The 137,662-nt window shown below is 42.3% G+C and overlaps 2 protein-coding genes across 2 annotated transcripts; one reads left to right on the top strand and one right to left on the bottom strand.

The window, feature by feature from the left end:
* The first annotated feature begins 22,062 nt into the window (after positions 1–22,062).
* On the top strand, positions 22,063–127,887 carry SHC4 (SHC adaptor protein 4). The gene is given in 14 exon segments (XM_028507612.2): positions 22,063–23,330; positions 52,167–52,237; positions 71,455–71,518; positions 75,150–75,269; positions 86,035–86,088; positions 90,361–90,412; positions 99,708–99,831; positions 101,297–101,382; positions 101,385–101,467; positions 103,504–103,513; positions 103,516–103,563; positions 110,511–110,690; positions 120,445–120,698; positions 127,220–127,887. Coding segments are annotated over 14 exon segments (1,923 nt in total). The 5' UTR covers positions 22,063–22,709; the 3' UTR covers positions 127,376–127,887.
* EID1 (EP300 interacting inhibitor of differentiation 1) lies at positions 81,045–82,783 on the bottom strand. Its single transcript, XM_028507613.2, has one exon. The coding sequence runs from the start codon at positions 82,683–82,685 to the stop codon at positions 82,113–82,115; it is 573 nt and encodes a 190-aa protein (XP_028363414.1). The 5' UTR covers positions 82,686–82,783; the 3' UTR covers positions 81,045–82,112.
* Positions 127,888–137,662: the final 9,775 nt, after the last annotated feature.

Here is a 137,662-nt window from a genome sequence, read left to right as displayed (position 1 = left end):
GACTGAGTTAGGTGCCCGGTGGACTGAGAGAAGTACAGGCAGTCCTGACTCACACGCAGTTGAGTGCATGGAGCTCAGACCATTTTCCCAGACAAACCATTTTAAATTGCCGATGATACTCCCAAGCTAAGCCCTGGAAGCCCCAAATGTAGATCATACTGGAATTGAAATGATAGAATCCCCTCCTCCCCAACACACACACGCACACAACTACAGAAAGCAATGCTTTTGCAAATGTAGTGTTTCTGCTACGTGGATTGAAACTGGGGTTGTGCTTTCCCCTTTTCCTTGGAGAAACTGCATAGGTCAGGCTAATAGGTACACAGGCACAATTTCCTGGCCCCTCCTACCAACAACACAGGCAAGTGGACACATATATGTGTGCACACACGTGTGTGCACAAGCACACATACATGTTCTGTTTGTTATCCAAACTCCCACCCCAGTGGGATAGAGAGAATCAAAGTGCCCTGGCGTGATGTCAAGCCAGTGGTCTTTGCCCTCCTGGGCTGTGTATCTCTCAGGATGGACACTCTCCTCTCTGTGGCCACCAGATGCTGACGGCAGGGACGAGGGAACACAGCAGACTTTCAGAGTCTGTGGAATGGAGGCCCGGGGCTGGCAGCATGTGGGTAAGGGTGACGAGAGCTGATCCCCAGGCAGTTTCCAGGACATAGGGTGTTTGGTAAGGTGAGAACCAAGAGATGATTCAGTTCAATTCCCTCATTTGCAGGTGAGGAAACTGAGGCTTAGGGAAGTGAAGGGACCTACCCAAGGTCACTTAGACTTTCGGAGGCTTGTTAGGGGAACCCAGATTTTCCAATCCCCAGGCTTTTGCTACTGCATCCTCTGCCTCAGAAACTAGAAAATCCTCTGGGGTTCTCTGCCACCCCCCAATTCTACTTTTGAAAATAGATTTTCTAAGGAAAGCTTTATCTTCTGGCCAAAATAGCTTTGCTTGCTAAATTGGGATCATAGAACTCCTGAGGCAGAGCATGCAGGACTGTGCTGCCCAGTGACACCCCAGATGCCGCACCTCCCCTGCATCCAGAATCTTCCTCCTACCAAACAGAAAACAGCAGCAGGGCAGCACTGCCAACCAGCAGCCGCTTCTACCATCGTCACCACACTTCCCTGCACCAGTTGGAGAGGGCTGCCTTGCTCCTGGCCATCTTCTTACCCCTGCAAATGTTCTTAAACCCCAAGAGCCATGGGACTGCTCCCTGTGGTGTGTGACAAGAGCCGTAAGAGGAAATACAAATGCTTTGCAGAAAGATTTTATTCTGGCGCTTCACACTGCTCCAGCCAGAGATGTCTGCTGAGTGTCCCAGGCTCTTTTCTAACCTCAAAGTGCCAGGTGTCTCCCTTAAGGCCACACTGCTTCATCCAAGGTCCTCGGGCTTCCAGGGCGGGTGGGCGTGCCCTGGATGTGCACCTACGATACAGCAATGCATTGATTGTGCAGGGCTGTAGCACCTTGCGAGATGCTTTTGCATTGGGCCCTGTGACAGGTAGGCCAGATATTCCTATTTTATGGACAAGAAACTGAACATAATTTTGATTCTTCAAATTTATCCACTGGCAGAGATGAGATTAGAATGTGGGTCTCTGGATCCAGTATCTTTCCACCAAAAATGTAGAAGTCTTTTTAAAAAGTCTAATTTCTTCTAAATAGACAATACCTACTCATCATTCAAAATCCAAAGAGATTTAAAAAGAGTGAACAGTGAAAGGTAAGTCTCCTCTCTGCTTATCAGCTCCCCACAAAAGCAATTCCCTAGAGACACAGCCTCCCATAATTAATCTATGCACATGTGTGAGCATGTAAATAGAATTGAGATAGCTTTTATTCACATAAATTTGTATTTTCCACTTTGGCATGCGCAGCTGCCTTGCATAGAGGTCAATGCTGCTCATGTGGTTGGGGGAGGGCATTCTATCCTTCAGTAAAGTGCATCCCCCCCACCCCGAGTCAGGCCGCTCCAGGGCAGAACTGGCACTGATCCCATGCAGGTGACATAACCTTTCTGAGGCAGAAGACTTCTCACCTGACAAATGGACACAATAACTCATAACACATAGGTCAGAAAGTGCGCATAACATGTTTAGTACATAATACATATGTTTAATAAATGGGGACAATTTCCTGCATGCCTACTATGTGTCAGACACTGTGCTACGTACAAGAGAAAGAAGATGAATAAAAGGGACTGTTGGCCCTTAAAGTTCTTAGAATTTAAAATAGGTGACCCTGCCCTAGCTGGCATAGCTCAGTGGATTGAGTGTGGGCCTGCGAACCAAAGGGTTGATGGTTCAATTCCCAGTCTAGCACACATGCCTGGGCTGCAGGCCAGGTCCCTGGTAGGGGGCGCTTGAGAGGCAACTACACATTGATGTTTCTCTTTCTCTCTTTCTACCTCCCTTCCTCTCTCTAAAAATAATAAATAAAATCTTTAAAAAAATAAAGCAGTGGAAGGAGATGTAAGCAAACAAACTATAGTACAGCAGAATGGGTGGTAAGCAGTTAATGCAGAGGGTAAGAACATAGGCCTTAGATTCAAACTTGAGAATTCCTTTGGGAGGACAGGCCAGCAAGCCTTAGTGTGATTAATTCACAGACGTGATAGTGAAAAGAAGGGGGATGTGCTGGATCTGGGGTTCAAATCCCATCTTGGACAAGTTACTTTACTTGCCTGAACTTCCTTGTCTATAAGACAAGATTAATGATACAGAGTTGTGAGGATTAAGTGAAATAACACGCAGCACTTAAAACACTACCTGGCTTATGACAGACATTTAATAAAGAGTGATTTTAGTAATTACAACATCTAATTTTATATATGAATAAATGCCATAGCAGGAATGTATACCGGGTGCCACAGGCACCTGGAAGGCAGCACAGGGAGAGGGTAAGCATTGCACTCTCACCAGAACCACAATTGTAGCCCCTTCCCTTGGGATCACCACGTGCCAGCCCTGTCGCTGGCATTTCACCTGTGTCTCAGTGCTCACAGCCTCCCTGTGAGGACGGCATTACTCCCTTCTTTTTATATATTTTTTATTTTATTATACTTTATCGATTATGCTATTACAGTTGTCCTTATTTTCCCTTCTTAGTCCCCCTCCACCCAGCACCCCCCCCACTCCCTCAGGCAATCCCCCCAACATTGTCCACATCCATGGGTCATGGGTGTAAGTTCTTTGACTACTCCATCTTCTATGCTGTACTTCACATCCCCAGGGCCGTTCTGTAACTACCTGTTGTATTTCTTAATCCCTCACCTCTTCACCCACTCTCCCCCACCTGCCTCCCATCTGGCAACCATCAAAACACTCTCCGTATCCATAATTCTGCCTCTGTTCTTGTTTTCTTAGTTTGTTTTTAGATTCAATTGCTTATAGATGTGTGTTTTATTGCCATTTTATTGTTTATAGTCTTGATTTTCTTCTTTTTCTTAAATAAGTCCCTTTAACATTCCATATAATAATGGTTTGCTGATGATTAATCCTTTAGTTTTTTCTTCTCTGGTAAGGTCATTTTTAAAATTTATTTTATTTATTTTTTAACATATTTTATTGATTATGTTATTACAGTTGTCCCATTTCCCCCCTTCATTCCCCTCCACCCTGCACACCCTCTCCCACCCACATTCCCCCACTTTAGTTCATATCCATGTGTCATAAGTTCTTTAGCTTCTACATTTCCCATACTATTCTTGCCCTCCCCCTGTCTATTTTCTACCTACCATCTATGCTATTTATTCTCTGTACCCTTTCCCCCTCTCTCCTCCTCCCACTCCCCTGTTCACACGGAGGGTTAGCAACAGGGGAGTGGTAAGCCCTTTATCTGCCCTTCGATTCTAAATGATAGTTTTGCCAAGTAGAGCAATCTTGGCTGTAGGCCCCTGCTTTTCATGACTTTGAATATTTCTTGCCAATTCCTTGAAGCCTACAAAAGTTCTTTTGAGAAATCAGCTGACAGTCTTATGGGTACTCCCCCAGGTAACTAACATTTTCTTTTGTGGCTTTTAAGAGTCTCTCTTCATCTTTAACCTTTGGCTTTTTAATTATGATGTCTCTTGGAGTGGGCCTCTTTGTGTCCATCTTGTTTGGGACTCTCTGTACCTCTTGAACTTGCATGTCTATTTCCTTTACCAAATTGGGAAAGTTTTCTTTCATTATTCTTTCAAACAGATTTCCAATTTCTGCTCTTTTTCTTCTCCTTCTGGCATCCCTATGATGTGAATGTTGGACCTCTTGAAGTTGTCCCATAGGATGCATATACTATCCTCAGTTTTTGGATTATTTTTCTACTTGTTGTTCTGATTGGTTGTTTTTTGCTTCCTTGTGTTCCAAATCATTGATCTGATTCTCAGCTTCATCCACTCTACTGTTGTTTACTTGTAAATTGTTCTTTATTTCAATTAGTGTATCCTTGATTTCTGACTGGGTCTTTTTTATACTGTTGTGGTCCTTGCTAAGTTCCTTGAGTATCTTTATAAACAGTGTTTTGAACTCTGCCTCTGATAGATTGCTTATCTCCATTTTATTTAGCTCTTTTTCTGGAGTTTGATCTGTTCTTTCATTTGGGCCATGTTTCTTTGTCTCTTCATTTGGCAGCCTCTCTGTGTTTATTTCTATGGATTAGGTAAAGCTGCTATGACTCTGTGTCTTGGTAGTGTGGCCTAATATAGTAGGTGTACCGTAGCGTCCAGTGGCACAGCCTCCCCTATCACCCAAGCTGGGTACTCGAGGCGTGCCCTTCTTGTGGGCTGAGTACATCCTCCTCTTGTAGTTGAGCATTGGTTGCTTTTGGTAAATCAATGGGAGGGATTTACCCAGGCCAGTCATCTGCAAGGACTGGCTGTGGGCACTGACCACCACCCTCTACCCTCCTGGGAGGATCAGCTGTGCAGGGGCAGGGTGGTGGTGCTCTGATGTGGTCTATAGTTGTCCACAAGGTGCAGTGTCCCTGGGGTTTCCCTGGTGGTGCAGGCCAAAGGCCAGCCCCCACCTGTGTTTTGCCTGGGTTACCCTGCCTGAGCTATAAAACAATCTGAAATGGCTGCTAATACCATAGTTGTCAGACTTCCATTCAGTTTGATTTCTGATGGTTCTGAGTGATGGTTGTTCTAGATTTTAGTTGTATTTTTTGATGTGGTTAGGTGAAGAGATGAGCCATGTCTGCCTATGCCACCATCTTGATTGGAAGTCTTACACACTGTCACAGAAGGAAATCTAGGCTTGGATAATTTCTCCCAAGGAAGAGGCAGAAATAGAAACTCCCTTCTCGTCCTCCTCTTATCATCGGCTCTCCAGATAGGAGAGTCACTAAGATCAGAACATCAGGGGACTGGGGCATTTCTGGGGCAACATTTACTGCTTGCTCTTCAGCCTATACAGACTCCTGCTATATCCAGGCCACTGGGCTGGGCCTGGGTGAGAGCAAGAGCAAACGGGCAGCTCTAGCTCCCTAGAGCTCCTTCTTCTGTGAGGAGACAGACCACCAAGCCTCAATGCACACTCACTGATTCACCCGCAGTTGTGATAATGAAAAGAAGGAGGCATGCTAGACCGAGTACAAACCCAATTCAAGAGGAGATGGGGCTCCATCTCTGTCTGCTCTTGCCTCTGCAACATCTGTCTAGGTTTTGGGGAAAGGCTGGAGGGAAGAGGAACAGAGGAGGAAGTAATGGGGAAGCTTATTGAACGAAGTGGGTGGCCAGTCCCTTCTTAGCCCTGCATGCACAGGGCAGCCCCTCGATGGGCCTCCCATGGCTGCCACTGTGATGAGCCCTGGATGTGAGCAGCGGCCTCTCACACTGAGGCTATGAGGTGGGTGAGTGGGGCTCCTGCTTCTGCCATCATCACTGTTGTTGTTATCCTTTGCGTCACTTATACAGCACCTTCTAGTTTACCTTGCTCTTTTATCCACCATTTCACACAATGTTGATGTGCAGCTGAGGTGTGGGTGTGGCAGGGGGAGGGTGGGAATGGCCCCTCCCTGTTGCTACTCCTCTCACTCTATTTTCTGCCTTCTGAGGTAGACTGGGTCAGTGTTAGTAGCCCCATTTTAGATAAGGAAACTGCATCTGTGAATGTGTAAGTGACTCGCTCAAGTTCACAGCTCATATACCACTGAGCCAGAAGGGGTGTGTAAGATTCTTGTGCTAAAATACTTCGATGTCTTGTGTTAATCCCTTGTCAGTCCCTGCACAGGTTCTGCCCTTACCGAAGAGCCTCTTAGCTTTACATTCTTTACCTCGGTGGAACCCCCATCAGGCCTGAAGGAATAAGGTTCTCATTGGCAGAATTCTCCTTTTCTATGTTCCAGGGACACTCCCCCCCACCCCATCTTTGGCTCCTGTTATGGACTGAATTGTGCTCCCCATATTTCATATATTGAAGCCCTAACCACCAATGTGATTGTATTGGAGATGGAGCATTAGGAGCTGATAAAGGTTTAATGAGGACATAAGGGTGGAGTGCTAACTGGACAGGGCTGGTGTCCCTATAAGAAGAGGAAGAAGCATCAGCAAGCTCTCTCTCTCCATGTATGTACAAAAGAAAGGCCATGTGAGGATGCAGTGAGAAGGCACCCATCTGCAAGCCAGGAAGAGAGGCCTCACCGGCATCTTGATCTTGGACTTGTATGAAAATAAAGTCCATTGTTTAAGCCACCCAGTCTGTGGTGTTTTGTTATGGCAACCCAAGCACACTCTTACAGCTGCTATGACCTAAATGTCTGCCCTCCACCTCCACCTTAAGGCATTGAGTCTGGGTGATTTACCCAAGTGATTATCATCCTGCCTTCTCCCCATCATGCTTATGCTGCTTCTGTCCCTTGTTTCTCACCTTCTCAGTTCAAATCTCTCACCTTCCAGTTAGCTTGACTAATTTGGCTGTCCTCTGTTACTCCACGTCTCATCAGCTCTTCTCTGGCCCATTAGATATTACTTTAAGACAATAGGTCTCTTTTATTCTTTGATTCTATTACCGTTGCCCATGAGTTAATTACTCAGTATCAGTGGAGCCAGTGTACAGGTGTAGGAATGTCTGACTTGGAGTCTCAGCTTTGCCATCTTCTAGTAGGAGCCTTGATCAGCCCACAGGATTGTTGGAGAGTAAATGAACTAGTGTGTGTGAAAGGGATGTGCCAGTTGTAAAGTGCTAATCAAACGAATGGTGCCATTGCAATGGTTCGTGGAGAAGGGGTTTAAGTGAGCTGCCTGGAGAGGTGCCCCACTGAGTTTCACACCGACATTAGGCCATCACCAAGGAGCTTTGTGAAGAGCAGCCTACAAAATTCACTGTGCTGGTAAAGAAAAGCATGGCTGAATGTCCACAAAAGTGCAGTGTTTACTTCACAAAACTTCCTCAAGAAACTTTTCTAAATTTTATTTATTGGTTTTATAGAGAGGAAGAGCGAGAGAGAAACATCGATAAGTTGTTCAACTTAATTATGCATTCATTGGTTGATTCTGTATGTGCCCTGTCTAGAGATTGAACCTGCAACCTTGGTGTATCAGGACGACACTCTAACCAACTGAGCTGCCTGGCCAAGGCTAAAGAAATTTCTAAAGAAACTAGCTTGTGATCCTGAGAAGCAGGTTTGTTTTCATTAGTGAACACCGCAAATTATTACAATGATCATGTTGCCCTTTGTCTTGGCTGCTTGGGAGCTCAGTCTTACATTGACAGCCTTCTCGCCCTTCTGTCAAACCTGTAGTCAGTTATTGTTTTCACCTGGATTTCCCTCCTGTTTGTCATCTTTCACTTGGTTCTTCAGTGTACAGGGCAAAAGAGTAACTTACAGTTGTTTGTGTGGAAATAATTAAATAATAAGTAAATAAATAAATAAATAAAACAAGAATATACCGTTTATGTACTCACAACTGTAACCCTACTTTGCCCACCCCTGTAGTTATTTCACAAGTTACTGGAGGAATACATTCTTGTTGTAAAGATGAAAAGAACTCAGAATTACACAGAACAAAACTTGAAAGTATTCATGGTGTAGTACTCTATTTGTGCAGACAGCCTCAAATCCCTTTGAAATGATATTAGGAATAACGAAGTTTTTTAAATCAAACAGCAAACTTTATTTGAAAGCTTACTACGATGCCGGATACATTCACAGATCTTTTAATTCCAACAGCAACTCTATGAGGCAGATATTGTATGCCCATTTGACAGATGAGGCAACTGAATGAGGTTGTTAGTTGTCCGAAGTCACAGACAGTAAGTGGCAAAACTAGGAATGAAACTCAGGTCTGGGATTCAAAGTTTGTGTGTTGGCCGCTTTATTTGTTTTCTGGTTTTTAACTGTTTCACCTCTCATAGCAAAAAAGGAGGATTACAGAAGTTGCACAGCTGGGATGCGTGGATGTGGCGGGGGAGCCTTGTGAATTGCTCTGCATTACAGCTACTGCTCCCTCTGCCTCAAGCCAGGAGAATTAGGTGATTCAGCCAAGAACATTTTTTCCCTTCAAGTGTCAACAGATGGCAGATCTTGTGCCAACTCCAGGAGAAGACTCAGCAAAGGTCAGGTATAAGAAGGCAGCCTTTAACCGTCTTCCACCGCCGACCTTCCCTGCTGATCAATGGGCGGCAGTTATGAGGTCAGAACACCAACACCGCGGGCATCTCTTCGACAGAGGCCGTGCAGCACCTGCGCTGCGGAAAACTGGGCAGGGTCTGGGGAAAGAAAGCTTGATCACCTCTCATTCCTGTCCCACCTGCGCCCCCTCCCCCAAGCCCTAACAATGGCAAATTCTTTAATGCTGTCTAACTTGTTTGTCTGGGTCTCCTTCCCGGCCACCCCTTCCAGTAACTGGCACTGGCTTCCCCCTCCTCCTTGGCCCTGGTCAGAGGACGAAGCTATTGATACAAACACTGACCGCTGTCCCGCTAGCAGGCAAGCACAGTTCTATTTTCATCTGAATTCCCAGCATCTTGGAAAAAGAACTTGACCATTCCTGCCGACCAGACCCCTGACGAGGGTGGAGAGCCTGCAGGTCCTTCTGTAACCTTCCTTTGACTTGGACTCAGAAGACAAAGGTGAACTTGAGTGCTGCAGGGACACAGCTTTCCTTTATGCTCCACCAGGGCCCCGGGCGGTCTCCTCTCCGGCACTGAGGCCCTTTGTCCTGGCGGGGCACCCACAGCCTGACTACCCACACTGTTAAAGCGCAGCTTCAGCGCCCTCACCCCCTCCCGCGTGAGTCGCTGTGCCTGGAGAAGGGCTTTTGAGTTTCGCGAACGCACACTGGCCCTTTCTTCTCAGGGCGCCTGCAAGCTTTGATGCTGCGCGCCTGGCAGCCTGGCACTCCGCTGGTCTTTTTCAGGGAGGCCGTGCGAAAGCGGGGACAGGGCGCTCTTGAGACCTCCGGGCTCCCCGGGAGACGCGCACAGCCGCGGGCAGCGCGGAGCCCAGCGAGCAGCAGCTGCTGCGGCGCTCCAGGGAACCGCTGGGTAGGCCGGGGAGGAGCCCGCGCATGCCCGAGTCCATCCGGGAAACTGATCGTCCCGTTGAAAACAGGCATGCACTTTGACCCAGCAGTGCTACTTCTAGGAACTCATTGTGTATACCAGGGTATCAGGTTTTTTCACTGTTAAAAAAATGCAAACATGCAGAGAAGTTTGAAAGAATGGCACAATGGATACTCATATCCTCATTATCTAGAGTGTGCAATTCACATTTTGTATTGAAGGATTCAGTTACAAGAGCTAGCACAACATGGTAGTGTGTGTGTAGAAACCACCTACATGCTTCCACCCTCTCCCCTGGTTAAATTATGGCACATCTGCACAATGGTACTACCTAGCAATTAAAATAATATAGTATATTAGTGACATGGAAAAAATGTGGTGTTTTAATGTTAAATAGAAAAAAAATAAGTAGAAAACTGTACGCACAATATTGTTATTTTTGTTTGAAAAAAATGTTATGCATAGGGAAAAAAAAAGCACCCCTAAGGTTATATTTTAAAATGTCAGTAGGATTGCCACTAAATTAGGATATGGTGATTTAATTTTCAGCTGGCTTATTTTATTTCTTTCCATGAAATGCTTCTGTGTAAAGGGGAAAGGGGGATTTAAAATGTGTGGTCAGTTCAAGAGATGGGTGGGTGTATTTAGCACCCTTTATCTTTTCTTTTTTAAGATTTATTTAAGAAAGGAGAAAAGAGAGACGAGAAACATCGATGTGCGAGGCTGCCTCCCACATGCCCCCCCACACCCGACCAGGGACCCAGTATCATACAGTGGACCCCTTCAGTTTGCAGACTGGTACCCACTCCACTGAGCCATGCCAGCCAGGGCAGCTCCACTTATCCTGACCGAAGTCCTGGGCTGTCCCAGCTTTCTGGACACATGCTGTATAACGCTGTCCTGGCAATTCAAAGCTCTTTCAACCCCACAAAGGTTTCCCAAATAGGAGCACCAAGCCCTCTGTTTCTCTGCTTGTCCCAACTTTTCCTGCAGCAAACTAGATTCTTCTCCTCTCATCACTGACACTTAGGCCAGGGTGGTTCCTTAGCCACTAAAGTGGGGGAGTCCTATCATGCTATATCCTCTTTTCCCCACTGGAAGTAGAGGTCTTCAGGGGTGAAATTACCCTCCTTGAAGAGAGGGCCAGGGGTTACCCAGAGGCGCTATGCTGCCCCTTGGCCCAGAGGTCTTGCTCTGTGAGAGGCCTGGGCCCAGTTACCCCAGGGGACGGCTGCTTCAGGGTGGACTCCTGGGAACCTTTAGGACCAGCTGGACGACGTTTCATCACCACTCAAGCGGTGGCACTTTCAGAGATCACACTAAATAACAGCTCATTTTGTGCCATACTTTTAGTCACGAAGTAGATTCACAGGACTCTCTTGCAGTGGTTCCCAGAGCAGTATCAAAGGGTCGGAGATAAACATGGAGTTGCCAACATTTTTTTGAAAGATTTTATTTATTTATTTTTAGAGAGAGAGGAAGGGAGGGAAGAAAGGGAGGGAGGAAAGAGAGGAGAGAAACATCAATGTGTGGTCGCTTCTCTTGAGCCCCCCACTGGGGGCCTGGCTCACACCCCAGGCGTACGCCCTAGACTGGGAATTGAACTTGCTTGTCGGGATGGGCAGGGCAGGACAAAATGGCGGCTGAAGTACAACCCAGGAAAGACCGCTGAGGTAAACCCAGGGAGCCGAAAGGGTGGGCTTTGCCAAAGCAGATATCCGCATGGCAACCTGAGCCCAAGAGAACCACCAATAATATATTGCCACTTTGTTCAAAAGGGACCAATCCCCAGCTCCTACCGAGAGAGCCAACCCAAATAAAACCCCGCCCTATTCCCTGTTTGGGCTCAGTGTCGGCCCCACCTGGCAGACCCGGGAACCTCGCCCGGTGCCCAAACTCCAATAAAGCTCTATACTGCCTGATTCTGTGACTGATTAGCATTTATTCCTTGGCAGAGCTTAAGAAAACCTTTCACTTTCGACCTTTTGGTTCGCAGCCCATGCTCAATCAACTGAGCTATACCAGCCAGGGCAGAGTTGTCAATTTTGACTGTAAAACCATCTAAAAGAAGCTACTGTTTATGATTACCATTATTTTATAATAAAATAGGCATTTTGCTACACACAGAGAATAGAAAAGACAATTTCAAAATACAAAACAGGTGTTTTAAACTGAGGTAAAATGGGTGAATAACATTGTATAAATTCCAGGTATACAACTTTATAATTCCGTATCTGTGTACACTCTATTATTATTGTATGCTCACCACCAAAAGTCTAGTTTCCATCCGTCAGCACATAGTCTACCCCCTTTACCCATTTCATTCCCCCCCACTCCCTGCCCCTCTGATAACCACCAATCTGTTTGTTACCTGTATCTATGAGTTTGTTTTTGAAAATACAGTATTTACATTTAATTTTATAAAAACTCTTACAATAAGGTCCACCTCTCCCTCTAGGGTAATTTAAAATTACTACTATTTTTATATAAACTGACAAAACCTTTTCATAGACAAGCATTGGTTTGGGAACAACATTTGGGAACCTTTTCCTACTGTTTGTGACCCCCATGATCGCCCACTTGCCTGTGTGGGAAGAGTTTCGGGCTGTCAGCTGAGAAGTGGTTGAACTAGGACTCACATTCAAGCCTGTCTTCTCCAGAAACCAGGGGTTCCCCTCATCCAGACTGCGTCTGTGTCCCCAGGTGACCTTTGTGGTTCTTCTAGGAAATAGTTGCTTTTCAAAGTCTTGGCTAAACTGGAGTCGCCAGAGTAAACTCAGAGGCTCAAATTTTATCTTTGATCTAAAAATCATTGAACTCATAAGAGGGGATTAACCTTTCAGTGAGATTCCTCCCTAGTTTCAGTTTGCTTTACCAGCAAAGCTATTGTTACTAGTGATTTTAAAGGGAAGAGCATATATTTGAATCCCTATCTACTCTCATCTATCTACAAATTGATTCCTGAAATTCCTCCAGTTTTGTCTTATCCGTTGATGTGTTTGAAAAAATCATTAAGAATTTGGAAATAAGGTAAGACAGACCGACCGTAGGTCTTTTCAATTTTATACTGAAGCATTATTAACAGGGTCAGTCAAGAATTATTTAATGACCCAGGGGAAGGTAGTGTCTTTATTTTACTTTTGGCTGTTAACTAAGGACTCAGGCTATAAAGTTACATGTTACCTGGTGGAGCTCGTCTGGAATAGAGGCAAATACTTTTTATCTGGTAGAAACAATAACCACAAAGGTTATGGTTTCATATCTAACTTGGCAAAAGTACTTTATATTGCCTTTCCTGGTAGACTGTAAAATCTGATCTGAACCACCTGTATTTACCCTGTGGCTGGTTCATTCCCTCTTTGATGAGCTGAATAAAATCTATTTAAAGGTGGTCACCGCCAATACCACTGTAAGATGTTATCAGTCGTCTCCTTCAGTGTGCTCAAACAATCTGAACAGGTTTTGAGAAGTTGGAAAACTCAATATTTGAAATCTGAGGGAGATGAGGGAGAGAGTGCAAGGTGTAGAGGATTAACCAAAATTCTCAAGACAGTTGTCCCAGAATACCTTCATTTTGTCATGTAATTTCTTTGTCCCTTAATATTAGCCAGTAGCATGGTTACTAGAAATAGGATTTATAAGGATAATGATTGGAGAAGAGGTTGAAAAGTTGGTTGGGATTAGCCATGGTGAAGGATTGGAATTTGATCCTGTGAATCATAGTAGTCATAAAAGATCGTAACCTAGGAACTGATGTGATCATATTTTTAATTAGAAAGAAAGATAATTCAGGTAAGTGTGTATTGGATGGATGGAGGGAGAGTCTTGGGGAAAGATGACAGGGCTCGACCTGTATATGAAGCTGTGTGAATGGAAAATGAAGTCAAAAGCCAGTTCACTAGACAGACTTGGTGATGAGATGTGGGGTCTGGATGACAGGGGGACGGACTGGAAGATGCTGCTGGTGATCGAGATAGAAAGGCTGTAGTTTTGACCTGTTGAGTTTGAAGACTGTCTTGAAGAAGGTTGAATCTGGAACTCTGAGTCTGAGCTAGCAAGAAAAACTGAGGTTTGGCAGTGTGTTGGTTATTAATAGAATTTATGGACATGTGTATGATTGTTGAAGAAAAACATGCATTGGGAAACCTCTCCTCTACGTTGCTGTCTAGAGCACAATGGTGTGGTTCACCCGCAGGCCCCCTCTTCAATTACAATATGCCACTGCCACAAGCAGCCCACAGAGCAGTGAGTGGGCCATGGCTTTTAGAGCCGCGAACGGCCAACTGCCCAAGACTGTGGCAAAGAATATACATTCCTCACACTTATTTTACTTTGTAGAAATGGAGGATCAGGAAGATAAAGCAAATTTCTTGTTTTTTTAATTTTTCTTTTTTAAAGATTTTAAGATTTTATTTTTAGAGAGATGGGAAGGGAGGGAGAAAGAGAGGCAGAAGAACATCAATGTGTAAGAGGTGTATCGACTGGTTGCCTCTCACACCCTCCCAACCAGGAACCTTGCCCACAATCCAGGCATGTGCCCTGATTGGGAATTGAACCACTGACCCTTTGGTTCACAGGCTGGTGCTCCATCCACTGAGCCACACTAGCCAGGGCAGCACATTTCTTAAATACCTGTTTCAGGAGTGGAACATCAGACTGGAAACCCCTCCTAGCATTAACCCTACAGTCCTGAGAAGCACAGATGACCTGGCCCACACTTCACAATGCTCATGTCCTGCTCTCTCCTGAGAAGCCCCACATGAGCAGAGAGTATGGGATAGTTTGTCTACCCTCTTTTGTGCCCTTCCCCAGCCCCGCTTTTTGCAGGGGCATCTGTGCTTCAGCTGTAGGAGCAACGTTGTTCCAGGCTCTGCAAATGTAGAGTGCCATTAATTCCCATGTATCCATCACCCAGCTTCAACCATTACCAACATGCAGCCAATTTCGCTTCATTTGCGCCCCACGCCCGCCACTTTTTCTTCTCTGCCAGGTTATTTTAAAGTAGATTTCAATACTCATATTACTGCTTCATTCAGTATTTCCATATGTATCTCTAAAAGATAAGAAGTCTTTTGAAAACACAATTTAGAAAAAAATTTTAAAAGATTTTACTTATTTATTTTTAGAACGAGGGGAAGAGAGGGAGAAAGAGAGGGAGAGAAACATTAATGTGTGGTTGCCTCTCACACGTCCCCAATTGGGACCCTGGCCTGCAACCCAGACATGTGCCCTAAGAATAGAACCAGTGACCCTTTGGTTTGCAAGCTAGTGCTAAATCCGCTGAGCCACACCAGCCAGGACTAATTTAGAGAAATTTTTAAGAGCTCTAGATTAGAATGTATGGGCTCATTATCCATTCAACCTCGCTATTATTTGGTTCTGCTCCTCCTTTGGGCCTCTGCTCTAATACAGTAATAGTGATTATCTCATATGATGGCCTGCTGTGTGCCACACACCCATTTAGTCCTTATGGTAATGCCACGTATCAGGTAGCATTATTATCATTTTTGAGCAGTTGAAGAGAGACCGGGGCTTTGAGAGGGGAAGTCATCGGCCCAAATGGCGCAGACTGTGTGAAAAGAACATTCAGAGACACATTTTGAATGGAAAAATTGTTTACTGTATAAGGAGGTTCTGCAGGGAACCCAAGCTTTAGAAAGACTGGCGTGCAAAATATAAAATACAGCGCTATTGAAACGGAGAAAACGCAAGATCGCCGAGTCTGCAGTTAGTCTGTTTGCGGGGGGAGGAACAGCAACGCTCCGCCCTGAGCATCGCATGCGCAGAGGCCGGCCCACAACTTCACTCCACAGCCGGCACAACCGTCTGGTTAGGGAGTCCGTGAGGTGCAAGACAGGCTTCAGATATCATTTATTTGGGGGGCTAGAGTTAGAGGGGGGCAAGCTTTCTTCTTGTTTATATATTTACTGATTTATTTTGGTTGCCACTGAGGCTTATTTATCTCAGGGTGCAAAAATTCTTCCCCTCCCACTCCCACTCAGTACAAATACACTCAGTACAAATACACTGTCCCACTCAGTACAGTGTATTTGTTTCTGTGGCTGCCAAAAACAAACAAAAATAAAACCACAAACTTGGTAGATTAAACAGCACAGATTTAATATTTTAACTTCCTTTAGGTAAGTCCATCCTCAGGCCACTTAGGTTCACATCTGTCCCACATGCAAAAATATATTCACCTCATGCCAAGGTCCCCAAGGTCTCAACCTATTATAGCATCAACTCAGAGTCCAAAATCTCATCAGCTGAAAAGACCCAAATCCATCGACTATATCAGGTGTGGGTGAAGTTCTGGGAAGGAGCCACCCTGGGGACCTGTGAACTGAGGGAACAAACTGCTCGCAAATATAATGGTGGGGCAGGCATAGGATAACAGTTAGAGGTATTACAGTTCAAACGGGAAGAAAATTGAAAGCAAAAAGAGAGACATTCTTCTCAAGTAATTTCTGAATACAGCTGAACAAATTCCACTAGGTTTCAAGGTCTTGGAATAATCCTTTGGACCTGTGGCTCCGGCCCCTGGGCAGTGTTTCTGCTGGCAGAACATTCTCAAGAACCTGGTGTGTCCCTCATTTATGTCATGGGGATTTACTTCATTAGACAAGAGTCTCATTCCCAGACCTTTGAGAGATAATCCCACCTCTATTTTTGGCTTTTGCTGCCATGGCTGAGAGAACAGGCCTTAAGCTCTCGAGTGTGACGGAGGGTATTTGTGAGGCACACACTTCGTCTAAGAGCCCTTCAGAATGATTTTACACTCCGACCTTCTGATCTGTCAGAGGTGTCGTGCCCTTGGCTTTTCCTGCAGAACACGTATCCCTGACAGCGAATCTTAATTTAGCATCTTTTGAAATCCAGATAGTCTGAGAGTTTTCAAAATTATCAAACCCTGGTTCTTTTTTTGTGCAATGGTTGTTTCCTCAGTTTCTCTCTTCCCTCTCACATTTTACTTCCCCCTGCAGTTGCAAGGAAGCCTGAGAAATTAAGTGTTTAGTTTTTCCTGGTAGAGGTGGGCAAAGGAAAAAGGAGGGTTGGAAATGAAGTTTGGGTTAGCCAACTCATAAGAGTTTAAATCTGTCTAGGGCCTGGCCTCTGCCTTTTTCTCTTGCCAGTCCGTAATTAGAATTGGATCCCGCTCCTGAGTCAGACGCCTCCTGATGACTGTACTTTGACCCCATGTTCAGCACCCACTCACTTTTTCCTGTGAGGTACCCCGAGCCCATGAACCACTCAGACTGCCATCAGTGGCGGCCCGGATGCACTTCCTGTCGCTGCCTGATGCTGGCCCAAGAAGCACCTGGTCACTTCTCAGAGACCTATAGACCCTACCAGTCTCATGCAGAGGAAAGCTTTTGTTCTGACAGCTGATGTTTTCCCATGGTTAATTTTTTTTTTAAAATGTTTGTTTGTTTGTTTGTTTGTTTGTTTTTAGAGAGACAGGAAGGGAGGGAGAAAGAGAGGGATAGAAACATCGATGCTCAAGAGGTACATCAATTGGCTGCCTATCCCACATCCTAACGGGGACCTGGCTGGCAACCCAAGCATATACCCGGATAAGAAATTGAACCTCGACCTTTCTGTTTGCAGGCCAGCACTCAGTTCACTGGGCAACACCAGCCAGGGCTCCATGGCTCATTTTTAAGCTTCATGTGTGTGTGTATAATAAAAGAGAAGAATGGGCCACACTGACCAAGAATATTTTTCTCCTGTGCTACCTTTACCACACTTGAGCTTAGCCAAAAGGCTGAGAAGCAATATCCTATCCTAGTGTTACAGTCCATTTAGGTGGATGGTCTTCTGAAAATAATATGACAACAGAGATGCTGTTGTCTCCCATAGTGCCCATTCCTCACTCCTTCCCTAGTAACAGACTCTAGTTTGCTGTGCGGCAGCCATGTACTCAGACGAAAAGCTCGACCCTCAGATGAACACTTTGTTTTCTCCTACAGCTTGGTGCAGCCATATGAGTAAGTTCTGGCTATTGTGTTGTCACTGGAAACATTCTGTTGGGTTTCCAGGATGTTTCTTTAAAGAGAGTAGGCATGTCCTTCTGTGTCCTTTCATCCTTTGTGCTGCCTGGAATGCAGCTTAAATGGCTGGAGCTCCATCAGCCCTTTTGGACTATGAGGAGAAGAGAGATACTTTAAGGATGGCCAAGAGCTGATACTATGCCTGGACTTCCCACTTCCAGGAAGTAAATTTTTGTTTAAACCACTGTTCTTTTGAATTTTTATGTTATTTGCAACTGAACCTAACCCAACGTAACTCATCTACTCTTTATCCACATGATGTCTAACTCTTTACATAGCACTTCCTAGGACATTATCTCATTTTCCCAGATGGGAAAACATCTGTTTCTAGCTGTCCTGGTTCCAGGAGAGCCAGTTCAGACCAACAGCAGCCATCAGAGAGCTGTTTACCTGCAAAGGTGGAAGACTGAACAACCGTAAATGTTTCGATCAGAAGGTAAAGGGAAGTGGTGCTTTAATGGCAGCGCTGGGGGACATGGACCTGCCTCCTTTGCTATGATGTGCGGCTCTGACTCTCAGAGACTCACCCCTTCCATACCTGTCACTCTCCCATCCTCAAAATGCTATTTTCGTCTCTGATAAGAGCTTCATATAAATATTGTCTTATAGATTTTTTTCCCTGAAATATAGCTTCTACAGTGTTTTCTGCCCTCGCTGATAGGCTGTTGGACTCATCCTCAGGAAACTTCTTCAGGAGTAGCTCTGCTTTGTGATAGAAATGGTATTCGGTATCTGGTGCTGTGGCACTCTGATGCCACCTGCTCCATTTTTGTTCCAAAGTAGCAATCGGCCTACATTCCCCCAGAGTTATTTCTGTCTTGTTCTGTTTCCACCTCCCTACGCTCCCTAGCACACCCTTCCTCCACCCCAAATCCCTCATTGGGTTATCTTCCAAAGTTGGGCAGGCGTTTTTGCCTAGGTCTCTTTCTCCCCAACTCCTCTAAGAAATCCTGGCGGGACCCCAGCTAATACTATTGTGTTATGTCCCAGGCTGGACCCAGCTCTTCCCTGAACCTGCCCGTTCCTTCCAGGAAGCCCAGTCACAGCTGGCTGAAAAAATTGGCATTTGGTTCATAGCAGGTGCCCTTGGAGTAGGGATGTCTCGAAGCAAAGGAGGCATATACCACAATGGTCTAAGCAGAGCCTTGCTTCCAAGGAAGTGATGTGAGGGGGTTAATGGGGCTCTGATGGTTTAATGACATAATGCTTTTCTTATCAATTATTCATGCTCTTACTCCTGGCAATCCTGTGAGGGTATTTAGGGTGAATGGTATAGATATGATCTCCAAGGAGTCTGAGAGAGAGCAAGCACTAACAGTTAGTGAGCGCCAAGTGTGAGTTAGGTTCTTGCATGTGCTGGCTGGTATCCCGGTGGGCAGGACATGCGGTTAGAGTGAGTCGGCACTTGGTTCTACCCTAGACCCACCCCTGACCTGGCTGTGGGGCTGAGACAAGCCAGTAAACCTGGTGGCTTACTGTGAACTCAGCCTCAACTGTGGGCTCTCCTGCAGCGTGGAGAGGACAGTCCTGGGATCTGGACTTGAGCTCTTTGGTGCCCTGGGAGGCAGCAGAGCACAGTGGTTGCAGCTCAGGCTTGGCAGCCAGGCAGAGCTGCTGGAGGGACCCCAGCATCATCGCTCAGCCACCAGGGGACCTGGGCCAAGTCACTGAACTTGCTCTGGTCCTCTTTCCACACGTGTAAGGCCATAATGAAAACAGTCCCAGCCTCCAAAAGTTATTATAATGGTTATTAAACAAGAATGCAGGTGTTAAAGAAAAAAAACCCCCACAGGCCCCAAATAGCATCACTTGTGTAAAAGCCCATGATACCAAACCTAGATTCATACCTGATCTAGTTGCAGTTTCAACCTTTCCCAGAAACAGAATCTTAATCAACCGGCACAGAATTTTCTGGCCAAGCCCTAGTAAGGGAATCTGTCTCACTGGCCTTCTCCATCCCCCACAGAAAGAAGGGGCAACCTACATAATAAAAACCCATCCCCTTCCAGTTCCTCCAAGAAAATATGTCCCCGCCCCCAAACAATCCTTTCTTTTCTTTCTGGCTGATAAATCCCTTGTCCCACCCTGCTTCCCGGAAAGACCTCCATTTTGTACAACCCATGGGAGATCTTGCTAGCTGCAGGTTGGGATGCTGCCCCAAATCGTTTAATAAAAATCAATCAGATCTTCAGATTATTTGGTTGAATTTTTTTGAACACAGGTAAACTGACTTGCACTCCATAAATAGAGCTTTTATTAATGTTATTTTCATCATTACTATTTGAAAAAGATATTCTAATGTCCTGGAAAAAAGAGAACCTTTTGCTTTGCCCACCCACCTACCTGGAATAAAAATCCACACAATGAAGGGAGCCTTTTCCTGGACTGTGGGCAGCGTTTTAGCCCTGGCCTTTGTGCTGATAGCTGCTCTGCTGGGCTGGCATGGCCTTGAGGCTGTTCCCCAGCTCCCCAGTTGCAGCTCTGGGTTCTCTCACCCCCATAAAAGGCCCTGGCAGAGCTGCCTAGGACAGCCAAGGTCTCTAGTTTTCCCAGGGACAGCAGCAGCCTGTGGTGGTGGCTGTGGCTGCTTTCTTACCTTATCTGGCCCCACCTGGTTCCCCTCCGCTCCCACCCTCCTAGGACTTTCTCCACCTGTGGAATGTGGGCTGGTCTGAGCCCCTGGAATGTGGCTGGTGAGGTGCGTACCTGGGCACCTGGCTCCCTTGGGCACCCTCACCCATCGGAACGCCCTCCCCTCCAGCTATAAAGACCTCAGCAAGGATTTACACCAGCCAGGTGGGCTTCTGTTGTTCCAGGCCCACAAAATTGTTACAAAAAAATTTCTGTTTTGGACAGTGTTGACATTCTTGGCTTCTAATTTGTGCAGATTTCTCTCTTAATAGCCTAGACAGGTGTACATAGGCTGTAGGGAGTAAGAGTACCAGCTTCCAGGGCAGGTGGCCCTCATTTCAAATAGGCCTTCCTTTACACTGCCTGACAGGTACTTATGAGCCAGGCACTATGTGGAGCATGGTGCCAAGTGCTTTACCAGAATTGGAATGAGCTCGTGAACCCTCATAATATGTTCCAATAGAGAGCTACTCCTAACACATGAGGCATTCAGGAGCAGAGTGGTAAAGTAACTTTCTCAAGCAGCATAGTGTGGGGCTTGTGATAGCAAGGAAAGAGTCCCTGGGAGGGGAGGAGAGAGAAGAGGAAAAACGAAAAAGAGGAAGATCACTTCCCAACCTTGCCCAGAGCCTGTCTGTTTAGCCCCTAGGATGTGACTTACAGCTGATTTAACTACACCCTCAGCTTTGCCAGGAGGAGGTGTTGGGGCTGGGGAGAGGAGGTCAGCAAGGATTAAAGGCAAGGTTTCTGAAGATGCAAAAGGGCCTGCCCAGGGAAAACACATCCTGACAGGTTTTGCAGACAAGATGTGAAGAGGCACGTCATTTCTGTGGGGGAGCAGGAAGCCAGCGTGGACACCTTTTTGGCCAGTCATAAGCAACCACTTAATCTAGAACCTGTGTTTGGATCCCAAAGGAGCTCAGGCCACGAATGTCATGAATACACAGGAGGCTGACTAGAGCCTTATGGGCAATAAGACAATGAAGGTGGCATCCCTGATTCCTGTGGTGGCCAATTTTTCATTGAACAATTTCAGACACAAGGGCCTTGGCCCACCAAGAAATGTAACCTTCAGCAGAGATTTTTCTTGTTTCTTCCGATAAGTGATTTGCACATCCTCCCAGAATTCAGCAGTTTCCTCTTCTTCATTCCTGAAAGAACCTGCATTTCCCCCTCCTGGCTTCCTTCCTGGCTTCCTGTGTGCTAAGCCTCTTGCAGTTGTCATCACGTCTTCAGAATGCATTTGATAGGTACAGGAAGTTTGCGCCAGATGGGAGATGAAACCAGCAATCAATAAAAAAAGAACTATGTTTCTAAGAAAATGCATCACTGGCTTCCCACAGGAGTTATGTACCATATGTCCTAATATCTGTAGAACAATGGATCTAATTTTCAGCTCTTCTGCTTGGCTTTCCTGGCCATCTCCGCAAAGAAGGAAATAGACCTTTTAACCTGCTGCTGCCCAGCTGACTGATGATTTATAGTAAATGTTCGCCTTTCCTTTTAACCCCTTCATCGGATATCACAAAACAGAATCTCTCCCTCCTCTCCCTCCAGCTTTATTTCTCCTGGCTACTAGCTTAGAGTATTTATGGTGCATGAGTCACCACGCTGCTGCCTGATTGGATAAAAACCAAGCACCCCTGAGCCCATCAGTCAATTACAGCTATTCTCAGCTTCATTCACAGATTTATTAGCTTGCACACACAGACAGAAATTCATTCAGCAAAGTTCATTCATAAAAATTTCAACACTCTGCGTATCATCCCGCACATCTCAGCCTTCTGCTGCCAATGCGCTCCCGCTGCCGACAGAGGCTCTGAGACTGTGCAGGAGGAGGGCAATCTGAGCGAGGGCGGGGCGGGCTGGGAGGGGGTCTGAGGAACACCGTGCTGTCCGCAAGTCCTTGAAATAATGCCGAGCAGCTCCGGTCACTAGTATTGCTGGCTTGTGGCCCTGGACGGGATGCAAGACGCAATCTTTCAAGAGAGGGCAAGCCATCAGAATCAACGAACTCAGGCAGAAGGCCCTTGGGCTCCTGTACATCTTTCTTTCATTTTTTTTCAAATGAACAATCGTTTGGAACAAATAAAGGGTTAATAGGCCAGTCATTGCCCCGCCCTGTGGGAACCGGAGGGAGAGCAGGTTTGAAAGTTCCTGTGCGCAGAGGGGTGGCTGGAGGTGGGGGGCGCTAAATAATTGTGCTCGCTCCCGCACCGATGGCGATGCGGCGGGACCGGGTGGCCAGTGCTCGGCCAGTTCTGTGCCTAAGAGTTGGGCCTTGAGGGATCCCCGCCTCCACGAGCTGGACCACAGGCTTTCCCAGCAAGGAAGCCGAGGCGAGAACACCGGGTGCTGCCGCCGCTGGGCCAGGGGGACTGAAGGCTGGGAGGCGGCGGTTTTGCCTTTTTCCTCTCGGCTGTCATCCCCGAAGGGCTCGGGGACAGCGCTGGAGAGGTTGGCCTCCGAGAGTTGCACGGGGCGTTTGAGGCATTTGTTTTTGGACCGTTTATCTAGCAGACTACGAGGACGATTATGCACAGTATCCTGTTTCAAACCACTGCCAAGGCTATGCGAGAACGCGGTCAGGACAGCTTGGCAGGACTCGTGCTGTATGTAGGACTCTTCGGGCACCCAGGGATGCTGCACAGGGCCAAGTACAGCCGCTTTCGGAACGAGTCCATCACGTCCTTGGACGAAGGCAGTCCCGGAGGGCTCCGTCGGGAGCAAGGGATCGCCGCAGCCTCCTACCCCGCTCTGGCACCTCACTTGCCGACTGAAGATGCCACCTTGGCGTCCCAAGAGAGCCCCACCCCACTGTGCACCTTGATCCCGCGTATGGCCAGCGTGAAGCTAGCCAACCCAGCTACCTTGCTGAGTCTGAAAAACTTTTGCTTGGGTACCAAAGAGGTACCCCGCCTGAAGCTCCAGGAAAGCCAAGATCCGGCTCCCAGCAGCCCGGCTTCCCCCGAAACCAGTCTAAATAGGTCCGGGTCTGCACCCCCACCGCAGCAGGACGTGGTGAGGCACAGGGCAACCGCTGTGACTCCCGATGCTCGCCCCCTTCCGGGCCCTGGGGCGCCAACTCCGGGGAGCAAGCAGGACAAGCATTTCCTGCAGCACCTGTTGGGCATGGGCATGAACTACTATGTGAAGGTAAGTCCATTTCTATTCCTTTCTCCGCACTCCTAAGAACTCCTGGGGAAAGGGGCGGCTTCTTTGCTTTCTGCATGGGCTGCACATCATTAGGCTATGGACTAGCTTTGGACAAGACGCTGTGCAGCTGGATGGAAGGAAGGCGGGGAGCTGGGCCTTCAGGTTCTGCAAATGCCTGGCTTGTACTGGGTCGGACAACTTTGGTTCGAGGGCATGAACTGGTGTTAACTTGTGGGTAGTTGCCAGGTATAGGGGCAACTTCTTCTAAGGACAGCAGAGTTGGGGCCTTCTTGTTCACCCTGGACCTAGCATTCTGGCCAGGAAGGGTCAAGAATTTCAAATCTGATTAGTGACTGAGACCTGGTAGGTAACACCGGACATTGTATTTTTGTGCTAGAGGAATACATGGTGTGTAAGGAACCTGAATTATTTAAAAATATTAATTCAGCATTTAACAAATGCTTCTCAAGGCCAAGTCTGTAGCCTTGTATGAGGAGCTAGTCCGAGGTCTTTGGTGCCTATTTGTGACAAGTAGGCCTTGTCCGTGAGCTGTGTGCAAAATCAAGGTCCTTGCTGGCTTTGCATTTGGTCTTGCCCATCCCAGTTCCTGGTAAAAGAAGAGAAGAAGATCTGGCCCCTGCCCTTCTGGAGCTCACGTATCAATTGTTATGTTGAAACCAATGAATGCGTGTGAAATAATGAGAGAAATATACTTAGCAATAGATATCTAGAAATTCAGAAACAGGGAAATGTTGTGGTCTGGCATTCATTCACACTAGAAACCCTTAGGAGAAGGTGCATCTTGGAAGAGAGAACAGAAATGGGCTGGCAGAAAGGCAGAGATTCCAGGCAGGGCAAGGGTTTGAGCACAGCCCAAAGGGCAGATATCACTGTGGTGGCTGTAGGGGAGCATCACTTAAGCTGGGCTTAACTGAAGAGAAGGGGGAATTCTGGGGGTGGCGGAGAGAGAGTGGCTGGTTCATAGTTGGTGCTCAAACAAATACGAGTTGAATAAAGCCATGGATAGGCCTTGGGGAGGAGGGAGTGCTTGATGGAAGCTCTTAAATGCTTATGAGGAGTTTTTAAACACTGATTGGCAAACGGTGACTTGATGAAAGTGGTTTCCAAAAGATCAACCTGCTGTGGCTGGTGTGGCTCCTGGACTGAGTACCGGCCTGTGGACCAAAGAATGGCAGGTTTGAGTCCCTCCTGGTCAGGGCATAGGCCTGGGTTGCTGAATAAGCCCCCAGCTGGGGTTGAGGGAGAAGCAACCAGTCGATGTACCTCTGGCACATCAATGTTTCTCTCCCTCCCTTCCCCTCTCTAAAAATAAATAAATAAAATCTCAAAAAAGGAGATCAACCTGTGGATTTGTTTGAGATGGACTGAAGCAAGGAAACATTAGAGATTGGAAGGCCAGTAAGAAAGATGCTCTGGAAGTTTGGGCAAGAAGAATGAAGACATGGATGAAGGTGGAGGTGCAAGAAAGGAGATGAACAAGAGAGACTCTGAGAAGGCTCACAGTTTGCAGGGATGGTTCATTCATTTCAGGTCATAATACAAATGACAGAAGAGACAACAGTGATGCAGCAGTGGGCAGACTCGTGAGTTTGTTAGTGCTATTTATGGAAGTTGAGGATGACTACTGATGAAGGAGGATGTGAAGAATTAAAAAGTACCTTCAACCTTAAGCCTCAGAACAAGTTTAGTGATGCCAGTGATAGAAACTGAGTGAATTGGGGGAGACTCGTGCTGTTTGCCCTTGACATGTTACATTTAAAGCAATGATGTCTAAGTGGTACTCATCTGTGGGTTGGCAGTCATATAAGACTAGCACTCAGGTGAGAAGTCTCATGTGAAGGTGTAAATTTGAGAGCTGGCCCAATAACTGTATTACAGACAGGCAATCGAGATCTCTAGGAAGACCAGTAATGAACATTGGAAGGGTTACAAAGAAAGCAGGCTTGGAGCAGCCTTGGCAAATGGAGAACTAAAACCTCTAAGGAAGATACATTTATGGCACACTCAGCTCTTGCCCTCCACCACAGTGACATGGCTCATAGTGGAAACAGTTTCATGTATCTACTAAAAAGAAAGTTCATGGGCACGTTATTGTTGGTCAAGCTTCAGTGTCTGCTAAGTCCTAACAGGAAAATGAGTGACTCTCCAAACCCGTGGTCTCTGTGCCTGCCTTCCCATCACCCAGACCATTCTCTGCCTCCTGCTCTGCATCTCCTTCTCTCCTGTACCGCTTTCCACCGCCCCACACCCATGCACCTGCACAATTTCAAATGTGAGGAGAGTTGCTCTGTGATCCCCACTGTCCCTGGGGAATGCCTCCACTGGCATTTTACGTGTGTAATGAGAATCCCATCTGTCTTTTCCCAGCGGTGCTAACTGACCCCTGACCCATGACCCAAGTGAACCACACCATTTTGCTGTTAGTGACACAAGATAGCAGATAACACCTCTCTCAGGACATCGGAATACACGGAGGAGCCTACTTTGGCAATTCTCATAGAATGCTAACTTTGAAGGATGGAAGGGTCTCAGAAGTGATCAAGTTCAATGCTTCTGTGGGGAAACTGAAGCCCAGACAAGTGATTTTTTAAGGCCACACAGAAGCCCAGAGGACAGTTAGATCTAGAGCCCAAGCCCCTTCGTGCCATTCTTTGCTCTTTCACCGCAAGCTTTCATCCTGGCTGAGATTCTCTTCCTCAGACTTGAGAGGTGAACCAATTTTTAAAAAACTGAAATGCCAACCCAGTAATTTACAGTGGGAAAAAAAAAAAACACCGAACCAAAATTGTGATCCTGTATAGGAACGCACACACAGCAAGACTGAAACTAAAGGTTACTTGGTGATGATGGAATCAGGGCAGAGAAGGGAGAGAGATGTCCTTAATGGTGGGGCCGGGGATGGGCAGAGCATAAGGGCAAAACTTTGTGGGCAAAAGGCAGCCGCATATTCTACTTTCTTACCCACATCATATGACTGCTCCCCTCCCTGCCCGAACTTGTTCATTCATTCACTCATTTGTTCAACAACCATGTATTATGAACCAATCACATGACAGGAGCTGTTCCAGGCCCTGGGGATGCATAAGTGAATAACAGAGACCAGGCCTGAGCCCTGATAGAACATGCACCCCAGAGAGCAGAGACGGGCCCTGTCGGAATAAACGAGCCAGTTTAACATGCCACGTGTGGGAAGTGCTAGGAGAGCTGTACAGCAGGGGGAGTCAGGAAGGCAGTGGTGGGTGTTATATTTTGGGGACTTAAAAATGGCATGGTTCACTTTGTTTCCTTGCTTGTTTTACCTTCACAATAGCAACTGTGTTTGTCATCTACTCTAACTTAGCATTGGCTTTGAGTTAAACATGCTGTTCTACAATGACTCTTCTTTGGGTCCAGCTGAAGACACTTCATGAATCCTGAGCACCTGTTTTTGAGTCACTTTCATTTAAGCTCAGGCTTTGAACCCCCTGAAGGTCTCAGGGAAGGTGGGCTAGCTACTCATTCTTTGATACATACTGGGCCAGAAATGGACAGCCAGGCCTGAGCAAAGTCGTGAGGTGGATGAAGTCTGTTCAGTAATGCCAAATGGTTTATTATCGCCATAAGATTAAGGCTTGTTTCTTTATGAGGTCTTCCCAAATCACTTCATCCATCAACAAACACCCACTTGGACGTCTCCCAGGTGCCCCACACAGTCTGCAGTGAGTATGGAAAATGTATGGTGTGACTAGTGTGCTCGTCTCTAAAATGAGAAGCTTGTCTGTATGGCCCTGAAGGCGCCCCCAGCACCAGCATTTAATGACTCCTTTCTCCACATGGGAAGTATTTAAACTTTCCCATCCCCAAATTGTCTGTGATGTAGTTCAAAGACTAAATAAAGCAGAGACAAAGAAATTTACCCTGACCGAGCTGCTGCGACAGGTAGACATAGTAGTTCTCACACTAACCCTCTGAGGGAGGCTGTGTTCTCCACATGAAGACATTGAGACCCTCAAAAATCGGTTATCTACCCTGCACTTTACCATGTAAGTAGCAGACGGAATTCAAGTCCAGGTTTGTCTCCCTCCACTGCTCATCTTCTTCCAGGCAGTCCTGAAGTTTGTGAATGGAGTAGTGCACACACAGGACCATGCTGTACAGGATAGCTTTATGACAGGACAGCCCATAGAACTTGCTGTGTTGCATTCACTTGCATGATTTTGGTCTCCTCACTTCATCCCATCCCAGCCCAACCACTTGCTCAGGCTGTATGAGTTTCCTAGGGCTGCTGTAACAAACACCACAAACTGGGTGGCTTACGACAGCAGATATTTCTTCTCTTGCAATTCTGGAGACTAGAACTCTGATATCAAGCTATTTGCACGGCCATGCTCTCTCTGAAGGCCCTAGGAGAGGATCTTTTTTTGCCTCTTCTAGCTTCCAGTGGGTGCCAGCAGTCCTTGGCTGGTAGACACTTGACTAATCTCTGTCTCCATCTTCATGGCTTACTTTCCTGTGTGTCCATGTTCAAATTTCCCTCTTCTTATGAGGACGCTAGTCACTGGATTAGGGCCCATATTAATTCAGTGTGACTACATCTTAACTTGATTATATCCGCAAAGACTCTACCTCCTAATAAGGTCACATTCATAGGTTCTGGGGGTTAAGACTTTAACCTGCCTTTCTGGGCAATGTAATTCAATCCATAATAACCCCCAGAACATTTATTGCCATGAGTTTGCCCACATAGACATTCTTGGGTATTGGGCTCCTCAGCTTTTTATGCGTGTATGAATTTGTGTTGAAGTGTTTTCTTTGCTTCCTTTGTAAATCTCACAGTGTACTCTTACTGTCTATCTTCCTGTGTCTAATGCCATGTCTTAATATCAAGCCAATAGATTAGCATTCTCTATTATCTAGATTAGACTTGGTCCACAGAGTTGCAATGTTCTGTGTGCCCCAAGTATCTTTTCTGCAGGACAGCAAAGGTCTAGGAGTGGTGAGATCTGGGCTAGAGTCACTGCTCTCACATTAAATAGCTCTGTGAAACTGAGCAAGTCACTTTACTTCTCTGGTCCTCATTTTCTCAGATTTAAAACTAGAAATTTGAACAAAATGCTGTCTGAGATTTTGAGACTCCAGGTCTCCTTTTCCACTGGTTTTTAATATGGGAGAGGGGGGTTAGGGTGTGGAACAGCAGGCGAAGGTAGGGTTGTAGGAGGGCAGAAGGCAGGCTGGTCCACAGGGCAGGCCAGGGTGAATAATGGCGGTTGGGATCCTAAGAACTTGGCCTCTATCATGTGGTCTAGTCTAGCCAGGCCAGGCTGCAGCTTGTTGTCCAAGCCAAGGACTGTAAGGCCAGCAGAATTAGTTAATTCTTTTCTATTTCCTACAAAGTGCTAAGAGGAAAGGCCTTGTCACTCACATAAAGAGTCTGGTAACTCTCCAGGAAACTCCTGAAAAGATAGTCCCAATGTTTACGCAAAATAAAGGTGGACCTGAGAGGTGGGGGCCAGGTACTCACAGCTAACAGAGGTGGCTTTCTGCCTCTGACACTTCACCTCTTTTCTGAGTTATTGGTGGCTAAAAAGGAGGTAGAATGGGTGAGAGGAAATAATTCCTGCTCAAACTGACAATTTGGCATTGAAGGTATTATATTTTCCTTCCTGTTTGTTTCTTGGAGTAGATGTAGAAGAAGACTCTGCTAGAGCTTAAGAAAATCCTGGCAGATTTGACCGGTTGTTCCTGTATTCTCTTTAAACCTCCACATGGCTCGTCTGTCTAGTCCTTGACCACCGTGTTCACTAGAGCATTAACTAGAAGAAGAGCCTTAGAGATGACTAAGTTCAATACCTTATTTACAGTTGAGAAAACAGAGGCTCAGAGATGTGAAGTGACTTGCCCCATGCCACACAGCAATTTAGTGGTGGAGCCCAGACGAGAACTCCAAGTTCTGTGACAATGCTCTATTTTCTACCTGTATCTTGCTTTACTGTCCCTCACGGCCCAAACTGAATGTGCTATGCCAAATGTGTCTACTTGATTAAAATGCTGTGCATGTACTTTTTAAAATACCAGAATAAAAACATTTTTTAAATAAGAAAACTGTCTTTAAAAAGCAGTGAGAAGGGAGCCCTGGTGGGGTAGCTCAGTTGGTTAGAATGTTGTCCCCAAAACACCAAGGTTGCAGGTTCGATCCCCAGTCAGGGCACATACAAAAATCAACCAATGAATGCATAAATAAGTGGGAACAACAAACCAATGTTTCTCTCTCTTTCTCTCTCTTCCTTTCTCTCTAAAATCAATTTATTAAATAAAAGCAGTAAGAAGGGAAAAGAAAGCCAGAAAGGAGTGGCAAGGAGCCAAAAGTGCATGGCTTTTTTCCAGTTCCATCTTTTGTTTGTGGAGGTCCCTGGGGATGGTAACAGGTCCATATTGGATCAGTACTTGTGCAACATGTGTGGTTTGGCCCCATTTCATTCATCTTCCACAAGCCTTGGGATCATTCCCCAATGTGACTTTTCTTTTCACTTCCATTTTTACATTACTATAATGCTGGTACGTGTCACCACATGGGTTGTACTGACCAACCCTGTTCCCCAATACGAGACAGTTCCCCAGTGTCACCAGTTCCATCATGAGGACAGTGATCTAAATGATGCCCACAGCTTATGAGGCAAGATAATTCCATGCCTCCTCCCCACCAGCAGTAGGATAGGAGGTAGCTGGGGTTTCTTCCTCTCTCCTAAAATATACAAGCTTTGGAGCTTGGGAGGTGTGGTCATATTTTGCGCTGATGTATCAACATCATGGTGACCCAAAGATGCAGGTCCTCAGTGCTGCCCACAAAGAGCCTTTACCTGAAACAGGAGAGTTTTGCAAGGGGGTATTTGGAAAAGTTGAGGGGTCTCAAAAATCTGGGTTTTAGTTTGAGAACATTGTTTGAGGTCATACGAATTTTATTGATTTCATAGCAATGATGATACATACATATAAATTGGCAACCATAAGCTTAGGTGCACAAGAAATGTCATTAAATTATATATATTTTTAAATCACATGAAATCTAACACCAGGCCCTTTCCCACTTGGCTGGCAGGAACATTCAATCAGAAAAGCAAGAAGAAAAAAGAAATCCAAAAAACCAAGGATAGGCTAAGGAGTCTCTGGGACAACTTCAAATGTACCAATATTTGAATCAGAGGGGTGCCAAAAGGAGAAAAGAAAGAGCAAGACATTGAAAGCTTATCTGAAAAAAATAATGAAAGAAAATTTCCTTAATTTGGTAAGGAAATAGACATCCAAGTCCAGGAAGCACAGAGAGTCCCAAAAAGATGGATGCAAAGAGGCCCACTCCAAGACACATCATTATTAAATTCCAAAGGTTAAAGATAAAGAGAGAATGGCAGGAAGGGAGGCATGGATGCAAAAGTGAAGGATGAATTTGGGAAATAGCAAGTTGATTTGTTTGGAGAGGGTTTAAAGTATATCTAGGAGATCTGAGGGAAATAAGATGGACTGATACTACAACAAAGTTGTTATAATATCTGAAAAGTTGGGTTTTCCAACAGAAAACCATGAATATTTTTTAAATAGGGGAGTGACAAACTCAGAGGCATGTTTTAGAAAGATTATATAGGCTGCAATGCTCACAGAGGATCCAAAAGAAGGGGGCTAGAAAAAGGGAGCTCAGGTGAGCAGCAGTTTGGGAGCAAAGCAGTGGTAATAGAAATAAGGAAAGATGTAGGACCCATTAGAAGAGGAAGTAGGGAAGCAGGAAGCATTTGGGGTATATTCCATTTTGCATGTGCTGCATTCAAGGTGACCTCAAAGCATCTAGGTAGGAGTCTCCAGCAGAAATAGAAATGTTAGAACTGAGGAGAAATTATTTTTGCTGCTGTTATCATCAAGGACACAGGGAATGGACAAGGCTACCAAAAGGAGAGTGGTGGAGCAAGAAGAGGAGAGGGTTTTGAGAGAGCCATTTAGGTATTTTTTTGGAGACAGAGGAAGGAAAGGCATCAGTGACAGAACTTGCAGCGTGAGGAGCAGGATGGAGAGAGGATGGTCATCTAGGGAGGGAGGAGGGTTTTCAAGGAGAAAGGTGGGCCAAACTATGTCAGGACCCATGGGGAATCAAGGGAGATGAGAACTGAGAGCCATGGATTTGGCTTTCTTACTGCCTGTCTCCACTAAGACATTAATTCAATGGTTGCAAACCAAACATTATTGGATACTGGCACCCCCACTCCCTCCTCTTGCATTCTCAGTGAGTGGCATCCCCAGATGTTCAAGTCAGAATTCCCAGCCATTCTAGACCACTGTCTCTGTCTTACTCCATGTGGTCTCCTGTCAATTCCTCCTTTATGACATGGGTCACAGACATTCATTTTTCTCCATCCACACTGGGATTCCTAAGGTGGGGATTACAATAAGCATTTCAAACTTTTTGTTCAGCTTCTTTCTGGAACTACTCTAGTCAAACACACTTTGTGAAACTCTCAGTTGAAACCAGGAGGTGACTAGTCATAACACATGGTAGAAACGCTATATACCCACAGAAAATATTCAAATATATCAGTGTAACAAACTCTGAGAGGCAGAGACAACTTCTAGGTGGGTGATCATAAAGGCTTCTAGGGAGATTGTGGCATTTGAGATGGTCCCTAAGAATGGATAGAAGTTTAACCACAGGAATGTAGATTTTAAAGAGGGGATTACAAATGGATGGGGCATAGGTGAGGAAATATGGGTTAGATACAAGGGAGAGCACTGGTGGTCAGTTTGGTTAGAATAGAAGCTGCTTGGAAAAGACTGGTGGATAAACTGAGATTTGAGGCAGGTTAGAGCATGCCTTAGATATCAGGCTACAAAGAGATGTTTGTGCAGAGGCACCAGGATTCATCTGTGTAGAGAAGGGAGTGACTGGAGGTGGAGGACCCTGTTCTAGGCTGTTCCAGCAATGGTCACGGAGAGAAGTGTCCATATCAGAGTCTTAATAGAGGACGTGAAGTTAAGAAGGGCAGATTCCAGCACAGCACACCTGAGGTTTTGGGGTAGCAAGGCCTGGGGTGGGTTGAAGAGACTTGCCAGTTAAAAGAGACGAAGGAAACACAGGAAGGGGACAGTATTGAGAAGCAAGAGGTTTTGATTTCCATGACATTGGAACTTGAAGTCACTGAGAGGTCATCTAGAAGAGAGGATGGGTGTCCCAGCAGGTGGGCAGAGGTAGGGAAAGCCTCGGGGCCTGTGTGCACTTTGTGGATCAAGCCAGGTGACTGGCCGTCCTCCCTTACTGGACAATTGTCTTCTTACAGCAGACAGATTTTAGTGATTTTCGAGGGTGGGAGAACAGAGTGTTTCTTAATATTACATTGTAGAAGTCCTCTTTTCTGATGAAAATATTTCATATGTTTCTTTTGACACTTAAGTTAAACTTACATAAATGTGCTTTTGTTTTGTAGAGTCAAGGTCTTACTGTCAGTTTTATAAATACAATGATTAATATCCCCCTTCACTGTTTTTTGCATGAATTCTCCCCATAGTTGCTTCTCCCACCTTCCTCCTTTTAGTTTCTTTAAAGTGAGATCTTAGAGACATCTTCAATGCAACCTGAGTGCAGAATCAGTTTTATTAAAAATCATTTAGAGTTGTCTTATGCACATCTAACATTATTTTTAAAAGCAACTTACCTTCATAAAGTCTTTCCAAAGCTTTTGACTTAATTTTCATAGAAATGACTACCTTTAAACAAATTCACACACAGACTCTCTCAACAACGCCAGCTGGTACAGTGTACAGATGGGTTCCTAGAACACTCACCTAGCCAGGGAAGCCTGTACTACAGGAGACCCAGCCTGCAAAAGGTAATTCCTTGGCATTTTTTTTCTGGTCCTTCCTCTTATTTTTATCAGTTTGCTTATATCTACTTAAATGATGTGATTTCACTGGCTGTTACAATTGCCAGTTATAGGTGTGGCACCAATACAATGGAACTCTTGGTAAGTCCACAATTCAAATGGTGGCGGCAGAAGGTGTGGGCATTCTAGCATCCTGGTGGCCACAGCAAATTGGTTAAGTGGCCACCCCTTAGCAGTTTTATTGTAGTACTGTGTGTTAACAGCTCACCAACTTGATTGTTGATACGGCTCACAATACATGCCGAGTTTTGTCATGGCATATAAATGCTTTGTTGCATAACTGCAATCAGTGGGTATTTTACATTCTGCAAGTTCCCTAATACTTAACTCGACAACAACAGTCTGTCCTTGAAGAGCAGACAGTGTTGAAGGAATGCTGTTGTGCTTCGTCTCCACACAGTGTCTGTTCCAGGAGAGTGATACACAGGGTGTCCCAAGGCAAACCAGAAAATGAAAACACAACTAGGGATACAGCAGATATCCTGGCTGCCTGCAGAATCCTGTCCAAGACCCTGTTTTCAGAAGATGAAACTGAATCTGCAAATAGAACGGTATCTCTGGGGATGGAGGTTTAAATTTAGAAACTCATCTATGCCCCTAAGCCTTTTCCTTTACAAAGAGAACCCCAAAGTGGGTGGTGTTTGAGTTCCCCCACTGTTGCCAACAGAACAAGGGGCTCCTGGTCCTCAGTCTGGGAGCATGCTCTCCCACTTATTGGGTAGCCTCAGTGGCTGAGGTCCAGCAAGACAGACCATTTCCTCAAGGAAGGTAAGGGAATCTCAACTAAGATTAGCCACCTTATGAATGGGTGCCAGCCTGTAAATGTGAAACATGTTTGTGATTTCAGAAAACACAACCTATACTTTTGTCTGATGTGTTTCTATTGGAGAACAGCACTGGAATTAAATGCATTCTGGTGTGCATTTTTGGCTGCTGACTGGTTCAGTCTAGTGTACAGACTAGCTTATTTAGGGCCAGGGAGGATGCATCTTTTTAGGCTCTGGGTTTCTCTTTCACTATTACACTTCAGCTCAGGTTCTAGAAGTCAAAACTAGTCATATATGAACAGAACTCCCCCTTGAATAAATGAGAGAAGGTGCAGACCAAGGAAGAATATTCCCAGGCTGGTGGGGTGCTCTGTCTCCTGCCCACTGACCTGAGTGGCTTTGCTGGAGAGGATGCAGGCTTCATGCTTCGGCCAAGAATGGAATCCATAAGTGGGTTGGAGGAGAAATCTGACCAGAGGCTCATCTATTTTTATTCTAGTTTTCTTTTGGTTTCTGAAATGACGCTAAAGATACTCATTCTGGCTATATGAAGAGATGCTTGGAAAGAGTTTTTGATTTGAATATATCTTAGAAGTGCTGAAAGTTTGAAACAAATACTAGAACTTCTTAGAGCAGCTTTAACTTCTCTGCACCCCCAACTCCCCACCATACACATTATGGATACACAGCCCCCGGGAGCCAACACTGCCGTCTGCATCATGCTGCACTCTGGGAACTTCAGTTATTTCAAGGGTGTCTTCTCAATCCCTTCAAAATACAGAGATGAGTTTTTAAAAATATGTTAACCTATCAGGAGCAGCTACAAGCTATTCACTCAAAAACAAAGATATCCTTATTCAGTACCCAGATCTTCAATTCTTTATCTCTTATGTCAAACAGTAATTAGTTGCAAAGTTCTGTGAACATAAAGACAGACTGCAATCACCCTATCAGTGTTCAGTGATGGGAGTTTGAGGAGGGAATGTTCAGAACGTTTCGCGCAGAGAGCAACGATGATCACTAAGGAGGGGGAGAGAGCCAGGCAGCGAACCCCAAGGTGGAACAAAGGAAAGCAATTCTGAGGAGGAAAGGGGGAGGAGAGGGAATGGCAGGAGAAGGAGGAGGGCAGATGGCTGAGGTGGGATGTCAGCTCTGCCACAGAGGCCCTTGGGCCTTGGCAGGGAGTGAGTATTGATCCTGGAGGCCTCCAGGAAGCTCAATGTGCACACTCACGGATAATATATTTATTTATGATTTATAGCCTGCTGACTTCCAGAAAGCCTTTGATGTGGCTCACCTACTAGTGAGTTAATGCTTCCTACACACACTGAGCAACTCTGGGAAAGTGAAAGGGCAGAAACTCTCTGAGTCATTGCCTGCCTGTTTAAGTGAGCTAGTGGGGGGGGGAGGGGAGGCTGTTTTCTCTGAATGAGATGCCACAGTTGCTGTCAGCATCCTCTGGTAGGAATCCTGAGACAGTAAGCCTGTTTAGTTGACATCGCCAGGAAATTATTGAATTTTTCAGGTAATGGAAACTTCTCCCTTTAGAAGTCTTCAGCTTAAAATATTTTACATGGAACCAATGTATAATGAGGATGATATACTTCTTTCTCTTCCAAGATGCTTGATAACTGGTTGAAAAAATTCCTTTGAGAGAGAAATGCATATTTTTCTCTAGATATATGTCTTATTTTTGTAACTTAAAAAAGGTTTTATTTATTTACTTTAGAGAGGGAAGGGAGGGAGAAGAAAGGGAGAGAAACATCAATGTGTGGTTGCCTCTTGCCACCCCACACAGGAGACCTGACACGGAAACCCAGTCATGTGCCCTGACTGGGAATTGAACCAGCAACCTTTTGGTTCATAGGCTGGCACTCAGTCCACTGAGCCACACCAGCCAGGGCTGTTTTGTAACTTTATTGAGATATAATTCACATACCATAAAATTCACACTTTAAGTGTACAGTTTAGTGGTTTTTAAGTATTTGTTACAATAGTGCGACCATACCGCTAATTACAGAACATTTTCATCACTCCAAAAAGAAACCATGTGCCTATTGGCAGTCACTCCCCATGACCCCCTCCAGCCCCTGGCAGCCACTGATCAACCTTCTGTCTCTATGGATTCTCCCATTTGGGACATTATGTAAATGGAATTATAGAATATGTCATCCTTTGTGTCTGGCTTCTTTCACTTAGCACAATCTTGTCAAGATTTATGTGTTGTAGCACATGTCAGGGCTTCATTTCTTTTGGTAGCCAAATAATATTCCATCGTGTGGATACACCATGTTTTGTTGATCCATTCATTAGTTGATAGACATTTCAGTTGTTTCCACTTTTTGGTTTTTATAAATGGTGCTGCTATGAATGTTCAGGTATACGTTTTCGTGGGGACGTGTGTTTTCCATTTTCTTGGGTCCGAGAACCACCTGTGAGGGGACACAGCTGGGAGGAGCTTCCGTTCCGTATCGTGCTGTGCCAGGACCTGGGAACACTCTCGGAAGTGAAAGAGGGCTGTGAGTTAGCTGCCCCTGAACTCCGAGTCCTCAGATAGAGGAGACTTTAAAACTTATATGTCTATATTTTTACAATTTTTCAGATTTTCCTCTGCTTAGTCAGCTGTCACTCTTTGCTTTTGACACTGAGCCTGTCTCCAGGAGAACCCAAAAGTTTAATTTGGGCTTCTGAGCTCCAGAGCAGACAACCTATTAAAAATGTAGCTAAGCTGAGAGTAAATGGACTCTGAATGAAGTATTGAGGTGCTCTTTCTGAGGAAAGAACACATGCACAAGCTTTAATATTGACTTAATTAAAAAATTCTATTTGGGAAGCTATTTCTGTATTCTCAGTCATGTTTAGGACACTTGAAGTTGTCAAATATGGAACCTAGGGTTAAGGTGTTATTGTATCAAGTCTCTACTTTCAGCTAATAGGGATTATTACTTTTGATTGTTACTTTTTAAAAAAGATTTTATTTATTTATTTTTAGAGAGGGAAGGGAGGGAGAAAGAGAGAGAGAGAGAAACATCAATGTGCAGTTGCTGGGGGCCATGGCCTGCAACCCAGGCACATACCCTGACTGGTAATCGAACCTGTGACCCTTTGGTTCGCAGCCTACGCTCAATCCACTGAACTATGCTAGCTAGGGCTTGATTGTTACTTTTAAAATGTAATTTTTGCCAGAATGTAGGAAAACCATTTTCAGGACTAGCTGAACTGATTCTAGGCCCAAACCTTTTCACAAAACCCTTGTGTGGTAGGAAGGGAGCTGCAGGGGAGCTCTGACTCCTGGGCTGCCGTCTGCAGAGCAGGTTAAAGGACCTCTGTGTGACTGCGGGTTAGGTTATTGTAAAGACTCAAATAACTGGAGTTTACACAAGACAGAGGCTTACTTTTTGGCGCACATTCAAGAAGGCTGTAGGTAGGTAGGCCAGGGCTACGTCGTGGTCCCGCGGTCTTCAGTAACCCAGGCCCCTTCCACCCTTTTGTCTGGCCACCCAGAACACATGGATCCCACCCTCGGGCTCACTCGGACTGCATGCCCATCACACTTGTTTCTCAGACAGCAGGAAGTAAGGGCAAGAACAAAAATGGTGCCCCTCAGGATTGAGATGGCCCTTTTAAGCAGCTTTCCTTGAACCCCATGACATTCTCTTACATCTCATTGGGCTCTTGGCTTTAAGGGAAGCTGGGAAATGGTGGTTTTTAGGCTAGGTATATTGGGGGTTCTGTTAGTAAGGAAGAAAAGGGCAAGGAAAAACAGAGAAAGGATATAGACAGGCAGTCCAGAGTCTCTGCTCTGAGCTCCTAGGAGCTCATGGTTTAAGACGGATGAGACAAACGCAGGCCATCGCACAGTGTGGTGCCCAGAGCTGTGCAGAGCTTTACAACTGCCTGTCCCTGGACCACTTCGAGGTCTGTGGGCCTAGGTTGTTGAAAAGGATGATTTTTGGTGATGGTTGAATTGTCCATCTCATTTCTTCAGTGGGAGTAGCAGAGGACTTTCTGGAGGATGTGGAATTTCAGAAGGATGTTAAAGCGAATGATGCTGTGAACACAGACCTGATGGGAATGGCTGGTCTAGAGCCATCTGCATGGTGCCACCTATTCTTGGTTTCCATTTGCGTACTCACTGAATGCCATCGGTCAGGGGTATTCAGGGCAGCGGTTGGAGGTTCGGAGTGTAGGCAGTGGCTAGGACAGGAAAGAAGCTTATTGATTTCCACAGAATCTCAAATCTAACTAGACTCCCATTATTAGCTATTACCACCAATTGACCTCTTCCTACCTCTAGAAGCTTCTTCACATTCCTATCTTTGTGAGTGCTTACACTGAACTACATGCCCTTGTGGAAAGTTATTACTTAATGTAATAACCAAGAGTACTAATAATCTACCTCAAGCAATAGACTTTAAAGAACATAGAGGTCTTTGTATTCTTTTCTTTGTGGTCAGCTAAAACTGCTGAGATTTTGAAAAAAGTTCAAGCTACAAAATAAGGAAAATAAACTTGAGATTCTATTTGAGTTGTTTTCTGAAGGTGTCACTTTAAGTAATCTACAGGCATCATTTGAATTTGATTCACAAATCTACATTAGAATTTGTTGAGAACTTATATCTGTGATAGAGGGAACAGGTTTCTATACTTGTTTAGAGCTTTGTAATGTTGCACAAACTTGTTGAAGTGATGCAAATGCTTCAAAAATAAGGGGGTTGGGCAGCAGACTGCCTTTCTCAACGCAAAGATTTTATAAATCTAGGGTTTTCTTTTGAAATATTGACTAACAGGCCACTTCTTTCTAGCTTCTGCGATTTAGTTCTGAAGCAACCAACCCTGTGGTTGCTGAAAGCATTAGAGTTTGTTGCTATTCCACCATAACATTTCCATTTACACAAACTGATTATTTTACAAATATTAGGAATTTCCAAATATTATCCAGACATATGAAGAGGGCAAAAATTTCTCCCAGCGTTGAAGGTTTTTTGATTTGGGTGCTTGGGAGTATCTGACTCGTGATTAAAAGAATTTATTTGAAATCAGGCCTTCACACTTCATGGGATAGTGTCCACCTCTGCTTCCTCTGCGATCTTTCCGTTCTCTCCCCTCTGCCATTGGCAACCTTTCTGTCCTATAGAAAGTGCAAGTCTGTTCCATCCTTTAAATAACCTCCTTCCCTTAGCTTATCTTTCATCTTTTGTTAAAATATAAATCTCTCAGAAGAAAATAAAAACAAAATCACTATGCTCACTGGTTTACCTCCTCACCTCCATAGCACACGCTAGATGCCCTCTTCTCTGGCTTCCGCTGCCCTGATCTACTCTTACTGCTCCACTGATGCCAACAGGTAAAGCCAGCAGTTGCCACATTCCAGCGGACATCTTCTAGCCCCTCAGCATATTGGTCCTCTCTGTTGCCCTCAACTCAGTTAACAGCCTGTTCCTCCAGGAAGCTGTGTGTGCCCTTGACTTTCATCGCATCATAGTCTTCTGGTTCTCCTTGTACATTCTGACTCCTGTTTAATGTCTTTAGTGGGGCCTACTCCATGTGTCCTTTAAATGCTAAGTGACATCCGAATAAGCCACTTGATTTTTTTTTTTATCTATGAAAAGCAGAGAGGTTGGCATGGATAATCTCTTAAGGTCCCTTCAAGCTCTGATATCCTTTTAAGTCATATTATCAGGAGTCGGAATTCACTGACTTTAGCTACAGAAAACTCTTGTGTTTCATGTAAAAAGAAGTGTAATGAGAGATGATTAACATTTGGGCTGCGATTCTGCAGAAGCATATTGTTGGTGGATTCTTTCAGAGAAGTCATAAAAGCTGAAAACCAGTACGACATCACTCAGCAGTTTATCACCATGTGGGAGACTGACTAATGCGAGTTGTGGTTTCAGCATAACAGAACAACTGACCATTCATGTCAAACTTCAGCACTGTGACTTGGAGGGGGCTGGTGTGAATGAGGTTCTTTGGCCACCATGACCTCCAGACACGACCACACACTGGGCATAGTTATAGTCCCAGAGAGCTGGGGAGGCTGAAACCACCATCACACAGTGCTTCTACTGGGACGTAACGTTTGACTAAGCATGACAACTGATGACAAAGATGTTGACCTTTTCCATTGAGCTATTTCAGTGACAGTTAAATAGCACCCAGTCTTTAATAATTTAGTTATATGTAGTACTATTCAAGATTCCACGTTATTCCCTGAGGACGGGGTTTAATTTGATGGGCAGGGATAGGAGCGAATGTTTAAGAGTATTTCCATTTCTAAAGTGGGATGGGTGCAGACACTGCTGGGTGGGGAAAAGGGAATAGAAGACACAGGTTGATGGAGCTGCTAAAGGTTGTTTCCCTTGTGTTAGTGCTTGCACGTGCCCTCATTTGTGGTGTGTATTGTTCCTCCAATAGTGTTTGATTCAACCAAATACTCGAGGTCCTGGTACAACCAAATACTCTAGGCACCGAAGGCTGAGTCAGATTTATGTTATTTTGGGATGGAGGGTATAATTTATTTAATATTTTTGAGGAGCTCAGAACTGAGAAATAAAATCATGAAAACCCAAAGATGTAAGATTTTAATTGCGTTATGGGTTGGCAGGAGAGAGACCACATACACACCCCATAGCTATTAGGTTGGATCACTTTTCCAACTTAATTGGACAAGGATACAAAATATAATTGGTAGGTCATCTGCTAAGCCATTCTGCAAAGGTGTTGCCTTGGCTACAGCAGCAACCTAATTAAGGCCATAGTTAGCAAGATGGTGGATACGTTGGACCACTGAGACAGTAGGGAGGGTCCTATGCCATAATCTTGAGCACACACCCAACACACGCTTGTTAGTTTCTGTGGGGATGCACAGGGCTGCTGCCTCTTGGCCCCTCTGAATGGGAGCCTTGGAATACCAGGTGGGCACCCAATGGCAGGCCTGGGAATGGCATTAACTTTATCTGCACAGCGATGGTGCTGGCGTTTTGCCTCACCTTCCAGAGCAAAGGACATCCAGCAACACTCTCTTGGGAAGCAGATTAACTTCTGTGAGTCACTGCTTTTCCATCTCATTTATGATTCATGACCTGGGCTATATTTTTAGCTTGTATTTATTTGGGTCTGAGAAGTGGGCTGGATGGAAGTGTTGTTTGGAAACTTATGGAAAGATGAGGATAAGTTGGCATCATACTTAAGCTGAGGTACCCTGAAATGTGGTTATAGTCATATGACATATAGTCATATGAACATTTATTGAGAGCCTACTGTGTGCCACATACTGTGCCAACTCTAAGGATGCAAAGTAAATGGCACCCAGCTTCCAGCCCCCCAAGAGCCCTTTGAATTGTGCGGGCAGACAATTAACTAGGTAACTGATGAACTGTAACTGCTGCCTATAACCCCAGCCATGTCTTTGGATTCCAGTCATGTTGAAGAACTGGATGTTTTTGGAGCACCCTTTATTCTTGCCCTTACCTCTCGCACATGCTGTGCTCATTGCCTGGAAGTACCCTGTCCCCTCCCCGCCGCCCCAGTCTCTCCTTAGTTGCCCTTTATGACTCACAGCAGCATCCCTTCTGAAATATCTTAACTGATTCCCAGAGGCTGGGTCAGAGACCCTCTTATACACCTCGCATCCCAGGGTTTATCATGCTCCTATACAGTGCTCTGGATTCTGGCCCCTTCACAGTAGAGGCTTATCTATCAGCTCTCCAAACTGGGAGCCAGGTGAAACTGAAGAGGATTGGGAGAGAAACATTGTCATCTCAGTGTCGTCACTGACATTGGCTGAGCCCTTCCCATGTGCCAGTGCTGTGCTCAGCACCACACACACATTGACTTTTTTGAGCCTCATAATAACCCTAATGAAGCAGATAAGTTATCGTTCCTATTTTATAGATGAGGGCACTGAGGCCTTGAGATGTCAAGTAATTTGCCCAGGGTTTCTCAGCTGGGGCAGGCAAAGCAGAGATTCAGAGCCAGGCCTGCCTCTCAAAGCCTGTGCTGCTAGTTTGTGGCATCGTCTTTCTTCCCTTTCGTGGTGACTGTATCAGTCAGGGTGGACTAGGTCCCCCAGCAGCTCAGTGGCTTAGACAAATAAGGCTTATTTCTTGTTTATGCTATGTGCCCACAGCAAATTGTCTGGGGGTGTCTAATCTGTGTCATTCTCCCTTCGGAGTGAGCTGAGGGAGGTTCCGTCTCTATGCTTCCCAGTTGCAAGAGAAAAGAAATGTGAAAAACCACTCCCCCACTGCGAGAGTCCACTTGAATATCCCTGATAAATCAGGAGCCACCCCCAACCTCAAATGGACAGTAGAAGTGCAGTCTTACCATGTGGTGGGAAGGTGAAACATTGGAAATATTTGTGGAACAGCACTAAAAATGCCCACATTGTATTATATAAATATAGGACTAGGAGAAGTATGCAAATGAAAACAAAAGAGAAAAATAAAGTGTATAGAGGAAGGAAGGCCTTCTGGGGAATAAGAGAAAACTTGCCTTTTGACCCCTAGGTGTCTAGTTAAACAGTTGTTGGGATCAATTATTCAGTTGTTCTTCCTGTAAGCAGCAGCGTTAAGGCTTCCCCTCCCCGGAATGCATTAATGCTCTGACACAACCTGAGATTTTGCTGGCTCCATCAGGACAGAGTAGTCCATTGCTATTACAAAAGCAGCTTAATCTGAGTAGGCCTGTCTTCTAGTTCTCACTTCCATTTTGGGGAGCCAGTCCCACCCGGTCAGAGGCTTTCTCCAAGAGCAGCACAAAGCAGCATTGCTGGTCTTCTGGGGTTATGCCTACAGAGGGACGAAAATCTCTTACACATTTCTCAGTAGGCTGGGACGCACTGCCTACACTTGCTGCTTCTCACCAAGGGCTTAGCACGAAGCTGTTGGCTATGGCTTTTGAAATTCAACATTAAAATTGAATATAAGATACAAGGCCCTCAAGGAGTTTTCTGCAAAAAGTACACTTGGACAAGGAGAACTGGCCCTTGTACCACACAATTCCTGTTTTTCGAGAACACGAAGGGTGATCGACATGGTGGGGCATGAGTGCAGTACTTACTGTCTGAGGTGTGGGAGCAGCAGTCATTCTTCAGGTCACTCCCAGTTCGTACAGAATAGAAGACATCCGCCGCCTGGGGAGGGTGCTTGGCTTTACCACGCTGCTGTTCCTTCCCTTCATGGACAAATAGTTTTACATATGGGGGGAGAGAGAGATTGGGTGGATGGAGGAGAGATACAGTGTAGTATATTCTGTGCAGAAGTTTTTATTTTCTTGAATTCTTTATTTAAAAAAAGATTTTTTTAAATTTTTAGAGTGAGGGGAAGGAAGGAAGGGAGAAAGAGAAGGAGAGAAACATTGATGTGAGAGAGAGACGTTGATTCCTTGCCTCTTGTATGCACCCTGACTGGGGATCAAATCCACAACCCAGGCCTGCGCCCTGACTGGGAATTGAACTGGAGACCTTTCACTATGTGGGATGACACCTAACCCACTGAACCACACTGGTCAGGGCTTATTTTCATTTTAAATATCTCTACCACCCCTACTCATTGTGGAGTATAAGGCACTGCAGGGTGTCCGCATCATGGGGAGACTTCTACTGACCAGGTACCGTGAGGGAATTGCTGTCAGCAAATGTCCCATCCATAGGATGAAACACACTTGAATCTGCTAAGCCAGGGTTCAGCATCTCTGTGTCCTATCTTGTATTCTTCATAGAGGCAGGACTTGGCGTCTCCCAAGAAGTTCACCTAGATGGTGAACTTCTCCAGGCCAGGCAGACGATACTGACGAGCACAAGTGTCAGCCTCAAAGCCATCTGTGTTCTTCTCCATCAGCCAGCCCTGTGGCCTCTGAGCAGGCCACCAAGCAGACCACTGCATCTCGAGAATCAGTTTTCCTGTCTGTGAAAGGGGTACCATACTGTGCCAACACTGATGAGAATAGGCACAGTGTAAATCTCTGTGCAGAAGCACAGGGTCACAGAGGATTGCCTCTCTGGCTGTGCCCAGTGACAGCAAGAGCCACTCATGTCTCCCAACACAAGGGTGTAAAGTTATTCCTAGGAGAGGTCACAACCTTCCAAATGCTTTTGGGGTGGTTTTTGCCAAGGAAATGACCTCCGTCTGAGTGCCTGTGGATCTGCTCAGGGCTGCAGGTGGAGAAGAAGCCTCTCTCAGTGGGAGTAGGACTGTTGGTATGAGCTGCCACAGGACTGCCTCATGTGACGCAGATGGTTGTCATAGTTTCTGTGCCCACAGACACCCAATACTTTTTTTCGGATGAATTAGAAGGTTGTTTCAGACACCTGTAGTATATTGGAGTGCCACTAAGGTGTCAACCAGACCAAGATTTTTATTGTTTATCTGGGCTTCTGGCCTTCAAGACATTCTATGTGCAAGATCCTGAGGCGCTCATTGTCAAAAAGAAACCTTTCTTCCGAGTCAACTTAAAATTTACCTTCTTTAATATCAAAATCCCTCAGGATATTACACTCAGATGTTATTAGTTCTGCTTGCCTTGCAGGGACTAGGAATGGACTTCAAAAAAAGGGGGCACTCTCTCCATTTGCTGTGGGCGATGGAGTCTGCTTAGCAGGGAAAGCACAGCAAGGTGGGGGTTTGGGCGTGAGCCATAGGCTTTGCTCCCTGCACAGCCCTGCTTTGGTTTGGTCAGGAAATCGGAAGGGGGAGATCTTGCTTTTGGAAGAACAAGCAGAATGCCCAACTTACTTCTAGAAGATTCCATCTTTGTGAACGTTAAGGACTCAGAAGGTTGCCAAGATCTCAACTATGAATGAATGAACGAATCCAGATTTTCAGGCTTTTGAATCTGGAGCAGAAGAAGGAGCTTTCAGCAGAGTAGATGTTTGGATTTTTTAAAGAAATGTTGAATTCAATCAACCAAAGTTTATTGTGAGGGGCTACTGTGTGTCACACAGTATTCTAGGTGATGGGGATAGAGCAGTCCAGCTCACTGCCACTAAACTTCTCACAGGGGAGACCACACACACACACACACACACACACACACACACACACGGTACTGCCAGCATTGAGAGCTCTGAAGAAAAACACAAGAGGGCAGAGAATAGTGGAGAGAGGGAAGGTGTCAGCAGCCCTGGGCGCTTGGATGGAACTTTCAAAGGTGCTGTAAAATTACTCTAAGGATAGTCAGCGTTTGGCAAGACCACCTGTGCCTCTTCCACTGACACCTGTCTCCCTGAACTCCCTCTAAACCCACTCTCCCATAGAGCTTCCATTCCAGAGGCAGGGTCCCTCATCTCCAGTGTCTGCCTGCCCAGGTCTTCATTAGACTGGTGCTGCACTAAAAGGGGAAAGGACTTTCCATTCCCTTCTCCATGATGCACCTTTTGACTCAAACCTAGCATAAGGAGAGCTTTGACCAGCTTAACGTCAGGGCCATTTCAACTGGCAATATATCCCTTTAAGAAGGAACACATTACAGATGGTCCAGTTAGGATGCAGGTTATTTTGAGACTTCCTGAACATCATTTCTTGGCTACTTCATTCAAATAAATCATTTATTGCCCTGTAAGAGGTTCTGGGGATAATGATGACTAAGTCTCACTCCCTGCCCTTGAGAAGCCCACAGTCCAGCAGTGGGCGTAGACATTTAAACAGATAAATAGCAGCACCAACTGGTTGAGTGCCACCTTGGGGTATGACAGAGGCGCTCTGGGAGCCCAAAGGAAGGGCAATGAGCTCTGCCCTAAGGGTGCTGAAGGAGATTTCACACAACTGTGATGATTTCTGATGTCTTACTCATGTATTCATCACTCATCCACTCACACGTATTTCCTGAATCATTTCCATCAGGGCCACACACCACCAGCAGATATTGTTTGTGTGACCTGTTATTGTTGCTTTCATGGGTGCTTGGTAATAACTCTATTGAGAGATAATTCATGTACCATACAATTTGCCCATTGAAAGTGTACAATTCAATGCTTTTCAGTGTACTCACAGAGTTGCGCAACTGCCCCCAATATTAGAACACCTTTATCAATGCCCAAAGCAGTCCTGTACCCTTTAGCAGTCTTACCTCATCCCCTCAACCTTCCTGCCTTCCTTTCTAGTTCTATAGATTTGTTGATTCTGGGAACTTATATAAATGAAATCGTACAATATGTGGCATTTTGTGACTGCCTTCTTTCCCTTAGAATAATATTTTCAGGAGTCATCCATGTGATAGCATGTATCAGTACTTCATTTCTTTTTATTGGCAAATACTATTCCATTGTGTGATGTACCACTTTTTATTGATCCATCTATCAGTTGGTGGATATTTGGGTTGTTTCTACTATTTGGCTATTATTAATAATGCTGCTATGAACATGTGCATGCAAGTTTTGGGGTGGGCCTATGTTTTCAGTTGTCATGGGTATAAATATAGGAGCAGAATTCCGAGTGTCACCTTTTGAGGAACTGCCAACCTCTTTTTCCCAGTGACCGCACCATTTTATATTCCCATCAGCAATCTATGAGGGTTCTAGTTCCTCCACATTTTTGCCAACACTTGCTATTTTCAGTTCATTTGTTTGTTTTTTAAATTATAGCCACCCACAGGGTATGAATTAATATCTCCCTGTGGTTTTGATGTGCAAGGCCCTAGTGATGAACAGTATTGAACAGGTTTTTTATGTGCTTATTGGCTATTTGTATATCTTCTTTGGAGAATGTCTATTCAGATCATTTGCCCATTAAAAAATTCGGTTATTTGTCTTTATTATTGAGTTGTAAAAGTTTTTTATATATATTCTAGGTGAAAGTCCTTTTTCAGATATGTCATTTGCAAATTTTTTCTCTTAGCGAAGGAGACTGACACAGAATAGCCAGAGGGTAAGCATGAGGAATGAGAAAACGCTCTCAGGAAAGCCAAGGAAAGAGAGGTTCAGAGTGAAGAGAAGGTGGCTGGAGGCTGGCAGTGGCGGACGCCTTGGTTGGGGGAGCGGCTGGTTCGCTGGAGTGGACTGTGAGGAGGTGGTTGGTTTGCTCGGGCAGTTTCAGTGGAGCCCAGAGGCCAGACACCACTGTCGTAAGTTCAAGCATGAGTGGGACGTAGTGACCATGTCTCAAAATTATGAAGAATGTTCTCTTCCCTCTCCCTGGCTTTTTTTTTTTAACATGGGAAAGACTGAAAGTCATTTAAAGGTGGCAGAAAAATCTTGCAGTGTCTTCAGGCCACCTTGGTGGCCTCTATCATTGTTGAGCGTTATTGCTTGAAGGTCTGGCCCTCGTCACTCCGTCCTTGCTCACAGACCGTTCTCAGCGTTCCGATTGTTTCAAAGCGCGGTTCCTCCTTGTCTGAGCATGCGCAGGGCTTGTGCCTCACACCGCCTCCTGAACAACTCCTTCGTTCTCTTGGTGCAGAGCCAGGCACATTCTCAGGCAGGCCATATGCCATGAAGAAAAAGGGAACTAACCCTACTTAGTGAATAATGAACTGTGGTTCTTAGAGGTTAAGTGGTAGGCTTTACTTAATTTTTAACTCTAAATAATACCACCTACTTATTTTTAAAAATATAAACAATACAAAATGTGAAGTATAAAGTGAAAGGCTGCTTCTCTCCCATCCCCAGAGGTAGCCACCATTAACATGTATCCTTCTGTATCCTTCAGACATTCTTTCTGAGGATGTCAGAATATATCATTCTCTATAAGAGTCAGAATGAGAAGTTTCCACATCACTCCTTTTCTCTGAAAACCTCCAGTAATTTCTTTTCTGGAATGCAAAGCTCACAATACACTTGGCTGTGAATATAGGCGTTCACCCCTCCCTGGGAGCAAGTGCTTGGAGCTCAGACAGCACAAAAATATTATTACTGCCTTGGGGTGTGAGGGAGAGTGAGGTGCACCGCCGGGTGCTGAATGGGGAGGTTGTGTGAGCACTTCGGAGCTCCGCCACTTCTCACCACCCCGTGTGTCTCTAATAAGAATCTCCAGTGTCCTCTCCTTGTCACATGGTAAGGAATTAGGGAGTGTCGGCTGTCTCATGTGCCACCTCCCACTGTCCCCAGAAGAGCCTGTGTTCATGTCTGTTCTTACCAGGTAGCCCTCAGGCTTGCTGCCCTCTTAGCCCCCCAGGTGGCACAAAGGAGAGTCACTGGGAGCCAGCTGGATGGCCCCTTCTGTTTTTGATGTTTCTGTTATTCAAGGCTTCCACACCGAGCCCCCCAGATGCACTGTGGACTCTAGAATAAACCCTGAGTTAGTCTCACTGAACAAACGAAACTGAGCCAGGCACCCTTCCTTTAATAGGCCTTAATTTCCTCATCTGTTAAATGGAATTAACAACAATGACTAACCCCACAGAGAGAAAAGTCATCTCTTTCACAGTTGCCTTGTCCTTATGGGGATGGGCTGTTTAAGAACACAGACCATGTCTTACGTAGATCTGTGTTTAGTAAATGAATGAGAGGTATTGTCACACCCAGTTTATACCTAAATCAACAAACCCGACTTCTCCCTCAGGCCTTGACATTCAGCCACTGCCTGCTCTTGCAGGTGGGAAGAAGTGGATGGATTGTTGTTATATGTTGCCGGGTCCCTGCCTCCTCACAGCAGTGGTTTCTGAGCGAAGTGGACTGTGTGAGTCGACGGGGAGGCCATGTCCATTCTGGTATTGGGGGTAATTGTTGCAATGGGCAGGCCTTGATTCCGCCCCCCCCCCGCCCCCCCCCCCCCCCCCCCCCCCCGCCTTCAGTCTGCTCAGAGTGGCTTCATGAGGCATGCGCAGGGTGGAAGGGGATGTATACATTGTCACCATGACCTCAGGCCTTGCTACGGGTGGCAGGGTGAGAAAGCAGAGGCACAGTGCTCAGACAACCTTCCCGTTCACCACCTCACAACTCACGTTTCTTCAGAAACTTCAGTTTCTCTTGTGAGGCTGTCACCTGTGCCTGACAGACAAGCATGTGAAGCAAAACAGAGGTTTTAGGGAAGGGAAGGGGGGATCAGAGGTGATGCTGCATTCTGCCTTAGAAGGAAAGGCATGAGGGGGTTAGCACCATGAAATGTGATTGAGAACAAAACCTTTGGAAGATCCCCTCTCTCTCTGTCCTCCGCTCACACTCTCCACTGAAAATCTCACCATTGGGAGTCACTGAGTGGGCTGAGAATTGCCCCTCTTAGACACTGCCCCTCATGTGGGAGGGTTCGTTGTCATTCAGGGCTTCTGCCCACAGCACCGAAGGAGTAGTGCGCTGTTTTCCCCTCCGCCCATTTGACTGCAAAGCCCTCTCTGTTTAGGTCGTTTGTTGCCAGTCTCTCAGATGGGAAAACAATAAACATGGAGGAAATAACAAAGAAATCTAGAAACCTTCCGAAAGTTACCTTCCTGGTCTGCAATTCCTGAGTCTCCCTCTGAGTCCCCAGTTCTGTACTTCTCACTTACTCCCAGTCCAACCTGCCCTTCCCTTTGTCTCTTCTCCCTTCCTCTGCTCTTTAAAAGATACTGTCAGAGTTGAACCATAGAAGCTGTATTCATTCTTTCATTAGATTTCCATGTCCCAGACACTGTCCCAAGTAATGGGAAAACAGGGGTGATCATGGTCTTTACCCTAATAGTGCTTACAGCTAAGGAAAGAATATAGGTAACAGCAAATTAACAAGCAAACCTGATAATCTGTCAGTGGCGATGAAGCTGACAGCGGGGAGATTCTGAGGCAGTGACATTTGAATTAAAACCTGAAGGATGAAGAGGAGTCAGTTCTGCAGAGCAGTAGGGGAAGAGCTAGGCAGAGCTGGCAGTAGGGGGAGAGGAGCAGCAAGTACAAAGGCCCTGTGTTTGGAAAGAGCTGGGAGTATTCGAGGAGTAGAAAGAAGGCCCATGTGGCAGCAAAGTGCATGGGGGAGAGTGACACTGAGGGAGTGGAAGGGGGTGAGCAGGGACCGGGAAACATAGGGTCTAGGTTTATAGTATTGTATTTGTTTTGATACATGCCAGGAATTTTAAGCAATGGAGAGCACATTCTGGTATTCATTTTGGAAAAAGCACTCTGGCAGAGTATGAAAAATGCAGGTGCTTGGTCACATTTTCAAAAAATGTGCCCTGGTAGGCTGAGTCACCTCATCTTAAATCGATGATTTACACTGAAGGGAAAAAATGACAGCCTCCTGTGCACTGACAAGGACTTGGAGGTGTCGCTGAGACCTGTATCCCCACCCGTGCAGGAAGCCCATTCTTTCCAGCAGGAGGGGCACAGAAATAGGGAAGCAGGAGGTAAATGCTGGAATGGAAGAAGACACTGAAAGATAGGAAAAGCCAGAGCAGCCAGGGAGGTTAGGAAAACCATCCTTTCAATCTACCTTGACATGGAGCTTGGGCCATTGGAATCTCATCTCATGACAATTTTGAGACGGGAGTTCTACCATACCCCCTAAATCTAGCTTTTCTGCCCTACTAAGTCTTATGCTTCCCGGAACAGAAATCTCCATGCGTCACTTGCTTCCCTGAGTTACTCAAGCCTTGGGAAGACAGAACAGGACATTCAAACAACTTTTTTGTGTCAATGCCAGAGACCCAAGAGGAGTGTGATGAACAGGAACCTGGCTGAGAGTCACCAGGTGGTTGTCTGGGCCAGTGAACTCTCCCCGGCCCTAGGCACCAGGCAGTCCTTGGGGGACCAATGGGCTCTTAGGATGCTAAATCTACAGAATTTGTTCAGAAATACTACACGAAGTGTCTGGGGAGGCGCCCCCTGGCTCCTGCCATCTCTTCATAGTGCTTCTGCCATTCCAAGCAGAGGGAGGCTGGACGGCTTCCAAACAGTAAACATGTAATTTTCAAGGAGCCGACAGATCACTTTCAATCAGACAGCTCGGCTCTCATAACGCTTCTGAGCTCATTCTCTGAGAAACGCTCTTCCTCATCAACCGAGGATCTGCTAAGAGGATTTCCGCCCACAGCCTCACCTGGCAAAGCTGCACAGGCGACTAAGTCTGCATCCCCAGGCTTAAGTCCTCTCCACGAGCCCAGAATCCAATTTTAAACCGCCAGCTTGTTACTTCCTGGATACTCCACCAGTGTCTTTCAGTCAATGGGTCCCAAACCAGCTCATCTTCCCCTGCCCTGACTTTCCTGTCTCTGTTAGTGGAATCACTGTTCCCTCTGCTACCCTGGCTGGAAATGTCTGAGTCATCCTTGACTCATCCTTCTCTTACTCTCTACATCAAATCAACTACCGAATCACGTAGTATCTATTTCCGAGATGCCGCTTGAATCTGTCCCCTCCTTCCTACTGCCACCAGCCCCTTTCGGTGTCGGCTGCCAGTACTTCTTCCCTCTGGGCAGGCACATCCTCACTTACTCCCTCGGTACTCACCCACCTTCACACTGCTGCGCATCAGGCTCCTCCAACCCCAACTGATCACACCCCTCCCTTACCAGCAGCCTGATGTGCCTCCCACTGCTGCTGCATTAAGTATCAACCGTCTTTGAGCTTTATAAGTGACAATTCCTTTTCTAATACTTCATGTTCAAGTTCAATTCATTCATTCCTGGTGCAGGATATAATGTTTATCTTTTCTTGAACTCCCATACATGATTTTGCAAAAAAAAAAAAAAGATCTTATGTTACTAAATCCTATATTATCTGCATTTATATGCTTGTTTTATCTCCTTAGAAGATACAATGTTTCTGTGTTATTAGTCTCACATTTATTTTTACTTCCTCTAATAGTTTTACATACCAGGTGCCGCTCTTAGGACCCCCGTAAGAAATAATTTACTCTCACAAATATTCTAATTGTATCTGCATTTTACTGGTGACAGAACTGAGATACAGAGATGTAGAATACCTTACTGAGGTTCCATAACAAGTGGCAGAGCCTGGATTCTAATTCACAGGGTTGGACCCTGGAGCTCAAGATCTTAACCATTGCATTCATATTTGTCGTTGTTACCTGCATTCTTAATATCATAGTTTGGCTTTTGCTGATGTTGTATAACTGAGCTGAAGTTTAAGACATGCCCATGAATGGTCAGAAATATCCATGGTAGGCAGGGTTTGTAAATGTAACTTGATAGCAGGAACTGATTAAAGGTATTTCTCAGGAAATAGCTCTAAAGCTGAGACATCTTTGTGCTACTTTCCCCTCACCTGTTCTCTTTTTTTCTTATTCCAGTACATGGGCTGTATTGAAGTGCTGCAGTCAATGAGGTCACTGGATTTTGGGAAGAGAACTCAAGTTACAAGGTAAAAGAACAAAAATGGGAGAGGCTTTAAGGACTGTCTTTTATTTTTATTTTTAATTATAGGAGGAAGTTTATTTAGAAAGTCACAGAGGTAGAAAAAGTGAGCTAACTGGGCTGTGTGGGCTCAGGAAAGCAAATTACAAAGTCAGAAGAACACTATTTTTTTATGAAAGTCACAAGAGTGACTGGAAGGTAGAACATAGTCCAGTGACTTTGGATAAGTGGCTGTATCTCATAATGTGAAAGATTTTTCAGTTCTGTGGCAGAGCACCTGAATTTTATGTGAGAGCTGGTAAGATGGTATAGTCATAGAAACAGCTGCTTTCCCAGGTACCAAAAGTATTTAAAATTAGGCCTAGAGATTGGACTTTACAGAAGGTCCTGTTGACCTGTTGAAGAAATAGCTGACAAGAAGCACAGAACTGTTTCTCATCTTCCCATTTTGAAAATTACATTCATTTAACAATAACTCCCCATTCCCTGCCCCATCTCCAGCGCCTGGCAACCACCATTCCACTTTATGTCTATGAGTTTGACTACTCTAGGTACCTCATGGAGGTGGAATCATACAACATTTGTCTGTTTTGATTGGTTTATTTCACATAGCATAATGGCCTCAGTGCTCACCACTGAGCCAAACAATATGAATATTTTGAAGCCTGTTGATATATACCGCTAGGTTGTTCTGCAGAAGAACTGTACTAGAGGATTCTCCCCTCTCCTAGCCATGCACTTAATTTTGTTAGGATCCATTTTTTTTTATTGTTGTAAACTTTTAAGTCTGCATTTTCCTTTGGTTTAGTAAATGGTGAAAGGTGCTTTCTATGCCATGAATTTTCAGTGTGTGATTAAGGTTCACACCCGAGGGAAGGTGTCTGGCGTTGTTTCTGGATATTGTTCTTTGTAGATGTGTCTATACATGATTTGTGCTCTGGGCAGGTTTGTAGAAGCCTGGGCAGGTTTGTAGAAGCCTGAGGTTGGTGGTCTCTTTTTTTAATTTGGTGGTGGGGAAGGCCTCTCTGAGGAGAAGCCATTTGACCTAATCCCTGAATACAGTGAGGGATCCAGCCACAGCAGTGTTTGGAGAACAGAGGGCAGGCAGAGGAGAGACGGCCACATGCCCCATTGGTCCATAGCATCAGCACTGACATGGCCTCAAACCTGGGCAGGTGGTTTGGTAAGAGTGTGAAGAATGCACATTTTCTCCCAGGAGCGGATACGAAAAAATGTCCAGTTTGGCTCCAAGTCAAAGGAGGGAGAGGCTGTCTGGATGGGAGATTCATAGGTCAAGATGCCCTGTGGTTCAAGTGGCTTGACCTAAAGTCAGCAGACTCCAGCCCCATTAGCCCAGGGGCCTTGTCTCTGGCAGGGCTAGAAAGCAGTGAAGCTGATTTCCACACATCAGGGCTAAACGTTAGTCTCCCTGCTTCAGAATAGTATGTTCTAGGTGATCCACTCTCAGCTCCTGACCCCCTTCTCTGGAGCAGGCTGAGTCTGAGGTACTGTATCTGGTAGCTACTTGGACTCAGTAGCAGACCTAAGATTCCCTGACCCAGATGGGGGAAGGAGAAAAACCACCAAGGAAAGAGAGAAGACAAAGAAGATATAAAATAAGTATGACCCACTTTAAGGAATTAACAAAAATGGAAACTTACTGAGCAGAACAGTGATCATGCAGAATTCACCTCTGAGTTTCTTTAAGTAATAAATTCCATGCTGGTATTTGACAGAAAATTCAATGTACAAAAGAAAGTTTTATACTTTCTTCCCCGCAAGAGCTCACACACATATTGTTGACATTCGGAGTGATCTTTGAAAGTCTTGGAGACTCTAGGTCTTGTAGGACCTTCTACAAGTGGGTATAAGCTTAGGTGTTAGTGCACAACAATAGGCCTTCCTATATGTTACCCGGGTGGGAACATTTTGGGGGGATCAGGATCTTTTCTTTAGGCCCCCCTCGCCTCTCAATACTAGACTGGTGCGGTCAGTGACGGATGTACCTCAAAGCCATGTGTGTGTTGCCATATGCGTGAGAACAATGTGATCAGTGTAAGAAAATGGTTCAGTTTCCCCCAAACTTCTAATTTCTACCCTGCCTCCCAAATATTTATTTTTCTTCTGTCTCTTAATGTTTTCTTCTTTATCTCATTTTCCTTTCCTCTCTCAACTTCTATGTATTTTGACATTTACCCACTACTCAAGTTGCTTGATTACCAGTTATCTTAAATGTTATCATTAAAACATTACTGTTGAATCAAATTTCAAGTGATTTCAAGTTTAATTTTCACATATTGACTAGGTTTCATTTTTCTCATAATTTTACTTAGTGCAAGAAAAGACATTTCAGGGGACTAGAGTTCTGAGAGAAGGAACTTTGTTCCGTGTGACCACAGGTATCTCCTGACATTTACTGTTCAACCTAAGGTCTGTCAGGTGTCAATGCTGATAAAACTGTGTAATGAATTGCCACTCCAACATTCAAACAACTTATTCAGGCCAGTGTCCCACACTGGTAAATGGTCTTACCATCCCTATCCTAGTTCACACATTTTTCCAGATAACAGGGAGACACAGTGTGAAGTTCTCGATAAGAGGGGAGGAGCTATGACTAAGACCCGCCAAGGTGACTCAGCGTCGGAAGCAGAGCAGAAGGGTAGAGTACAGTTATTGTCTTCACAAGGGACCTGTCTGCCACTGGTTTGAGGGCCGGATCCGCAGCATCTAGGACACAGAAAGCACTCAAACAGAGCAGCACAGGAAATAAAAAGGACAAGAGGCCACTCACTGTCAAAGCTCCCACTGCACTTTTGTACCTCAGTCCAGATTCAGTCCTGGGACAACCCTGGAGTGGCCGTTACTGTCATTCTGCCCTCGATTCTCACCCAGGCGTTTATCTTCTTGACTGACTTAAGACCAGATCTCAATTTTTAGTAACTGAGTATTCATGCAAAAGGGCAAAGCAGGAGGTTTTTCTTGATAGTAAACAGAAGCAAGAAGCATTAGGAAAACAAAGGTTCACAGCCGCAGTTGTCTTCAAAATGACTGGAAAACAATACTGAAAGGAAATGAGGAAAGGGGGAAGATGAAAATCATGCTAAGGATGATACAGTCATTTGTACTCTCCTATAAAAATCTCATCGTGAGTTTAAAAACAAAGCTAAAGAAAACAACAACAAAAAACCCCTCATTTGACCTGAAACACGCACATGTGCAAGACAGCAGGTGTCTAAAACCTAGAGCCTGACTACCCTCCCTTGAGTAAGCATCCACGTCATGCAAGGAAGAAGTCTCTCTCCCCCTAAGGATGCCTCCTTCTTTGTGTTTATGTGGGGACCTGCCTCAGGTACTGAAGGAGGAATAAACCCATCAAAGGCAAACACTGTAGGTGGAGCTGGTGGGATGGGCTTGGCTTCCAACCGTGAAGAACATAACTTCATAGCAAACTGTCAATGGGGACGTTTAGTTCATCACCACAGGGCATTACACAGGGTGGGGCAAAAATTGGTTTCTGGTTGCCTGTAGGGAAAATAATACAATGGCTAATAAATAATACTAAACAATAAAATAATACAAAAATAAACTCTGTGTTCTGCGTACTCACAACTGAACCTCCTTTCGCCCCACCCTGTATGCCACAAGGGGTAAAGCACACTGCTGGTGGGAGGGGCCTCCAGGTCACCGGCTTACTACTCTGTCAGCCTCCTGCATTTTTTGCCTTATATCTGTAACTTTTATTAGGTAAAAAAAAACCAGGCAGACAAAGTGTGAGGCACCCAGCACAGGGTGCCTCACCATGTCCACACCATGCTCCAGGATAGCTGGGAAGATGCAGCTGGCATGGGACTTGCCTCCTGAGATTGTCCCTGGACATCTCTGAAGAAAAATGGAGAGTGGTTAGAGAATGGGTGGTGAATGCTCATTTTCGGAGTCCTGGCGTAAGATTCATTTTCACTAGCTGATCCTCAGGGACTGCATGGCATGGACCATTTATTGCATCCATTCCATGGGGGACAAAAATCCTGGCTAGCGTTTTTTTTGTACTGCTGCTGTAGATGCCGCAAGCTGTTTAGGCAATTTTGTACTAGGTAAAACAGCAAGGACTCAGAGACCATAATTCAGAGGATATTGTAATTGGACTAATTTCCTGTTTGAAATGTTATTGCTCCTGAGCAGTGATTCTGCAAATTTAGTTCATGAGCTTAAAGTTGTGATTCTTTGGCTTCAACAGGACATTAAAGGCAGTTCTTCAGAGACAAATGCGTATTACTTCTGTGTGTGTGTGAATAACCATTAGATAGATGCAAAGCAAGTCCAGGATGCAGCTAAACATTTACCCAAAGACCTGTGCTTGTGGTTTCTAAGATATGTGAACATTAGAAAGTATTCTGTAGAGGTCAAATATGTTCGTATAAGATAGCTACATTAATAAACCCATTTGAGTACGGGCTGGCATTTATCTAAACCTGAGAATTGTAGTAATGGGATTGGTTGCAGCTACACATAGGTAAGTGTACCTTAAACTTGGAGGAACTGTATGGCGTCTGGTGTGTGTGTTGACTTGTGAGGAGGCCATGGAGTTGGGAGTAGGATTGCTGCCCACATGGCCTGCAAAATGAAGACCATCAGAGAGGGGATAAAAGGCTGAGTCTGTTAACTTGCCAGGCAGGGGAAAGCTCCCCAGTGAAAACTTTACTGACAAGAGTGGTAAGGATAAAAAATACTGAGGAGTTTTAAAGTTCTAATTCATAGTATTCATGCTAAGGATGGAAAAACATGTACTCTGGCTGAGACGGGATGTACCTGGTTGGATGAAAAAAAGTTTCACTGTTGATTGGTCAGGAAAGAATGTTAAGACACCAGTAAAGGTCTTGTGTTCTGGGGTCAAGGTTTATGACCTTTATCAGCTAGTGAGAACAAATGAAAAAGGGGGACCCCCCAAAAAACCCAGAATTACCTCCTGGAAGGCAGGTCCTTGTAACACAGGCTTCTCCAACTACATGAGTGTTCTAGGAAACCATCTGTATCAGTTTACCAGTTGGCACTGTTGTGAGAGGCTACGTTCAGCTTCAGTGAATGTTTTTTGAAGAATCTTTCAGTGCATTTGCCCATTTCATGATGGGTGATATTCCAGCACACCTGCCCACGTTGTGCTGGGTGTTCAGCAGTTTTTGACCAAAAACAGCATGACCCTCACGCCCCATCCTCCCTGTTCATCTGGTCTCACCCTGAGTGACATTGTTTTTCGTTTCCCTGGATTAAAAAAGTCCTCAAAGGGGAAAGTTTTGCCAGTGTGGAAGAAGTGAAACAAGAAATGGCAGAAGCATGAAGAGGCATCAAAATTGACAAGTTGGAAAACTGTTTTGAGCAGTGGAAACAACATCTTGATAGGTATATTGCCTCAAATGGAGACTACTTTGAAGGTGACTGAAGTTTAAACATGTAAGAATAAAAACACAATTTTTTATAATAAATTCCAGTTTTGGGGGGCTCCCCCCTCGTACAATAAAACATAATAGTCAAATACTCCTAAGCAAACACCGGTGTTAGTGGAAGAACTTCCTTTCACATGAGAGTAGATGTCAGGAAGCCCTTGCTGGAGGTTTTGGGGTGTGTGTGTGTGTGTGTGTGTATACAATAACCACCTCTCCTAGCTTCATGCTCTACTGCTCCTCAGTTCCTCACCATCTGTTTAGGACTGGGTTCTCACTTCTCACATATCTGAGGTGAAATTGCCAATTAAAGTCCTTTTAGAAGACTTCAAAGATCTAGTAGTAACAAATATTTCCAAGCAATTGGGAAGAGTTTTGAGAGCATGCCAGAGTCAGGTGAAGAAAGAGAGGGCATGAACGTCAACAGTACCCTTCTCTTCATTCACTTCGCACACGTTTCACATACAGGTAGGTGCACAGTTACTGTGTGAATGGACAGGTCTAAGGCCAAGAGTATAGTTCCTAAAGCAACCCATAGAATGTGAAAAATATTTGCAAACCATATATCTGGTCAAGAATTAGTATGCAGAATATATAAGGAATTATTACAACTCAGGAACAAAAACCAAAACCCTATTAAAAATTGAGCAAAGGACTTGTATGGACATTTCTCTAAAGACGACATACAGATGGGCAATAAGTACATGATAAGATGCTCAACATCACTAATCATCAGGGAAATGCAAATCAAAACCGCAATGAGATAGGATTTCACACTCATTAGAATGGCTATTTAAAAAAAGAAACAGAAAATAACAAATGTTTAAGAGGATGTGGAGGAGCTGGGAACTCTTGAGCATTACTGGTAGCAATGTAAAATGGTATAGCCACTGTGAAAAACAGTATGGGATTTTCAAAAAATTAAAATTAGAATTGCTGTATTATCCAGAAATTCTGCTTCTGGGTATATACCTAAAAGAATTGAAAACAAGAACTTGATTAGATATTTGTATACCTATGTTCATACAATAAAAGCATTATTCACAACAATCATAGATGGAAACAGCCTAAGTACTGACTGGCAAATGAATGGATAAATAAAATGCAGTGGCCCTGGCTGGTGTAGCTCAGTGGATTGAGTGTAGGCCTGTGAACCAAGGGGTTGTCAGTTCGATTCCTAGTCAGGGTACATGCCTGGGTTGCAGGCCAGATTCCCAGTGTGGGACACAGGGGAGGCAACCACACATTGATGTTTCTCTCCCTCTCTTTCTGCCTCCCCTCCCTTCTAAAAATAAATAAAAAAATTTTTTTAAAAGAAAATGTGGTGGACACACATACACATGTACTGGAATATTAGTTAGCCTTAAAAAAGGAAATTATGCCAATTGTGACATGAGTGAAACTGTAGGGTATTACACTAAGTGAAGTAAGCCAGACAATGCATGGTACTACTTACATGTGGAATCTAAAAAAAACGTTGGACAAGAAAACAATAAAGTTTAACTTGTAGCAACAGAATTGCATGGCAGTTGCCAGGGCTGAGGGTGGGGGGAAACGGGGAGACGTTGGTAGAAGGGCACGACTTTCGGTGACATGGTGGTGGAGGTCTGGGGAGCCCATGTGGAGCGTGGTGACTGTGGTTGGTAATTTGTGTTGTATAACTGAAAGTTGCTAAGATGCTAAATCTTAAGTGTTTTCACACACAAAAACGGTAAAAAGGTGATGGTGTTTGTTAACTAACCTGACTTGTGGGAATTTTTTCATAATGTGTATGTACATCAAGTCATCACCTTGTACATTTTAAATATTTTTCAGTTTTGTCAACTATTCCTCAATAAAGCTGGGGAAAGGGGGAAGGGAATCCTGACACCTGCTACAGCACGGATGAGCTTTGTTGTCTTACTCTGTTTGTGCCGCTACAACAAAATGCCACAGACTGGGTGGCTTACAAACAGCAGAATTTATTTCTCACAGTTCTGGAAGCCAGCATGTCTGTGATCGAGCTGCCCTTGCCCCAGCTGCACACGTCTGGTTGTGTTCTCATGCAGCAGAGGGGGCTGAGGAGTTCTGTTTTAGGAGAGCACTAGTCTCATTCATGAGCTCCTAAGACCCACCAACTAATTCCTTTTGGGGTTCAGATTTCAACATACAAGTTTTGGGGAGACTCAAACATTCAGACCATAGCAAACCTTGAAGACTAGCTTACACCAAAAGGGGGATTTCTTGGAAGGATATTGAGGCGGCTCATGGGATCCTGTGGAAGGACAGGGGTCTGGGCTCCCTGAGGCCTCAGCAGCCAGAGCACAGAGACTCCCCATCTCTGATTCTCTCAGCTCCAAATATCAAATGATCAGGTAACTGGTGATCAGGTTTAATCCTGGATCAATCATCTTTGGCCAGGACAGAATTGCACTGCGGCAATATGGTAATTCCCTAAGTCATGTCCTAGGAAGGGAACTGGCTGAGGGAGAAGGAGGTAGGGGAGAGGGAAGAAGCAGGAGGAGAAAGAAGCTTGTCAAGTGGAGGTAGTAGATGCAGTTCAAAATGGATTTCTACCTCAAAGGGAAATGAAGGCATTAGATCAATTTCTTTGGACAAGAGAGAGATAGAGAGTGGGAGGGGGGAGATATTGGGACTGGGACTATTTAAGTCATCCCCAGTCATTGGGACTGGGACTAAAATTTAAAGTTGGCAAAGTCGTTAATCGAATGTCTCATTTTATTATAGCTAGTGCACTAATGTTAGAACATGATTCGAAGGAGCCGTGTTCTCTGTGGTGAAGAACACTTGGAGACCACGTGGGTAGGCATTGTGTTTGTTCTCGCCCTTTTTCTAGGACGTAGGGCATTGTTTTAATATTTGAGTTATTTATAGAGGTTTGTAAAATGGTTATTATTTTTTGTTCCACGACAGACTGTTTACAGTTTCTATATTTTATTTGCCAAAAAGCCATTGGTCAAGAATGAAATTCCCAATTATAGCATCCTTTTCCATGGAAAATATGATGTACTTTATGGAATGGTTTCTAAAAATATGTTGCAGCTAAAATCAGGGCCTGCTATTTTATCCACATGAATATATAAAAACTCACAGATGTGTAGATATTACCACACATATGCATATGCTACAAACACACATTCTCAAATAGATGATATACACACATACATTCGCTGACCCAAGTGAGAATAGTTAGCTGCCTGTCCCTGTCCAAGTATGGATGGCAGTGAATGGCCTCAAGTGTTTGAGGAGAAGCAAATTAACTCAGTGCTTAAAATGCATGAATGTTAAAGCCTATGCATTTTGGGGAAACCTCATTATTTTTAGATCTGACTGCAGAATGAAATAGCTTTATCCAGTGATTCCCTCCACTCTCCCCTCTCCCTGCCCTAGGCCGTCTTTACAACATGTAGAGCCGGACGAGAATGCATTCAAGTATCTCTCTCCCTTTCATGGTCTATTTTGGCTTTGTTTGGGAGTTAGTACTGAATATTTGTAGCACACCAAGCAGTCTCAATTGTACCCTGCAAACATTCTCCAGGAGCAAGAAAGTGAGTTTCTAATTTTGATTTTGACAGTGCTCACCTTCTGGTCAGAGTCATTTTACAGTGCAAGAAGAATAGGCCTTTGGAAGCATTGTTCTGGAGATGCTCATGCTGCAGTTGCTCAGAGAGTGTTTCCCAGACTGTGTTTGGCCGAGAAGGGTTTGGGTCCCCTGTGGTTCTGTTTCAATGGAGCAATCATGAGGGCTCCATCATGCATCGTCTTTGGGCTTGAAGGTTCCCTGATCTGTGGGCCTAGTCCATGGTCTGGTAGTTGTCAGAGCCACAGTCCCTGGGGCATGTCGGATTAATAAATATTTATTAACAGAGAGGCTTCAGGGCTTCTCCCAGATATTGACATGACCCTGGGGGTCTTGAAGGCTCCATGGTCACTGCTGGTAGTCAGAGAAAAGAACTAGACAATCAATAAATATGGAATCTGGTATCCTTAATTAGGACAAATTCCAGAAAAAGGAGCTCTTAGGCAATTGGGTCAGGTCCCTGGTTCCATGATAGACTGTCTGGCACATGGGTACCATTTGTATATATTACTGAACAAAGGACTAAAATTAAATTCACTGAAGATGCTCATTTTGGTTCAGAGAGCCTTGGGGGTCCAAGGAGTTGATTCAGATGAAGAGTAGGATTTCTCAATTCACATAGAACTGGCTAAACTTCTACTACTTTCTAGTTCAGGGACTCAAACATGATTTGCAGTTATTAGCAAAAACTGTGTAGAGAAGTTTATTATTAATTAATAGCTACCATCATCAGCATTGTCATCATCACAGAAGTTAACATTTATAAAATAGATGTTCCTATTAAATGTATTGTGCCCATGAGGATACTGAGACATTGCAGAACGCACCAAGGTCACCTAGCAAGTTAATCCGTGGTGGAACCAGAAATCATATCCATCTGACCCTCGTGTATTATGCCTCAGTCAGAATGAGAATATTAAGGGACAAAACTCAGGGAAATGCTGAAAGCCAGAAGAGACAGAATAAGGAAACACTCATTCCTCAGGCAGGAAGTTGGCCTGATTCAAGAAGCCAGGTTCCTGGTTTGTGAGTTCCCTCTGGGAGACTTCTCATACAGAGGCTCATAAATCTGTAGGCGTGGGTACTTTCAGTGTCCTTTTCTGATCTCTGCTGAGGAAAAAAAGAGATCGTGTCAGACGGTGGTTCTCAAATTTTGGCCTGCAAGAAAATCAGTCACTTGGAGGGCTCGTTAAAGCGGAATGTTGGGCCCCACTCCCAGTTTTTGTTTCAAGAATTTGTATGTCTGACAAGTTCCCAGATGTTGCCACACTTTGAGGCCCCAGGTGTAAGGGAAGCCCACCTTGTGGTTTCAAAATGAGGTTTCCAGTTGGACCACAAATCATATGGAAACCCCTAGTTTTGGAAAGGTGGTTCCCCAGAAAATCCCAAACAGCACAAGGTTTTTATTTTGTTTTTGAGAGGACAAGGGTGAAGCCTAGGGAATCCCAGAGCAGTGAGTTTTAATTTTGCTGTATGTGTATGTATATGTAGCCAGAAAAATCAGGATACAGTTTTTTGGGGGAAGAGCGAGCTAGATGGAAGGCATTCATTAAAGGCTAATCTCAGCCTGAGAGAGCCTTCGATAAAAAGAGAGCTTTGTGGCCAAAGAAGAATGCAGGACAGTTGGTGCGTGTCTTCACCTGCCACGCAGATGTTTCGTTTCCTGTCGGTATTCTCCTTAGCAAAGCTGAGGAAGGCCTGATGGAGTAATGCTCAGCTCTGACTCCTTTAATTACACATGAGTTGTGCCTTGTGAGAGCTGCACCTACTCTAGGAAAATGTGTATGTTCACGTATGTTTGCACAGTAAGAAGGTGGATCTTTTTGATCCAGATCATTTGAACTGCTTATGAAATTTCTCTGCAAATGATTTTTACACTGTCATCTGTGACAACACAGATTCTTAAAAAGAAAGTTTTGATCATTAAACTTACCTGCTGAAGTTGAACTACAAAAAAAAAAAGATGTCCTTTAATTAAGCGTATGTGCCAATGTAAAGTAGCATAATTCAGGCCGCAGCTCATTAGCAAGAGTTAGGCTGGACCCAGAAACAGACTTTAGATGGAGAGTTAAATGCAAGAAGTTTACTGGGAGGGCTCTCACAATCCCGAGGGAGTGAGGGGTGCAAGACTGGGCAGGGGGCAGGTCGAATGGTGATGCTGACTCAACAAAGGCTTCAGCAGATCTGGTGGGCAAACAGACCAGGCCTTAGAAACCCGTATTTACTAGCCACTGGTTGCCTCCTGCCTCTGGGAAGGGGACGTATCTGTAGACAAGGTAACTGCCTCAGAGAGAGGACACTTTCTAGGAACTCAGCTGTGAGCTGCTAGCAGTGAACACTCCAACAATTGGGAATGAGGACCTCTCTTCTGAGTGAAGTGTGGGTTATATAGGAGGACAAGGATCGTATGGATTTTCATGCCATAGAGCTGTAAACATTTATGTATTGAACACACGGTATGTCCAAGAAAGTCTGCTACATGCTACAGGTTACCTAAAGAAAATCAGATAGGCCTTCTACCTTTCTCGAAACTTGTACTAACCACTACCATTTGTACAACAGACAGAGTCAGGCCTCTTGTACAACATTGTATCTGAAGTATTCCGGTTATAACATATAAGAATACTCTGCTGGGTATGAGGGGTTGTAAAAAGCAGGTTAGACAAAGTTATTATTTTTTCTACTTTTTTATCGAATGTATTGGGGTGACATTGGTTGATAAAATTATAGAGGTTTCTGGTGTGCAATTCTATAATACATCATCTGTATGTTGTATTGTGTGTTCACCACCCAAGGTGAAGTCTCCTTCCATCATCACTAATCCCCACCTTACCTTCTTCTACCTCCCCCCACCCCTAGACCCAGTTCTTAAGCAGGCAGAAATTACAAGGATAAAGCAATGATAATGGCTAGCATTTATGGAGGCCTTGTTTAAAGCACTATTATTATTGCTACTTTATATATTAAATAAATGGAGACATAAAGAGCTTCAAAAACTTGCTCAAGCTCACAGAGTTTATAAGAAACAGCTAGATTTTTAACAATGGCTGTTTGATGGCAGAGCCACTTAACCAGCTTTCCTGCTCTCTATTATTCTGGAGGAGTTAGAGATAAATTAAAGCCCCTGACTTCTTTCCTTTTATCATTTACTGTAATTTTGCACTTTTGTTTATTTTGTATTTCCCCAAGCACTTTGTACTGGATTATACACATCGTGTCACATAATGAAGCTTATTTGATGTTTTAAAAAAGAAGTTTAGCTCCCTCCACTCTCCTTCCACTGCATGCTGGTAGGAGGGAAAAAGAAAGGAAGATAACAATTTACAGTTTGTAAAAGGAGTTCCATAACCCTTCTATTTACACAGTACAAGACTCATCTCTTATACAATCTAGCTTCCTGTACCAAGAAACTGAACAAGACCACTTCCAAAAGACGTGTGAATAACCTTCATCTGTAAAGACTGGAAGGTTACATTCTAACAGGTTTCCTGCCATGCACAAGCGAACAGCAGACCTCACTCCAAAGCCTCTTACATTCATTTCTCGTCTTTCCAGAAGAAGGGCCAGCAAGCCACAACCTGCCGGCCAAATCCGGCCTGCTGCCTGATTTTTTGTTTTGCCACCTTTTGAGCCAAGAATGGCTCTTGACGTTTTTTAATTGTTGGGGAAAAAAACCAAAAGGAGAATATTTTGTGAATGTGGAAATTATATGAAATTCAAATGTCAGTATCTATAGGTGTTATTGGCACACAAGTACACCCATTTATATATTGTTTGTGGCTGCTTTTGGAACTACAACTGCAGAGTTGAATAGCTGCAATGGAGACTGTATGGCCCACAAAGCCTAACATTTTTGCTACCTAGCCCTTTACAACAAAGGCTTGTCGAGTGCTGCTGCTGAGTGGTTCGCAGCCTTAGCTCTGTTGGAAACACTTGCAGGAGCTTTCAGAACTCCCAGTCCCCAAGCCCCACCCTGTAACAGTTAAGTCAGTGTGTGCAGAGGTGAGACCTAGTCTTCAGGGTTTGTTAAATCTCCTCCATGTTTCCCCAGTGTCCAGCCAAGGTCCAGAGCCACTGCCTAGAGCATAAATGTATTTTGAGGGGCAGATGGACTAGGCCTCTTGCCATCCAGGCTGCCAGATGGGAGAGAAAATGCAGGTCACTCATCACGACCTGAGTGTGCTGGGGGGTGATGTGAGCAAAGAAGTTCAAGACCTCCAGATGGTTCACCTCCCCAATGAGGAGATGGCAGGGATGAAGGGAACCAAGGGAAGAGGAAAGGGTGGATTATATCAAATATTTATCCCAGCATATTGAGTGACTAAGTTGAAGACAGATTTGTGCCCAAATGGAATATCATCCAATGTACGGGTGGTGTGGCCTTCCTCCCTTACCCTAGCCGCTAGAAACAGGTGACCTAATTCTTTAGCACCCACTAAAGCAACCATCTGGCTGGAGCTGTAGAGCACAGCACCAGGCCTCCTGGGCAATGAGTCCAGGTAGACGTTTTCATCAGCTGTGTGGTCCATGAACTGATCAGCTTCAGCGTCACCTGGGAGGCTTGTTAAACTGCAGATTCCTAGGCCCCAACCCAGATGTAGAGAGTTAGAATCTGTAGAATCAATTCCAGGAATCTGCATTTTAACCAGCATCCTAGTTGATTCTTCAGAACTTTAAAGCTTGATCACCACTTACCTAAGTGCTTACGCCAGTGAATGCCTAGCAGGTGTGCGGGCCGCAGCTGTCGGACCATTATTTCCCACAGTGGACGCAGCTGGGTAGGCCTGTTACTGATTCCTTCCCGAGGTGCACACGAACATTAAAAAATGATGGAATTCTCAAATAAAGTCATGTGTGTGTGTGTATGCCAAAGGGCCCTTACGAAGTTTTTTTTTAAAACACTGGTGGCAGTTGTACACTCATTCCACTGACTTCTGCCTTCCTCAGTATTATACCTCCATGGAAAACTGTTTTAAATATCCAAATAGCTCCAGTCTTTCTTTTTTGACAATAGGCATAATTTTTGTAAGTTGATCAACATTATTTGTAGTGAAATGTGGTGTATACAGTGAGTGACTAACTTGGACCAATTTTGTTTTTTAAAAAATGAGCTTTGACTCTTAAGTGACCACACTGAATGATTAGTACACTCTCCAGCTCCAAAAGATGTCCTTTCATAGCATTTTGAATGCTTTATCTAAGACAGAGTAGTTTTAGAAAAATCCAGTTTATCTTAAGGTAAAGGAGAAGAGTCTTTTGGATTTACAAATTCCAGCGTGTTTCATATGAAATCAACCCCATTTCTCTGGTGTCATTTTCATAGGGCTTAAATAGTTTGAAGGTGTGTAAGTCATCAGTTTGCGGTTACATGTGTTTGCATTTTGAAATATGTGACAACAGGAAATCGTTGTCAGGATAGGAGAAAATGACTTCTGTTCACTAAGGGGAGACTTGCAGGGGAGGTGCCATAGCGGGGGGACAGGATGGTCTTTTTGCTTCGTTAAAGTGCAATAGATGCGTCAACATTTGTATCAGAGCCAAAGGGCAGAATGACGGAGTGGACAGAGCAACCTGTGTTTTGTGGTTGCTGGAGCAGGGTAGAATTGCAAATGTACTTTAGAATCAGATTTTAAATATGATTCAGGCTGAATGGAGCAGTGTGATAAGTTAGTGTGAGAATAGATGCTGTGGGTTGTACTGGAGGGTTTTATTTGACCACTCTGGGACCAAAGCACCCCTTTCTAAAGTGAAAGAATGTACTTTATGGGCCGAGTCTACCCTCCTAGAGTGCCTGGGCGATGCCTTTGATAGCACCACAAAGGGAGTTTGAAGCTTTCGGTTTTCAGCTGTTCTCTGAGCATTGACTGCATTCATTGTGCGCTTATCGCCATGGAGGCCGGCTCCTGTTCTAAAGTGTCCTGTCTGAGAGCTCGCACAAGTTCTGGGGCAACTTCAGTTTCACCAAGCTGAATGAAATTGAACACGTGGATCACTGAGCCTGGATGTTCTAAAGGCAGAGATTTTTTAAAAAGGTACTAGATTCCCTAGAACAATCAGAACAACATAATACCACACTGATGTGCAGTCTGAATTATACGTCCCCTCATTTATCAATATGAAGGCTGTTTGAGACCTTCAAGTGACAGTTGTCCCTTCCATATTGGTCACCGATTTCCTTAAGGATTCACGTTGGAATGATAAGGAAAGGAAAGTCCCCTGGGAAATACGGGTGAAATTGGGAAAATTTAGGCTTTGTCTGCCTAAGTCTTTTTGACCCTTGTTTTGGAAAGGGTCTGGCTATAATTAAAATTTATTCTCATTTCTGTTGGCCTGGACAAAACTGAAGCTGCTCCTTCACTCGGGGGTGTGTGTGTGTGTGTGTGTGTGTGTGTGGTGGAAGGTGGGGAGAGCTGCCTGTAACCACTCCAGTGGGCTCTTTGCCTGGTTTCGTGTTACACATTTTCTGGCTTTCCTATTTACTGAAGAAGTGCATTTTGACATTCACTAGAAACAATTTGTCCCACAGCCCCACCCCCCAGTAAATGCTCCACTTTGTCTTGGATTGTGATATTGCCTTCCAAACTTAAAAATAAAGGGGAGGGGGGAGGATTTAGGCACCATTGCTTCCACAGGAGCTTAACTGTTTAAGGGTTAAAGACACAGAAAAATTGTAACTTCAGTACTGTAGCGACTGTGGGTTGATGAAGAAAGGTGGCTTTGTTTGCATGATTAGTTTGGACTCTGTTAAGACAGACAAAATATCTTTTTTTGGTCTTATGGCGTAGGCCGGGTTTTATATGCTTAAAAGCCAATCTTCAATTGCATTCTCATTCTCTTACATCAGCCCACTTCTCCCCTTCCCGCTCCTGTGGCAAAACAATAAACAAAGTGGCCACTGTTGGTGCCGTGGGCGTTCCTCCCGCCTTCCCTCCAGCACAGGCTCCCAGGGTGGAAATCTTGAGTCCTTTAAACTCCACAAGTTCTGCTCCTCTAAGGGAAGATGTTTGCTGAAGGTTTGCTAGCTGGAGAATATCTCAGAGCAGGTCAGCTCCGAAAAAGGGTGATGCAGAAATGCAGGCTGCTTGGGCAGCTGGGGGTGGCGGGGGCACCCCCAGTACTGCGAGAAATCCCTGCGTGGGGTTCTCTGTTTTCTTTTTCCTCAGCATTTGTAAAGTCAGTGCTTTAGGTCGGAGGGGGTAGCTGAAACTTCATAAAAGCATTGAAAGTACTATTTGTTCTCGAAAATATTACAGTCAACCTCTTGGTCCTGGTCTCAGGGGAAGAAAAGACCTTTGTAAAGAAAGGCAACAAAATGCAGGCATGTATCTGTCTTCCCGGCTGGAGTTTCAGGAGATGTGTTAACACTGATATCAGCAAAGAAAGCAGAATTTGAGAAGTTATTTTAAAGCGGTGGTTCTTAACCAGGGATCTGTGGATTCCCGAGAGGCCCACAAATGGTTTTCTGGGGGTGATGGTGGGGGGTTGGGGGCTGGGCCCTCTGATCGAAAAGTTTGTACGAACAGGCCTTTTACTGGAGAGAGAGTGTGTGACTCTCTTCCGAGTCTCAAATTAATAACTACTTTTTGATATTTTTTTCTTTGTTCATTGTGGTAAAATACACATAATATAAAATTTACCATCTTAACACATTTGTAAATGTATAGTCAGTGCTATTAAATACATTCTTATTGTTTTGCAGCCATCATTATCATCCAACCCCATCATTCTCTTCACCTTATAAAACTGAAAGCCTGTACCCATTCAACAGTAACTCCCAATTCTCCCCCCGCCCCCCCCCCCCCCCGGCCCCAGCACCACCAGTCTCTTCTCTGTCTTTATTATTTCGACCACTCCCCATACCTCCTGTAAGTGGAATCATGTGCAGTTTGTCCTTTTGTGACAGGCTTTTTTCACTTAACATAGTGTCCTCAAGGTTTATCCACATTGTAGCATATTGCAGAATATCCTTCCTTTTTAAGGCTGAGTAATATTCCACCATCCGTATGTATGGTCCCACAATTTGCTTATCCATTCATCCACACGTGGACACTTGGGCCGCTTCTATGTTTTAGCTATTGTGAATAGTGCTGCTAGGAACATGGTGTACACTGTAACCATTTTTTAAAAGCAAGTTCATAAGCACAAGCTTCCTTTCTTCTTCTGAGCAAAGTTGTCTATCAAGAGAATTTGAGTTACAGCGGCAGAGATGAGTAGTTGCAACAAATAAACTCTAAAATATTTCCTGTCTCGTCCTTTACCAAAGAAGTTTTCAGACTCCAGTGAGCCCTTATTCACTCTTGCTCTACCTCACTTTATGCTCTAGCAAGTCACAGAGGACTTGTAGTTCCCCTCGTATTGTGATCGTTATGTTTTGGTATCCTTGCACAGAATCTTCCTTCTGTGCAGAATTCCCAAACTCCACTCTGCCAGGAAGGTCCATCCTTCCAAACACTTGAGAACTGCTCATGCTATAAAGCACTCGCTTTAATTCAAATTCTCAGCTTTACTTTTTGTTAGAGCATATTGACTGTTAGTATGAGAATTAAAAAAAAAACAATGTCTGGGAAAGCACTCTGTAAAACCTCAGGGTATTATATAAAAAGTGAAAAGTAACAACTTCTAATAATAACTATTATTATACTTAGCAGCATCAATGTCCACCTTTGTTTCTACTTTTATTGCAAACCATTTATAAGGAGCCTTTTAGACCAAAGCACTCCAGTAGACCAGTAGGCTCTCGTGGAGTAAAGGGCCCGATAATACCATTCTTATAAATACTTCTTTATTAAACACCAAAAATGTAGTGGGGTGCCTGCACTAGTTACTTTGGTACTACCAGAGCTCAATTTGGATCAATTATATATGCCTCATCCATTACTGATTAATCATTAAGATGACTGAAAACATCAACCAACCATAGAAAACAATCCAACCCTGTCTATCATCCTTCTGTTTGACTGCAGAGACAAAGTTCGGAATTCTAGAGAAACAATAAATATAAAATCCCAAGAACATATGCTAAACCAAAAAGTTATTCTATCTTTTGGTTGCAGGTACTTTTGAAAAAAGCAGACAAGATAATACCTTGAGAAGAGTTTCATTTATCCAGAAAAAAAAAGAATTGGAACTAAAACACACATTAGAAATCAGAATGATGCCTAGAATTTGTGGGAATTCTGCTCATCTCTCTCTCTCTACCTCTCTCTCTACCTCTGTCTCTCTCTCTCCTCTGACTGCTCCTCCCTTCTAAAACATCTCATAGAAAATATTTTGATGAAATACAATATATATATATATAAACGTAGTGTGTGTGTTAATATAGTTTACTAATTTAAACAATGATCTCTAGGGGGTCTGGAAAAGAGCTTAGAGATTTCCATTTGCTTTGTGAAAAGTTTAATATATGCATTGAAAGCCACACGATGAGGGTTCATGTTACGCGAGTGAAAGCTCGGGTGGTTATGAATGCTGAGTCCCAGAGACAAAAGCTCTTAGTCCTAACTGCATTTCTGGAGAGGAGGGCGCCAGCTCATTCACCACCTCCATTAAGGAACGACTACTTATTTTAGTGGTGCCTTTCTCTCAGGAAGTCCAATATATAGTAAGGCAGAAAAATAAGCAAAGGAGGAAATTTGTTATTGATTTTCTTTTCTTCTGTGAAATTACATGAAAGCTCAATGGCTTGTTGTAGTAATTTAGTCAATAACGCTCCATTTGAGACCACCTAGAAGTTCACCTCTCTCCCTATCCTTTCCAACTTCCTCTAGTGTCAGGTTCTTTTCTATTTAATTGTCTTTGGTGCTGAGATACTGTGAAGCTTTTTATTCATAACGCCACAGAGAGGATGATGCTAAAGGTAAACTGCAAAATATTCCCAGTCAAATCCTGCCCCTCCTTTCTGTTTACAAATCAACAACACTAAAACCAAACCTGAAAATACAAGGGAAAAACAAGAGATGAAGGTGAATGGTGGAACTGCTTCTTGTAAAGCAATTTTTCAGTATTAGGGCGTTGCTGGGTTTTCTTAGGTTTGAACTGCAGAAGTACTAAGCATGATTATTATCTCCTATGAGGGCAGGGGAAAATTGTTTACTTCAGGATCACCGTTATATGTGTGTACATTTTATTCATAATGCTTGCTAACATTTACTGAACATTTACTGCACGACAGATAGTGCGCTAAGTCTTTATATGGTTTTCGTCCCATAGGGAAGCAATAAGTCGCCTGTGTGAAGCTGTCCCTGGGGCACATGGAGCCATAAAAAAGCGAAAGGTAAATATCGGTGTGGGTTTCTTGTTTTATATTCTCCCAACTATGGGAAAGATGATATCAAAATAGTTGTTAGTCTATCCCACCATATGAGTTAAGGTCCAGGATGGCCTTTATTAGTTGGCGTAATCTTAGAGATGCAACTCAAAGTTGCGCTCCTCCCTACAATTTTCCTGATGTGCCTGACACTGTCTTAAATGGTGGTGCCTAGAGTGGCAGCGGAGGAAGCACTTGGGTTTCGAACCAGAAAATCTGGGGTCCAGGCCTGGGTCTTTATTTTCCTTTGAACATGGTCTTTCCTCTCTCTGAGACTCCATTCTTGTTCCTGTAGCTATGGTGCTGAACCAGATGGCCAGTTCAGTGCCTTCCACTTTGAATATTACATAATGTATGTATTCTACATTTTAATGTTTTAGACTTTTCAGTTCCTTGGCCTATTTTCAAATGGAAACTTGGGTGCTGGTACAGGTGAGATGATAAGACACACATAGAAGGAGCTTTTCATGACGAAAGAGCACAAGTTTTGAAGTTAGACTTGGGTTTAAATCCTGCCTCTGCCTCCTTCTTTTAAAGAACAAAAACTCAATCAAGTAAATTTGAAGATCAAATTGGCCTTACTGAGTGATTCATGAGTCGGGCAGCACCCCATCTGATAAACAGAGAGCTGCTCCAAGAAGCTGTGCAATTTAGAAGGATTTTATAGGCAGAAACTGTGCCGGACAAGAAAGTTATTAGCAAAAAAGACCAAAAGAAAGTACTGTTTTAGGCAAGGTTACCTTCCATTAGGGAAAAGCGGGGCTCTTATCAGGCAGATTGCCTCAGTTTCCTTTTCAGGATGCTGAGGGCCCATATGAGAGATTATCTCATTGGTTCTGACCAGAAAATTCCAGATTGACAGGTTAAGACTGCATTCCTGGAGAAGGCTGAAACTGCAGTGAGGCCAGGCATTACGTTTAGGTTCAGTGTCATGGGCTTTAGCACAAGTGACTCCATTTGGGGCCTGTGGTTTTTCTCCTTAACACTACTAACTGTGTGAACTTGGATAAGTCACTTCGTCACTTTACCCTTGGGTCCTTGGTTTCCTCATCTGTAAAATTGGGGGAAATAGCACTTACTTTGTAGAGTTGTGTAAGAATTAAATGAAATGATGTCTACAGAGTACCTAACACAGTGTCTGACACATTTTAGACTTTCAACAGCAATGGTAATTAGAATTATTGTCATTAAGCTCTCAAACCTAGAATGTTTAGTTGCTTTGAAAAGTCCAAAAGGGATGTAAAGGCTCTTAAGATAACTATATAAATCATAGAAATGTGAACTGTTTAAGAGGGAAGAATTTTTAGGTATTTTCCAGTCCAACCGTCTCATTTTGCCAGCTTCTAAGCTGTGGACCTGAGCAGGGATTTGCCTTGTGCCACAGGATGATGAAGATCAGAGCATGCGGTAGAGCCAGGTCTTCAGATTCCCATCTTTGTACTCTATCTCCATGCCACCCTGCCTCATTCACCATCATTCCTCATCATTTTGCATAGAGCTGAACCCAGAGTAACTCAGAATGACTCAGATGAGCCACATGGTATGGAAAACTCTGACAGATGGCCTTTGAATTAGAACTGCCTATTGCTAGTTTCTTTGATGGAACCCATGGCCACCAAGTAGCCTCCAGCATCCTCCTGCTTCTCAGAACCGCTATGAACAGGATGCATCAACTGGATGATCCCAAGAAATAGGCTCATTCATTTAAGACTTTCTCACTTCAGGAGTAGGGAGCCCACATGCCAAAACATAAGACAAAACAAACCAGGCTGTTATTGTTCCAGAAAGTACACCTTTAAAGAATAAAAAAAGAACATTTTAATTTTTATAAGCTAGCATTTATTGAATAATACATGCCACAGCCTCTTCCAATCACTTTTTATTTTTTATACTTTCTTTTGCACCGAACTGGCCATCTGGTTCAGCACTGTAGCTACAGGAACAAGAATGGAGTCTCAGAGAGAGGAAAGACCATGCTCAAAGGAAAATAAAGACCCAGGCCTGGGTCTAAATTGTGCTAAAATATATGTAATATAAAGTTTACCTATTAACCATTTTTAAGTGTACAGTTTAATGACATAAAGTACTTTCATGTTGTTGCACAATCAACACCACCATCTCCAGACCTCTTTTCATCTTGTAAAACCACAACTCTATGCCCAGTAAACAATAACTTCCCATTCCTCTCTTCTCCATTCCACCGTGCATGTGCATGTGTTGGGGGGAGGAGAGAATGAGAGAGAAAGGAACTCTGCTTTATTGGGATAAAGAAAACAGGCAACAGGAATCGCACTTCATCCACCATTCTACTTCCTGTCTCTGTGATTTTAACAATGAGTACTTCATGTAAGTGGACTCACACTGTATTTATCTTTTTCACTTAGCATAATGTCCTCAAAGTTCATCCATGTTGTAACATGTATCAGAATTTCTTTTTAAGACTGAATATCCCATTGTATGTACATAATGCATTTTGGTTATACATTTATTTACTGATGCACACTTGGGTTGCTTCCACATTTTAGCTAATATGAATCATGCTGCTAGGAATACAGAGATCCAAATATTAGTTCAAGTCTCTGCTTTCAGTTTTTGGGGGTGTATAACAAGAGGTGGAATTGCTAGGTCATATAGTAATTCTGTTTTTAGTTTTTTTGAGGAACTGCCATATCGCTTTCTATAGTGGTTGCACCATTTTACATTCATACCAATAGTGCACAGGATTTCCGTTTGCCCATCTCCTTGTCAACACTTGTTTGTTTTGACCAGTTATAGGTCTATCCAGACTTTCTGTGTGTTCATGATTTAGTCTTGGTAGGTTTAACGTTTCTAGGAATATGTTCATCTCCTCTAGGTAATCCAACTTGTTGGCATCCAGTTGTTTATAATACTCTTAATTCTTTTTATTTCTGTTGAATCAGCAGTAAAATCCCCGCTTTCATTTCTGATCTTGGTTATGTAAATCTTCTCTTTTTATTAGTCCATCTAACTAAAGCTTTGTCAATTTTGACCTTTGTGAAGAACCAACTTTTGGTTTTGTTGATTTTCTCTTTTCTTTTTCTAATCTTTCTATCATTTGTGCTCCAGTCTCCATTTTTCTTCTTTCCGTCTGCTAGCTTTAGGTTTGGTTTATTTTTTCAAGTTCTTTCTGTTGTAAAGCTAGGTTGTTGATTTAGGATCTTTCTTCTTTTTTGATGTGTTTATAGCTATAAATTCTCTGCGTAAGCACTGCTGCATCCTATAAGTTTTTGTATATTGTTTTTCATATTCTCGGTCATCACAAGAAACCTAGGCAGCAACTTTTTCTTTTTCTAATACTTGTGGTGTCCAAAAGGACTTGAGAGTTCAGCTAGTCCAAACTGTCACAGGAATTCCTTTTATGTAAACCAGATCCCTAGTCCCAATACTTGGGGAGAAAGGAATGTATGAGAAAAGTTCTGAGGGCTCAGATTTCACTAAAGAATTTACAGTATTCTAATTTTTTAAATGTTTTTAATAAATAATAATTTCCTCTCATTTCACTTATTTCTTAACATAAAGAACATTCATTCTGTAACAAAAATTCAAACTTAAAAAGTGTCATTTATTCTTTTTAAAGCCTCCAGTTAAGTTCCTATCAACAGTTCTTGGCAAAAGTAATCTTCAGTTTTCGGGAATGAATATAAAACTGACCATCTCAACATGCAGCCTCACACTGATGAATCTTGACAACCAACAGGTAAGATCATGGATGTCATTTATAGATTAACATATTATCTATTTCTCTGGGGGAGCCTGGGCATAATAAAGAAAATAAAGTTTCAGACAGACTGTACCTAATTTACTAAGGCAGAGGGGAAAAAACCTGCGAAGGATTTATACATAACAAAAATTAGAACAGCATTTCTAACCCCATCACAGGGCCATTTGACTGCTTGCATACTTTCCCTTTACCTAACTAATTTTGTAATAAGAACCAAGGTGCAAAGAATATAGCAAATAGCATTTGGCAACTTCTGTCCTTGAATCAGTCATTTATTCCTCTCCACCAACCCTCCCTGAAGAAAAAGCAATTTCATTATCAGAATTAAAGACAGAAGAGGGGTGATATTAGGGTTAATGTTCTAGCTAAATGAAATTTAAGCAGAAAACATTTTCCTACAACCCTTGAGGTTGAAAGCTTTCTAAAATGTTATTGTAAAAACATAATTTTCTTATCTTTGATGATTTATGATACTACAGTGTGCCTGAGTTTCCACTGTTAACCTTATTTCTCAAAGAACAGCATTGCTGAAGTATACAGGCATTGGGCTAACTGTGTACCTTAAAATAGGACATGTTTTGACTTGATTTTTACTTTTGAAACTAACTTCCTTATATCAGCTTACTTATGTGGGTTGGTCCAGTTTTTATCTAATTTGTAGTGATTTGAGATTTTTAACATTTAAGTTTTACTGTACAGAGTGCTGTTAATCAGGGACTCATGGAAGATATAATGTGTACTTGGCAGTGATAAAACAGTTAAAGAGATTTTGAGGTCATACATAGGTTGAAATCTTGGCTTTGCTGTGAATGAGCAAGCTACCCTACCACTGAATTTTCCTCATCAGTGAAACGAGGGCTACAGGATCTATTCGTAGAGTTTCTGAGGGGATGGGTTTAGCAACTGTATGTCTCACAGGGTTATTTAGGGGATGAGGTAAGATCGTGGATGTAAATCACTTATCACAGTGCCAGTCATATGATACCCATTATTATTATTATTTACCCCAACATTCTTCGATACCTTTTCATATACTCAGTACTTAACAGGGGAAACATACTATATAAAGTTATAGAATTGTCTGTAACATATAAGTATAGTTATATACATTTTAACTTTTTTTGCCAAAAAATTCATTTGCAGTTTTGAGGGCTGCTTTATTTTCTAACTTCAAAAGCAGACTAAAATATATTGGTTTCACAGTAGTATAAATCATCATAGAGAAAAGTGCTTAACATGAAACAGATCAAAATAGATTTCTGTCCAGCTGGGTCCTCATTGGTTATTCCAGAGAGGGGATACCATTGGTATATTGACAGCAGAACATTTGGGGCCATACTTAAAAGATGCAAAATATCGGGGTGGAAGGTAAAACATTCCTTCAGTATTTCATATGCTTTACCTTCAAGTCATTCATAGATTTAAAATTTACTTTTAGTTTTCATCTATGCATATGGTTCCAGCAATGCTTAATGCTTTTAGTTATGAGATGTCATTGAACATGGGAGCCCTTGAATTATTTGAGTACTGTAGGGAAGCAGGCAGAGCTGGAGCCAATATGGTGACAGCCTTATGTGTAGAATCTAATGAGCATTCCAAAAAGTGGCTTTTTTTCACAGTGTGCCTGAGGAATGGGGAATTTAGGAATAATAGGGTTGTGGTGGGTATAGTTTACTTTCAGAATTTCTTTCTCCTCCACTACCTTTTCCCCCCAGGTCACTGCAATTAGAGGTGGAATTGCCACAAACCCATAATCGTTCTGGCAGGACAGAAAGAGGGACAGTGGGCTTGGGTGCCTTCTGCTACCAATAGTTGTAACAATGAGGTGCCTCTGGGAGTGGATCACACCTTTTCTTCACTGGTGGCATGGAATGGGGATGTGATCAGCTCACTGCATGGAATGGGGACTAAAGTTAGGATCTCACTGATACCTAATAGTTCAAATAATTTGAAAGTATTCTGCAGGCCTGGGAGAAATGGCTTGTGGGGAGGCATACAAAACGATGTGCCACACTCCAGATGCTTAAACTCAAGAAGCTTTATATGTCCCATCAAAAGGGCAACCAAAGGGTGTGAAGGACGAAGGCGACTTTATGATGCAGCATGAGCAAAGGATTTATTAATTCTATTCTTTAAAAAAGCGACCTTTTGAAATTCTAAGATAAACACAAAGATATACTAATGCCTCCTGCCCCTTTACTTCTAAGATATACTCTGGACTGAAAACATAAATAGGTTCAAGTTTATAGATACACTAATATGGATCATCAATGTATCCACCTAGATTTATGGGTCAGATGGTTCATGTTTCTTTTCAGCCACTGAAAACTTTGAAAATGTAACCGTTTACTTTCAGAAAATGTCTGATAGAACCTCAGAGGCAGGAAATAAAACTAAACACTTAATGCTTACAGTTTTAAAAACTTACCATATTTGGGGATGGCAAAATACATTTTGGAAAAGCAAGTTACAGGGTTTTTTTCTTATTGTATACTCCTTGTTATAAAAATTCAAGTAACAGGATTCCTTGACATACTTTAATATAGTATTTTAGGGCCGTAAGCAACACTGTCAGTCTCAGTAGCTTCCAGTTACTATTTCTTTATTCATTTCTACATCTTCTACCACCAACTCTAACAGCTACTGAAACTGAGAAGATAAGAAGGGTAAAACAAGCAGAAAATAGAGACATCCTTTAGCCTCACATATTTACAGAGGCCAGGCAGGTGACGCAGCGTTCAGGTGAAAGAAAAAACAGTGGTGCAGGCGCAGTGATAAATGCTGAGTGTCACTTGGACTCCATGCCAGCAAGACGACGTTGGGGAACCTGGCAAACAGACCTTCCCTACGTAAAGGTGAATCAGATGCTTTTTCCCATGTCAGTTTAGGTAAAAAACTGCCACATCTCCCACTTTTGGGGGCGGGGGGAAAGATGGGGAAAGATGGGAACTTGTGAGTTTTACTGCTTTCTTAAGTTTTGTTTTTTAATTAAGAAATTAAAATTATCAAAATGGATTAAATATTTAAATATGTCATAAAAATCCTAGAGAAAAACATAGGCAGTGAAATTTCAGATATTTTATGTAGCAGTATTTCTGCCAATATATCTCCTAGGGCAAGGGAAATAAAAGGAAAAAAATAAACAAATGGGACTACATCAAATTAAAAAGCTTCTGCATAGCTAAAGAAGCCATCATCAAAATGAAAAGGGAACTGACTGCACGGGAGAACATATTGGCCAATGATACATTGAACAATGGTTTAATCTCAAAAATATATAAAGAATTATAAGACTCAACACCAGGAAGACAAATAATACAATTAAAAAGTGGACAAAGGACCTGAGGAGGACATTCTCTAAGGAAGACATACAGAGGGCCCAGAGACATATGAAAAAAAAAATGCTAAACATCACTAGCCATCAGGGAGATGCAAATTAAAACCACAGTGAGATACCACTTCACACCGGTCAGAATGGCCATTGTTAAAAAAATCAACAAACAAGTGCTGGTGAGGTTTGGAAGAAAGGGGAACCCTAGTGCACTGTTGGTGGGAATGTAGACTGGTGCAGCCACTAAGACGAACAGTATGGAATTTCCTCAAAAAAATTAAAGATGGAACTGCCTTTTGACCTAGCAATTCCACTGCTGGGAACATACCTGAAGAATCCTGAAACACTGATTCAAAATAATATACGCACCCCAATGTTCATGTCAGCACTATTTACAATAGCCAAGATTTTGAAACAGCCTAAGTGCCCATCAGCAGATGTGTAGATTAAAAAAATGATACATTTACACAATGGAATAATATGCAGTACAAAGAAAGGAACTCCTACATTTTGCAACAGCATGGACAGAACTGCAGACTATTATGCTAAATGAAATAAGTCAGTTGGTGAAAGACAAATACCATATGATCTCACATGTAAGAGGAATCTAATGAGCAAAACAGAACCAGAGGCACAGAATTATGGAACAGACTGACAGCAGTAAAAGGGGGAAGCAGGGACAGACTGAAAGAAGGTGAAGGGACTAGTCAAAGAACATATATGATGGACGAATGGACATGGACAATGGTGAAGGGACTGACTATGGAAGTGAGGGCAGGTAGGGTGGAGTGGGGCAATGGGGCAAAAAGTGGGACAACTATAATAGCATAAACAATAAAATAAAAATAATTAAAAATTATTTAAAAATTAAAATTAGCTCTCACTGGTGTGGCTCAGTGGATTGAGTGCTGGCCTGCAAATCAAAGGGTTGCCGATTTGATTCTAGTCAGGGCAATGCCTGGGTTGCAGGCCAGGTACCCAGTAGGGGGTGTGCAAGAGGCAACCACACACTGTGTTTCTCTCCTTTCTTCCTCCCTCCCCCTCTCTCTAAAAATAACTAAATAAAATCTTAAAAAAAAATCAAAATTAGAAGTATGAGCCAAACAAACAGACTTGTGTCCTTAGGGCAGCTGATGTAGGATATCTGATTTAACCAAACATCTGTAATACTTATGAACAGATCCAGAAAATGCTCCCAAAATCACGACATACTCATAAGCTTCTTGAAGTTCCCCCTCCCCACATCACAAAATCAGAAACAGGATTTCCCAAAAATCCTTTCCTTAGTTCCCATTTAATGAAGATATACACATATCTAATTATCCCTGTTTTCAATTCAGGACCATAAGGAAGAAATATTAGGTAATATACCTAGTTACAAAGCTAGTAAGTAGTGGAGCCTAGATTTGAATCAGGTAGGTTGGTTCCAGTCTGTGATAACTTTAATATGTAATAGAAATACAAGTGATTTTATACCCTTAACAGGGGTGTTAAATATGTTACCATTTTCTACCTTCAGTAAATTACCAAGTATTAATTTCAGTAGTCTCTCAGTTCACTGCCTATTTTTAAGACCAACAATCAACCATTCAGTGTCAGCTGCAGAATGCAGTTCTTTTTCTGCAAAACAAGCCTTCAAACCCAACAGCGAGTGGTTTTCTTTTCCCCTTCTCTTGCTTCTGTCCCACCTCCAGGTGTGCAGACCTGATTTTTCTGAGCCTCTTTCCTGACATCTTTATCTGGAGGTAAATGCAGCTGGTCAGTTCATTGTATACTGGCATCCTCTTTTTCTTCTCAGAGTACCATTAATTCACATCACACAGGCAACTGACTCTTCATCCACAGACTCATGTCACTGCAGTTACAGGCTATCTGAAAGTGTAGCCAAAGAAGTGAGACAGGATTAAGTTTGTTACCTCCTATCTAGTCTCCCCCATCTCTCTCTTCCTCCCCACCAAACTAGTGTTAGTGATCATGCTCATCCTTGTCAGTCCTCATGTTTTACAGAAAACAAATCCCCTCTGTAAGGCTTCGAGTTGTGTTGTGTCAGATGTGTCTTTTGCTACCATAATGGAGCAGGAACACCTAGTACCTTTTTATTGATCAAAAGACCTGCTGATATACTCAGTTTTACTGCTCATAGCCTTCTGACATAATTATCAGAGAGCTTTAGAACGCTAATAAAATAACCACAGCAATGTGCTCATTAATTTTCCCAGGCTAGCAAATTCTCTTATAGGAACTTAGTAAATTTAGTTTCCACAAATTAAGTTGCAAATCATGTATTTGAAGCTGGAACACTTTACCTTATAGTGGTTAAATTTAAATCATAATGTGGTTGCAATCACACTTAAAAAGCAGGATACAATAAAAACAGTATATAAAGTATGTATACAATAGTAACTATTAGGCAAATAAAATACACAGAACAAGAAATTTTATTGTCTCAAATGCTGGTGCATAACCAATAACAAGCTTAATTAGAGGAGGAGACAGAAGGAAACTTCAGAAATTTCTGGACAGGTTTAAAACCTTTAAAGGTTGATGGCATAATTATTCATAACATCTTTTTTCAATGCAGGGCCTTCCTTTACTTGACAACTTCCACTTAACACTTCTTTTATTATGAAGTTCAACCAGTCTTTTCCCTGTAAAGTTCAATGAAAACCAGAGAGATAAAACAAAATTTCCCTAAGATATGAGAGTATTAGAAATAGTTTTCTTTGTACTTTTACACATATTTTTAATGTCTGAATGTGAAAATTTAAGATTTCATTTCTGACTTTTAAAAAATGATCAAGATAATGAATTTTCTTGAATTACAGATCACAGTAGTTTTATTATTGATCAAGATATATGTACAAATACAATTTCAGATGCCCTTGGAAACATGTTAAGATACATTACACATGATACATATTTCTTTCTGGGTTTGCTTACCCTTCTGGAATACTAAGATGGTTCAATTGTCATACACTAAAAATTTAGCCTTTGATAACTATAGCTTGGACAGATCACAAACTGGAACCTTCCAAGTTTTCTCAATAGGCCTTCTGTCCAAGTAACTCAAAGACATCTGGTATTTTAAGTTGAACACACTACTTTTCCTCTTGTACTTAGTATCAGTAATTAGCTCTCGTACTGGCAATTTGTCTTGGTCTTGACTTATTCTTGCAAAATCATTCCTTAGTGATATATGGAATTTTCCCCAATGCAAAGAAAATAATCTGGATCAATAACAAAGTCAAAGCCATAGGTGTTTCAGGATATTCTTGAAAACAAGTCTCAACAGTCCTAACATCCTTTTTCTTTAACAGTTTTTTTTCCCACAACTGTACAGTCACTACCCAGTCTATTCCGCAAAACAGAAAAACATTTTTTTTTGAAGATCAACTTTTTCGTTGGCACAGAACTATTTGGAATAAGCCCGAGACACTGGAATTTTGGGTCCTTCCTCAAGTAGTTTCCTCCTCTTTAACTGAATTTAACTATTCTCTATCAATAATCTCATCACATCCCAGTTCTTCGGTCAGACGATTGACAACCATAAGTGAGAAAAGCTCTTCGATAAAAGCCAACTGATCAAATGGGGTCTTCTCTTGATGCATCTGAAAACCACCATCCAGGGCTGCTTCTCTTGCTCTGGACGTTCCCAGAAACATCTTGTTGGCTCCTTCGAGGGCCGTGGATACTCTGTAGCCTGCACCATTCAGCTGCTCCTCTTCTGGATAATCGTAGTCATCTTCCCAGTCATCAAATTCCTCACCCTCGCTCTCATCGAAGTCAAGGCCAGCAGCCTGGCCTGGCTGCTCCCCGGGGCTGGGCCGCTTGGCAAGGCCTCGATCGCCCTCTGGCCTCGCCATTGGCAGGATCCCCTCCTCCTCCATTAGGCCGTCCTCCTCGAGCTGTGGCGGGGCCCGGTTTCGGGAAGAGTTCTCGGACGGCGCCCGGCTCGCACGGCCTACCTCCATCCGTGGAAGGTTACTCTCGCCAGGCATCACATCCATCTGAAGGTCATTGCTTTCTTCATACAGCTCGGACAACCGCTGCATTTCCGACATGATACCAGCGGCTCAACCTCTTGCAAGGCGTTTTCTGCAAGATCCGAGCGATGCTGCCGTGCGATTGTGCGCGTGCGCAAACGGTGTGCGTAAAGAGCGTGCGCGACCCTCAGCGTTTGCGTGACCCCCATATTCCACCGCCCACTCCGCGTCCTGCTCGGGAGGGGAGCGGCTACCTCCTTCGCAGGAAATTGTCAGCTTGGCTTGGTGGTCTATATTTTGTTCGATCGAATTCGTATCTTAAGACTGTGCATGCAAGAGCGTCACTTCGTTTCCCTTTTCCTTAAACCCTCGAGTTGCTTATGATGCTACAAAACGGGAAATAGGTGCTTGCTGTAACTCGCTATGTTGTCCTCCTTCCCGTTTCCTTCCTCCCTCCACGTCTGGCGATCTGCTCCGCGGTTTTAACTACCTGTTGTCTGGTAGTAGTAGCTTCTAAGTCCACACTTCCAAATCCCACAGTGTTCTCAACCGCAAATCAACATGTTAAGAACGGATCCTCATTAGAAAAAGTTAAACTCATTTCTAAGCATATTATCTGTGCTCTTTTAAAAAAAGTGAGAAAACACTTGGTTCCATTTGTTTTCGCAAGAGGTAATTTTCCATTATCAGTTTGTTGTGTATTCTTTAAATCCTTTTTCTTTGCATTTTCATGGATATTAAATTCTCACTGAAAAATCTTGGCTTTTTATTATGTCTCATGTAACTGTCTGTCTTCAACTTTTAAAACAAACACCTCAGCGTTGTCTTGAAGATTTAGCTTTGTTAGTATGTGTATTTTTTCATACCATTCCTTTTGTACACCTATGCCATGGTTAACCTGTCTGTGTAAAAATAATTTCTGATTTACCGATACTAAAACTGGCTAAATGAATGTCCACGTGTGGCAATATTTCTCTAGAATAAATACCTAGAAGCAGAAAGGTAGAGTCTGGGTATACACACTTTAGTTGTAGCAAATACCGTCAAATTGCTTTCCAGAGTTGCTGTGCAAATTTAAGTTCTAGCCAACGGTGTTTTAGAATATCCACACCCTTGCCACACATGATTGCATTGAACTCGGCGGTTTTATCAATTTAATGTATCTGGCTTTATTTTGAATAGTCTTAACTTCTTGGAGATTATTTTTCAATATATTTATTGAACATTTGTATTACTTCTGAAAATTAACTGGTCTTATGTTGTTTATTTTTTTCTTATTGATGCATACAATTTTCTTATAAACTCTTATATGAATACTTTGTTTTACATGTTGCAAATGTACTCTCCTTTACTGTTACTTGTCCTCTTTAGGGGTCTTATAAAAAGTTTTAAAGAGTCTTTATATAATCTAATTTAAGAGGTTTTTTTGTATGCCTTTTTCTGTCTACTAAGATGGGTTTTTCCTGTCTCAAAGATCACAAGCATAATCTTTTATCAGTCTCCTGGTATATTTATAAACCTTTTATGAATCAAACATTTATATAGATCATATGAAGACAGAGTTTATTTATATTTTTTCCCATTTGTGTGTGTGTGTGTGTGTGTGTGTGTGTCCAATTCCACTAATTTAATCACTTGTACTTTTGTCTGTTTGGTGCAACGTTTATCATAGACTAAAAATCCATGACTATGTGAGTCTGTTTTTACACTTCATATTCTAATGAATTTCTAGTTTTATAATATGCTTTGCTAATAAGGAAAGTCTAGTCTTTTTGTTCTTCAAAAAAAATTTCTTTAGCTTTTTTTGCACATGTATTCTTCCATGTGAATTTTAGAACAGCATGAAAAGTTCCCTGAAGACATTGGTGGAATTTTTATTGGAATTGCATGGAAATTACACATTAATTTAGGGGAAAATTGACATCTTTACAATATTATCTTCTAATCCATAAAGGGGATATATATCTTTTTACTTGTTCAGGTAATATTTACACCCTTTGATGAGGTTTTCCAAAAATGTTTGAACAATTCCTCCAAGATTTATACATAGGTACTTTTGTAAAATGTGCCTCCTTTTACCCTCCAAAATACAGTGTCTAATAGGCTATTGCTCATATATAGGAATGACATTGATCTTTGTGTATTGATTTGTTTTTAGTAATCAATTTAACTGAAATGTAAACAGAGAAAAGTGCACACGTGAAGATTATCACAAAGTGAACATACTTGTGTAACTACTACCCAGACGAAGCAACACCATTTCTTCCCAGAAAACCTCTTGCTGTCTCTTCTTTGCCCAGAAGTAACCACTGTCCTGACTTCAAGCAGAATAAAATAGTTTTGCCTGTTTTTGAACTTTGTGTAAATGAAACCACACAGCCTGTATTTTTTTTCTGTGTCTGGCTACTTTTGCTGAAGAAACAGTGTTGCTATGTGGTAGTTCATTGTTTGAATATCACTACAGTTGCCCTCTATTATGAAGAGGGCAGTGATTGTCTTTCTTTAGCATGCCTTTGGTGCACATATATACACAGTTCTGTTGGATATACATACACTTAGGAGTAGAATTGCCTGGTCATTTTCTATAAGCTACTTTAGTATATTCTGTTAAACACCTGTGAAGACGAGATTAGTTAATAGGTACACAGTTGGTATTTCAATGAACCTTCAACTGTATGACAAATACAGTATGATAAATACATCTCTGCAAATTGGTTGTTACACTGTGGGTATTGCAAACAAGTAATCCTAGAATCTCATGTAAAAAAGATAATCTTCTTAATTAAGTAATGCAGTTCACTTACATAATTTTAGTTCATATTGGAAATCTTAATGTTAGTTCTCTAGGATACTTGTCATGGCAAATGACTGAAACCCAATTCAAACTAATTTATATAAAGATAAGTTAGTTAATAAAAAGAAAAAGATAAAGGGAGATAGGAATCGTATTGGTTGAAATGATGAAACAATGTTTCCACCAGACTTCATTCTATTTTTAATTCTCAGCTGATTTTCTCCAGAGGTAAAGCTTCATTTTTCCAGTAAGGTTTTTCCGCATGCCAGCAAAAGATGGCTCAGAAATTCTGGGCTTACATGGTCTTTAATGGCAGAGAGAGAGGTATCCTTTCCTTTTGTCCCTGTCAGTTTCTCCCCAAAGATACTGATTGGCTGTGATGTATTCAAATATTTTCTAATTGGCTAGGGCTGGATCATATGTCCACCTGCAAGGAGAGGGCCAATGAGATGGGCATGTCAAACCCACCTGCATCTCAGGGTCAAAGTGAGACGATTATAGAATGTGGGTAGAGGGGTTTCAAAGGACTCTGTCCGAGCCAAAATGAAACATGTACATCTGTTACTGTTAGATTATGTGTAACCAGCACTAATTAATTTATAGCATACATGTTTAATTTGTTATGTTTTCCAGATTATTGCAAATCATCATATGCAGTCTATTTCATTTGCCTCTGGAGGGGATCCTGTAAGTATGGATTCATAAAAGTTCTTTTTATAAGAGGTAAAGGAACTTCCATGTAAAGTGTATTAGCCACTACATGTCCTTTCCAAATCTCTTATTAGAATTTGTGAAAAGCTACATGTAGCAGGTAATCAAAAATTTGGTTTTGACAAAATATGTCCTGTCACTGATTTTTAAAATATTTGGATTAGTAGGTAAGCTAATAATACTCCATTGTGGTAGTAGCTACAGAGTTATAATCTGAGAAGTTTTTTGTAGATAACATCAAAATCAGGAAAAACAAGTGTGTCATACATGTGTTGCCAGTCCTTGCTCAGAATTCTCCTCCATGTGGAGTTGCAGGCAGATGCTACTGATCAGTTGGATTTGGCATATGAGGGGAAGCTGATCTACCATATGTGGCAACTTAGTCTAATCTAGAATGAGCTAGCAGGTCTGCAGAAACCCATGGAGGTAACACTCAGGTGGGGAGAGAACAGCGGTTTGTCGCTACCAAGAGGCCACATGGCACTCATTGCCCATGAATGGTACTCTCTCTGCAAGCCTACTTTGCAGAGTGGAGGGTCATTCCCTGATTTGATACAGCATCGTTTCTGGACCAGAGCAAAAGCGGAGGGGTGTTAAAGCTGAGAAGCCTGTTTAAACTGAGGGAGTAGAAGGAGGACTTTGCTCCTCCGTGACATCGTGACATTGTGATATCTTTGTACCCGTGGACATAGAGAAGGTTAGAGGAGGGCAGGGTCTGCCTTTTGTAATGATCAAACATCAGTAACATCAGGAAAACACGGGGAGCAAAGGAAGTCCTTGTCCTGATGGACAGCCTGTTGCCTTCTCTGCACTTACTATTAAGAGTATGTCCTTCAGAAACGAGGGAGTGAAATTCACTTTAACAGTTCATTTTTTTCTCTCCACATTTAGTTTCTTTCTTCCAAATGAGGAATAAAATTTAGGGTCATAAATGACAGGACCCATAACTTAGAATCCCAAGAGAGGTATGGAATGGTAGTAAAAGCTAAATCTGGCAGCTGGTGTCACTGCAGGGTTTTGATTGATTTTGATCTCAAGGCTAAACATTTAAAGGAAAAATAAATGTATCCTAAAAGCAAATAAAGTTCTAAAGTTTCTCTGTGTAAACATTGCTTCCTTTACTGGCTTCTAATGTTTAAGCAAGTTCCTCCACTTGGATGTATATGGAATACATATAAAAAAGAAGTTAAACGCTATTTAAATCAAGTCATTCTTTAAAACATTTCAGTAAGTACTGGCCTCCCTATTGGCTACCAGTGACTCACAGCACTTAACCATGTCGTCAAACCTGACAACCTGCCTTTAGAGCTTCCTTGAAAACTGTGGGAGAGAAGCGACCTTTAAAGGATTTTAAATCATTGTTTTTTTGTTTTTTTTTTAATTAATGGATACTCAAGTTTCCCTTTAGGCTTCACTGCTTCCTCACCTTTCAGCTTTGGGTATGGTTATTTTCAAATGAATGTTTTAGTTTCATGGTGCCACCACTTACAAATAAACCAAATTTTAGAGTTCCACCTTTTCCCTAAGAGATTTCACAAATGACTAATTGTGAATTCACTAGCAAATGGCACATGTAAGGTGCCTGCCAGTTAGCAGCTGCAGTGTGAGCCCAGGACTGATTCTGCGTCCAATCCTGCATCTCTGTAATCGGGCCCCACGGTGACACCAAGGGACATGTTTGCTGGCAGAGAGAGCTGACTGAATCCAGCCTGAAAAGGCCTGCACTGTCTTTTCTTTTCTCTTTCTAACGCATTATGGTTCATTCATCCATGAAGGAACAAAAATATTTTCCTTAAGATACTTTAAGTAATGAGTCCTATAAATGTAGTGTGGAAAAGAATTGTTGCTGTTTGCCTCAAATTTCCCTTTTCAAGTTTCAAGGGTTACTGTCATACATAGGATTAGTATGCAAATCCTTTTATTTACCATAAGCATTTCTCACAAGTATGCCCTGCATGATGTCTATCGTAGTTCCCCAGAATCTGAATTATTTTGAGACTATCTTCATGTGCCTTTAGTTCTGTAGTTCTTTCAACCCACAAAAGCATTGCCCCTACCAAAAAACGACTGGAAAGAATTTGTAGTCCCTGTGGGAAAGTTTTTCATACTGAACGGAGTGGGACTTCCGTGCTTCCTACAGCTGGGGCAACAGCCTGCTGATTCGAAATTAAAACTGGAGCCACCACAACCTTAGCAGTAGAGGTCTCCCAGTGAAGTTTCACTCTCAGGTCAGGGAGGTAGTAGGGCAGAGTGCCAAGCTTTGGAGTCCAGTAGACTGGACTTATTTATCCTGTCTAGGCTGCAGGGCCCTCACCTGTAAAATTTGGAAGGATTACCCTTGCCTCTCAGTGTTGTGAGAATTGAGTGAAATGATGTGTGTAAACTGATCCTGCCTGGCACAGAGTGATAAGGGACAGCTATCACCAGTGTTGCTAACACATGCCCATATATCTGTAGGACACTCACTGAGATAATTTGCAACTTCACAGCTAACTGGGCACAAGGGGTCAGAAGCTAAGTCTCCGTGGCCTAATGTAGAGCCCTTCTTTCTACCCTATTTTCTCCAAAGTCTAAAGAATGCTGGGTATTCTTCCTTGCTTTTCATGACCTTTGCTCATCCTCACCTTTACTCTCTTCTCAAAAACAGTTTACTTGTCTTCCTTCTATCAGCCCTGAAGACAGTTCTTGATAATGCTTCTGTATCTACATACACCTTGTTCATCTCAAAATGCATTAATGAGTATGACCATATTAAATGCATTTTCATAGAGTTTCCCCCACTAGTTGTGCTTTACTTTGAACATTCTTTAAACTCTCCCAGATATCTACAGATAATAGAATTTTAGAACTGTAAGACTGTTGGACACTTCTTTGAAGATGTGGAAACCAAGGTCTGGAGAGGTCCTGTGGCCTCTTTCCTGGCATCTAATACACCAGACAACATTGCGGGCAGCACCCCACCCCTGTAACTTTAAAATAGCAACCAAGTCCCCAGAAATTGTGGCTTTCCTTCTAAATTAATATAAAACAAAGCCTATAGATATGAACTTATTTATATACAAGTTATTTCAAACCTTTTATCATTTTGCATGACAGAAATTCACTTAAATGTGTGTTATTTTTTAAATAAGTCCAGACAAGTTGTGCTGATCCTGAGTCCCCTTTCCTGTGTGGTTCGTTGTGGATTATTGAGTGATGTCCTTGAGGGTGTCACGAACATGGGCTTCTATTTCCTGCCAGTTGATTGTGCCTTCCCTCTGGAGAATTATACTCTAATCTTCAAATGCCAGTGTGTATTTTTTCCTGAGAACTGAGATAAGAAAAAGCATCTTTAATTATTAAAATCTTATCATTCATCCATCAGCCTACTCTTTTCAATACAAATTAGTTACCAAGGGGCTTTTTATTTGTTAGTTTTTCCGAAGTTAGCAACACATCTTTAAAAAAAATTTTTTAAAGATTTTATTTATTTATTTTTTAGAGAGAAGGGAGAAAGGGAGAGAAACATCAATATGTGGTTGCCTCTCATACACCCCACTGGTGACCTGGCCCACAACCCAGGCATGTGCCCTGACTGGGAATCGAACCAGTGACCTTTTCATTCACAGGCCAGCACTTAATCCACTGTGCCACACCAGCCAGGGTACTTTTTTTTAACTGTTTAAGTTTTGGGGGGTTTATTTTTAAAAAACGATTTTTCTTTACCTTGATGAAATAAATGCTTGTATTTTTGCTTTATTCCTTAAGTTAACTTGCACTGTATAAAAGCAAGCTAATTACCACAAAACCAAAAGTTTTTCTTTATTCTACTTTCTGATGTATATGGTGTCTACTTGGACAACTGGGAAATCATGATTCCACATCCTTGTTTATGAACCTTTGTGATGGCATAACCCCTGGTATTTCACCTTTCAGCACAGGAGAGAATCACAGCCCCTAACAGTTTTTAAAGCACATATATCCTAACATATTTCCTTCCTGGGTTCTCTTTTAATCTTAATGACATGGTCTGCCTCTAATCTTTAACCTTCAGATTCTCTGCTCACGGGGCAGAGAACATGGACCCCACAAGTACTAAATTATATGGTGTATATTTGTTTATGTTTCCTCCTAAGATGCTTTTCTTTTCTCTTAACGTTAATATTTAAGTCCTTGCCTCACTTGCCTCAGTATTATGTCAAATGTACTCTTATCTTTCAACAGTACAATCCGTTCATTTTAAATGCAATCATTTTCCCTTTTTTATAGGATACTACAGACTATGTTGCCTACGTAGCTAAAGATCCAGTTAATCAACGAGGTATGGAAAGCAACTTCTAGATTTTCTTAAGAGCTGATATATACCAACTTTAAAAAGTAACAAACAATTATTTTCAATAGACAGAGTGATAAAGATCACCAGAGTGCTGTATTGGGTTCTGGAAATATTATGTAAATTTGAATTGGAAATAAATCACAGAGCACAGTGGAAAAAATATATAGGTGGGGTTTAAATCCCAATCACTCGAGAGGCCCATAAGCCAAAAGTCTTACCTATTTGTTTAATCAAAAGGAAACCTGTTTTGGCTCTGATAGAAAGGGCTGGACATCTTCAGTGGACAAATGAACTACGGATGAGATGCAAGCGTGTGGGGTTATTGGCCTGCATAGGCCTCCACTGGGGTGGGGGTGTAGCTTATGCACTTGCAAGGGCCTGGCATGTCACTCTGAGTGTTTGGCTTCTCGTCATTTTGATCTCAGTGTGAATGTCTCTTCTCCGGAGAGACCGTCTTTGGTTGAGAGCGCCTCCTATCTCCAGTTTCCATATCCCACTCTGCGTCATCATAGCCCTTTGTTTTTCTTTTTATTAACACTTCTCCCGTGTTTTTATTTTATCTGCTCACTTATTGATGTGTTTACTCACTAAAAGGCCCCAGGAAGGCTGGAAGTGTTTACCTTTTTCACTATTTTTTTCCTCAGGCTCTCATCACAATGCTTGGCACGTAGGTGGTACCCAATAAGTATCCCATTGAATGGCTGAATGAATGGGAGAGTGAGTTGATTGGATTTCTCATCTCAGGATTTAGCAAGGTAGCCCAGGAAACTCATCTCCTAGCAACACTTTGGGTCAAGAACCATAAGTTTCCTAGGTCATTGGACTTCTCTGAACAGACATGGTTATTACTGCTTGTCATCCCTAATTCTGGGTCATTTGGACTCCTCTTAGGGATGAGTGTTAGGACACTTCTCCTCCTTAACTAGAACCTATTAGCTGGGCAGCCTCCTCTGCCATCCCAGGAATAAAGTTTGCCCCAGGACATTTATTGAGTATATATGGAGTGGCATTTGGAAATTCAAACAGCTGTAAGACACAGAGGTTGAAATGTGTATGGCATGCTGGGGAGCAAATGAGTGGAACGTAGTAGAATGCAGATTGTATGCAGAGGACAGAGTCCAAAAGGCATCTAGAGGACAGATGATCCTGTGTGCAAACGGGTGGAGCATCTGTTCACAAAGCAGGATACAGAAGACAGATTCAGAGGGAAGCCTTAACACTGGGAGATCCAACAGCAGGAACTGTGGTGATGGCTGGAAATCAAATTATGAGGACCAGCTGCTTGCACAGCACCTGGCACATACTAGGTGCCCAGTAAATGCTTGCCAAAAGATCATGTCCCTGACAAGGTGCAGAGGAAGGAACAGGTGTGACTACTAGGCAGTACTTCATTGAAATTGACTCACTCTTAAGAATGGGTTATGGTCAGAGTGGGTAGAGAGACAGGAACTAGTGAAGGGGAGGCGGGGGTGTGGGACTGGAACAAAGGATGCCAGAAAAGAGCAACCTCTTTTAAATAAGCCTGAGCCTCTCCAAAGAATAACTGCATGCTATTTTTAGGAAGGCCTCTGAACAACAAAGTCTTTTATCTTATCCCGAAAAGGACAAGGTAAAAAGAACAAATCAGGAAATCTAGATGTTTAGTAACTCTGCCACTAATCACTGACTATCTCTGGGCATGTCATTGCCCTTCAGCAAGTGGTGATGAGAAGTTCAAAGTTAAGGCGAGTTGCTGAGGGTAATGGCCAAAGAGGATCTGCATGCTTGCCAATATCCCCTTTGCTTAAGTGAAACTCAAGAAGCAGAGAAAATGATGTAGTTCATTCACTTAGAAAGGTCATGTTTTGGTGTTGGAGTAATTCTTCAGAGCTAAGCTGCTTAAATGGGATCCATGGGGACCCTGACACAGGGATTCTGAGACAACATTTATGAAAACTGTGGACTGAGTTTATGGATGGGATTTGAGAGACAGAAATAGTTCAAATAGGTTTCAGGGTTTTTTTTCCTGTCTAGCCTCAGACCAAAGAGAAAATAAGAAAGATGCTGGAGCCAGACAGGCTGGGTAGGAATCCTAATTCTCCCAGCATCTCGCCATACTACCTGAGTCAAGTTGTTTCCCATCCTTGAACCCCAGTTTCTTTAAGTGGGACTGACAGCGACTCCCTGCTGGTGGCGTTGGAAGGAGTAACTGAGAGAACACAGCAAGCATCAGTTTCTTTCCTCCCTAATCCCATCTTTCTTCTTTAAGGACGCAGGTCTATTTAGCAGACAGATGACTGAAAGACATAGCGTAATTTTCTTGTATTAAAAAGTTCGTACCTCCCTATCACTTATTGCCCCTTTTCCTGTCCCCTCCTCCCTTCTCTTATCTTGTCTATTAAACCTCTGTGAGTAGCCACTCTATTGTCAACATACCCCTGCTTGCACACCCCTCTAGGTTTAAATCCTTTCCTGTTACGCGAACCTCTGAGCCTGAATTTCTGCACAGAGGTACTGACACAGCTTTCAAGTTTACAAACAATTAATTACATACCAGTATACAAGAAACTGAGCTAATCGCTGTGCAAAAAAGAACGACTCCTGGTGGCCACCGTGGGCTCATCATTTAGCAGCAGAGAGAAACGTGATCCGTAGGATGTGCACAGGGACAGGGAGCCCCGAGAACAGTGCCTGGAACACAGCCGGCGCTGTCAGGATGTGTGGGAGAAATGAAGGAAGACACAGATCACAGAGCCGTGTGACGAGAGCTCCAGGCCACAGCCTGGAGTTTGGGCAATGTGCATGTGTGCCTGTGCTGTGTGTGTGCACATGTGTGTGTGTGTAAGAGTGGGATTATGTAGAGGGAGGGGGTAGAAGTAGGGGAGCTGTGGCTGACCAGACAGGCTGGAAATGAACTGTGGAGCATTTTGAATGCTGGTCAAATGGTCATTGGGAACCTTTGCAAATTCTGAACTTCATAAAAATTATTCTGGCTTTGGTCTTTCCATTGCAATTGTAAAGTGATCATTTTTCTGGCATTTGTATCTGTAAAAGTGAAATTGGGCAGAGAAGCAGTCTGGAATTATACAGTCCAGTTCAGAGGACACCTCATTAGTTCTGAACTGCCTTGGGGGAGGAAGGGACTGTTTGGACAAATTTGTAACCTAACAGTACTTGGGAACTGCTTAGATATGAAGGTTGAGGAAGAAATAGAAATCAGTCCTGAGGATTTAATGAGATACTGTATACAGTGCAAAAAGCTCAGTGTCAGGCTCATAGTAAGTATTCAATGAGTGGTAGCTATTATTATCCTGTGTGATTTGGAACAGGGATTTTTACAAATAGGAAAAAGACAAAAACCCTATAGAAATCTAGCCCCCCCCCATCCCCATAAAAAAGAAATAGCTACCATTTACTGTATACTCTTATATGCCAAGAGTATTTCGTCTGCATTGTCTCATTTCATCTTCACAGCAGCCCTAGAGGGTAGGTATGAATATTGTTCCTTTTTATAGATGCAAATGCTGGAGTTGGGAACAATAAGGTAGCTCTCCGAAGCTCGTCCAGCCGGTGAGCACCTTAGTCAACTCCAGAACCCTGCGCACACGTTTACAAAAGAGCATTACAAGGCACTGAGAAGTATTTACATTTTTTAAAAGTTTAACCTTACCACATTCAAAGAAACATAAATTACAATTAGATACCATATTTCATTGTCAAATCTCAAACATGGACAAAGGTGAAATGTGGTTTAGAGTAGTAGGTATTTCCAAACACTTCTAGTGGGAGTGTGCTCCAAATGTTTTGGAGAGCAATCTGACAATTTGTACCAAAACTTTAAAAAAAGGTAAATACTTTTGGACCAGCAATTTCACTTTTAAGGAAATAATTAGGGCATGAACAAAGATTAAGCAGTAAAGATGATTGTCATATATTATTTACGTAATGGAAAAATAAAATTAATTCAATATTCATGAATAACAAAGTATTTAAATAAATCCATAGACTGTACAATACTACACAACCATTGAAGCTAGTATTCTAGAAGAATAAATAATGACATGGGGAAAATATTCACAGCATTATTAAATGCAGGCAGCAGATTATGAGACAGTATATGTAGTATGACCCCAGGTAATTTTTTGGAAGTAGGTATACATGGGAAAAAGGCTGAAATGGCACATGCCAAAATGTTAGTTGTAGCTATCTGTGGAGAGTGAGACTTGTGTAATTTTAATTTCTTCTTGGGGTCTTTTTGTCTAAAACTCCTACAATGAATAACTGTCACATTCTAAAAGGAAAGTTACTCTAAATCTTTGAATAAATACAAAAGATAATGAAAACAGAAAGACGATGTTATAAAATCTTGGTGAGTTTGATTCATTCAGGGGGAAATGTTCAGCAGGCAGGAGAAGTGTGGGGGTGAGAGGGCAATGGTGGTAGGCAGACGCAGTGAGAGAGAATGAACGAATGGAAACACGTTAGATCAGGTCTTTTGTGGCAGTGTTGGAAAAACTACAACTTCTTAGCCCTAGGGTGAGTGAGATAACTTAAGGTGGAGCACAGAAGGAAGAGGGCTGAGGGCTCAGGGAGCGGAAGAAGTCAGGGGAGACAGTGGGGAGCCAGAGGAGTAGCCAGGGCGAGGGGAGAAAACCAGGAGATGAGTTGAGCACCTAAAGAGGAGGAAGAGCAGGTTTCTCTAGGAGAAGACACCCTAGAATGTCCCATACTAGAAAAGGAGTTAAGGGGAATAAAAGTGGAAAATGCTATTCAGCCTAGCAGTTGACAGGCCATTGGTCACCTTGGGAAGCAGGCTGTCAGTGGACTGGTAGAGGCGGGAGCCGGACCTCAGGGATGAGGAGGCCTGGCTGACAGGAGGTGAAGACGGGCAGGGGAGACCAGGCTTCGTGCTGATGATCCTGAATGTTCCCACTGTCTCCTGCTTGCTTGATTCACTTTTAGCGTTAGTGCATTCAAGTCAGCACAGTTGCCACTTTTTCCATTTTGGCTGGGACCCTTTAGCGAGCTCCTCACTTTATAAGAGAGGCCTTTTCTGTAGAAAAGGATAAATTCCAGTAAGAATATTTCGAGTTTACTTAGTGACAATACAGCCTTCCCCTGTAACTGCCATAAATGAGGAAATCTCGTTCACCTCTTACTCCAAATGTGTAGCAGTCCAGGAAGGTTTAAATGTTTACTCTGAACCTAATCTGTTAAGAGGACCTGGTTTACCTGGACTACCTGGATACAGGATGGCCATGGTTCTGAGTCTCTGAAGAAAGTTAAAAATAATATAAAAGACTGTTAAACCAATTTAAATTAGCCCATTTATGTAGATTATGTTTATAGTTATAAATACATGCCACTAGTGTGCTTGGTTACAGTAGTTAACTGGGGACTGGTTTAAGGGGTGGTGGGACTCCATACTTCAATCCTTACAAGCACCATCTGGTGGTTACCTTGCAGAACTGCATTTTAAATTTCTTATTTTCTAGTATGTTAACAACAAAACCAGAAAGAACAAAATTTTTTAAAAAAAAAAAGGTCTATTAAAAAACAGCCCTGGCTGCTGTTGGCGCCGAGGATTGATTGCTGGCCTGCGAATCACAACAAAAGGTGGCCACTTCAATTCCCAGCCAGGGCACGTGACTGGGTTGTGGGCCAGGTCATCAGTAGGGGGTGTGTAAGAGGTGGCCACACAATGATGTTTCCCTCCCTCCTTTCCCCTCTGTTTAACGTAAAATAAATAAAATCTTTTTTAAAATTTAAAAAACAAATATAACAGTGAAGAAGAGAGCCTATTATCCTGTAAGAATAGTCTCTGCCTCTGGTTCATGAGTATCTCATTAGGAAACCAAATGTAAAAGATGGAAGAATTTGAATCTAAGGTTCTCTTAAATCCTACTTAGTATAGTAGTGCCTGATACCCAAGGGCTTAAGTGTGGGTCTGTCTGGCTACCAGGATGACAAAAAGAACTCAGACATGCATCTGATTCTAGACATGGAGGTCAAAGCTCAGGCCCCCATGCAAAGTTGTTATATCACTAGAAGGTCCACATTCTTTAGGAACTGGGACTTTTATATACTTGTCTTTCTTCCTTTCCATTAGCTAAAGGTTGGACAATTCTTGCCAACTGGCTGCTTATCTGGTTTTTTGGAGGTGTGTTAAGAAAATGAGCATATTTGTATGTGATTAGAGCCTGTCCTATTCTGGCCCGTGACAACCTTAAAAAAGAACCAAGGCCGCGTGGGCAGAGCAGCGTGTGAGTGGCAGCAGCACTGTCAGATGCTTGCGCCCTCTGCAGGTGGGGAGGCTGCACGGAGCATCTGCACAGGGCCAGCCTTCGTCCGTGGTGTTTCTTTCGTGGAGACGGGCATCACTTGTTTGTCTTACTGTTTAGTCTTCAAAAAAGTAATATGGCTGTAGCAAGGTTATCCAAAACAAAGCAGGAAATTATGTTGGAGGCATCATCCCAGGTACAGGACCTAAATCTCAAGTATCAGAATCAGGAAAGTTGAGAGAAACAAAATGTATTAGGAGTGTATGAGGAGAGGTAGCCACAGCTGTGGGTTTAGTTGATTCATTCATTCCTGTGAGGGTTTAAGGTCCCTCAGAGGGGGACCCTGCTCCTCAGAGGGTTTAAGGTCCTGTGACAGAGGAAGGATAGATTTCTATAAAACAAGGCCTTCAAAGATCATTCAGCGCCCTGTCTCGCGGTGAGGACCTTGCTGTAGAGCAGCCTGTTCGGGATGTCACACAGAGTGTGGTGTCCATTGGAACCTGAAACTTAGATCTGAGCCTTTTCACAAGAGTTCTTTTAAACATCCTTGTTCTCTCATCCCTCTCTTGGGAGGCACACTTAGTCCTCCCTCCCTCCCTCCTTCCTTCCATCTATCCATTTGTGTTTGAACTTTCTGCCTCTCTCATTAACCTTCTTCATGCTTATCTCTAGACATTCCCTTGATCTTAGAAAAATAAGTTGCAAAAATGTTTAATGTCCATTTTTGATAATTTCTGGTCCTTTTCTTCATTTTCCATGTGGATCGGGAAATCATGAGATGAAAAAACAAATAATTCCAAAGTGAATTACGTTAAAAAAAATCATAATGGTAACATGACTTTTTTTGGCTCAACTGGAAGCTACATCTCTAAGGGCACTTTGTGCATTTGAGGATATGAGGCCTGACCGGGAGGAGGAGCCGTTTCCACAAATGGCCCTGCAGTCAGTCATCTGTGCGGTCAGTCATCTGTGCGGTCAGGGCTGGCAGCACATGCCTCACGATGGGGGCTCACTGTAGGCCTTCTTTTAATACAGTTGAGGGCAGAGTCTCACAGTAGATTATTGATGTGATTCAGGGAAATCAGTGTTTGCTCAGTCAAATCATTTATCTCTTTTCAAAACATAATCTTAAAACACATGTGCGTTGGTCACTATGTGACGCTACTGTAGAGAAAAAGACGGGCTATATAAAATGTCAGACTAAAGAAGGATATAAATTTATAGATATTCCCAATTGGGTTTCCGAAACTAAAATTAGCTCCTGGTCTACTTTAGGATCCAAGTTGCTTCTATAAATGGACAACTTTATAAGAAATGATCAATAACTCTGGGAGTATGACACCTTAACATTGTTTGATTTAGTCACAGCACCCTGTCCCCCACCCCTTCCCAAAGTGTTCAAAGGCATAAATCCTTTAAATCAACATCAAGCTAATCTGAAATGACAATTATTGATTTTTTAAAAAATCTTTATTTATTTTTAGAGAGAGGGTAGAGGAGGGGGAAAGAGGGGGATAGAAACATCGATTGGCTGCCTTTCACATGCCCCCAACTGGGGACCTGGCCCGCAACCCAGGCACGTGCCCTGACTGGGAATCAAAACTCGCGAGCCTTTGGTTTGTGGGGCGACACCCAGCTCACTAAACCACCCCAGTTAGGGCCCTTATCTGATATTTCTCGATAAGATTATCAACATAAGACTACCATAACCTGCTATTATAGGCTCTGCAAGTTCAATCAGATGTGAATGAATCAGCTCGTACTTTGAATAAATACAAAATTCTTTCCGAGACAACGCAAAGCATGAAATTAGGTTTCCAAGTCAAACAGTTAAATTGTTTCATCAAGTCAGGTATTAGTGTGTGGTCCCAGTGTTCCCTTTAGGGTCCCCAAGACCCACGATGCTTCCCCAGTCTCTACATCTGATTTCCCATGCACTCACTTTCCTATTCTCAGAGGATAGCTGGCAGTTTTTACAACATTCTTGTATATAATTTGACCATTATTAAGCTCTTCCTCATCCCACAATTGCTCAGGCTATGCAAACCTGTGTATATATTTTTAACATTTCTCATGAGCATTGCTTCTATCTTGAAGTCATCCTCAGGACTCTTTCTAAGTCATTGTTATGAAAGCTCAGATACAACTAAACCTTCATATTGCAAGGCCCTGAGCATGACACCATACTCCCACACTCTGTTCAAGGCAAGAAGGATATTCCTCATGGTGGGAGATTATCTCACAGTTCCTCGACACCAAGCTCCCCAGTTTTACATACGGCAGCAGACCTGCTCATTTGTTTGTGATATTCTGTCAGCTGCCCCCTTCACAATTTATTTCTCTCATTTGCTTATGAAAACTAGCCCTTTCCAGTAACTGCTTCTCAGAGAAAGTGTCTAATAAAATAGTGGTATCTTCTGGTAATGTCAGCATCACAAACTCTTGATTTTGATGCTTATTGGAGACAGATGTTTCATAGGGGTTCAAGGACAGGGATTACCATCGCAGCGCTGCCGGTGGTGAGAGGGGCAGAGGGATGGCTAGAGGAGGGGTCTTCTGAAGCCTCTGTCTTCACTAGCAGGTCACACCCCTTTGAGGGGAGGTGGGAGGTTAGGAAAGTTACCTTTTTTCAATCTTCTGTAGAGTACCGTACAAGGACCAGACTGAAAACCTGATCTTCCCTGAAGGTTGCTGTCCTAAGCATTTCTTGCATTGAATTTGAGAGCTAACACTGAACTTGAGTATTAGTCAAAATCATCCTACTTTTATAAACACATGGGCCCAAAATACCTGCCGTGAGAGCAAAATTTGTGTTTTGAGATATTAAATATAAAATTTGAGTGTCTTCTCTTTGATGCATGTGGAATGTGAAGTACTATTATGTAATTTCATTGCTGAATAGAGCTTGTAAACCTCACCCTTTTCTTCAACCACCAGTTCATGCTCTGGAAGGATTTTGATTTCATATAATCTGCTCTCACTAAAAACCTGTTATAATTTTTTCGTGTGTCCTTTTGCAGCCTGCCACATACTGGAGTGCCACAACGGAATGGCCCAGGATGTCATAAGTACCATAGGGCAGGCTTTTGAACTCCGGTTTAAACAATATTTGAAAAATCCTTCTTTGAGTGCTTCTTGTGAAAGGTCAGCCAAGAGTTCTATAATTATTTGACTTACTATATTTTGTTTAATTTTAAAATTAATATGGCATTTTAAAGTTGACTAACAAAATGAGTAATTTTTTCTTATAAATAGGCAGTTTCAGTACAAACTCATCGTAACATTTAATATTTTTGTTCCATTCATATTTGTCCAAATAGTTCCTTTAGATCTGTAACAAATTTAAAGGAGACACTGAAAGTGAGAAGGGGTCAGCCATGTTTCTCTGATGTATAACAGAACTATGAATTCGTTAAATAGCATCATAAAGTAATAAACATCAATAAATTTCTCAGATTTGTTTCAACCCCTATCCCTAGCATATCAGTAAAAAAAAAATCAAGAATGAAGAGCAAAATAATGAGTCTATTGCAAGAATTCCCCGTTAGTTTGCTGGTTTGCAGTGTAAATAGATCAGCCCCAGCCAAACCGTGAGCCCAAGCAGTGCGGCCGAGGTCCCAGTTGTTCTGAGGCGCAGACGGGCTGCCGTAGACGCTGGAACGCTTTCAGGCCAGTGGAATGCAGTGAGGCCCCTGGCTAGCAGAATTCGCACCTGAGAAATTGAACTCTTGGCACTTTTAAATACATTTCTCCTCCAATAACTTGTCACTTTGTGTATCAAAAAACACTGGATTTGGAGGCGCCCTTTATGAGGTGGTCGGGCGTAGTGAAGGAGCGGGGGAGGACTGGTTGTTGACTCGCCCGCAGGGCAGCGCTCACATCTCAGTGCTGCGCCTTCGTGGGCCTGTAAGGAGCCCCGCAAAACTGCGTGTGTCATAGGCCGAGTCGGTTCAGCCAAAAGGACTTGATTTGTTCCTTTTCATACGAAACTTTTACTAATTCCAGTTTGGAAGACAAGTACATTTATTTTTTTGCCCTGTTTCAATTTAAAAAACAATGCATAAATGTATCCTCTTGCCACATATGGTTGTAGTACTTCTTCATGAATCTTGTATTCTCCTCTAGATCTGCGCAGACGAGATAGCTGGCCATAGCTTTTTAATTTTTTTCATCTTGGTTTAAAAAACTGGGCCAGGTCCTCTGCCTAATATCTATATTTCCTTTAAGCAAAGCGTTTATACAATGGTACAAAGCATGCTGCAGATACCCAGGAAAACTTAGCATTTTTATATGCTATTGGCAAAATGCCTTACATTCAAGGAGTTCATAAATGTGTGTATGTATATATATTTTTAATTACTGGTGGGTGGGGGGAGGCGCAAAAACATTACCGTTGGCATACCCCACTTTAACTGTCTGCAGAAATCTAAACAATTCAGCCATCTGGTTGCTTCCACCCAGATGTTCGGCATTACTTAAGCACATCTTTAAACGTACAACATGAATGCAAAGTTTTTCAGGATGATTTGCATGGTTCTGATCCCTCTGCATCCCCTACAGCATTTGAATTCCCGCCCAGCCTCTTGGGGATTCTTTTTTTCCCTTACAGTGAGGAGGTGCATATTGACGACCATGCGGAGGAGAGAGAAGATCATGAGTATTACAATGAAATACCAGGAAAGCAGCCACCTGTGGGTGCATTTCAGATGTGCGGATCAAAGTTCAAGCCCCAGAACAAATGGCTTATTGCCCAATACGGTGTGAAAAATTGTGCTATTTGGTAAGTGAATGTTTTATTATTTTTGGAACTAGCAATGAGATTCTGTTTTTATCATTAGAGAGCTTAATTTGAGGGCTTCCAAATGCTAGTTTAGAGAAGTATCATCTTCCTCAGTACAGAGCCAGAGGGTGAATCATTGATGAAGCCTGGAGTAGATCATTTTGACTCCTAATTCCCCAACCTCAGTCCCAGCAGCTGACCTCACTGCTCAGTTCACTGGGAACCATAGGGCCAGTCCAACGTGTTATCCTCAACTTCATGCTTTCCCATCTCCAAGTCTTCCTGTGTTCTCTTTGCTTCTCTTCCTTAGTTACTGTCTCCACAGCTACTCTCTCCCTGAGCTCCTAATCCCATCCCTTCCTGCCACTTCTGTGCTCTTGTTCTGTCCATCAACCTCTGTCTCAATCCTTGTTCTCCCTCGTCTACCAGTTCTTTCCCTTCTGTCTGCAAACAATTGGACTCCTCCAACCCAGCGAATAGTGCCCCACCCCCTCATCTGTCTTCTACCCACAAACTTCTAGAAAAAACTGTCTTTACCTCTGTGTTCAAATCTGTGTTACACTTTCAAGATCTAAACTCTACTTGACAACTTGATAGAAATTACTTTGACAGTGATCATCAATGGTTTAATTGCTAAATATATTTCTTTCTTCAATATTCTAAATTTGTCTCCAGCATTTGATACCTGTTGCTTTCTTCTTATTCTTTTTTTAGACCTCTCCTGTTAGCCTCTAAAATGTTTTCATTGTGTGATACTGATCTTGCATCTCGAGTTGCTGTTTTTCTTTTTTTGTCATATTTTCCAAATTTTATTATGAAAATTTTCAAACATACAGAAAAGTTGAAAAAATTATACAGTGAACACTCATACACTCATCATCTAGATTCTACAATTAACATTTTACTATAATTGCTATGTTATCCTATGTAGTCATCTATCATCCATCAGTCCATCTTATTTTTGATGCATTTCAAAGTAAGTTGCATCTTTTCTTTTTGTATCTTGTATTCTTGCATCCATCCCCTCTTCTGGGAATTCAAGCCCCTGCTTCACCAACAAGAAAGCACACTCCAGTGCCCTGCCCTTGGCCCTGACTTCTCCTGAGGCCTGCCACCTATGTGTACACTCCTGCAGCTTCTCTGTTTCCAGTTGCTGCCTCTCTCTCCAGCTGTCATGCCTCAAACATTACATTGCTTGTTTATGTCAGTATTGAACTGAGCGTTTTGGCCTTGACTCCAAACCAGATTTCTCTACTGGTTTACTCATGTTAAATAACAGCATTGCTGCTCTTTGTGTAATCTATACAGTCTTTTGTGTTTCTCACACTTTGAGCACCATATCAACAATCCCCCAGACCTAGGGTTCTATCCTGAAAATGTCTTTTGAATATATACAACCTTTTGTATTCCTATTGCATCTTTCTAAGTTTTGGTCCTCACTTGCCCAGGTGATTCTGAAAGCCCCTTCCTTATGTCTAATTTTACTTCCCCAAATGGTCCTGCACAAAACTGTCAGATTAATCATTCCAAAGCAAAGACACTCCTTCTTAAAAGCATCAGTGGATCCCATTCCATTACTGAAAAGAGCATGAGATTTTTAAGTATGAAGAGTGAGCCTGGCACAAACCTCCACAGAGTAGAGCTCCAATCTGCTGCTTTATGGTTGAAAAGAGGTTTGCTAAATGGCCAGTGCTTATACAAGTGTCCTGGAAGTCACACTTTCTTGCTGAGGCTTGGATTGTGTCCTGGAATGTGACCTCCCAAGCAGAAGCAATGTCCCTCAGGACATGAGCCCTACAGTGGCAGCCTGGATGACTCTTCTCCCGCAGCTCCAAAACAATGCACTGTCAAAAGGAGTCTATCCTTTCCCCACCCCAGACCTCACTCTCCCTTTTTTTTTTTTTTTTTAACATCAGACACTTCCTGTATCAGAAAGTGAAGTTGTCTGCTATATTCTGCTGGGAGTTGTGTTTGTTTTTGAAGTTTAGGGACATATGCTAGGTTTGTAAATGTTTTATGATCTGTCGTTCACACAGCCTGGGAACTCCAGTGCAGCAGCGTGTATGAGAACTGTTTGGAACAAAGCGGGGCAACAGGTAGGTGCAGTCACTCCTCCTCGGCTGCCACTCTCCTTACTCCTTTTCTTTTATCCTCACCTGAGGGTATTTTTTTCTTCTCATTGCTGAGAGAAAGAAATGTGAAAGAGAAACATCAACTGGTGCCTTCTTGTTCCTTTTCGTTGCCGAGAGAGAGAGAAAGACAGAGACAGAGAGACAGAGACAGAGACAGAGAAACAGAGAGAGAGAGAGAGAGAGAAAGATGTGATAGGGAAACATCGATCAGTTGCCTTCTTGTACACGCCCTGACCGAGATTGAACCTGAAACCTAGATGTGTGTCTGATGGGGAATTGAACCTATGACCTTTGGTCTACAGGATGGTGCTCCAACCAACTGACCCACACCAGCCAGGGCATCTCCTTATTCCCTGTAAGTTACGTGGTCATATGTGGACCCTCCTTTTAAACACTTCATGGGAAAGGCAGGTGCATGTAACTGAATACATACTACTTCTGCAGCAGGCTTTCCACGTGCTGAGAGATGCTGAATGCCACATGTGTGTCACTTGGAGGCTTGGGTTCCTCCTTCTACCACGCCAGCCATTCTCCTGCCTTGTGGGGTCTTTCACTGCCATGACATCATGAAAGCTCTCACTGAAAAGGTGCTTTTTTTACTCAAAACTCCAGGGACCCCCACTTCAAAGATCAGACAGTAAGCTAATGTGAAAATTAATGCTTGTCAAAGCCATTAGGATCAATATAAAACCTTTATTTCTGCTTAGCAAGGCAAGAAAAAGAATCTGAAATGTGAGAGTCCCAGTTATGGTTTCCCGCCTGCCCCCCTCAGGCTTGCTTTTCCACAGTGCAAGGCAGCAACACCCAATGCAAGGCAGCAAACTATCAGATTGGAAATATATTTTCATAAAAACAAGGCATACTGACAAGGAGTCCTTGCAGTCTTATAAATCATTGGAAATATTTATTTATTTGGGAAGAAAAGTTTTGCAGCTTTACAGGGGGAGATAACTGGGCAGTACAAATAATACAGAGGAGGGTAGAGTTGGATAACCACATTTAGGGATGCGAATTAAACTAACAGGAACTGGCCGTGTAGAAGGTAGCTGCTTCCAAGGATACTTTTGTATTTCTTAAAGAATTATGCCGATGTAATCTATTCATTTTTTAAAATTTTTATACAGTAGGGGAACATGAGGATTTATTGTTTTTTGGTACAGCTATAATTACCAGTTTCATCCAACCTGCAAAATAATAGGAGTAGTGAGCTAATGCAGTATTTAAAATTCTTCAAAAACATGGCTTCTTTTGATGGAGTGAAAACTTCATGCCATTCTTTAAAGTCATATAAAATTTTAAACTAATTCTTAACATATGACTAAAGCAAATTAAGTTGACGGTAAGTGTAAATGTCTTTTTAAACCTGTGCTCCCAAGAGGCATCATTCCTCCCTCCCTCCCTCCTTTTCCTTACTCCAGAATCACTCACCCAAGGACCCAGCAGCCAGGAGCGCAGCACACGTGCCTTGTTGTATCGTAACATCTTCTGCCGGTGCCGAAGCGCTCTTGGAGTCTTCCCCATGCCCTGTTTTTATATCGTTTTATAGTCTTCATTTATTCAGCAGTTCACCCAGTGACTGTTGTCCAGTGGGTCAAGCACTGAGCTACAACACTGTTTCTTTAAACAAGCAGGTCTCCGACTTCTAATGGGAACCAGAACGCTGGAAGCCCTTTCCCCGACCTCAGTCACTGAGGCTCTGAGGGATAGAAAGACTGAGGCCCTGCTCCAGGGGCCATAACACCTGTGTGTGTGGCTTTTCCCATTGTGGCAGGAAGGACTTTCCTACCTCCGTGTCCTTTCATCCGTAGACACTCAGGAACCAGGTGTCCTGCCTTGGGACCCACCTGTGACTGCTTGGGCATATGTTTAAACAGTGATCTGAACCTCTTGACCAATGAGCAAATTCATAGCAGTCGCTAGAACAGCAAATAGATATTTTATGTCTTTTCCCAGAGATTCATACATAAGCATTTGAGAGACACCTATACAAATATTTTCAATGAGGTTTCGCTTTTTCCTCCCAAGACATTTCCTCCCACACTTGAATTCCAGAAGCAATAGGCTTCTGGTTGTTGAAGGAGTTAATGGTATTTATTGCCAGCTGTATAAAAATATACCTATCCTTAGTAACAAATTCCCTTATGGAAAAAATAATTAGCAAATAGAATAATGTTTCCCAGCTTTCAAGTTAAAACGGAAATGTTGATATTTTTAATCAGAAAGATGTTAAATTCCCACAAACCCTAAGGGCTGGCACTTAAAAACATTGGTACTTACAATATATACACTGTGCGTGTATTTATTTTCTGCCACAAATCTTTTCATAGGCTGGTTGGATGGGTTCTCAGAGTAATGCTTGGCACAAAGAACTTTTGGAATGCGTAATGGGTGGTGTGTGTGTTAAGCCTCATCCACCACACACTTCACCCTGGAAAGATTTTAAGTTTGGGTACAGGGGTGAGATATCTCTTTTTTATTTTTTAAATTTAAGACAAGACTTAATATATTTAAGTCAACAACTTAATATAGTGGCACATTTGAAAAAAAAAAGAAGGGTAGTTTTCAAGACAGACCAGGTGTCGACATTGGCGCTTCTGTGCAGCCCCGTGGGACAGCACGCTTGATGTGGTCAGCTCATGTCAGCATCCCTCGAGGGGCAGGCGGGTCAGCACCTGGTGCTGAAGGCTGGCTCAGGGTGTTTAGAACAAGCATGCTGGGGTCGAAATGAGGAGATACTCGTCATCTGTTCACTCAGCTGGCACATGTTTTCCTTCTGGGCATCTGATTTTGACCAGGCATTGTAGATGAAGGAGATACATGGGTGAGTCGATTCTAGTCTCTCCTCAAGGACTCAGGGAATTTGTAGTCTCAAGAGCAAGACAAACAAGTAAACAGATACCTACAGCATGTCAGAGACCGGCACCTTGCCCAGCCTGGGGAGGAGGAACTTAGGGGAAGCCTTCCTGAAGGAGGTGGGTCAGAGAAGAATCTTTTTTTAAAAATTCTTACCTGAAGATATGTTTATTGATTTTAAAGAGAGAAGAAGGGAGAGAAAGAGAGACAGACAGACAGACAGACAGACATTGATTGGTTGCCTCCCAAATGCGCCCTGGCTGGGGATTGAACCTGCAACCTACGTATGTACCCTGATTGGGAATGGAACCTGCAAGCTTTTGGTGTACAGGGCGGTACTCCTACCAACTAAGCCACCTGGCCAGGGCAGAGCAGAACCTTAGAAGATAAGTAGAAGTTAGGTAAAGAAAGGAATGGGGAGAATATGACAGTCACAGATACGCATCAGGTGCAGAGGTCCAGCATCAATGCATAAATACACAACTGAGCTTTGATAGGAAGTAGTTACTGAATGCCTGCTATGAGGCAGGCACTATGCCAGGGGCATCAGAGTCATCTTCACCGGGTGCTACATCAGCCTCGTGTAGAGCTCCTTACCCCTAGTTAAGGAGTAGTTGCATTCATACAGTACTAAAGTTACATTCAGCCCTTTGAAGGCAACCATGAGGCTGGTGTGGCCCCTGGTGAAAATAGTTTGACACCCTTGCACTATGCTCAGTGGGTGTGTCACCCACATTCTTTCATTTAATCCTCACAGCTGTATTTTAAGCTAGGCACCCCCATTTTACATAGATGAAAACTGACACTTAGGTTAAGTAACATGCTTCAGGCCACACAAATAACACAGGGATCTGAAGTCAGGTTCATGTTAATTTAGATGCACACTGCTTGCAAACCCTTTAGATCATATTCCACTTTCAGTAAATTTTTTAGAGCATAATGCCATTTTATTTATTTTTTTAAATTTTATTTTAATCATTGTTCAAGTACAGTTTTCTCCCTTTTACTCCCATTCCAGCCCACCCACCCAACCCTCCCCACTTCCCTCCCATTACCACCCTCCCTCTAGCTTTTGTCCATGTGTCCTTTAAATTTGTTCCTATAAACCCTTCCCATTCTCCCCTGAAATTCCCTCTTCTCTCCCCTCTGGTCACTGTCAGTCTGTCCCCTATTTCAGTGTCTTTGGTTATATTTTGCTTGTTTGTTTGTTTTACTGTTCAGGTTCCTGTTAAAGATGAGATAATATGGCATTTGTCTTTCACTGCCTGGCTTGTTTGCTTAGCATAATGCTCTCCAGCTCCATCCATGCTGTTGCAAAGGGTAGGAGCTCCTTCTTTCTTTCTGCTACATAGAATTCCATTGTGTAAATGTACCATAGTTTTTTGATCCATTCATTTACTGATGGGCATCTAGGTTGCTTCCAGCACCTAGCTATATGGATCTGCCTTTTGACCCTGCAATTCCACTGCTGGGACTATATCCTAAGAACACTAAAACACCAATACAAAAGAACCTTTGCACCCCGATGTTGATAGCAGCACTTTAAGTAAATTTTTATGAGCAGGCACTCCTAAATAAGTGATAATTCAATTATGTATAAGTTATCAATACATATTCTAATATATGTGCATGTATTACAAAACACAAAAATAGAAAGTTTCAAAGTTAAAGTTAATGATAAACATTTTTTTAAAGTCTTGCTAATTACATTGGCTGAATGCTATCATTAGATAATATCTCAAGGCTTGATATACATTTAAAGCATTTATCGATAAAGAAAATTGATATAAATCTACATTCAAATCTTAATAATTTTAACTTTGGTAGGTCAAAGTTTGGATCAGATTAGATTATTCTTATTTATATGTTCTAATACATCTAAGGAGGAGATCATACTAAGAAAAATAATCTTCAGTCCTTGATTTCTTTGCAGTGATCATGTATTCATTTGCGAAAGTAAGTTTAGTTTAAATTAAATAATACATTTCATGAAGTAACTTAACCAAGCAAATGGAAACTGTCATATGTTGTAAAATGCTGCAAAAAATGAGATGCCTACTCAACCCCTTCCTCAGTAGAAAACCCGGTCCTTTCTCAGGATATCCCATAAACAGACTATGACATGCCATAGGTGACACGGAATGCTGATAGACAGACAAAGTGTGAAGGAGGAGAAGGTAGTAAGAACTATTGTCTTCTGATTGGGCTTCCCCTTGCGGCCGTACTCTTGGGTTGCCATTCTATGTGTTACAAGAGTCATTGCACCATGTGAAATTCAATATGAGGTCAGTCCTGTGTGGACCATGTGGAAGGGGTTTCGTAACTGAAACAATAGAAGGACAGATGTTGCTTTATGGTGAGACAATGGAATGTCAATGCCACCACTTCATGTGCGGCCTCCTGGTCATCCTGTAGCACACACAGCCACAACTATAAATGTACTAGTTACAACAGAAAAGCAAAAATATTCTATCCTGGCATTCTCAGGACAGAACCATCTGGATAATACAAAGCACTTTAACTACCTGCCATCAGGTAGTGAAATATGGTGCTAATATCCATTCATCCAGTAACTATTTGTTGATGCCACATTCTGTGCAGGCATGAACTAGGAGCAGGAGTCTGCAGCCATGAACAGGAGAGACAGGATTCCTCTCTTCATGGAACATGCAGTGTAGATGTAGCACACATGTTAAAAAATAATAACATAAGTAACAGAACTTACTACACTTGTGACATGGGCTTCAAAGGTCAAGTACAAACTTCTCAGAAAGCAGAGAGACTTAGTCTTATCTGAGAAGGTGAGAGAAGGCTCTCTTGAGAAAGTGATGTTTAAACTGACACCTGAAGGGTGAGGATGATGGAGAAGGGGAGAGAAGAGCATGTCAATCATGGAAGATGGTCTTGAGGTGAAGATTATACTGCAAGAAGACCAATGTGAGCCTTGGCAGACACTGGGGAGAAAAAGGGTTACAAGGGAAGGTGGGTGGCCAGCAGTAGGGCCTAGGGCTTGTTGATGATTTTGAGCTTTATTTGAAGATGCAATGGAAAGAAATTAAAGGGTTTTGAACCTCTGAAAAATATGATCAAATTTTCAGTTCTAACATAGTCATTTTTCACCCTGGCCATTGTGGCTCAATGGATTGAATGCTACTCTGTGAACCAAAAGGTCGCCAGTTCAATTCCCAGTCAGGGCACAAGCCTGGGTTGCGGACCATATCCCCTGTTGGGGGCGTGAAAGAGGCAACCAGTCAGTGTATCTCTCACATGTTGATGTTTCCTTCTCTTTCTTCCTCCCTGCCCCTCTGTCTAAAAAGGTCACATCCTGGGGGTGTGTATGGAAGGCAACCAATAGATGTTTCTCTCTCAACATCTATGTTTCTCTCTCAACATCTGTGTTTCTTGCCCTCTTTTCCTCCCTTCCCCTCTCTCTAAAATCAAAAATAAAATAAAATGTAAAACAGTCATTTGGCCATAATATGTAGAAAGCAGAGGAGGAGAGGACAGAGTAAGCGGGAGGAGGAGATAACCTGAAGACTGAATCCTTCTTAAATAACAGAGTGAACCTCAGGAGTTGCTGCAAGGCTGAGCTGGGCAGGATAAAACTTTGGGCATAGAGAGAAGAGAGACTTCCCACTCTTAATCATTTTAAATCAAGTATTCAGTTTTTGACAAGGAGTGTAAATTGATATTCAAGTTCCACGTGGCATGTGTGTTTTCTTGCTTCCTGGACTGCAGCTCTGAGCAGTGTTGTCTGCAGGTTGGTGCTGTTTGCTGGGCAGTTGGCCTTTTCCTGCCAGGCTGTTCTTCTTTGTGATCTTCCGGGTCCTGTTCTGTCTGTCGTTGAAGCAGTGGGGCAGGGAGACCAAGGAGAGGGAGCTTTCACTCAAAGACCAGAGCTTATCTTATTTTTACAGGTCAAATCTAAAGGTCAATATTTGATCCTTGTAGGGGGTGGGGGTGGCTTTTTGCTTCCTATCTATTCTAGACTCAAAAATGATGTTATTTATTATTTACAAAGCAAAGCATCATGCACTGATCATGACCAATCGCTACAGGTAATGCCCATGAGAGAGGGGTGCAGTCCCAAAGAGACACCTCACTGCTGAAGCACACATGTCGAGTGGATCTCTTCGATGACCCCTGCTACATTAATACACAGGCTCTTCAAAGTACACTCAGTCCTGCCCGAAATCAAAGCTCAGCTCAGCCAACAGGCAGCCTGTGGCACCGTGAAAGTAAGTAGCAACTTTCTGTCTATATTAGTTTCTTGTGGGTGCTATAACAAATTACCACAAACCCATTACTGCAAACTGGGTATCTTAAAATAACAAGTATTTATTATTTCACAGTTTAGGAGGCTGGAAATCCTAAATCAAGGTGTTAGCTGGGTTGGTTCCTTCTGAAAGCTCTGGAGAAGAATCTGTTCCATGTCTTTCCTAGTTCCTCGGCTTATAGACGTATCACTCCAATCTCTGCCTCAGTCTTCACATGGGCTTCACCCAAGTGTCTCACATCTCCATTTTCTTTCTCATATAAGACAACAGTCTCTGAATTTAGGGTCCACCTAAATCTAGGAAGATCTCATCTCAAGATCATTAATGACATCTGCAATTACCCTTTTCCCAAATTAGGTCACATTCACAGATATGGGGAGTTAGGATTTGAACCTGTCCTTTTAGGTTTACTATTCAACTCACTACATTGTACAGAAAGCTCATTTTCAGGGAGCTGAAAGGATTCTTTCTTACCTCAATCCTTCACCACAATAACTGTTAATAACAGTTATTAACAGAACTTTGTGGTGATGTTAATGGATTTCAGAGTTTGGGAACTTGGACTTTGAACAATCTTTGCAAATACCTTAAATTGACTCCCAGATTTTGGTTCCTGCTCTGTGCTCTTGCTGAAGGAAGGACTGTCAAAGCCAGGACATACTTTCGAATTTGTTTGTTTGCATGAGGACCAATGGCCATGATTTCGGTTCTCTTTATTGATGGTGTTAATTTTATTCATTTCAAAACCCACTGGTAAGTCTTTTATATAGACTAAAATAAGATGGCTCCTTTTAAAGACCATATTCTGTGAGTAAAAGCAGTAAGATCTTACTTAATCTTAAAATATATCACTTGCTTGCCAAATTGCTTCCAGGGATAAATGCAGAAACAGAAATGTAAATAAAAGGAAAAACAAGCCAAAGCCTACAATCAACTGAAAAATAAATAAACAAAACATGATTTTCATAACACATTGAAGCGTGTTGGATTCAGAGATTGGTTAAGATATCAAATTTGGTTTATTACAAAGATGGAGAACCCATCACTGAACAAATCTTTTCACTAGCCCAGGAGGCCTCACCAGAACTGCCAAGGGCAACTTTACAGCTAGCATGGCCAGCTTGCTGTACTCTTTCAGTCTTTATTTCTTTTTTTTTTTAATAAAGAAAGTTAGCCTTTATTGGACATTTATTATATGTCAAGTACTGTGCTAATGCATCTAGAAACTTTTCCATTTCACTTAGGATACCCAATTTATTGAGGTACAATTATTCACAGTGTTTTCTTTTAATCTTTTCAAATTCTGTGAAGCTGGTAGTAGCATCAGCAATTCATTTCTGATATCAGTTCTTCACATCTTCTCTATTTTTTCTGTCAGTCGAGCTAATAATTTCTTAATGTTTTTCATTAAAATTGTTTATTTCTATTATTTTTTATTCTCTCATTTATCTCCATTCTAATCTTTATTGTTTCTCTTCTTCCAAACCTTTGCATTTAGTTTGTTCTTCTGCTAATTCTTTAAGGTGCGAGGTTAGGTCCTGAGGCATCTTTATAGTTTCTATTTCAGATGAATATTTTGATGCTGGAGACTCAGAGAAAGGCCAAGGGAAGCCTCAACCATGGGCAGCATCCTGTCTCTTACATTGTACATTTCTGTTGGTACACGTATGTTCATGAAGGATTTTCTTCATGGTTCCTATAGGCCTTGATTCCTTAAGTTGGTCATTCCAACATTGTGCAGTGCTGGCTGGCCCCCGGTTGTGCAGTATGTTACTACTAGTGTACCCCATGCTTGTGGACCCACTCCCACACATCACATCAGTTATTCATTCAGCTTCCAAATAGTGTTGCCATTTGCGGTCCTCCTGCATCCTCAGTCCACACTGCAGACTCTACTAAAATCTCTCAAAGGTCTGCCTGTCCTAGGTAAGTGGCATCATGGCCAGGGATTCTTGCTGACTGGTCCCATGCCTGGCACTCCAGTCTTTATTTCTTACTAGGATTTAATATACTGTAGCTCTCCTAGGCTTCTTGCTACCTACCTCAAGGTTAATTTTAGCCTATCATTACTCCCTCCAAAAATTGAAATCTAGCTCCAAAAGTATAAATGATGTTGACTTAAGAAAATTTAGTATAGATAGAGTAGGTATAACTTTGTACATACTTTTCTGCAAAATATCTAAAATAAACTCCTAATGTTTCCTTCTATTCCTTTATAGCTTCTTTAGGCATACTTAGCCTCTCTTATCATGGAACTTAGTCATATGGCCATACCTACTTTCAAAGGGGCTAAAAATGTAGTAGCTGCATGGCCATGAACCCAGCTAAACTATCATGTAATGAGAGGGAGAGTAGACACTGGTGAACAATTGTCTCTGCTACCTTTCTGCCACCCAAATATTCATGAGCTCTTCTTTTTCATATAGAACGTATTTGCCCTCTCCCAAAGGAAGACATTGCAAATACCCCATATGATTACAGCATCCAGGTTAAAAGTCCATGACATTTGAGTGATGTGAATCCTCTCCATCAAGATCGGATAGGGATTCTTATAATTTAACAAGCTGCCTGCCCTCCTCCACAACCAATAAGATAAATGCAGTACAAACTGACGTTTACAAAAGGGAAGCATGCAGAACACACAGTGGTCGCTGGTTTCTGGTGATTACCAAATCCTGCCAGGCAGTAAATGTGCAGGCTCCCCAAGCTGGAAATAGGAGAAGGAGAAGGTGATTTACTTGGACTCTGGTTCTGCTTTGGGAGAAGACCTCTTTGTCTGTTGTTATCTGTGGGCTGAAACTGTGCCTTCTGGGATGTTCCTGCCATTATCCTGTGTGTGTACATTTAAAGTAGATGTTGGAGAATGTGTCTTTCCTGGGGGCTTCCCAACTTTTACAGCCTGTTTCTTGTTGGTATGGGCTTGAAAGATTGGAGTTTGCTTTGGAAGCCAAACAACCAGAGACCAGAAGAAATTGTTATTTTTTGGCAATGAAGTTTACCAAAAAACTTAGTAGGATTTTGCTTTGTTCACTGAAGAGTCAGTTCTGCGTGAAATTTCCAAAATATTTTCTTAATATCCCCTATTGCGCATTATGCTAAGCGAAACAAGCCAGGCAGTGAAAGACAAATACCATATGATCTCACCTTTAACAGGAACCTAAACAACAAAACAAAGAAACAAGCAAAATATAACCAATGACACTGAAATAGGGGACAGACTGACAGTGACCAGAGGGGAAAGAAGAGGGAATTTCAGGGGAGAATGGGAAGGGTTTACAGGAACAAATTTAAAGGACACATGGACAAAAACTAGGGGGAGGGTGGTAATGGGAGGGAAGTGGGGAGGGTTGGGTGGGTGGGCTGGAATGGGAGTAAAAGGGAAAAAACTGTACTTGAACAATGATTAAAATAAAATAAAATAAAAATATCCCCTATTGCCTGAAGGGTGACATCTTTCTTTGTTATTATCGGTATCTTCTATCTTCTCTCTTCTTGGTCAATGTTCATTGAGATTTATTAATTTAATTTATATTTCCAGTGTTACCCAGGTTTTGCTTCATTTTTCTCCATTTTTCTTGTTTTCTGTTGTATTGATTTCAATTTTTATCTATAGCTTCCTTGTATTTTTTATTATGTGTCCCTTCTATTTGCTTTGGATGAAATTTTTTGTTCTTTATACAACTTCTACATTTTCTTCTATCAGCTTTATTGTCTTATTTCTATAATAAAATATTTATTCCACTTGAGCTTTATATTTTACATGAGGTGGACAGGGGTCCAACAATGTTATCTGAGTAAAGGATTTAATTTTCAAAACACCATTGACTACATAATCTCCTTTTTGTTTAATGCCAATCTCTATTACACTAGATTTCTCTGGTATGTAAATATGTTTCTGAGCCTTTTGTATATGTCACTATTTTTTCTATTGGCCCATTTGTTCTATAACAGATTAGTAATTAGTGTGGCTTTGTAACATATCTTACTAAACATGTAATTCTTCCCATACATTACAGATGATTTTTCTGAGCAGCATCTCAGCCCTTCATTTATGCTTAGTATTTTATGTTAACATTTTTTGCTACCAACTTTTAGATATCTTGTTTATAAAAATTATTTATTTATTTTCCTAAAGAGGGGAAGGGAGGGAGAAAGAGAGGTAGGGAAACAGTGATGTGTGGGAAAAACATCAGTTGGTTGCCTCTCGCATATCCACAGCTGGGAACCTGGCCTGAAACCCAGGCACATGCCCCAACAGGGAATTGAACTGGTGACCTTTCAGTTCACAGGCTAGTGCTTAATCCACTGAGCCCTACCAGCCAGACCTAGACATCTTATAGAGTGAACATATTTCCCCTCAATAATGCAAATAAATTAGTATTCTATAATTTTCACACACCCAGTAATCTATAATGATGAACAATATATAGTTGATTATGGGTTTTGGGACTTCTGGCCAAGATGGAGGCATAGGTAGACACACTTTGCCTCCTTGCACAACCAAAAGAAGAACAACACACATTTAAAAACAAAAAATAACCACAACTGCCAGAAAATCAAACTGTATAGAAGTCCAACAACCAAGGAGTTAAAGAATAAATATTCATCCAGACTGGTAGAAGAGGCAGAGACAGGTAGCTAGGGTAGAGAGGACGCATGGCAAGGGAGAGACTGGTGGAATTAGTGGTCCCGCATTTGTGTGCAGATAAAATGGGAGGAACAACTAGGGAGTGAGACAGACTGAGGAACCTAGGGTTCCAGCGTGGGGAAATAAGCCTCAAAACCTCTGACTGAAAAAACCTTAATATCCCCTTGGGGGTTGAGGTGGCAGGAGAAACTTCCAACCTCACAGGAGAGTTCATTAGAAAGACCCACAGGGTCCTACAATGTACACAAACCCACCCACCTGAGAACCAGTACCAGAAGAGCCCAATTTGCTTTTGTGTATCGGGAGAAGTGACTGAAAGACAGCAAGAGCTGAGCAAGCAGCACTGTTCCCTATCAGATCCCTCCCCCACATACAGCACTACAACATAACCAAGTGGGTTGCCCCACCATGGCCAATACCTAAGGCTCTGGCCCTTACAACATAACAGGTGTGCCAAGACAAAGAAATATGGCCCAAATGAAAGAACACATCAAAGCTCCAGAAAAAATGCAACTGAGCAATGAAGAGATAGCCAACCTATCAGATGTAGAGTTCAAAAGACTGGTAATCATCATGCTTACAGAAATGGTTGAGTATGGTCACAAAATAGGGGAAGAAGTGAAGGCTATGAAAAGTGAAATAAAGAAAAATGTACAGGGAACCAACAGTGAGGGGAAGGAAACTGGGACTCAAATCAACAGTTGGAGCAGAAGGGAGAAATAATCAACCAACCAGAACTGAATGAAGAAACAATTCAAAAAGATGAGGAGAGGCTTAGGAACCTCTTGGACAACTATAGACGTTCTAACATCTCAATCATCAGGGTGCCAGAAGAAGAGGAAGAGCAAAAAATTGAAAACTTATTTGAAAAAATCACAAAGGAGAACTTCCCCAACCTGGCAAAGGAAATAGACTTCCAAGAAGTCCAGGAAGCTCAGAGAGTTTCAAAGAAGTTGGACCCAAGGAAGCACACACCAAGGCACATCATAGTTACATTACCCAAGATTAAAGATAAGGAGAGAATCTTAAAAGCAGCAAGAGAAAAGGAGATAGTTACCTACCAAGGAGTTCCCATAAGACTGTCAGCTGATTTCTCAAAAGAAACCTTGCAGGCAAGAAGGGGCTGGAAAGAAGTATTAGAAGTCATGAAAGGCAAAGGCCTACATCCAAGATTGGTCTATCCAGCAAAGCTATCATTTAGAATTGAAGGGCAGATGAGGTGCTTCCCAGATAAGGTCAAGTTAAAGGAGTTCATCATCACCAAGCCCTTATTATATAAAATGTTAAAGGGACTTATCTAAGAAAAAGAAGATGATCAAAAATGCAAACAGTAAAATGACAACAAACTCAAAGCTATCAACAACCAAACCTAAACAAACAAAATGAACTAAGCAAACAACTAGAACAGGAACAGATTCACAGATATAGAGATTATATAGAAGGCTATCAGTAGGGAAGGGGAGCGGGGAGAATTGGGGAAAAGGTACAGGGAACTAAGAAGCATAAATTGTAGGCACAAAATAGACAGGGGGAGGTTAAGAATAGTATGGGAAATGGAGAAACCAAAGAACTTATAGGTATGACCCATGGACATGAACTAAGGTGGGGGAATGATGGTGGGAGGGGAGGTACAAGGTGGAGGGAAATAAAGGGGAGAAAAAATGGGAGAACTATAATAGCACAATCAATAAAATATGCTTTTAAAAAAAGAAGAAAAAAGGAGGCTCTCTGTCTCTCTCCTTGGCAGACAGAAAGCCCTCCACTTTTCATAGCTGAATGTTCTCTGGGTTCCTTTCATGCTCTGGTGCTATAGGCTAGAGAGCCAAGCTTGGGGTTTAGACCCCACATTTCTCAAAGGGAAACCCCCAGCCACTGAGATATTCTTCTGGCACTTCAGCTGCCAGCCATGGGAACCCAGCCCGCCCTCTCATGTCAGCTCCACACTCTGTACCAGTCATATTGTGGTGAAGTGTTTTCTTCCATCTATCTGTGGTTATAAGGCTTCTCTCCAGCTATTGTTCAGATGGTTATCCGGGATGACTTCTCTACAATTTAGTTGTAATTGCAGATTGGTCCTGGGACGAGGTTAGTGTAGCTTCCACTTACTCTTCTGCCGTCTTGGATGTCCTCGATCTGAATGCTGCCTTAACAGTTCACACTGGTTTTCTTTTTTAAAATGTCTCATCCTTCCTTTCTCATTGGTACTATTTGCAATGGTTTATTCTAGATTTTATTTTTTTTCTGTTTCTTAAGCTATATCATCTTTCTCAGAGGTTTTGCCCATCAGATGCATATGGGTGTGGATGTTCATATCTATCTTGTGCTTTCCTGCAGTTTTCCTTATGAACAATTTGTCTTCCGTTGCTAATGGGAACTCTAAGATGACATGATTACTTTCTTCCATGATTCTTATCACTTTTGTCTTTTTGACTCTTAGTTAAATCTAGGGTGGCTTTCCTTATTGCCTCTTTAACCTTCTCTACTTCTGAGAAGATGTCAAGTCAATAATTTACTGTATTCTGCCATGTATAATGCTCACCCATGATCTTTGCCCAAACTTTTAGGAAAAAAATCTTTTTAATTTTTAATTCAATTTATTTAATTCAATTTAATATAATTTATTTATATTTAGACACTTGTTTTTTGCATTATAAAGGAATTTTAGCATTTATTTTTGAACACATGGATATCATTATCATTATTGCTTTCTAGAGTTACACTTTTACCGCATAAGCAAATAAAAGAATTAAGACATTTATATAGATATGGAATTAGTACTAACCATGTATAATGTTCCTCCTTATTTTTTCCTCAAAAATTTGGGCAAAAACATGCACATTATACATGGCAAAATATGATATTAAATATTGTATGGGTATTACATATAATAACTATATTTCAGTTATGATTATCTTTTCCAAAGTAAACTTTCTGTAAGGAAAGGACCAAGATAATAGATAACACACCACCGTGTTAAGAGTGGTTATTTTTGGTGATAGGACCATAGGTAATTAATTTTCTTTGTTTTTCCAAGATTTAAAAGAATCAGCCTGTGTAACTTTTTAAATGAAAACAAAGATTTACACAAGCCTGTGAGGTATTCTCTCTTAGTAGAATTAGATTTTCAGCCAATTTTTGGTTGATTGAAATCTAGCACAGTGCATCTTGTCCTTTCGCTAATTTGGGGAACTGTGTTAGGAAAATATTGTCCAGATCCTTGGCTGGCCCATGATCTGTTACCTCTTTTCAAGATGATATAATGTCTCTTCTTTTGTTGTGTCCTTGTCCAAAAGCTCTCCATCATCATATCAGAATAAACCAAAAGCCATCGTGCACTAAGAGGTGTGTGCCCACACACATGCATGTTTCTCCCTCACACTTATGCAAACACTTTCTCTCTCCCGTACATAACACACACGCAGCCACTCATCAGAAGCTCCCCACTATGCCTGAAAGCAGGCAGCACTAACATCAACCACAAGTGTTATTTATCAAATCTAGACACATTACTGCAGGCTTTTTCCAGCACTGATAGAAAGACTTGATTGTAGGGGAGAATATTTATAGACACTAAATATAGACTAAAGATACTTTTTAAAGATATATTTGTGAATGCTGCAGTATAATTGTATTATGTGGAAAGAAGTTCTTAAGCAGGGACAGAACTATAACATACTAACAGGAGAACTGGATTATGTCTGCAGAGCATTGGTTTCCTGTGTCGGTGACTTCACAGGACTGTCATGTGTAAATTGTACACTCAGAATCCATGGGTTTTTCATCTGTGAGACCCTTGCATAAGGACATGTAAACAGCCCTTTGAATTTATAAAGTTGAAAGGTAATATTTTTTTGGAAAAGGTGCTTTGCATTTGACAAGACAAAGTCCGATTTCTGTGTTTTTTTTTTGTAAGTTTTCCGTGATAAACATATGACTTTTACCTGGGTTTAGACATAAAAGTTTTGTTTTTACTTTTGGAGATGCTGTATGTCATCCTGATAGCTTTATTCTCTTCTAAGGACCTTTGTGGGTACTACAGAAGTAGAGTGGCTAGGCCAGTTGTGAAAATGGAAAGATTTTCACATCCAAGGTAAGGAAGGGCCTTAGAATGTAGTGATTAATAACCTGGCATTGAGGTCCTATCTCATTTCAAATCTCAGATCTACAACATAGGAGCAAGTCCTATGCTTTGGGTAAGTCATTTAATCTTTTTTAAAGATCCATTTCCTTGCCTATCTAATTTTGAGAGTCAAACAAAATAATGTGTGAAAGCATTGAGCAGTACTTGTCACACTCAATAAATGGGAAGTATGCAACAATGAGTATCATTGAGCATCATTAGTATTCTTAAATGCTACCTGGATGTACCTTGTCATCCCCCAGTGCTCTCAACTCTGGGTAACATTTACTTTGCAGAGCCTTGGGGAGCTGCTCAGTCCATGCTTTCCTGCATTTTGCCTTCTTTTACCTGATTGACTCTGTTTTGTCCAGGCAAGTGAATGACACAAACAGCGGAGTAGTCCTTTACTAGGAATACTATGGAGTTCAGCATAGCTTTGAAGTATTTGGTTTAGAAGCATCTATGAAGCAGATTAGTAATTTGGTTTATTTTTAAAGTTAAATGCTAAAAAATTGGCACAGCCCAAATTAGGCATTTTCAAAGAGCTTGGGAAAGTCTTAGAAGTTATCTATAATACAAATAAAGCATAAGCCTCGTTCTCTTCAACATACAGCCCCTGGGACATAAGGAGCCTCTGGCCATGGTTATAAAAGCAGTTCTCGTGGGTCAGTTCCATGTCTCATCTGAAAGAAAAACTACTGCACCTGGATAAGCCTTTCATTTCCTGGTAACAGAAGCCAAAGGCAATGTTTGGATGTACCGTTAAATTAGAGGCTGTTGGAAGTTCAGAAAACAAAAACCCAATTTGTTCCAGCAACAGTATTATTTAAATAGTGCCTGGCACATAGTAGGGCCTCAAGTTATATTTGCTGAGTGAATAAGTGATTGAATAAATGGATGGATGAGGAGGTGACTTGGTGATGTCTCTTTTTGTATTTTGACTTCAGAAGCACCAGAAACTGTTCAGCCAGGTGCCACAGTGCAGCCTGCCAGCTCACTTCCTTTGCCACACATTAATCAGCAGCTGCGGGATGAAGACTGCTACCATGGCAAGTTGAGCAGGAAGGCGGCAGAGAGCCTCTTAGTAAAGGATGGGGACTTTTTGGTTCGAGAGAGTGCAACATCTCCTGGCCAATATGTGCTGAGTGGACTACAGGGAGGCCAAGCCAAACATCTTCTTCTGGTGGATCCTGAAGGCAAGGTACTGACTTCTCATTAGAGTCTTTACAGGGTGTTGTGATTACTCTGAATGATAGACCCCAAATCTGATCTTGTTAAAGAGTGTTCAAGGCTAAGGGTTCACTTTTTCTTGAACTCTCCAACTGGAGCAGCAAATCCTAAATAGAGGTTAGTGGAGGGGTGTGAGTGGGAGCCACCCTGTGGGGGTAAAGTAGGGTACAACCTCTTTCCACTCCTCTCAATTCAATTCAGTGACTTAAATGAATACTTACATGGAAGTACAGGGATTCACAGTTGACTGTTGCTCAGTGTTACACACTTCGTCCTTGATGTCAGAGTGTTTATAATTTCATAAAATAGATGCTTAAAGAGTTATATGGATGAATGACATAAGGATGGTTCAACCAAAGCATAATGGTGTTTCTCAGGATAGAGGAGTGCTGTAGATGAAACAAATTAAATGCTTCTTGCAGGGTCTGACATGTAAAATGAACCTTGAAAGAGGGCAAAATCTTACAACAGGGGGACAGATTTGGAGTGTAGGAAAGGAACCACAGGAGCAGACAGAGCAGTGGAATGGTATTAAGCCGATAAAAGATGTGTGACTGGGGCAAAGGATGCCTGTAGACAGAAATGATCCTGGACTAAAAAAAAAAACCACCCAAAATGGTAATAGTAAGTTCTTATCAGTAATTACTTTAAGTGTAAATAGTTTAAGCTCTTCAATCAAAAGCTGTAGAACAGTTCAATGGATAAAAAAGAAGACCTAACTGTATGCTTTCTATAAGAGGCTCAGTTTAGATTTAAAGACACACATAGGTTGAAAATGAAAGGATGAATAAAGACATTCCATGCAAATGATGACCAAAAGAAAGCAGGGGTGGCTATATTTATATCAGACAAAACAGACTTTAAGTCAAAAACTGTCAAATGAGAGAAAGAATGACATTATATAATGATAAAAGAATTAACTCACTAGGAAGATATGGGATTTATCAATATATATGCACCTAACATCAGAGCACCCAAATGTACGACACAAACATTAACACAACTGAAGGGAGAAATAGATGGACAAACCACACTAGTAGGGAATTTCAATACCCCACTTTCAATAATGGATAGAACATCCACATAGAAGATCAGCAAAGAAACCAAAGACTTGAACAACACTATAGACCAAATGAAACCAATATACAGAACATTCTACCCAAAGCAGCAAAATACACATTCTTCTCAAGCACCCTTGGAACATTAATGTTAGGCCACAAAACCTGGGATAGATTCTATGTTAGATCACAAAATAATTCTTACTAAATTAAAAAAATATTGATTTTAGAGAGAGAGAGGAAAGGAGAAAGAGAAACACTGATGTGTTATTCCACTTATTTAGACATTCATTGGTTGACACTTGTATGTGCCCTGACCATGATAAAACCCACAACCTTAGAGTACTGGGACAATGTAACCAACTAAGCTACCAGATTAGGGCAAGTCTTAGTAAGTTTAAGAAGATTGAAATCCTACAAACTATCTTTTCCAATCACAGTGGGATGAAACTAGAAATTAATGATGGAAAGAAAATTTTTATATTTACAAATATGTCTAAGTTAAACAACACACTCTTGAACAAACAATGAGTCAAAGAAGAAGTGAAAAGAGAAGTTTGAAAATATCTGAAGTCAAACTAAAATGAAAACACATGATATTAAAACTATGGGATGCAGCAAAAGCAATATGAAGGAAAGTTGATAGTGATAAATGCCAACATTAAAAAAAAACAAAGATCTCAAATAAAAAACCTCATTTTACACATCAAGGAACTAGAAAAAGAAGAGCAAACTAAGCCTAAAATTAGCAGAAGAAAGAAAATAATTCAGATTCGAGCAGAAATAAATGAAAGAGAATAGCAAAACAATAGAAAAGAATCTACAAAACTTTGAGCTGGTTTTTTGAAAGGCAAACAAAATTAACAAGCCTTTAGCTCAGTTAGCTAAGAAAACCAGAAAGAAGACCCAAATAAATAAAATCAGAACTGAAAGAGGAAACATTACAACTGATGGCAATTTGCAACAGCATGGATGAATCTTGAGAGTATCATACTAAGTAAAAGAAGTCAAATGGAAAAGAATAAGAACTGGATGATTTAACTTATGTGTGGGCTATAAAACAAAAAGCAACAAATGATGCCATATAAATGTAATCATTATGAAGGATTATCAAGAAGAATTATATGCCAAGAAATTGGATAACTTAGAAGAAACAGATAAATCATAAAAACATAGCCCACTGAGATGGAATTACAAAGAAATAGAAAATCTGAACAGATGAGTTACTAAGAAGGAGATTGAATCAGTAATCAAAAACTTTCCAATAATGGAAAGTCTATGACCAGATGGCATGTTTGTGGGTTCTGTCAAACATTTAAGGAAGACCTAATGCCAATCCTTCTTAAACTTTTCCAAAAATTGGAAGAGGAGGAAACACTTTCAAACTCCTTTTATGGGGCTAGCATTACCCTGATATTAAAAAAGTCAAAAAAGATACTACAAGATAAGAAAACTATAGGGTAATATCTGTGATAAACATAGGTGCAAAAATCCTCAAGAAAACACTAGCAAACTCAATTCAACAGTGTGCTTAGAGGATCATACACCATGACCAAGTGGGATTTATCCCTAGATTGCAAGGATGGCTTAACATATGAAAATCAACATGACACATCACATTAACAGAATGAAGGATAAAAATCACATGATGACCTTAATAGATGAAGAAAAATCACTTGACAAAATTCAATACCCTTTCATGATTAAAAAATACTCAACAGACAAAGACCAGTAAAGGCCATAACGTAATACCCACAACTAATATCACATTCAATGGTGAAAAACGAAAAGCTTTCCCTCTAGTATCAGGAACAAGGCAAGGATGCCCACTCTCACCTCTTTTTTTTTTGTCATAGTATTAGAAGTACTACCCAGAGCAATTAGGTAAGAAAAATAAAATGATCTTAGATGACATGATATTGTATGAAGAAAACCCTAAAGTTTCCATAAAAAACTTAGAACTAATAAGCAATTTCAGCAAAGTTGCATAATAGAAAATCAGCATACAACAACCAGTTGGATTTCTGTACACGCAGAGCAATCATAAAAGGAAACTAAGGAAACAATCCCATTTACACTAGCACTGAAAAAGAATCAAATACTTAACAATGAATTTAACCAAGGATACAACAGGTTTATACACTGAAAACTACAAAATATTGCTGAAAGAAATGAATGAAGATACAAATAAATGGAAAGATGACCCATGTTATGGATTGGAAGATTTAAGTTTCTTGAAATGTCTGTACTACCCAAAACTATCTTTGGATTTAATGCAGTCTATATTAAAATCCCAATACATTTTTTACAGAAATAGAAAAGCAATGCTAAAATTCATTTTAAACCACAGAAGACTTCCCCAAACCACAATAATCTTGAGAAAGGAGGCCAAAACTGGAGACATCACACTTACTGATTTCACACCATATTACAAAGCTACAGTAATGAAAACAGTATCATACCGGCATAAAGACAGACATATAGACCAATGGAACAGGACAGAGAGCCAAGAAATGAACCTATGTATATGTGGTCAAATAATCTTTGACAAGGTTGTCAAGAATACACAATGGAGAAAAGACAGTCTCTTCAATAAAGGTGTTGGAAACACTGGATATCCACATGCAAAAGAATGAAATCAGGCCTTTATCTTTATGCCATACACAAAAATCAACTTAACATAGGTCAAAGACTTAAACTGTAACACCTGAAATTCTAAAATTCTGACAAGAAAGCATAAGGGAAATGTCTCATAACATTGGTCTTGGCAGTGATTTCTTGGATATGACACCCAAAACACAGAAAACAATTGCAAAAAGCAAAAACAAAAAACAACAAATGGCACTAAAAAGTTTCTGCACAGCACAGGAAACAATCAACAGAGTGAAAAGGCAACCTACAGAATGAGAGAAAATATTTGCAAGCCATATATCTGATAAGGGATTAGTTTTCAAAATATATAGGGAACTCCTACAAGTCAATAGCAAAAGCAAAACAAAAACACAAGTAACTTGATTTAAAAATAGCAGACAACTAGGACATTTATCCAAAGAAGATGTGCAAATGGCAACAGGTATATCATCAACCACACTGTCATTAGAGAAGTGTAAATCAAATTCACAGTAAAATATCATCTCACATCTGTTAGGATGGCCATTGGCCGAAAGCCAGGAAAGAACAAGGGCCAGTGGCAGAAATTGGAGCCCTTGTGTACTGTCAATGGGAGTATAAAGTGGTGCAGCTGCTATGGAAAACAGTGTAGTTTCCTCAAAAAATAAAAAAAAATACTACTCCCAAATGATTCCAATATCCCATTTCTGGGTATTTACTCATTCTCCAGGGGAATGGCCTTTCCGGGGAGCAGTCAGACCACACACAACATTTATCGATTAGGTTCTCTGTTTTATATGGGTCTGGCCCATGTTGCCCCCAGACAACAATAGTAACATCAAAGGTCACCATAGCAGATATAATAATAACAAAATGTTTGAAATATTGTGCGAATTCCCAAAATGTTATACAGAGATATGAAGTGAGCAAATGCTGTTGGAAAAATGGTGGCAGTAGAATTGTTTGACACAGGATTGCCACAAAACTTCAATGTATAAAAAATGCAATATGCGTAAAGCTCAGTGAAGCGCAGTAAAATGAGATGTTTCTGTACAGTGTACACTTACAATTTTGTTAAGAAGGTAATTCTGTCACCTGTTTGTCACCACACACACCCATAAAGCCTGTGTGTCTGGAGTCACAGCAGCTAATACCTGCAGGGCCTGGAGAGTACATTAAGTGCGTAAAGCTGGGCAAGTCATGGGGTGAGCGTAGCAGGTGGAGGGCTGTAATGCACTGGAAAGTGCATGTCCTGTAAGGGGGACAGTCACAGCTCGGCTCCAGTCAGTTGCTGCCACTTGGAGTAGGGGCCAGTAGAGCCAGATTTGGTTTTTCCAAAGAGACCACGAAACCAGATTGTATATGGAATGTCCCCATTTTTCACTTAAGAACTTATTGGGCACCTTCCACCTTACTTCCCAGGGAACTAAAACATCTCCTGGGGTGTTTGGCCAGAGTGGTTAGTTTATAATCCTTGACGTAGGAAAATTAATTTGGCATGTGTATGCAGGATTAATGAGAGAGAAGGGGAAAGATCAGGGGTAGAGGAAGTAATTGGGGGATTCTAGGTGAAAACCAGTGAAAGTTTGAACCAGATGGAGGCAGGGGAAATACAGAGGAGGGGCCAGATTGCGGTACTGCCAACGCAGACTGGCAGGACTGATCGGCTGATTTGACTTGGGTCGGGGATGAGACGGAAGAGACAGAGCCTGTCCCAGGTGTGGAGCCTTTTGACAGTAAGTTGGAGACATCGTGCCCTTTTTCTTTGAATTCTCCAGTGTGTGTTTTCTAAGACTAGGGATGTTCTCTTACATAGCCATAGTACATTGACCGAAATCAAGAAATTAAAATGTTGATACAATACCATTTTGTTATTCACAGTCCATACTGAAATTTGGCCAGTTATTCCAATAAGTGTGTGTATTTAACATTCTGAAAACCAGTATCTATCCAGCACTCAGAATCCCTTGTCGGGAAGTGGTAGAACACCTGACTGCACGCCTTCCCTGTCCTGGGCAGTTCCCAGCCACCTCCAAGCAGGAGTGTGTTAGGCCAGCCTACTGAGCCAGTGGAGCCATAATGGAAAGCAATGTCTTGTGCCCAGGCCTAGGGTGAGGATATAATAATCCTAGGGAGGAAAGTTCTCAGGAGAAGGCAGGCCTATGGCAACTGAGTGTCTTTGGCATACAGACCAGAAATTCTATGTAACAAATATTTATGAATTATGACCAGGAAGTCTGCAAGAAGGAGACACAGACACCAATTAGAAAGGTCAGAGGAGGCTTCTTGGAGGATGCAGGATTTGTGTTGAGTCTCCACAGAGAGGTAGGAATTTTCCAGAAGGGCCTCCTTCCTACACAGACAGGATATTAGGAAAGCACTTTGCTTGATGGGATTTGATTGTAATTCTGAGATTCATGCTTGTATACAACCCACTGAAATATTCACAGGAATGGTGACACAAATATGTCCAACAGTAATGTGGGAAAGAAGTTGACTGCAGATTTGGATTGGGTGACAAGTGCTTATCATTTTCCCAACTGGGAGGGATACTAGCTTTAAAAGGTTTGGGGGAATGAAAAAAAATTGTTTACTGAAGATACCAAGTTAAAAAGTACCTTTTCCTTCTCCCTCCCTCTCTTCTTCCCTGCCTTCTCCCCCCCGCCCCCCCCCCCACCTCCCTCTCTCTCTCTCCCTCCCTCTCTCTCCCACCTCTCTCATCTCCCTTATCTCCTTCAGGGATATGTCTGTTTTTTCCCCCTGGTTTTTCCTGTCAGGAGAACTGTTATCATTTAACCTAAATCCTTTCATCTTCCTTTTCAAGGTGAGGACCAAGGATCACGTATTTGATAACGTTGGCCACCTCATCAGATACCACATGGATAATAGTTTGCCAATTATCTCTTCTGGAAGTGAAGTAAGCCTTAAACAACCAGTGAGAAAAGATAATATTCCAGGACTTTTGCATTTAAACAAATGATAATATAAAATACCATCATGCTGATAATTCAAGAAAATCCGTTTTGTGGTAGGACACAAGGATAATTCAAACGTGGTTTCCAGATGAAATAGAACACAAACTTTGAAGTGCATCTCTTCGAGACCATCATGGACTAACAAAACTTGATCATCAGAAAAGGGGAAGAGGATTGGTCCATTTGAAAACAGATTATACATGTGCACGGATGTCACTTTTTAAGGCCATATTGCATTAATAACAAGCTAAAAGCACAATTAAAATTTCACATGCTAAAGACAACTTTGACGAACTGCTGGGGCAGTGGTATGTGCCTTTTAACTTGATAATTTGGGGACCTTTTCATATTGGGGAGATTAGTTATGAGTCTTCATGTTCTATAACTACAGAACCATTTGCCAAAAAACATTTTTCATTGTTACAAAAATTAGAAGCAATTCGCTTGACTTTATTGTATTTTCTGTTCAGTAGCACTTTCACAGCAATGTTAAAGTAAATTTAACATTGAATTTGGACCATGTCTGCCAATGGAATCGAATCAGAAGCCACTGGAAGTGTTGGTCTGTTTCATTGGCCGGTCCCATTTGCTGCTGGCTAAACGGTCGCGACCGAAGTTGTCTGGCCCAGTATTTCTCAGTTTTTGCTCCTTGGACTGTAAGCAGCATGTGACCAGCTGTAAAGGCCAAACCTGCCAGCCATTTCTGATTCCGTCATATTTCTCCCTCTTCCCTCTTCCCCACCAAAAATAGCTAGAGTACAGGCATTTAAAAGATGGAAAACAAACCAGTGTTCTTCATATTTAATATCCAAATTGGTTCATTACTACTGAAAATTACTACTGAATGTATTTGAAAGTATGTGGAGATACCCTCTTGGTTGGCTGCGGCGGAATGATACTTCCTCACCTACATGATTCCGTATCACCTTTTCTAGAATATGAACATACAAAATGCAGGAAGGAGAAACAGGAAATGAAACATTTGGAAAGGTCGCCACCTGGAGACGCACCGGCACGAGGCTCAGTGCTGCGTTTTGCAGGGAGAAGCCCCGAGCTGGCTGTCAGCAGTGTCCCCGTGCGCGGGGAGCTGACGCTGTCTGCACTGCAGCTTCCTCGTCTACCAGATGAGAGAGCTGGGCTGGGTGGATTCAGGGGTCCCTTTCAGCCCTAATGTAGTAAGAGTCTGTTAACTGCAAAATTTCCGTTCAGTAGGGGTCAGTGTTGATTACTAGTCTGTATAGTTGAGGTGAAAACTTGAGTATTTTCCTTTAGTCTGTGTCTGCGCTCAAAATGAATGGCACAGCTGAGATCAACATTCAGGTAGCAGTCTTGACCAAGTCTTTCCGTCAAAAACGTTGACACTTTGGAAGAATATAAGTAAACATGGTAGACATGGGTTTGGAGGTTTCGAGCAGCAGAAAACCACTTTAGCCCTTTACTTGCCTTTGCATACAGAGATACGGCCACTGCTGTAGGGAGCTTTTTTATCCTGAGCTGCCTGGACTACAGCCTTAACTCCACTTCATTTTGGCTATGTAGACACAACTTAACATTTGTAACTGTATATTTGTAACTCTAATATTTTTATGAAAAGGTTTATGATTTTATTCCTTCTGCTATTAATTTCTTAGACAGGTCTGTTTCCTTTTGTACAACTAGGAAATAATGTATTTTTCATCAATTTTCCATATACTTTAGGAGAGGGATAGATCATAGAAACTCACGGGCGATCTAATCACCTTTATCAGAGACAGAAGAGGCTTGTGGTCTCGGTCTGGCTGAGTGGTGGAAACTGGAGGGCAAGAAAGAATTCCTGATGCAAATAGATTCAGGGAGTATAAATGCTGAGAGCAGTACATGCAGATAGTCTGCATTTGGCTGTATTGTACAGTACTTGGATGAGCAAATACTGCACTTACAAATGCCACAGACCCAGTTAGAGCAAAAAGAAACAACAAGGGAATTGTTGGATTGCATGCTATTTTAATGACACACTCTTATCTTCATTGGTCTTCAAGTGGAAATTGTTTTGCCTATAAATACCTGTAAATGACTTTTCAAAAAATAAATGAGTATTACTTTGTGACAATCGACAGTACGTGTCTGCTGTTTGGGACTGGGAAAATCCGTCATCTGTAGGATGTGTCGGGGGTCCCGGCAGGAAACAGATGGCTCCCTTAAACTGAGTAACTTGATATTTTAATAAAGGGACTCTGTTTTGCAAAGGTGTGGGCAGAGTGTGGGAGACCACAGGGGAGGACGCAGTGCGGGCGGTGAAGGGTGAGAGGAGGACAGTAACAGAAGGTGAGCGAGCTGTGTGGAAGGGCTGCTTTTCCGGAGCCTCGGCCTACGGTGGAGGGACTCAGCCAGTCATAGCGGCTCCCAAAGTGGGATGCTGGGCCATTGGGCAAATGGTGGTGGAGCAACTGGACATCCAGGCAAAACAACAGACCTCACACTTTGCATAAACACTAACTCAAATGTGTTATGGACTTGAAGGTAAAATGTAAAACTATGAAACTTTAAGAAAGAAAAACATAAGGGCCAAACATATCTTCAGGATATAGGGCTAGGCAAAGAGTTCTTAGACTTTACATGATCTATTTTAAAAAAAACTGGAAAAAAGAGAAAAAAATTGGTATATTGCACTTTATCAAAATGATAAATTTTTGCTCTGTGAGAGACTGCTCAGAGGATGAAAGACAAGCAATAGACTGGGTGAGAATACTTGCAAACCACATGTCTGAAAAAGGGCTAACATCTAGAATATATTTAAAAAACTTTAAAACTTAAGAGTAGAAAGTCTGATTAGAAAATGGACCAAAAAAAAAAAAAAGGAAAGAAAAACCCCACAGACATTCCTCTGAAGACAGAGAGATGGCAAATAAGCACAGGAAAATATGTTCAACATCTTTAGCCAGGAGGGTGATGCAGATTAAAATCACAAGGAGATAGTACTACATACCTATCAGAATGGATAGAATGAAAAATTAGTAATAACACTAACTGCTGGTTAGGATGTGGTGTAAATGGATCAAACATACATTCCTGGTGAGAATGTGAAACAGTACAGCTACTCTGGAAAGGAATTTGGTGGTTTACTACAAAGCTACACATGCAGCTAATACTCAACCAAGCAATTGTACTCCCGGGCATTGATCACAGAGAAGTGGAAATTTATGTTCACACAAAACTTCTACAGGAATGCCAATGGTAGCTTTGTTTTTAACTACCTAAAACTGGAAACAACCCAGATGTTCCCAGGTGAATGGTTAAACAAACTGTGGTACATCTATACTGTGGAGTACTACTCAGCAATAAAAAGGAATGAGATACAGATACACCCAGTAACTTGGGCAAATCTCCAAGCAAAAAATGGGCAAATGTTTTGCTTTATGCAGAGCAAAAAATGCCAATCTTAAAAAGTTACATACTTTCGACCTACATTTTTTTACCCTCACCTAAGTATAGGAGGCTGTTCTGTGTGGCGTGGGAAATGTAGCCCAGCTCCCACTCGGAAAGGCCAGTGGGGAGCAAGGTCCGGCACACAGGACTCACACCCACAGATAGGTTCTCCTGTGGGGAATCAGGCCTGCATTGTACCTAGGCTGCTTTGAGACTTGCTTTTTTGCCAAAACTCTCTCACCCTGAATTGAGGCAGCAAACATTTACTGCGTATCTTTAAAGTAACTTCCTAAAATCTGTGCTAAACCTTCCAAGGACGAGTGTAACCAGTTCAACCACTTTTTTCCTTTACATTTGCAAATCCCCTTCTTTTTTGATGTAATTAGCATCATCGTCTCCTTTATTTTCTGTAAAAGGTAACCACCTAAAGTGAACCTATGCATAGTAAATGAGGACCGTCCTCAATGTAATGTGCCCAGAAAAGCAATAACAGCCTGTCCAGGCAAGGACGAGGCCAGCTCTCTTTCACAGAGAGAGCCACCATGTCATCCCTGTTTCTCCACAGGACTTCTATAGTCTGTGTGAATTTATCTCATCTCATCCATAATGCCTCGGACACTGTGGGCCAGTGTCCGCATCACTCAAGGACATTTTTTTCACTGCTTTTTAGAGGTGGGGAGGGAAGGGAGAGGTGGGAAGGGGGAAAGAGGGAGAGAGGGAAATAAACACTGATTGGTTGCCCCTCCTATGTGCCCTGACCGGGGACCAAACCCACAAGGCAACCATGTGCCCTGACCAGGAGTCAATCCTGCAAACTTTTGGCTTGCAGGATGATGTCCAAACAACTGAGTCACACCAGTCAGGAGTAGAACTACATTTGTGTAACATTGTCGAAATGATAAAATTATAAAAATGGAGAACAGATTGGGGTTAAGGAGGGAATAGGAGGAAGGAGGGAAGTGGATACAATGAGAGGAGGGCAACACAAGGGGTCCTTTCATGATGGGGTTGTTTCAAATCTTGACTGCATCAATGTGGATATCCTAGATGTGATATTGGACCAGCTTTTCAAGATGTTATCATTGGTAGAAGCTGGGTAAAGCGTACAGGAGATTTCTATGTATTATTTCTTATAACTGTGTGTGAATCTACAATTTTCTTAAAGTCGAAACTTTAATTTAAAAAAAGTTTGGTGGTGAAACTGGAATGTGTCAAAAGATTTTTAGGAAGATTGCTGCTTTACTAACTCTTGGCGGTTTCCCTGAATGCACAGAATGTGGTGGGATCCTCTTCGTCGTCCTAGTTTCCAATGTGCTAGGACTAGGCGGGGTCACTTGGAGGAGCTGCATGAGCCCTCACCTTCATGAAGAGCCTCAAAAGTAGATGTTTAATATCAGCCGCAGAGATACTCTGACAAGGTCAAAGGGTGGCAAACGCAGATGTAGGGGGATACTGCAGCTGTGCCCAGACCCCACTGGGTCCTTGAACCATATGTGTGTGCTCTTCTGTTGGTGTCTATGCATTTTGCTTCTAACTACCTGCACAGTGATTGTTTATTCTGAGATTGCCTGAGGCTAGGGTTGCTGCTTTGAGCCCTTCAAAGCCAGAAGCACCTGTGATTGCCCCTCCTCCCTTTCTCTGCCACCATCACTGGTGCAGGAGCGGGAAAGCTCAGCTCCTTGGCTCCAGCCTGACCCACTCCACAGCTCCCTGTGAATCAGGCTAGGGTGGGTGGGCATTTCCGCCAAAGCACAGCCCTGCAGGGCCTCTCACTCTTTTCTGACCTTCTCCCTCCCTGGCAGCTTTCTCCAGGAAGCCCTTCCTTAGTCGATCATTGGTGCTTAAATTTTCATCCCAAGGTTCACTTCTAAGAACCTGACCTAAGACAGAAGAACATCAAACAACTTTAAATGTATATCCATTACTGGACTATATTATCTTAGTTTTCAAATCCATTAACATTTAAAATAAGTCCTGTAGTAGCTTTATGAGTGGTATGATTACATTTTGTTGTATTTCGTCAATATGCATTGAATGTGTTATCTAAGCTTTAAAAATATACACCAATTTTGCCCTGACATGTGCTTCAGTTGATTAGGCATCGTCCCACAAAGTGAAGGGTCGCTGGTTTGATTCCTGGTGAGGGCACATGCCAGGGTTGTGGGTTCAGTCCCCAGTTCAAGAGGCAACTGATCTATGTTTCTCTCTGACATTGATGTTTCTCTCTTTCTCTTTCTCTCTCTCTTCCCCTCTCTAAAAATGAATAAATAAAATCCTTAAAAAATAAGAAAAAATGAATGTACACTAATTTAAAATCTCATTTTGGGTACTTCCTTTTCTGTAATCTATTGAGTGTTTCAAGAAACATGTGGAGTGGCCTTTGGGAGGTTCTGCATTTCAAGTTAAAATATATATTTTTTTCTTCAATGTTATTTATTGATTTAGAGAGAGAGAGAGACATCAATCTATTTCCACTTATCCATGCATTCACCATTTGATTCCTGCATGTGCCCTGACTGGGGATCAAACCTGGAACCTTGGTGTATCAGGACAACTGAACTACCCAGCCAGGGTTCAAATAATTCTTGCAGATTTGTATTTTTATCACATGGTTGTTATCACTGCTTCTAATAGCATTCACTGGTTTTCTGATTAAAAACCTTGTGATTGAAAATCTTCAACATTAAACCTAGGCAATTGGTTCTCACACTCTTTTGGCTAAAGACAAAGAGTTTGCAAAAGACCTACCATGTCACATGTATTTCATCCCCAAATCCCTCCTTTTTGTAGGGGGAGGGTGGTAGGGAAAAAGTAACTCAGTAACAGTAAAGAAATGGAAAGGAACACCGGGAATTGCTTATTAACTTACCTTCAAGGGAAGAATTTGATCTCATTCATATGATTTTTATATTCCAAAATACTACCTTATACATTTTTAAAAAAACCTGTTATTTTATCACTATTAACATCCTTCTCCCCAAATTAGAAATTTCATTATTTTCAAGTATATATAACAGGAGCTTTGCAATGTTGTACATAGAAATTATGAATAATCAGTCTTGATAAACTTGAATAAGGTGCTAATTTTAATTTATGAACTCTAAACATTAGTAATCCCTAATATCTTACTTCGTAGTTCCCTAATACACAAGCCTTAGTTTTATGTGACAATAAAAACATAAAATTGTGAGTTACATATTTTTTCATGGGAACTGAAGACATGACTTGCTTGCTTGTATCATTTAATGGCCTATCAGAAGATCCTTGGGTTCCAACAGTGCACCATGGATGATATTGGGAGAGTGATTGTGATAGAGGAACTTGGAACTCAAGAGTTAAAGATTTTAGCTTCAGTCATAGTTGATAGGCCTAAGTGATTAACACAGGTGGAAGGTTGTTATTCCAGGAACTGGAATGCATGACCACAAGGCTCCAAGAAGTTGACAAGCAATTCACCATTTCTGTACTGAGGAGGGAAGGTGGGTCTGCAAGTGATGGAGATGGTACATGAGCCATTGTGTTCCAAGGAGGGAACAGATAAAAAATTATTGTTGAACAGATAAAGAAGTACTAGGAAAATAGCCTCTGGACTGCAACTCTTAACTGATTAACCTTTTCTCCATTCTTTACCTACCCTTTCTTTTCCTTATAAAAAGGTTGGCTTGAGATGGGGTGTTAAGATGGTTTTCAGGGTACATAACCTGCCATCTTCTCAGATGGCTAGCATCTACACAGAGCGCCCATCAAGATTCAATCCTTGTCTCTACTTATTGGTTCTGACAGTGACAGGCAACATGAATGCCAACTTTTCCAGTTTCAAGGTCTAGACTTGGTCTAGACTTTTCAAATATAATCTATCATCACAAATACATCCTACTCACAAATACTTGCTTGCAAGAAATGGAAACTCACCTAGGTGGCTTAAAACAACAGAAATTTATTTTCTCACAGTTCTGGATACTCAAAGTCTGAAATCAAGATGTTCACCACGGTCTCAAGGGCCATGCTCCCTCTGAAATCCCTTCTGTAGAATCCCTCTGATGCCACAGAAGAATCCTTCCTTGCCTCTACAGGCTTCTGGTGGCCCAGGTGGCCCTTGGCGTGCGGCAGCATAACTCCAATTTCTGCCTCTGTCTTCACATGGCTATCTTCCTTCTGTGTGTCACTTGGTGTCCTTTCCTTTTCTGTTAGAGACACCAGTATTTAGATTTACTACATCTAAACCCTCGCCCAGTATGACCTCTTAACTAGTTACATTTGCAAAGAACATATTTCCAAATAAGGTCACATTCTGAGGTTCTGGGTGAACATAAAACTTTAGGGGAAACTATTCAACATCTACATGACCAGAGCCAGCTCAAGTCAAAAGATGTTTTAAGGTTCAGGTGTCATCAAACCTGAGGAAAAGCTGAAGTGGCAGCCTTTACAAAGTGTAGGAACTAGCACTGGCTGGTATGGCTCAGGTGGTTGGAGTGTCATCCCATGAACTGAAAGGTCATGGCAGACTCAACTCCTGGTCAGGACACATGCCTGGGTTGCAGGTTTTGTCCCTGGTTGGGATGCACACGAGAGGCAATCGATTGATGTTTCTCACATAGATGTTTCTCTCCTTCTATTTCTCCCTCTCTCCCCCCTCTCTAAAATCAATGATCATGTCCTTGGGTGAGGATAAAAAACAAGTGCAGAAACTGGATAGATCCATGGCTTTGAGTGACAGAAATTCATTCTCTTCAGTCTAGGTTCTACCATATACATGACACAACTATGGAGGTAGCATATTCTTTACAAAAAACAGACAAGTGTAATAAAAGTCTGCTTCCCCTCTGTATGGTTACCACCTGACTTGGTTTCATGAAGTCTTATTTTAGTTATGTGGGAAGGGAACATGACTGGCCTGGTTTGCTTCTGATGCTCACCTTTGATCCGGTGGGGCATGGTCAGGTCTCAGGGTTGTGGGGAGGCAGTGACGATGAGGTCATAGCGGCTGTGGGCAGGAGCAGATTTGACAAGAAGGAGCTTGATCAGGGCAGGAATTTTGACCCACGTGTCAGCATTAAATGAGCTTCTGGAACACTTCATGGCACAAAGTAGATGCTCCCAAAATATCATTGATTAAATACACTACAAATAATGGTCTGTTCTTCCTCAGCTCTTTCAAGTACTCTTTAGCATTTCATATTTTTGTCTTGTTGTTATAAAGCTATCTCTCTTGAATAAACTTCTCTTTTGTCCCATTCCATAAGCTCCTGTTGCCCTTTGCACACATTCACACTGGTATTTTTCTACCATCTGCTCTTAGCTCACTGCAGCATTTGGGTTCTGGCAACTATAACTTCCTGATTTTTCCGTACTACCTCAGGTTCCAGTGTGTACTCTAGTCCAATCAGCCATAACTACAGAGAGACAGAATAGAAATAATTAATCTTGAAATAGTATTCCTACATTTCAAAAGCTCTTTCACACAATCTTATTTCATCCTTTCCATAATCCTGTGAAGTAGATATCATTCCTGTTTTCAGATAGGGACTTGGAGGCTCAGAGGGTTTAAAGAAATTGTGTGGACAAAAGTTAGTAGGTAGGAGAGCTGGAAGATGAAATCCAATCTTCTTTAAGTTCAGTTTGTGTGTGTGTGTGTGTTTTTTAGGATAGCCCTCATTGCATGATGGCATTGCATTGATCTGATAGCTTTGGCACCAAAGAGTAGGTAGGAAAAAAGGGAAATAATAGCTTAACTCCACCTTTATAAATGTTTCTTAATGAGAAGGACTACCTCTCATCAACAATGTGACATTTATACTTGAAATATAAACAAGTCTGGGAGAGGTAGCCCCTCCTAGCTCACAGGTGTGTCTGTTTATAAAAATGCAAGATAGCCCTGGCCAGGAAGTTCACCTGGTTAGAGCTCCCTGCTTTCTCTCTCTCTCTCTCCCTTCCCCCCTCCCCTCCCCTTCCTCTCTCTAAGTCTCTCTCTCGAATCACTAAATTAAAAAATAAAAATAAAAATGGAAGATAAACTTTGACCCAACATTCCACAAATAATCTTTCCCAACATTTAAGGTCTTTGCTAGTTTTTCTTTCTTCTCCCACATTTGTCTTTATTACCCCAGAATACCTCTGTCTGTGTACCTCTGGACATGTCCATTTATTGTGTGCATCGGACCTTATCTTTGTAGAATGCCTTTCCCATTCTTCCAGGTCTCAAGCTTTTCCACGAGCTACCTTCTATCTGCTGACTTCTCCAACCTTAGCTCTCAATATAAGAATCCTCCATTTTTGCTGGTCTGGTCTTCACATTGCAGTCATTCATGCTAATCACCCCGCCTGTTGGCTCTCTCTTCTTCCTCCTCTAGGAACCTTCCCTCACAGAGCCTTCATTAGATGTTTACTTTCTTCCACAATTTTTGCCTCTTCTACTTGTATTACATGTAGTCAACTGTGCTTTTGTGTTGTCTTTTTATGTGGACATCTTACACTCCACAAAGAGTGTGGGTACCTTGAGGGTAGGGGTCCTGCCTCACACTTGGTATTCAGGCACCTAAGCCAGGAATTAAACAGGTTAGGCAGTCAAGAAAATTTCGTTAATTATGATATATCCACAATTCCATTCAAATCATTTTTAGAGGCCAGGGTCTCTGGCTTATTCTGTATTTTGCATCTTTGTGAGTTGTGTGCTTAAGTCTCAGTTATATTTTCTATTTAGTGACAAGCTCTGGATTTGGAGATAATCTGGTTCAAATTGTCTCACATTAGCTGTGCAGCCATAGACAAGTCATTTCAAGTTTTTGTCACCCTCTTCGGATGTAAAATGGGGTGCTAATACTTGTCCTAGCCCCTCACAGGATTGTGTTGTGAGGACCACATGAGCTAGTGTCTGTGAAAGAACTCAC

The sequence above is a fragment of the Phyllostomus discolor genome, chromosome 1 (genome assembly GCF_004126475.2).
Source record: "Phyllostomus discolor isolate MPI-MPIP mPhyDis1 chromosome 1, mPhyDis1.pri.v3, whole genome shotgun sequence".
Classification (NCBI taxonomy): Eukaryota; Metazoa; Chordata; class Mammalia; order Chiroptera; family Phyllostomidae; genus Phyllostomus; species Phyllostomus discolor.
Note: the sequence above shows the minus strand (reverse complement) of the source record. Positions and strands in the feature narration are given on the sequence as shown.

What these genes read in the sequence shown, in the direction of transcription:
- EID1 (XM_028507613.2), bottom strand. Translation starts at nt 82,685, where the DNA reads ATGTCGGAAATGCAGCGGTTGTCCGAGCTGTATGAAGAAAGCAATGAC.